This window comes from Gossypium hirsutum, chromosome A09 (assembly GCF_007990345.1).
Source record: "Gossypium hirsutum isolate 1008001.06 chromosome A09, Gossypium_hirsutum_v2.1, whole genome shotgun sequence".
NCBI classification, from domain to species: Eukaryota; Viridiplantae; Streptophyta; class Magnoliopsida; order Malvales; family Malvaceae; genus Gossypium; species Gossypium hirsutum.
The window spans coordinates 60,905,086-61,049,264 of record NC_053432.1 but is presented as its reverse complement, the minus strand read 5'-3'; the positions used below and the strand labels follow the sequence as shown (position 1 = coordinate 61,049,264).

Here is a 144,179-nt window from a genome sequence, read left to right as displayed (position 1 = left end):
TAAACTAATGAGAAAAGCATTGCCCCAGTAGAAGTTCTGATAGACGTTCGATAAGCATAGAGGGCGAATGGTAGCTTCTCATGCCAATCTTTATAAGTTTCTGTCATCTTTCCTACAATCTTCTTGATGTTCTTATTGGCTGTTTCGACTGCACCGTTCATTTTCGGGCGATACGGTGACGAGTTGTGATGTCTGATCTTGAACTGACTGCAGACATCCGCTATCGTGCTATTGTTCAAATTCAATGCGTTGTCAGACATGATCCTTTCCGGCATTCCATATCGACAGATGATTTTCTTTTTCAGGAACTTGCTAACTGCTGATTTAGTGACATTGGCATATGAAGCGGCCTCCACCCATTTGGTGAAATAATCGATGACCACAAAGATGAAACGATGCCCATTTGAAGCTTTTGGCGAAATTGGCCCAATCACATCCATGCTCCACATCGAGAAAGGCCATGGCGAAGTCATGACATGCAGAGGTGAAGGAGGTACATTAATCTTGTCTCCATAGATTTGGCACTTATAACATCTTTTGGCGTAGTTAATACAGTCTCCTTCCATGGTGGACCAATAATAACCGAACCTCATAATTTACCTGGCCATTGTAAAACCATTAGCATGTGTCCCGCAGACACCCTCATGGACTTCTTCCAAGATTTTCTTAGCCTCAATGGCGTTTACACATCTTAACAGTACCTGATCCTTTCTTCTTTTGTATAGGATCTCCCCATCTAAAACATAGTCACTGGCCAGTCTTCTCAACGTTCTTTTTTCGTTCTCAGTAGCTTGGTCGGGGTACTCGCGATTCTTCACATATCGTAGGATATCGTGGTACCAAGGGCGATCATCATTTCCTCTTCTTCTTCGAGGTTGTAACAATAAGCCGGGGCCTCGTAAATGCTCATTTGGATTGGTTTCACATCCTCTGGTTGGTTCACATTAATCATAGAAGCTAAAGTTGCTAGGGCGTCAGCCATCTGATTTTCTTCTCGTGGGAGGTAGTAGAAGATAATATCATCAAACTCTTTAATTAACTCAAGGATCAACCTCCGGTAATTGATCAATTTGGGGTCTCTTGTCTCCCATTCACCTTTGAGCTGATAAATCACTAGGGCAGAATCTCCATATACCTCTAACACCTTGATTTTACGTTCTATGGCCGCACGTATTCCCATGATGCATGCTTCGTATTCTGCCATATTGTTCGTGCAGTCAAAATTCAATTTACTAGTGAATGGATTGTAATCTCCGTTCGGGGACACCAAAACTGCCCCGATTCCGTTACCCACGGCATTTGATGCTCCGTCAAAGTTTAGCTTCCAAAGGTAACCTTCTTGAGGGTCTTCTTCAGTGGTTGCTATGCACATTAGATCTTCATTTGGGAAATCAAAGTTCAGAGGCTCGTAGTCCTCTAGGGCTCTGCTGGCTAAGAAATCTGCTATCGCACTCCCTTTCACGGCCTTCTGGTTCACATAGACTATATCGAATTCAGAAAGTAGAATTTTCCATCGGGCCATTCTCCCGTTTAAGGCAGTCGACTCCATCAAGTACTTCAGAGGATCCATTTTAGAGATCAGCCAAGTTGTGTGGTACAACATGTATTGTCTCAGTCTACGGGTTGTCCAGATCAAGGCACAGCACAACTTTTCAATGAACGAGTATCTCGTCTCACACTCAGTAAACTTTTTACTGAGGTAATATATCACTCTTTCTTTTCTTCCCGATTTATCGTGTTGGCCAAGCACGCATCCCATAGAATTTTCAAATACCGTCAAATACAGTATCAGTGGCTTATCTGGATTAGGTGGTGTCAACACTGGAGCATTAGAAAAATATTGCTTAACTTTGTCGAAGGTCTTCTGGCATTCCTCGTCCCAACCACCAGGGTTGTGTTTCTTAAGGAGACGAAATATGGGGTCACATTTCTCGGTTAGTTGTGAAATAAACCGAGCGATGTAATTTAGTCTTCCTAGGAATCCTCGAACTTCCTTCTGAGTGCGTGGTGGAGGTAACTCTTGTATGGCTTTGACTTTGTCTGGGTCAATCTCAATCCCTTTTCCACTGACCACGAATCCTAGCAGTTTTCCTGACCTAGCTCCGAAGGTACATTTTACGGGATTGAGTTTCAACTAGAATTTTCTCAACCTCAAAAATAATTTCCTCAAGACTTGCACATGCTCTTCTTCTGTCTGAGATTTGGCGATCATGTCGTCGACATAGACTTCAATTTCTTTATGCATCATATCATGAAATAGGGTTACCATGGCTCTCTGATATGTTGCTCCTGCCTTTTTCAATCCGAATGGCATTACTTTATAACAAAAGGTTCCCCACATGGTCACAAATGTGGTTTTATTCATGTCTTCAGGATGCATCTTGATCTGATTGTACCCCGAGAAACCATCCATGAAGAAGAAGAGTGAGTAACCTGCTGTGTTGTCCACTAAGGTGTCGATATGAGGCAACGGGAAATTATCTTTCGGGCTGGCCTTGTTTAAGTCTCTGTAGTCTACACACATCCGTACCTTTCCATCTTTTTTAAGGACGGGGACGATGTTGGCTACCCATTCCAAGTACTTAACTACTTGTAAGAAACCAGCATCAAATTGCTTCTTGACCTTCTCTTTTATCTTCAACAGAACATCGAGCCGCATCTTTCGAAGCTTTTGCTGAACTGGCTTGCATTCTTCTTTGATGGGGAGCCTGTGTACCACAATGTCAGTACTTAGCCCAGGCATATCCTGATATGACCATGCAAAGACATCTTTGAACTCCTGGAGTAACTCAATAAGGTCCCGCTTTGTCTCTGTGGTGATGCAAGTTCCGATCTTTACTTCTCTCCTTTCTAGTTCATCTTCCAAGTTCACGACTTCTACGATCTCTTTGTAGGGTAGAGTCTGTTTCTCTTCGTGTTCTACCATCCTTAACAAATCAGGGGATAAGTTACAGTCTCCGTCATCCTCAAAGTCTTGGGATCCCTCCAGACAAATATCTCGCTCAAAAGGAGATTCTGAATTAGTAGCAACGTCACTCGCATCATTGATATCTGGAGACCTGTTGTAGGTGTGAAGGAAGATGCAAAGAAAAAGAGAATCTAAGAACAATGATATGTGTGGTATGATCATGAATGAAAGAATAAAAGAATATTTGCACGGAATAAGTCAAAAGGATGTATTTCATTGAAATAACGATTTCGAACATAAGCCTATTTCACAAAATGACACTTGTTACTCCTAGGCCTAGAGCAATAAGTGTGTTTTGGACATTACTCTGAGTTAGTTCTAAAGACTACAGGAACCTCTTTCGCAGTCCAATTATTCAGAACACTTCCCGGCTCATAGGGGCGAATGCCTGACAAATTCTTTGCCCCCGTCCCTTCTTCATATGTGGCGTTGATGTCCAAACTCTCCATCATTCCTTCCAAGATTTCTTTTCCCGATGTTTTCCACTCGGAGTGAATGACCCCTCCAGACACAAAAGTCTTCGATATATGGGGGAAGATCATTGGTTCCCATTCGATTTCTCCCCCGCTCAATCGCGCTCTCCTTCTTTCTTGCTTCTTCTCAAGTTCCTTCTTTCTTTGCTTCATGTCCGTCTTAAACCCTAACCCAAAACGGTCTTGTTTGTCCTTCATCATTGGTACATTAATCCTTCCTTGGAGGTATCTCCCGAGTCCTCTTCCAGGTAGAGCCCCCTTTCCCACAGTTAACCGTAGTCCCATTCTTGTAGTTTCAGATAACCTGGGCATTGGGATCTTATTTCCTTCGATGATGAACGTCGCGTTCACAAACTCCAAAGATCGAAAAGAGCACTCGATCGCTTCTTCATTTGTCTCCAGATATGGGGCATCACTGGTTATTGCCGCGATGATATCCTCTTCAGCATTGATTGTTACTAACAGACCTTCGGTCACTAATTTCAACTTTTGATGCAGCGATGAAGGGACTGCCCCCGCTGAGTGTATCCATGGCCTCCCCAATAGGCAATTATACGAAGGCTTAATGTCCATGACCAAGAAATCTACCTCGTATGTGCTCGGCCCGATTAAGAGGGGTACTTCAATTCTCCCCATTACCCTCCTTTCCGTGCCGTCAAATTATCTCACTACACTTTGGCATGTCTTCATATGGGAACTGTCCACTGGCAACCTACTCAGCGTAGATAGGGGTAGGACATTTAGTGCAGACCCATTGTCAATCAATACCCCCGGTAACGTGTACCCTTTACAGCGAGTCGTGATGTGCAACGCTTTAGTTGATCCTCGGCCCCCTGGCGGTACCTCATCGTCATTGAAGAATATAAAGTTGTCGGCACTTATATTGTTGACTAAGCGGTCTAGTTTGTTTACAGAGATATCGTTAGCAACATAAGTTTCATTCAGCACCTTCATCAATGCGCTGCGATAAATTTCGGAACTTAAAAGTAAGGCCAGTACCGATATACGCGCTGGCTGTTTGTGCAACTGTTCTACGACACTATATTCGCTGTGCTTTAGGAATTTTAAGAATTTCTTGGCTTCTTTTTCAGTCACTGATTCATTAACATTTGGTTCATGCCCCGCCGGCTTCTCTTTCTTTTGCTCAATTGCTAATGATTTTTCTTTAACCTGCTCGACTTTTGTATTTAGGGTATAACGCCTTCCGCTGCGCGTATAAAAACCTTCGTCTTGAACTTTCTCTGATGCATTAATCGGGGTTTCCTTTCCCGGGAATGTCACATTGCAGCTATAGTTCCACGGTACCCTTTTGCTATCTTCATAAGGAAAAGCAACGGGCTTTTGGATTACGACCTTTGGCGCAACTCGTGCCCCGAATTTATTCATTCTCGGACGTGATATGATAACCACTGGGTGGTTGACTTTGTAATTATCCTTCGTTGACCCCTCTTCGGAGGCACACACATCTGCTTCTTCCAGGCTCCCGACATATTCGAAGAATTCCAGCTCCTTATTATCCATCAATCCTTGTACTAAAGCCCTGAATTGGCTGCATTTCTGAATCTCATGATCCTCTTGATCGTGGAACTCACAATAATTCTTCGCTTCTCGAGGCCTGACCCCCGAATTCTGTGTCATCAAACCTCTTTCCACCATTTTCTTCCATACTTCTTTCAATGGGGTATTCACTTCTGCAACATTCATCTTAATTTCTTTCCCCGAATTCTGGATTATCGCATTTATTCCCTTATCCCCATGGTTAGGTAATGGATTATCTGTATTGGATGCATCATCAAATTTTACAATCCCCATGTTGATGAGTCTTTCAACCAATTTCTTGAAAGTGGTGCAATTTTCTATCGAGTGTCCTGTGGCTCCCGCATGGTATTCGCATTGGGCATTTGCGTCATACCATTTGGGGTATGGAGGTTGCATTGGCTTTAGATAGAAGGGAGACACGACATGTGCATCAAATAAACTCTGGTATAACTCATTGTACGTCATTGAATGGGCGTAAATTGAAGTTTCTCCCTGTTTTGTTTTGTGTTGGGCTCTTGTCGGGGTGGGCCTTGCTGTCCAGTAGTTGTCGACCTTGGTTGGTTTACGGTGATCGACTTCGAATATGAGCTCACATTATTCACCTCGTGCTCTTTCTTTCTCGGCGCTGTCCTCTTAGTATTTTCCCCAGCCTCTATTTTCCCACATCTTATGGCATTTTCTATCATTTCTCCAGACATTACTATGTCCGAAAAACTCTTGGTTGCGCTACCCAGCATATGGTTAATAAAATGTGCCTTCAGGGTATTGATGAAGAGCATAGTGGTTTCCTTTTCCAACAGAGGGGGTTGGACCTGTGTGGCCACTTCTCTCCATCGCTGGGCGTACTGCCTAAAGCTCTCATTATGCTTCTTTTCCATATTCTGTAAAGTGATTCTATCAGGGGCTATGTCTGCCACATGACCGTACTGCTTCATGAAGGCTTGTGCTAAATCTTTCCATGAACTGATCTGGGCGTGACTCAGTTAGTTGTACCATCTAGAAGCGACCCCAACCAGACTTTCTTGGAAGCAGTGAATTAATAGCTGGTCATTGTTGACATGGCCTGCCATTCGTCTGCAGAACATAGTGATGTGAACTTCGGGACAGCTAGTCTCGTTGTATTTCTCAAATTCCGGAGTTTTGAACTTGGGAGGGAGTACCAGGTCTGGAACCAAACTTAATTCTTTAGCGTCGATTCCACCACGATAGTCGGTGCTTTCCATTTCTTTAAATTTTTCTTCCAACCATCTACACCTTTCTTCAAGCTCTCTCGGGAGTTCTACCTTTGTCTTTTCTGCTTCTATTACTTCATCAAGATTGAGGACCACAGGGTTGGTTGGATGGTCCCCCAGATTAGAGCCCGAGCCGGCCTGATAATTCATCGGTGCCGAAGCACCGACCTGAAATGGTTGGGGCCTAATTGTGACCGATGGCCTTCTTGGGTACATGTCAGGTTGTGCTTGAACGTCTGCTGGGGCAAAACCCGGAGGGTAGGTAGGATATTCATTATCTTCTTCCGCATTGATCAAAGGGCTTTTCCCTTTTTCTAATCCGCCAGCCAATAGACGAGTTAATTGGTCTATCATGCTTTTCTGGGATTCCAACATATGGTCCCTCATATCCTGCTGGATTTTGGCAAGCTGTTCTTGCATATGTGTTTGTAATTGATCCTGCATCTCTTTTTGTATTTGTTCCAATCTCTCTAACCTTTGGTCCATTGCTCTTGTTTTTCCCCTTGTACCGAAACGATGCTCCAGGGTAACTGCCATGATTTTTAGGGTTCCTTGTGAGTTTTAGTGCGTATGATGCAATGCTGATGCATGAATGCAATGAATGCGATGAATGCAAAAAGGCGTTGATTCCAATTCGATTTCATTAGAGTAACTTTTCTAGAAAACAAGTTTCTTTACATAAAATAGATTACATATAAGGCTTAGCCCTGATGCTTAAGGCCTTGACCTGCCTAAGAAGCCAAGCTAGCTTTTGCCCTCGGTCCGATTCTGACTCGTATTTTAAACTCAGCACATCGGCTTGTACTGCTAATGTTTGCAAGTGATCAGCCACTTCTCGCACTTGAGTCAAAGCTTTGCCCATGACGTAATCCCTGCTCCTGACTTGGTCTTGAGATTGATGAAGTTGCTCCTTCCATCGCTCGTTATTTACCTCGAGGAGTTCTATCTGAAGTTCACGATTTTGCAGCGCTGTTTTGAGTTCTTCTATATTCTCTTTTAATTCTTCGATTCTGTTCTGACTAGCTTTCAACTCGATTGCAGAGTTACGCGAGTGATACTGATACAATGACCTCTCTAACTCTGATACTCGGATCTTTAACCCTTCTTTCTTATTCTGGCTTTCTACCAAACTTCTTTTCAGAGCACCTTCTCGAGTTTGAGCATCGCAAAATTTTTTCTCCCACTGGTTGGCTTTGCTTTGTTCTTCTCTAACTTCATGTCGCCATTGTTCGGATGTTTTTCCTAACCCAGCGGTTCTCATGGATCTGCGCAGCTTCTTATAGTCCGTTTTCAAACTGTCTAAGTCATCTTCGGCCTTGTTTTTCCTTTTTCTGAGTTTTTCAGCTTCTAGTTTCTGGACATCGACATCTAACCCTAACTGCATCTTTTCTTCTTCCAATTGCTCGATCCTTTTTTCTAGCTCCAGACTCTTTCTCTCGAAATCTTGCCTGATGATTTCTAGCTCAGATGGGATTATTTTCAGGTGCTCTTCTATCGACTGAGGATTCCCTGGATCTGATGTAGGGATGTTGTCGTTAATCCTCTGATTCCACCATCGGTCGTACTCAGGAGTAGTCATGGGATTGGCAGCAAACTTCTTTATTCTACGAGTCTGGTTCCAGGCATTTGATATCTCGCGAACTTTCTTTTTGTAATTATTCCCTGTGAACACGAACTCGCACTAGGCTAACCCGTATGTTGGCGGTGTAAACTGTCTGGATCTGTATTGTCGCAATGCAAGCAGAGGAGCATACCCGACGGCCCCCCATACTCCTAACAAGGGAACCCAATCGAAGTCTCCGCATCGGTATAATATTTCATTAGGAACCATCCACGGGGCTCTCCATTCAACATCTTCTTCTTGCAGATTCTGGAGCACCGTCATCCAATTTTCTTCTGTCACGTCATCTCGCCTCGGTGTAGCCACTAACTCTTTCAGCGGAGAGTAATTTTCAGAGAAGATGCGATACGAGACCTTTTCCACTTTCCAAAAATGGCTATGGAACCAGGATAACAAGAGCTGTGCACATCCAATAAATCTCCCTTCGCCCGCTCTTCTACAAACATTTAATGATCTGAAAGTTTCAGCCAAGATTGCGGGTACAGGTGTGGTTCCTTTACCAAGCCTGTCGAAAAGGTCGGCAACAGCCTTGTCTACATGCCCCAAAGCCTTGAGGAAGATTACCAGTCCATAAATGCTCAAGGCGAAAACATCTACCCTTTTCTTCACGTCGGGGTGCGCTAAGACTAGATCCCTCAGGTTCCTCCAAGAAATGCATTTACAATCTCCTTTTTGTTTGATCCGATTTGTCACCCACTGTTCGCTCATCCCTGTGAGGTTCATTAGCTTTTTTGAAAATGCTGGGACGTTAGCAGGTCTGGCATAAATTCTGTCAACCTGAATATTTGGGCAATGGAGCAAGGTCGTGTATTCTTCTATAGTAGGTACCAAATCTACTTTCTCGAAGGTGAAGCAACTGTAAGCAGAATTCCAATATTGGGCAAGGGCTCGAAATAGGTGTTTATCTACCTTGACATCGAGCAGATAAGGTAAATCACCGTAATGACAATAGAATAGCAGTTTGACCTCATCATCCCACTGACCCCAAATTTCTTTCATCTCTTGGAGATTATTCTGAGTTACGCTGATCCGAGTAAAATTCCACAATTCTGACACATACCCCTTGGTAAAACTGTCACCTTTCTCTTGTTGTGTTGTCTCAGCCCATATCCGGACAGCCGCGTTGTCTTCTACTTTATCAAAAAACCCATTTTCCATGATAAACTATCTATTTAGGAACCGAATGTGAATCAACACCTTTTACAATAAAAATGCCATGCAAATACAATCAAAGTAAAACAAAGCAAGTCAGTAATTTATACGCAGTTCGAAGCAAACAAAGAATAATAAATATAGCACTTGCTCAGGTGACCACTAGGGTTTCGGAGTGGCTCTACCTAGGGCGGGTTCTTAAGGCTCGCTACATGGGGTTTAGTTCTAGAGTAAGGGTACCTGAACCAGCAGATTCCTCGATCTTCACCCATTATAGGCTCATACAGACCGAGTTCAGTTCAGGGGAATACATTTCCCTATGGCTGCACGGAGATGAAAATCTCACGAAGACATAGGTACGGATGTATCCCGAAAGCGATCCACTATCTTGCACGGAGGTGAAAACCTCACGAAGGGGTAGTTTCTCACTCCCACTTAAAGGGGTGTGACCACAGCGGCCATGCAATGCAATATGTAAAACTATTTAAAGACTCGAAACAACGCAGCAGGTATTGTACCACAAAAATAGCTGATGAAATGTAATGAAAGGATCGTATTTCAAAACCAAATTTTCAATTTTCGATAAAAAGACAAGAGTTAATCAACTTGTGGCTTGACTCTCTCATTCGTGTCCCTAGCGGAGTCGCCAAGCTGTCGTAACCATTTTTTTGAAAAAACGGGTATCGACTTGGAGAAAAAAAACGAAAACAGGAGTCGCCACCAATATTTTTAGGTGTGATCGGATCACCTTAAGTTAATCATTTTAATAAAAGTTAAGATTTACTAAAACGATAATTTTTGGTCTACGAAAATCAGAAAATGAGTTCGGGAGTCGGTTACGCACGAGGAAGGATTAGCACCCTCGATACGCCCAAAATTGGTACCTAGTTGATTAATTAGTGTCTTAGTGTCGAAAATTTGAAAACTTGAAAGAATTTAAAATACGATCCCTCTTTGTAAAGAAAATGCTCAAATGTTAAGAACCTTCTTGTCTCACAATATAAAATGTCACATCCAGTAAGTTAGGATACGACATCTTGAATTTTCGAGAGCGAGCTTGCCTTTTATATAAAAATTCGTGTATTTCAAAAGGTTATTCAGTTAGTTAAGGTGAACGAGGAAAATCGAAACCCAGTAAATTAGGGCACGTTTCCTTGAATTCCCGAACACCGAATATTTCCTTTTCTTGTAAAAATCTTATTTCGAGGTAACAAAATGCCATACCCAGTAAGTTATGGCACAACACCTCGTATCTCCGAGAATAAGCATTTTTCAAAACTCATGTCGCGATTTAAAAAAGTATTCCGTATTTGGTAATTTGAGACAATCGTGCCCTAACTTACTGGGTTTCGATTTTTCTCCTTTAACCTAAATAACGGAATACTCTTTTAAATCGCAACATGAGTTTTGAAAAATGCTTATTCTCGGAGATACGAGGTGTTGTGCCCTAACTTACTGGGTATGGCATTTTGTTACCTCGAAATAATATTTTTGCAAGAAAAGGCAATATTCGGTGTTCGGGAATTCGAGGAAACGTGCCCTAACTTACTGGGTTTCGATTTTCCTCGTTCACCTTAACTAACTGAATAACCTGTTGAAATACACGAATTTTTATATAAAAGGCAAGCTCGCTCTCGAAAATTCAAGATGTCGTGTCCTAACTTACTGGATGTGACATTTTATATTGTGAGACGAGAAGGTCCTTAACATTTGAGCATTTTCTTTACAAAGAGGGATCGTATTTTAAATTCTTCCAAGTTTTCAAATTTTCGACACTAAGACACTAATTAATCAACTAGGTACCAATTTTGGGCGTATCGAGGGTGCTAATCCTTCCTCATGCGTAACCGACTCCCGAACTCATTTTCTGATTTTCGTAGACCAAAAATTATCGTTTTAGTAAATCTTAACTTTTATTAAAATGATTAACTTAAGGTGATCGGATCACACCTAAAAAGATTGGTGGCGACTCCTGTTTTCGTTTTTTTTCTCCAAGTCGATACCCGTTTTTTCAAAAAAATGGTTACGACAGTTACTTATGTATGATTTAGATTATGCTTTGGTCATTGAACTTTAATTAGATCGAGTAAAGTCCGAACCAAGTATAGTTTTGATCTGTTGGGTTGGATTCGGGGCGGGTCAAGTAATGTTTAATTTCGGGTTTTGGCGGGGTATATCCAGTTGAGGTTGGGGTAGGGAAAAAACCACCTCGCCACACCATGTTGCCATATTTACCTCAAATTAGAGTTCGACCTAGAAAAAGTCTAATCAATAAGATAATTGTCCATTAGAGCTCGAGCTAAATTTGACCTCCTTAAACCCTAAACCCTAAAACTTAATTTGAACAACTCACAAGCCTAATCAAGATTTTTCGTTTCGCTATATTTTTATCCTCATTATATAGAAAGAGCTTCACTATATTTTTATCCTTACTATATAGAAAGAGCTTAAATATGAATGAGTTCAAGCTTGCTCAAGTAGCTCAATTAAGTCTCTGAGTTGAGATTGGGATTGCCACCATTTAGGTTTGGCTTGACTCAATTACACCCCTAGCTCAGACTGTGGGTTTAGTCATGTATTTTAATTTGGACAAATTATGTTATTAGTCCCTACACTATGCGTGAGTTAGGTATTTTGTAATGTTGTTTGGACTAGACTGGTCGATTAGACTGATTGGATTAGGAATCAGTTGGAGTACTGATCTAGGGAGGTCTTTTAACCTGGTTGACCCAAGAATCAATACGGATTGATTGAACCAGATTTTTAATTTTTTTAATTTTTAATAATTTTTTAATCAGACCGGTTGAATTGGTGAACTAGTGGCCAAACTGATTTGACCACCGGCTCAGTTTTTAAAACATTGGTATTTCTTCTTTGTATATATTAATTGGGTCAATTTTAGTCTTAATTAAAACAACAACAATTAAATCTATTAGGTTAAATTTTGCTATTAGTCTGTATTATTTTGAAAATTTTTAATTTAGTTCATGTTCTTCAATTCGATCATTTTTAATCTTTATAATTTTCAAAATTTCAAGTTTTAATTCCGATTCAAATGGAAGCCATTAAATTCATTAATTAAAATGATGTTCTTTATTTTAATATTATATGAAAATAATAACCTGATATAGTATTACATATGTGATAATATATATGTCACATGAAATTATGAAAATAATATAATTTAAGTTAATAAACTAATGGCCATCATTTGGGCCCATATTGAAACTTTATAATTTAAAAAGTATAATGACTAAAAATGATCAAATTAAAATTAAAAAAAGTCCGCTACTAATTATTGATAATCTTTTACAGAATTTGACCTACTTTATATTTATACAAAATTAAAAATAATTGTCGACTCCGAACATATAAGATTCTTGGCTTCCTTCTCCCCATCTATTGAGTGTCATCTTTTAACTATGGAGTAAACTATTAAAATAATCACTTTTGTTTACATCATATTACATTTTAGTTACTTATATTTGAAATGTTATGTTTTAATTATTTACATTATCGTTTTGTTACGAAGTGGCCACTCTGCCGTTAAGATCTGTTACCTCCCAAACGGCAATCCGACGTGATAATTAAAATGGGTTTTAAATGCCAACCTGGATACTCAACTAAGATGAAAAAAGTTATTTTTTTTATGAAAATAGAATACAAAATTTTGCCCTAAAAATTAATTTTCTCCTGTTTTAAAACAAGTAACAATTGGATTTTTTTTAGTACCATTAGAGAAGAGAAGAAAAGAACAATAAAGAAGAAGAAGAAATTGACGCACCAACCTCTATACCTGCTTGCTATTGTGGTTGCTCACAGTACACAAATAAACATGAAGTATGTCTTTTTTTATGTCACATATGCACAAAAAATGAAAAGATAGATCACATTTTTATAATAATAAAAAAACCATAATAACTATGCTTGGACCCTCCATTGAATCGGTCATTTATTCTTTTGTTTTGAATAAAAAATCCAAACGATTGATGAACCACTCAATTCGATTTCTATTGTTTCGATTCAACAAAGATAGACTATGAAAATTGATGGTTTTTTTCTTCAAAATGGAAACGAAAACTAAAAGAAAAATGAAACCAAGTGTTCTTTTTTTTCTAGTTCAAGGATTAATCTGATGCAATGGTTTTGATTATTTGGAGAAACCAAATTAATATTTTCCTTTAATTAATTTAGAATTTTCAATTAATTAAATTTATTTAATTAAAAAAATCAATTAATTTACTTGGCTAGACATCCACGTTAGCATTTACAATCTGTTTTAACTGCCACGTCAAACTGTCTTTGGGAGGTAATAGATCTTAACGGCAGAATGATCATTTCGTAACAAAACAATAACATAAGTGACTAAAATATAACATTTCAAACATAAATAACTAAAATGTAATCTAAGACAAACAAAAATAACTATTTTGATATTTTACCCTTTTAACTATGACTACATGGATCACACAAATTAAGTGTGCGTTTAATATGGTGGAAATTTATTATTTTCTTTATTTTGTTCATAAGAAAACTAACATTAAAACTCCTAATCTATGACCCCAAGAGAACAAGCTCGAAAGCTGAAAAGACCAAATCCCAAACCCTCAGAAACAAAGTCGAAGCTGGCAACACTATCCGCACAACACACGGATCACACAAGAGAGGGGAGAGCAAGGAGCTCCAGCAGTACAGTCGACATGGGGCAGCACAACCACTTTGGCAAAGCAAAAGGGAAACACATCAGCGGCAAAGGTCAGAGACGTATAGTGTAGTGACTTAAATAATATTTTTTTCACCACAAAATCATAAAAATGGTTTCATTTTAAATTTATTTTAACTGCTATCGTATTAAATTTTAAATTATATTCTAATTTAAATACAACATTTAAATTTATTTTAAAATATAGCCATGTATTAATTTTGGGATAATTTATTAATTTTTTTAAAAAAATAAATATGATTTTAAAATAACAAGACTAAATTACACATTTGTTAATAATAAACACTTTTTCTTTTAATTACAAAAAGAGGACAACACCGTAACATAACAACACAACTAACATGACTTGATTCCAAACTATACCTAAAACGGTGAATACTCTAACCATCAAGCCAACACACAAAGAATAATAAACTAACTCTTGTTAATAATAAATATCACTCAAAAATGTTAAAATTAATAAGCTTTGTACTGTGTTCAATGGGAGCAATTTTGAAATCTACCATCACATCAAGATCCTTAATAAAGTGCCAAGTGAACCAAACATATCAAAATAACCATCCCAAAAATTTAATCAGTGCTTTCTACTATGTAATTAGGAACCACGTTCAAACCTAAATTTGATTTGTTTGGAGTTTTGAGTAATTTCAGCTTCAGTTCAGGCTGAAATTTTTTAACCTTTTATATAATCAATACTTAAAACCAACCAAAACCACCAATATAAATCCCTATCACAGCCTTGTATACACCAGCTAATTGGATCAAATGAAGAAGGTTTTTAATTTTGTTCAGTAAAATTAAAAGAAAATGAATTTTGTTAAAGCCTATATCAGAAACAATTTAGATGGGAAATTAAAAAGAAAACATTCAATTAAATTTTCCAGGGTAAACATGAAATCAGGTAAGGAAAGATTCAACTTTTCAATCCTCAAAATCCCCAGAATTTTCCAGTAAGTAGTTTGCTGCCAATTCTTCATTCCGATCACAAGCCAAAAATGCTTCGATGACGAGTGCTCTATCGAATCCCATTGCTTCGAGCTACAAGGCAAAAAAAGAAAAAAAAAAAAAGAATTGCTCGGTAAAAGAACTTAGAGAGGGTCCCCAAAAGAAGAACAACCAATTTTGCATACCCGTTCAATAGCCTCCTGTTCTGCCGGGGTCACATTGATTGCATGAGGCATTTCTTGTTCAGCTTGATCAAATATATCCCTGAAATACAAATTTATACTAATGTTACTAACGATGCTTAAGTTGATGCATAGATAGTCCATACATTAATGAAACAATAAAGCTTCTGTTAATCTCAATAGGACTAGGGTGTGAGTGTCAGACATGTATGTGTTCAACACGGATATGATTTTTTTTTCTAGGCCTTTTCACGTATTTCAATAATCCTTACAAGATTTGTCCGTATATCTTATACCCATCTTCAGATATAAGTCAACTATCGATATTGATACTTGAAAAGATACGAAAGCCGGATCAATATAAATCTCAAGATATAGTGTCTGCTTGAACTCTTCATGAACTACTCATATTTAACACGCCGATATGAGGATAAAACCTCCAAGGATCCTCCAAATACATAGAACACTTTCTCTAAAAAAACAAGTTTATCACCGATACTCACCCCCGAATCCGAATAACATAGGTTTTAGAAGGCCAAAGTTAATGGTTTATCACTGACGAATCCAAAACAGTTATAAAAACAAGATAAAATAAATAACAAAGCTTCAGCTCTACCCCCAATAAAACTGTAGATGATTCATCAAAAAGCGGATATGATATTTGGTAAGCACTAACCCTTCAGAACCTTGGAGAGGTTCATTTATTAGCTGAAGAAACTCGGCATGATGTTCTTGAATTAATCTTAAAAGCTGGGGGTTTTGCTTTCCCAGCTCCAGAAGCATGGGCTGTAATAGAAGAAAAGCCGATTAAATCCGGAACAATAAAAGCTCTTGATGTTTAGCCAGTGAAAAAATAGATATGCAAACCTGTAAAATTTGTGGGTTTGATTGCACCATTGAACGCAATGCTTGGAACTAAAATGCAAACAAACATGCACTTTAGAATTCCTTATGTCGAAGAATTAAAGATCTTCATAGTAACAGAGAAAGCAAATAAACAAAAATCATATAACAAGCCTGCACCTGTTGATTGTTTCGGAGGAAATCCAGGGATCCAAGTCCACCAGCAGCGGCACCGGAGAGTGTTTCCTAGTATCACTTCAGCATGTTAGGAACCCAAAATCAAACCACTCGAAAGAAGAACTACCAATTTCTACACGTGATCAAAGCACATCAACAATCTGAGGTTTACCTGAGGAAACATGTTCAAAGGTGATGAATTAGGAGCCCCTGAAACAGGAGCAACTGGGGCAGCACCGGATTCAGTGGTTTGACTTGAAGGAAAATGAGGCACTGGAACAGCCACTTCTGCCAATTCAGGAATCCCCTGAAGATAAAATGGCATCATAACCGCAACCAGATTAATATAGTAGTTCAATGTTAGAATTCTGGCTGTATATACAACCATTAAATTTCAAGCATACAGAATATAGATAATCCACTGCTCGCTCGGGGTTGTTATAAGCAGCTCGAAGTGCACGTGTTACTGTTTCTTTGTCCCAGCTGCCACCACCCATATCCATCAATTGTTGGATAGTCTGCTCAAGATTACTTCCAGCAACTAAATTCGAAGCGGCTTGACTATAGGTATCAGTATTTGGACTGCAACAAGGTAAGATAAAAGTTTTTTCCCATTATTTTCACAATGTTCAGAAAGTACCAAAAAGGAAGTCTGCTAGAGCTTCGAAACAGAAGTTCCAAGAAAAAAATCAAAAGAAGATAAAATCAAACAAATAACACCTGATAAAATCTCAAAATGTCTAGACAGAAAAAAGAATAACCCTAGCACCGTTTGTCAACAGATACAATCCGAGATAAAAGATAGAATAATGTGTTACAACAATAAACGAACTGATAATAAGAGTTCCAATCAATAAAACAAAAACTAAAAATCAAGTGTCAGTTGAAAGCTCTACTACCGAGTTCTGACAAAAAAAAACAGGTTAGAGATCTGTTAAGCAAAACAGCTCTCTCGGTTTGATAAAAAGTGTATCATGTGGGAATTAATCGTTCATATGATTCTTTGATAGAAAGAAAAAAAGGGCATGTTGCTACCATACTTTAAATGATTAAATATAGTTGAAGTAATGCTTAAACCCAATGATTCAAGGTAAAGATAAAAGACCCTAGAACAAGAAAATAACCCTTTCAAATTTCTCAATATCTAGATTTAAATGGAGAATAAAAATAGAATCTAAGCAAGACGGACAAAAAAGGGGTTAGAGACCACTTGATAAAAGAATGCCTAAAGCTTGGGATAAAGAATGTGATCTCTGCATCAACTCATTTTCTTGTTTCAATCAAGGGAACCGAAATTGTCAGCTTCAGTAGTTAGATAGGAAGGAAAATATGTCACGAAGAAAATAAAAAGAACAAAACAGGGCACTGCAGAATGTAAATAATAACTATTAGGTTTTTTTTCTCTTTGTCCACCAGCCATTTGGTTATTTGGTTTTTTTCCATCTAAAAGTAATTTCCAGAATGGAAATACTAACCAAAAGGAAATCAAACTGATATCTAAAGACTCTTGTTCTCTTATCTTCTTTCCTCGGTAAGCAAAAATGAATCATAAGTGGTTTTAAATACTTCTCTATCATGACATTTAACAGCATGAGTTCCATGCACATAAATCCAAGCATTTATTAACCTTATATACAGGTATTTTGGAGATACACCACATACTTAGCTGTTGCAGCATCTGAAGCAGATGTACCGCTCTTTGAGTCCCTGAAATGAAAGAAATTATGAATGCTACTGACTTCGGGAAAAAGGGCAGATTTTGAGGGAGCAAAACTATTCCAGAATGAACTTACGGTGCTTGTGCAGGAACTTCTGGGGCAGGGGTAGGATTAGAAACAGGTGCAGTTGTAGACGGAACTGATGAAGCAGGCTGTGATGGAAGACAAGGAAAAAGTTGATTCTATACTATATGAAACTTGAACATAATGCTCAATGTAACAAGAAGAATGAATATGAAGGAAACCTGAGCAGACGAGGTCCCAGCCGAACCCAAAGATTTGCTCTGTAAGCACAACCAAAGAATTGAAAATATTGTAAGTAATACAACAATTACATACAAAGAGCTCATGCTAAACCAGGATTTTCTAAAATCAATAAAAGGTACCAAACTGTACTAATCTATACAAGAAGGAAGCTAATAAAAAGCAATCATGAAACAGTCCACAGTCCACAGTCCACATTGCTGGTCAACATGTATTCATTAAAGATTTGCAGAATGAATCCTACAGCTTTTGACGAAAGCTCCACCACCAAAACTATACAGCCTCAAATTGGTATAATATTAGAACAACCAAGGTATCTTGCTACAAGGATGGGCTGGTTCACTAACAAAAACTATCTTCAAATCAGATCCCATCTTCAATTAGATTAATCATTAAAATCAGTAGGCTAAAAACACGGGAAAGCAGCTGAATTTACCAAATTACCTAAGTAAGCTGCTAAAGTTTAATTTACACCCAAATAAGCCGTTACCCTTTAATTGGTACTAAATAAAGTCGTTAACCATTAATATACACCAGATTAAGCCATTAACCTCAAATTTGTACTCAAATGAGCACTTAAACCTTAATTTGCACCTAAATGAGCTTTAACATAAATCAACCTTTCATTTGAAGTAAAATTTTATTAGGGCACAAATCAAAAGATAAGGGTTACTTGGATACAACAAAAGTGCAGCTCCCTTAAGACATGGCGTGTGGTGTGGGTTTGTTACTACTATCTGTATGAATATTAACCCTCCAATTGTACAGTACCAAAATACCTGAATTAACCATCAAGTTACTAACCAAACAATCCAAAAACTACATTATTTAAAATACCTTTATATATATATATATATCTGACGCGTGTATATCATATATCAAACTCCCATCTTGTAGATCATCTTTACGTTGCTCCAACTCTTCATTTTTCAATTATTCCATATTGATGTGAATGACATTTTTCCAAATAAGGTAATGGGGATATGGCATGATAAAACTTAGAAAAAGAATTTTAATACCCGAGTTAGACTCATATCCGACAATGATACGCGAGTCCAAATAACATAGGATTACAACATCATTCACATATAAATTAACTACTAAACTCAAAAACACTAATAAAACGATACAAATGGTAAGAAAATTAATCAAATTAACCTTGCTGAGCATGACAACAAGAAAACCATCTTCAGAGACTTTGTTATCAGCTAACGTAGTTTCATCTTTCAAAACCTTCCCATTATGAATCAAAAGCTGTTGTCCACATGGGTAATTGTCTTTCCCTTGTATATCCTCTATGTTTTTCTTCACCGCCATAACCTAATTCCCAAACAAAAATGAAACTTTAAGCCAAAAATTTTAGCCCTAATAAAACAATAATTGAATGAAAATTACAAAAAGAGGGGATTACAGTGTCGTTGGGCTGAACCCTAATTTCGAAGTGGCTGCCCTTTAGAGTTTTGACGGTGAGCTTCATTTCGACGAATTGAGGGAACGAAACGGCAGCGTTCTCGGATTGTGGATTGCGGATTTGAATCAGGGAGGAAGGGAAAGAGAACACTATAAATTGAGTCTTAAAGGGATTCAAAGGGAAATCAAATAAAAAGAGAGTTTATTTAAAATTAAATTTTAAAAAAGGGGAAAAATATTAATCAAAAGAGAATGGAGGGAGGAGAGCTTTTTTGCTTTTGTTGCAGAGAAGAGGTAGCTGCTCTCTAGATTTTTTTTTTTTTTTACTTTTTTACTTCATAAGTTGAAGGGTTAATGTGCAAAATGGTCCCCCAATTGTCACTAATTTCAAATAGTTTGGTAAATAAGTTAAATTTTGCTACAGGTCCCTGTACTCTTCATACATTTAGAATTAATCCCTTTACTTTTATTTCAAGAAATTTAGTCCTCTTACTTTTCAAATTTAAAAATATATGTCCAATTGTTAAAATCGTTAAAATTCTTCTATTAAATTCAAATTCAATACATCATTTTTTTACATGGCTACCAAGCTAATATCTTTTTCATTTTAAAATATCATAAAAATAATTTAGCAAAAGAATTTTAGTTGTGTTAAAATTGGACTTGCATTTTGAAATTTAAAAAATAAAGGGAATAAATTCTTGAAAATAAAATTAAAAGGAATTAAATTCCAAATATATAAAAAGTACATAGACTTAGAACATATTTTAACCAAAAAATAGGTTAAAATATGAAATCAGTCCCTATACTTTCGTAAAGCTTATGATTTATTTCTTATAAGTTAAAAGTTAAATCTCCTTTTTTCTTTTTAGTTTTAATCCAATTGTTAACACATTGTTAGTATTTTACATCAAAATTTGCTTATGATTTATTTCTTATATTTAGAGTATTCTAAAGGGTAAGGTAAACCTAATATGATTAAAGTATTAGTAAGTTTACTTTTTGATCACTTAACTTTAAAAAGTTATAAAATAGTCATTGAATGATTTGGAAGTTTTCATTTATGTCACCGAGCTATTAAAACCCTTGTTGTGTGGCTTTTTTTGTTCTTACCACCTGCACCAATTGAAAACTCTCCTTCACCTTTTCTTCTACGGTTCAATTTTTTTTATGAAACAACTTTAAACGTCATGAATCTGCGAAGATCCAAATAACTTTCCTCTTCGATCTTTAGCACTAACTATCATTCGACTTGGATCTAATGTATGCTCTTTTACTTGTCAATGTGTACTAATCCACCATATCAGTCGTCGATTTATCGCTTAAAGCCTGCTAGCCAGGCTTTAAAAAAAGACTTAACAGTCCGATGATTTAAATAAAAAACGTTTGAATAATTCAATTACTTAAATTAAAACTTTTGAATAATGCAGTGACAATTTGTAGCTTTTTGAAATTAAATAACCAAAACATAAGATTACTAATAAATTAATAACATTAGATATAATTTATCCTATTCCAAATTAGTAATAATAGGCTAGGCTCAACTTGAGCCTACAATTTGAATATAAGTAATTAAAGATTAAGAGTTTACAAAACTGTTTACTTTTTTTAAGAACATTCACAATGAAATGATTAATGCCTGTTTAGTAATGCTTAAAAAAAACATTTTTGACTCTAAAAGCACTTTTAGAAGAAAAGTTGTGTTAAATAAATTGCTTTTAGCTGAAATTTTTGATTTTTCAGAAGTGTTTGAGAAGCTAAAATTTTTAAGTTTTCCTCTCTCAAAAGCACTTTTAGTGCTTAATTACAAATGTGTTAAAATCATTAATTAAAAATAAAAAAAATATTTTATTAAAATACTAATTACAAATATTTAATGGTTATGTTTAAATATTTAAAATATAGTTTATATATTCTAATTAAATTTTATAAATAATTAATATTTATTGCTTAAAAATATTTAAAATTTATATTTCATATATTAAAATATTAACAACAAGTTATAACAATTTTTTTATAATCTTACTAAAATATAATAATATTAACTAATTTAAATATTATTTAAATGCATATATGTTACTTGATAATAACATGTCTAAAATAGACATTTTATTTCTCAGAAGTATTTTTTGACAATAATGCTAAATACCACAACACTTTTCAAAATTATTGCTAAACTAGTTAGTTATTGTTACCTATTATTGTTCCCTAATTTCGACTAAAAAAAGAGAATTTACAATTTGAATATCTTGCGGGATTTGTAAATTAAACCCAACAATTTAATTGACTTCAAATAGTAGTAGTATTGCAGATGAAACGATGATAAAGAAGGAAATGAAAAAAAAAAAAGTGTGAATGGGTTATTTCCACAATAAACCCCTCTGTCATTTTGAAATTATCACCTAGTTCTTCCACTTTTTATATTTACCTTATTAGTCCTTTTCATTTTACTATTTTCAACGTTTTCGAACTTTCATCTCCATATTACAATTGCAGTCCCTAATATATTAAGAAATCTTTAAAAAAGTCTTTTTTTTTTCTTACAAATCAAATAATTGTGCAAATAACGCTTAAAATTAATAAAATTAATCATGCAATTTCCAAATTTTATTATAATAAATGCATTTCTTATAACATTAAAAAATAATATTGTACACATTCAATAATAATATTCCAAGAAAAAAAGCTATGGTTAGTTCTATCTTCCTTTCTTATTTATAAAAAAAATAATGTTAATTTCTAAATAATTTATATGATATATTTCGATATATAATGTGACCCAAAAAAATTTAATTAGTCCTTCTCATTAACAAAAACCATCGGTTGACCAGTATGACCATTAACCTCGTTGATGTGCTGGAGGAAAACCACCAGAAGCGGCTAGATCAATAAAAAAATATTACAAAAAATATATATTTTTAAAAAAAATTAAAATGTGCATATAGAATAAATTTGAATAAATGATTGTCTAAATTTATTTTGAACGACTGCAAAACTAAAAAAAAACTTCAAAAATTCTAAAAAAAATTATTAAATTTATAAAAAAATCTAAAAAATATATAAAAACATCAAATGTGTAAAAACTCAAAAAAATTTATTATTTATTATATTTTATTAAAAAGTATGCTTTTTTAATATAAGTCTAATAACTAATTAATTAAAAATTGAAATCTCATTTCACAAAAGATATTTTTTTAAAAAATTACATAAAAGTATTGTAAAATATAAACCCCCATAACATTGATAAAAACTATCAAATATGATGCTTGCATGCCGCGCATGCTGGATGCACTCACGATGTGCTATTGCCCCTTTGCATCCTAACTAAGATGGTTAATCAAATTTATATGAAACTCAAACCAAATAATTTAACTATTAAAATACATGTTTGGATTTACATTAGACATCATCCATTGCGGAAAAGTTACAATTTTTTTCAAGAGTCGAAATTAATTATAATTTTTACGATAGTAAAAATATAATTTTATCGTTTTAATAGATTATATCTTTATAATTTTTAAATAATTAAATTAAATTTTTATTATTTTTAAAAAGGATCAAAATGTAATTTTATTTTTACTAATTTAAAATTTTAAAAATTTTAAAAAGCTTAAATGAAAAAATTTCCATTTTATAGAGGTCGAGGTCGGGGTCGAGGCAAGGCCCTGCCATCCCACTAACTACACCTTACTTATATATATATATATATGTATATTTATGAAATAACTTTAATATTGGAATTATTTGATAGTTTTTGTTTATACTTAGAGTATTTTATATAATTTTAATAATTTTTACATATATTTTAATATATATATATTTTGTGGAATGAAATTTTAGATTTTGTCTATTAATTTTTTTAAACTTTATCTCGACTTCCAAACAAAATTTCTTGACTTTGTTCCTGTTAATAACAACAATCAAAATTTCCTGTCCTCATACTTATACCTCATTGACATTCTAATTTAATATTAAGCATTCAACTTTTAAAATAACTCTAGAGAGATAAAGATCATTTCAACAAGAAGTTCAACGTTGAAGTACAATGATACAAATTGGTAAATTCAATGAAGAGTTGGTTGCACTAAACATTTTTAAACTATGATTCAAATTTTAAATTGATCCTTAACATTTACACCATTTTATATTAATTATGTTCTTTTATTATTAAAATTGTTAATTGTTACATCAGATTTTATGTAAAATAATTTAAAATAAAAATTTTAAACGAATAATTGATGTTTCAAAAATCTTAAATTCAAGGTTTTCGAAGTTTTTACAACAGTTTTATCATTCCCTCTTTTTTTTTTTAGTTTTTACTTTTAAAAATTAAGTCACAACATTCTATCTTTTTAAAATTTTCATTTTAAATTTAGATACATAAAATTTGACATATCATTTAATGATTAACAATTTTAATAACCAAAGGATCTTATTGACATAACATTAATAATTTGATGATGTAATTAGAATATTTTAAAGTTTAGAGACCAATTTAGAACGAGAGTAATAATTTGAAGATGTCTAATGCAATTAACTCTTCAACGAAAATGAAACTCTTTATTTTTTATTTATCGTGTCGGATATTTGCATCCGACACATCTAAAAGAAGAAATTATTTTTAAGATTATTCAAATACTTAAAATTTTTCAAATGGATAAATACCCATATTCAATACTTATATCAAAATCCGATGTCACATTGACTTTCCTAGTCTCACAGAGTTGATGTAGTTCGTAGGGCAATGAGCTGACATACCAGGCATTTCTAACCCTAAAACCCTAACCAGTATTGAGAACCATCCTTCCTTGTATTCTTGTCATGAGTGTAACCCATTGCCAAACCCCTTATCAACTCCCAAACTGCATTGGCATGTTCAGGGATCAGTTGTTCTATGTCAAAGAAATTTTTATTTGGCTCCTCCTCCATCCTCTTTCAACAACAAAGAAACAGACTCAATAATGACAATAAATAAACAAACAATATTTAGGACTTAACTCACAATTTGTCTCTTCATTTATACTCGTTTTCCTATTTTGATATCTAAATATTTTTGTCTCACTTTAATACTTAAATTATTATTTACATTATATTTTACTCTAAAAATTATCTGCATCCAATAAGGAAATATCACGTGTCACTTGCCACGTTTTTTATTGACAATTTTTATTTTTTAGGATAAATTAAAACAAAAATGATATTTCATGTAATAAAGTGAGACAAAAAAAAATAGAAAAACACATATAGTTTAGAGGTAAAATCATGACATAAGCCAACATTTATCATATAAGAGTGTAATAGTCCTTTTTATTGCATTGAAATTCTACAGGTAATCCCTCAATTTTAATTTGACATGATTTCGTCCCTCTATTCATTATACTATTGTTAGTAAGTTCAAATTAATAACATCATTAGTGGTTAAAGAGACGAGAATCTATTTTTAATAGATTTAAGCGTTAAACTAACATGTAAATTTATTATTGGACAAATAATTAATTGGATTTTCATGTGACTCTAATTGTGTTCTCAAATAATAGAAAAAAAACCCTAACTGATGCATCTACTAATAAAAAGTAAATGGGTCATATTATGTCAAAATAAAATAAAGAGATTAAATATTCTAAATTATAACATAGTAGGGGAACGAAAACCGTAATTTGACATAAGTGAGTCTTGAACATGGGTATTTATCTAGCATGTGTATTTATCTAGCACGGTTTTCAAAGGATCATATCTTTGTTCGTATTTCAAAATATATCATTTAACCCAAATACTTTAAGAAAAATAAAAAATCAGAACAATGGAAAAGTGAATACCTGCTCAATGTAACAGCTGTTGTAGTAGAGGCACACCCCAAAATGCTTATACAAGAAGGTTTTATCATCATAGGGCAACCTAGGAACAAGATCATTGCTATAAACTACTCTGAAATACTTTGGGACTGGATGATCAAAATGAGCTTCCATGAACTTCCCGAGTTGTCGATTCCCAACCCTCGGTTGTCCGAACGTATAAACTCCAAGCAATTTTTCCATTAATTTCTTCTCTTCATGTATCACAAGCACTATATTGGAAACAAAATTGCTAAAGCGCCTCCCAAACTATGCCCGGTAACTATAAATTTTGCATTCTTGTGCTCTTCTAGCAAGCTCCTGAGCTTTTCTCTCACCATATGGTAAGCAGTCATATCTAGCGATCGGATGTCGATTTTATCAATGCCATCGGACTCTTTTACGATCTTTGTTTGAAGATGATAACGAAAAGTTCTAACATCTTCTCTGTTTCCTAAACCTAATGCCTCGAGAAATTCCATATGAAGTTTCCCTACTTTTGAAATTTCATACCATGAGTAATCGATGTCAGTGCTCCAATCGTTAGCATTAAACGGTTCAGTGCCCCGAAAGCTTATCAATATTAGGGTTGCATCCTTAGGCTTGTCACATATCATAAAAACTTGAGTTGAATTCTCCTTATGGTAATCTAAAATAAAAAGAAATAACCATAGATAAACGATGTAGGAACTAAAAGTGTTTATAGATCAAGTTGTAGTTTGAAAAATATTTTTCTTCTCAAGCACGATTCAAATTGAGTTTGATTTAACTTGCAAGCCTAGATCATTATGTTTAAAAATTTATTTTTTATTATTTTTAATAAAAGTTAAATAATAATTTGAGCCGAATCATATATATTAAACCTAACGAATAACCCGATCTCGAAAAGTTATGTATAGAAATTGGCTGATCTTACCATCCCAGCCGTTGTAGAAGTCCACAAAATGCATCTGTAAACATCGAAAGTATCAATTGCAAAAGTCATTAGTTGCCACTCAAATTGTTATGACTTATAATTGATTAAATAATGTGTACTATTTTAAAGATAAAAATATTTATTTTTTACATCATAAAAAATTAAAATAAATTAAAATTTTGGTTTGATTTCAGTAATTTTTTGAACTTATCTTCTAAAATTGGGTCAAAATTTTAGAATTTTTTTTCAACCCTAAGTTCAAATTTATTCGAATATTACATAAAATCAGGTTTACGCAAATATTTAAGTTTATATAGTTCGAATTCTAAAAAAAATCATCACATCCCATTATCGTGAGATATATTTAAAGAGTTATTCAAATATCAATAAACATATGTTTCGTACTAAAAAAGAATGGAACAACAAAATCGAGATAAAATTGGAAGAAAACAAATTAGTAAAAAAAACCTTGCCTTCCAATGATGAACGACGACGTTTTTAACAACTTGAGCATTTTCATAAGCTAGCTTTGATGCCATCATACACAGATCCATTATTGCTCTATCATCCAATTCCAAGTTTACAATTCGTTCAGTGACTGAACCGGGTTTATAAAGCTCAACTCGTTCATCTAATTGTCCAATTGTACTAATAAATGTCTCTGTGCCTCTCTTTGGTATTATTACTTCTCCTACAAAAACGAATTTAAATTTCGAGTTTGAGTGTAAATTATGTAAATGAATTTAATCTAGTTAAGATCGAAAGTTTAGTATTTCGACTTGAATTTAAGTTTAAGTTTTTTATTGTTTAAATTAAATTCGGCTTGAATATAATGTTAGGATTTTGTAAATGGGTTTAAATTCGTTGTTGAAAACTTTGTTCAAGCTCAAATAGTTAGAGTTCATTGCTAGACAATGATTGATATTGAGATTTTTTTTTTTGGGAGGAGCGGGGGAAAATTAAAATTTTTAAAAATTTTAAAAGTTTAATGAGATTTTTTTTCAAGAAATTCGGAGGTATAATTAAATTTTTTAAAAATTTTGTGAGATTAATGAGAATTTTAAAAAATATTACAAGAATTTAATTAAAAATTTTTTAAACAAAATTAAAAAGCATGATAATTTTTTAAAAATATTTGAGGGGTTAAATTAAATATTTCAATAAATTTCAAGAAAAATAATTTTTTTTAAAAAAATTGAGGGGGCTTGGCCACCATTACAGCCCGCCCCGGCCACTAGATAAACTTGGGCTTCTATAATAATCCTCGGTTGAGTTCAAGTTGAATTTTAAACAATGAATTTAAGTTGAACTTAAACTTAAGCTTGAACTTTTCAGTATTGAATTTGGCTTGACTCGATTATAGTCCTAAAGAAAAGATTTGTAAATTATAAGATTTTAATTATAATTTTTTTGGGTCATGGGGCAGCCAGAGCCTTGCCTCTCGTGAATGAAAAGTTTTCATTTCTAACCCTTTCAAAAACAATAAATCAATTTAAGTCCTTTTAGCCTTTTAATTTTCTTTTTTGCCCCACCAAAAATATAATAATTCAAGACTTTTTAACACAAAACTTTTAGCTTTATTAAGGGTTATTGCACAAACCAAGTACATTAAACTACAATTTTATTTAGGGACTGTAAACAAGACATATGTACTTGCAAATTACTCAATCTCGAATTAGAAAAAAAGCTAAAATTCAATTTAGTTATTGTAAAGTTGAGCTCGAAATAACAAGTTCACCCTATTTTAAGTATTTAATGTTAGATTCGAATAACTTGCGAGATTAATCAATCATTTTATTTTTACTTAGTATTAAAAATCTCAACCTCAAACTCAAGCTTAGGCATAAATAATCGAACATGAAATTCAACACGAAAACCAAGCCAAACAAATTTAGAGAGAGAGAGAGAACTTACCATTGAGAGTGTTTGATAATAAACCTAAGAGAGATCCATTTTGAGAAATAAGATTGAGAATGAAGTCAACTCCGTAACCAGTCAACTCCATTGGCTTACTACACGAACCAAGCCGTTTCCGTACAACGATTGACACAATTATGATCCACCGGTCATTCGCCTCTTCTTCGCCACTGGCACCACCGCCCATCGCCACCGAACCTCAGTCCGAGCTTTCCAAGAACCTCAACCCACTCTCTAAGTCACCCCAAAGTAAATACTTCATCCAATCCCAAACCCCACCTTTTTTCTGGTCTCACAATCAGGTACCGGAAACAATTGCCGGAAATACCACCGTCAATATCCCCGTTACCAGCCATTAATGTGTTTTGTTTAGATAGGATTAAGGATGTTTGGTTTTTTTTGAACATTAGTTGATGTGTTTTTATAGTAATGTAAGGAGAATGGGCTAAAGTTTTAACATTATCCAGTTTCTTTATGAAATAATTAAAATTGAAGTTAAACCTTGTAAGGTATTCCAAAAAAATAAAATAAAAATTCAAGTTGGGTTCGGTTTTTGTTGAGTCGAGTTTGAGTAAATCAGATTTTCTGTATTTTAATATTTGATTTGAGTGGTTCGTGAATTTGATTAAATTTATTTTAATTTTTAATTCGGACTTGATTGAAGGACAAAAAAATAACATGGATATATATGTATATACGAATTTAAATTTTATAAAAATTATAAATATTCAACATACTTCAATCAAACTCAAGCAATAATAATTAAATTTAAAATTTAAACCTAATTAATTGATTTCAAGCAATTTGGATATTTAAATTAATCTCGAGATGTAAAAATTAAACTTAATTTGAAGTTGAACAAAATTTCGAATTTTGAATTTCGAGCCGATGTCGAACTTTTTTTACTTTATGCAAACAGAACATAATCGTCAGCTTCACCACAATGCCATTTCATACTTGGATCTTATGCCTTTTTAACAACCTCTTTTTTTTTTCTCATCCATTAGATTATCTAAAATTTCGAGTTGTCAATCATACCGAATTCGATTGAATTTAAATAGAAATATTTTTATTTTGAACTAATTTAAATTTTTATTTATTAAAAGAAATTATATTTATCTAAATTTATAATTATAAAATGTATAAATATGTATATAAAAAAATTTAAATCATAAAAAAATGGACCTAATACTTTAACAAGATATAATTTTGAGGTTTACCCCTAAATTTTTTTGACTAATATATTATGTTTTTTCATACAATACAATTTACAAGTAAATTTAATAATTAATATATTCATATTGCATTTACATATTTTATTATATTATAATTGTATTTTAAGGTATTTTATATTTTTAAAAAGTGTTTATATATTAATAATTTGTATGATACAAAAACATATATTTATATATATATACACACTTTACGAGCTTGCTTGAAGTGGATCACTAAAGAAAGTGATGTATGGGGCGATTGAAAGGCAGACGCTTCGAGGATTCCAAAAATAGTAACTTTATCTATACGATTATAAGATACTAATATAATAAAAAATAAAAATGTATATATCTTTTTTTTTAAGTATCATATTAGCTATGAATACATACATTTATCAAAAATTTTAAGGTAAATTATAAAAAAAAAATAGTCACTTCTATTTGTCTTAGATTACAGTTTAATTATTTATGTTTAAAATGTTACGTTTTAGTCACTTATGTTATCGTTTTGTTACGAAATGGTCACTCTACCGTTAAATTCTATTACCTTCTTAACTACAGTCCTGCATGGCAGTCCAACTGGATTTTAAATGTCAATTTAGATGTCTAGTTGCTGGGATGAAAATAGTTTTTAATTAAATAAATTTAATTTATACTGTCATATAGGCCCGCCGTTAAGGAAGTAACGAAGCTTAATGGCAGAATGACCACTTTGTAACAAAACTATAATGTAAGTGACTAAAACGTAACATTTCAAACATAAGTAACTAAAATGTAATCTGAGACAAACAAAAGTAATTATTTTTATAGTTTACTCAAATTTTTATGATGCAAATAGTTAATTTATCGAAAGTTATAAAAATATATTAAGGGTGATTCTTAAATAGTTGATTTTCGATTCAATCGATTGATCTCACTTGTTTTTTTAGCAATAATAAAAGTTTAATAGTTAAAATGATAGAGGGAAAGCATTAAAAAATATTAGAACCTAAAAATGAATCGTAAAATGAAAATTTCAATTTAAAATGAATCTTGAACTTTTAAAATTCAAGCTTATCAATTTTTTTATTATATAAAATATATTTTTTATTTTTATGCTTACATTTTTATAAGTTATATAATTTATAAATCTAGTTAATGATTTTATTTTTCATTCAAGTTCAAAGACTTATTCAATGAAATTAATTTAAAAATTAGATTGAGTCCTTATTTTATAAAATTTTTAACATTATATAAATTAGTTTGATCCAATTCAATTATATAAAAAATCAATTAAGCCTATCTAAACTTTTTGTAATCAGTTGAGTCCTTTAACAAAGAAATTTAATCAAATAGACCCTTTAACTAACATTGACAGTTAAAAACTAATAAAATTAATGATGTGGCAGTTACAACTGTAAAAAAAAATCTTATTTTTGAAACATGACATTAAATATGTATAAATTTTAATGATGTGAAATTTTTTTTCATGAATTTTTTTAAAATATTACTTTTTTATATTTCAATGTATAAAAGTCCGAACTTTTAAGTTTTGCAAATTTTCCTCCATCAGAATTATTATTTCTTTTCTTGACAACCAGACACTATTTGCATAGTATTTTCAAAAAGCTTTCATGTTTTTCACCATCCACAAGCTTCATGGTCACTTCCACCAACCTTCACCCTCCACTCACATCTTGTGAAACTAAGATAAATTCATCCTTAACAACTCTTTTACCATGCTAAACCCGTTTCCACCCTCACCACTAAAGATAACATCTACATCATCATTTTTTAACAAAAACAAGCCATAACCATACCTTCAATAAAACCCAAATCACTAAGCCAAAGGCAAATGTTTCAAATGTATAAAACCAAAATCAACTGGAAAGTGACCAATTAACAAAACTAGGCAAATAAATAGATCAAATTTCCTAAAAAAATTACAATAACCCTTATCAAGAAAAGCAGTCAAAATTCTTTGCAACCCATATCAGAGTAGAAAAGCCTCCATAGAAAATCATGTGGTGGATACATCCGCCCATTTGTAGAAGCCCAAATTGTCCGGGCCCGATTATATCAAAACCCAACCAAACCTCTAAACCCACTAAAACCCTTAACCCATGACCCATTTACATCTACCCAAACCCATTACAAAACCCAAATATTAAACCCAATTCAAAAGCCCATTAAGCCCTCCCAAAAAAAACCTAACTAAAAAAAAAGAAAGAAAAAACCTAACCCAAAAAAAAAAGAAAAACCTAACCCCAAAAAAAAATCAAGAAACCCTAGCCACCTAACCACTTTCCCACTTGCCCCATTTTTTCTCCCATTTTTGATATCCATTGTCTACCACCACCACCTACAAAATAGAAAAAGAAATAATAGAAAATCATGTAAAAGATGGCTATAAAAAGCCATTCAAAAATCATGTAAGAGGGGGATTTTTACAAAGATTGAAAAAGGAGACAAACACAAAAATCCCTTCAAATTTTGAACACAAAAGAAACTTCAATAAAAAGGTTGCATCTTTTTCTTTTTTCATCTTCTTTCGAATATTTTTTCTTTCTTTTTTTTTGTGTTGTTTTTTTCTTTCTTTATATATACATATATTGTTAAGGAAAAAAAATTTACCTTTTCCGGCCACCGTGGCCGGTGGCCGGCGACGGGCGGCGGCCGACGATCGACCGGTGACCGGCCCCCCCTTGGCCGGATTTCTTTTCCCCTCTCCCTTCTTTTTTTTTCTTTCTCTCTTCAATTTTTTTTTTGTCAAAAATTGGCCTTAAAGTATGTAGCGCTTTGTGATTTAGTCTCTCTTGCTATGTTATGTTTTGAGGGGAGGATTAATTGTGTTTTTGGTCCCCCACAGTTTTATGCATGTTCAATATAGTCCTTTCCTTTTATTTTTATTTCAATTTTGCCCCAAATATTTTGTTTTTAGTTCAATTTAATTCTTTTTAGTTACTTTACTATTTAAATTAATTATTTTAGTATTATTATTATATTTCATTTACTTATATAGTGTGTTAATAATTTTTTTATGTATTTTATATATATTATGTATATATTTTTTAATGCCATTAGTTATATATTTCTTATGTATATATTCTTAAATACTATTATATATACATATATATATTTTTAAATACCATATTGTGTATATATTATTATTACAAATTATTACTATTGCTAGTATTATTATAACTATTATTATATTAGTGTATATTTTTTATACATATGTATGTATATATATATTTGTACATATCATTATTTTATATTATTGTTGTAAATTTTTTATGTATATATTTTTTATGTACATTTCCTAATATTTTCTTTTATTGTAGATATTATTATTATTATTACATACTTTTATTATATGCATATATATGTTTTTTTATGTACATATTATTATTTTATATTATTATTACCAAATATATCATTTTTCCTATTTTATTATTAGTACATGATTTGTTTTTATTTTGTAAATATCATTATTATTGTTATTCTAATATTCTAGTATTCCATGTTAATATTTTTCATTAATGATATCATTTTTTTCATCCTTTATCTATTTTTAATTTCTCACTTTAGGAATATTTTTTTTCATGTTTTAATTAATTTCAAAAATAAGGCAATGTACTGATTTAATATTAAGCCATCGATTTCATCGCTATGTTGGGTGAAATTCGTCGGCTTGTGTTAAAAAACGGAACACCCTTTCTAAAAAAATCAAAAACTAAAATCTCTCTCGTCTTTTCAACCGGATCACGATTAAATATTATATTGAACTCGTATTTTTGAAAATCAAGTCAACACATGTTTATGAGATACCAATTTTGGGCGTCGCGAGGGTGCTAATACCTTCCTCGCGCGTAACTGACTCCCGAACCCCAATTTTTCTCTGGACTTTCACGTAGACCTAAATTTGGCCTTCTTTTTGTTTTAAAATAATTTTATTAGGTGTCCGATCACACCTATAAAAAAGGATCGGTGGCGACTTCCTTTGTTAATATAATCGAAAGTTGGTTTTCAAATGTTTAATAAATCGCCACAATTAGCGACCAAGCAAAACAAAATTTTTTTTTACGTCGCTACACCATTAATCGAGTAAAAGAGTACAAACTTATTCTATGTCGTATAACTGAAAGTTTTCACTTAGTTCTCTAGTTCTTTTGAGGCATTGGATTTATAAAGAAGATTCAAATATCAATGATGATAATGAAGAAAATGGGTTGAATTTTGAACTCAAGGTCTAGATTCACAAAATTCTGATTAACATCAAAGAAAATCATTTGGGAAAGAGAAAGAAGGGGAGAAAGGGCTTTATTCCACTGTTAAAACAAGAACCAAAAGGAGCTTCATCGGTGACAAGGATGGTAGAAAAGAAAGAAATTTTTTTATTTTGAGAAAAAGTTTGAAATTGAAGAAGAAAAGGTATTAAAAAATTATTTTATTTGTAAATTTATTATTTTAATAACTAAATTCCATTTCATAATTAATTTTAAAAAAAATCCGTGCTATTTTGCCACATGGAAAAAAATGAAAATTTAAAAACAATTTAAACCAACTGAATCAATTTTGTTAGTTTTTAACGGTCAAGGTTGGTCAAAGAGTTTAATTAATTTTTTTCGTTAAAGCACTCAATTAGGTGCAAAAAGTTTGGAGGGACTTAATTTTTTATACTATTAAGTCGCATTTTTTTAAAATAAAAAATACTAAATTACCGTTTAATAATATAACTTATTTTAAATGCAAATGACATTTTAGTAATCTTTTTAACCGAGTTGATATTCGATTAACTCGTAACATCATCTTAATCAAAGGTTTAAATAATAATATACATACTATAATATTTTATTGAGATATATTACGTCATTTGTTTTGTTTTTAATACATGAATATAATACGAAAATATGAATTTTCCATATTTATACAATTCAAATGGCTTCGTCACAATATGATGGTAATTTACAAAGTCAATAAATGAATTCATCTTTTGGAGGGTTAAATTCATTAACAACATATCGGAACACATAAAGCTTATGTTACATGAAGTCGAAATCAATGTCCAGAATGTATAAAACAGGAATATGATTAATTTTCTCTAGATTTATTCACATATTTGAAAAATTAAAATTTCTCTAGATTTATTCACATATTTGAAAGATCAAAATTCATACCCGATTCAAATATATATCAAACATAAATTTTAAATATGGGTATTTTAGAATAAAACAAAAAGTCGGAGGTCTAAAAATTTAACCAATTGAATGTTCTTAGAATTCACTAAAATCTCTAGGAAGAAGAGAGAAAATTCGAAGTTATGGCGATTTTACGACTGACCGTTTTCATATAATCTTCACTCGTCACCGGCTATGAAGTTCGGCTCTTCACCATGGCACAAGTACTCATCACATGAGGATGCGGTTTCCCAACCTTTCCGGAGCCGTAAAATATCCTCCGTGAAAGTCGAACCGGAGGCTCCGATGAATACACTCGCCATAGCACAGATGGTCTTATCTAGCATAGCTTCCACCTTCGATACGGTAAATCAAAAGACTTAGTTTGATCATCAGTGGCAAAATAAAATTGGGACATATTGGTTATCTGCCAATAAAACTAAAAAGGAGGACAATGAAACTGTTTAACAATCAAGTTATTCATTCAAAGCTAGAAAATTCGTATATTTTTTGAAATAATTTGGATAAAAATATTAGACGCCAAAATTAAGTTTTAACATAAAAATTAAGTCTTTAAAACAAAATTCAGACAAGAATATATATTTTAATTTCATACATAAATTCAACTTGAATAAGGTTCGACCCATGAATATCTTCTTCTTACTCAACTAAAGTAATATTAAAATGGTTAAAATATGCCATATGTCCTTATAATCTTCACAAATTTGGAATTTACTCCCTATACTTTTATTTTTAGCACTTTAGTCTCTCTCCTTTAAGGATTTTAAAATTCATGTCCTACTGTTAACACGATTGAAATTATTTTATTAATTTTGAATTCATTACAATATCATTTAATTTTAAAATGTCATACCAACCAATTTAACAAAATATATATATATATATATATAACACTGTTAACAATTGGATATAAAATTTAAATTTTAAAAAGTAGAGGAATTAAATTCTCAAAATAAAAGTACAATGACTAAATTCTAAATTTATAAAAACTACAAGCTTATTAAAATCTCACATTACTAATTAATTATCAACTATGTTTAAAAATTGAGTTATCCGTCCAAATTCAAAGATCTATCCGATATTTTGGATAACTTAAACAAAAATATTAAAGCCTATATATGAGGTTAGACAAAATTGCATGATTTTGATATCATACATAAGCTACATCCGAATCCAATTTGATCATCATGGGTAAATAAAACAAGGAGAAATTAATTATCAGCACGTAAAACCAGAAAGAGGACAAAGAAAAAGCATTTGGATGAGCTAAGTTGTTTTAAAAAAGGGGTTTAAACAAAAATGTATGGTTTTGGATACCATAAACTCAACCAAAACTTGATTCGATCCATGAATACTAACCTGATCATCACCATCAAGGCCATGCCTGTATAACAAGGAATCCCATTTTTCAGCTGAATCACGAGGAGGACGTTTAACCAGTGGTATAGTCTTCCCGTTCATCACAAGCATGGATTGCAGCAAACTGGTTTCGCTCTCAGCTGCATCTGTTGAAAGGTAAATGACCGAAGTGTTGGCCTTTTCAACCATTTGCCTTATGCAATCAGCAGCTTGAGGTATAGGGTAAAAACAGCTTGGCTTTTTGGCATTGCTGAGTAATATAAGAATAAAAGAAATGTTAGTCTGCTATTCCGACCCTTCATTTTTCTTGAAATATTTGTATACAACACGTATTTGGATACAATGATACAATCCTTTAAACACTCTCTATCTCTAATACATGGAAAAACTTTGGTTTAAAAAGATAGAGTAATGAGACATATCTGAATCCCAGCAAAAGAACATCTAAAATGCCAAAAGCTAACTTTGTTGAAATGCCAATGGGAATCTAAAATATAAGCAATTTATGTTCAATAAATTATTTGTATTCTACGTATATTGATACCATCTTTCAAAGATTCTCGACATATATGAAAAAGTTTGATAAAATTTAACTTACTCGTACTGTATATACCCGAGTTCAACTATCATGCCAAATTTGGAAAACAATTGAAAGTTTAAAACATAATGTTCTAATCCTTCTATTTTCTTTTTTCAAATCGGAGAAGGTCATTAAAAGATTATATCTATATCCCTATACTCATGTATAAAAATATATCAAATAAAAATATTTCAATAAAAATGAAAAAACCAAATAACATAATATCATACTTTCAAGATGAAATTAATATTCTAGTACTACCACCAGCAAACAACATTCAAACCAAAGGAAACAAGCCTAATGTTACCATTATAAGGTTTTAATTTTGTGTTCTTTTAACCCACACTTATTGAGTTTAGTGGTAAAAAACTCTACAAAGTTTGAATAGCTTATCTAGTATAACTCAACTCGACTTAAATTTAATCGGAATTCAACATAACTATTAATTTTAAAGGATATCAAATTGTTAGAAGAGAGGTCAAACTTATTTTCCTGAGAGTTGACAGATACTTTAACAGTAGTAGACATTGTGCTCAAATCATCTTTACTCAATAATATTTTTAGATTTTGTCGCGGATCGAGAGCGACTCACCCACCAAATGCCATAGAAGGGAACATGTTCAAATACCACCAAAAATAAAAATTCACAGTTCATTTTATGGGTGAGGCATTCTCATTTCTCGAGGCTCTTTATATACTTTAAAGATAAAACTGATCACAAACACTTTAGGCAAAATATCGATTGTTTCGAAGATTTCTCACATAGCGAGTCAACACGGACAAAAGAAAATTTTCTATTCTATGCTTAATACGAAACAAAGAGAAAACATACCAGAACTTCAAGAATCCATGTCGGCGGAAATGGAGTGCAACGAAACCACTCCCCAAAAACGTTTGAATAAACCGTTGAGCAGTCAACAAAAAAAGCTTGCTGGCTCAATCAATATCTTACACTTATGCGCGATGGGACCTCGCGGTTGCAGCACCCAATCCTTCTCCACATTCGCGAAGAAAACATCGCCGATTGCAATCACATCCTCCTTTGTCCCAAACTTTCCTTCCACATCCTTCACCGTTTTCGGACTAGGGTTCTCAATATCCTCGCTTTTCCAAGCGGTTTCCACTTTTCCCATCGAAATCCCCAATGATTTCAAGTTCTTCAAATGATCTTCGTCCGTATAACACGGCAAAGGAATCGAGAAATAGCAAATGAATTTATCGATTCTAGCGTGATTCTTCTTCAATTCCATGAAAATTTCGAATGAGATCACTGTTTTTCTTCCGATACATTCATTGATATGGTCGATATCCAAGACCAGATTGTACTGGTAATCGAATTTTGAACCGGGTATAACCAAAACCCGATTCAAAACCGCCGCGAAGAACATGTGTTTCTCCAAGCAAATCAAATGGTTACTCATTTGACCCGACAAACAAATCGCGAACAAGAATTTATTCGGGTCGGGTTTCCATTCAATCGTTCTTCTCTTAGAGGATTTCGGGTCGATTTTCCGGCAAATTTCGGAACCGTTCACGATAGGTACTGAAACGGTGCCATTTTCTGTCGATAACAAGGTATCCTTAATGTGCCTGTTTAACGTGATCTGATCGAGTAACGAAGCTTTGATTTGATCAAATCGGACGGCTGTGATGTTATTAGAGGTACCAAAAGTGTGATTCCATAGATCGAAGAGGGAACTTCGTTGTTTATTTAATAAGTAAAGGGCTCGGAGTTGAGATTCCTTGATTCTATCCGACGTCGTATCACAGATCTTGGAAGAGAAGAAGAGGTAAATAGTGGCGACAAGGGAAATGACGGTGACGATGGCGGCGAATAAATAGTGCCCTTTGCTGAAACGACGTCGGATTGGGGATTGGAGCTCTTCGATGCGGAAACTGGCGCTTTTGTCCTTGTTTTGGTGGATTAAGTTTTCGTGATCGTCGTCTTCGTAGGGAGAATCTCGAGCCATGGTTGCAAGGGAGTGAGTCACTGAGTGAACCGCTGAGTCGTTGGTGGTGATAACCGGGAAATTCGAAAATCTGTTTTTAGTTTTGATTTAAAAAGTCGAATGCTGGAATGTTTAAAACAAGGTTAAATTTTACTACAAGTCCTTGTACTTTTAGCATATTTTGAATTTAGTTCCTTTACTTTTATTTTTCAAGAATTTAGTTTTTATATTTATCAAATTTCAAAAATTAAGTCGAATTATTAGCACTATTAAAATTTATTTATTAAATTTATTGGTGAAACATTTTAAAATAAAAAAATACTCTATAGCCATGCAACAAAAAAAGAGTGCCATAATTAACTTAAATTTAATAGAAGAATTTTCGCAATATTAACACTTAAACTTATATTTTTAAATCCAAAATAGTCGGGGTTGACTAGATTATTAAGAGGAAGGTTCTTAATAGTTGGTTTCTTGGCCTCTTGTCGGGGCCTTTTTTAATATACGTGGACTCCTCTTATCCAGACCCGTTTTCGATATTTTTGGGACTTTAAACAAAACAAAAAAATAGGGTTTTAGGTTTCTTAAAAGTTAGAGAATTTTTTTTAAGGTTCTTAAAATTTGGTAAAAAAATTTTGGGCCCTTAAATGTTAAAAAGAAATTTTTACGCTCTTAAAAATTGAAAAATAATATTTTAAACATCTTTCAACCTTGAGTCTTGGGCGACCACACCTTCAAACCACCCTAGGGCTGGGCCTGCTCTAATTCCAAGACAATACATGTCGCTCTATAATTGAGCCTCAATTTGTTTTACTAAAAATAATTTCCGGAAAATGATTTTTGAAAAATAATTTACTTTTCTGGAAAAGCTAATATTTTATGGTGTTTGAATAAATTTGTGTAAAATATTTTCTATTGTTTAGTAGATTTGTTAAAAATATTTCATAAAAGTTGTTTTCAATTAAACAAACATATATTTGAGATTTCTTTTATTTTTTAATTTTTAATTGAATTTATTTTTATCTATAATTTTATATTTTACATTGTTTTTGCATATATAAAAATATTATGTTAAATTCAGATTTATTACAATGTCATTTTTTAATTACATGACTACTAAGTGAGAATTTTTTATTTAAAAATGTGACATCAACAAAATTGACAAAAAAATTTAACGATGTTAATAATTGGACTTGATTTTCAAATTTGAAAAGTAAATGGACTAAATTCTTAAAAATGAAAGTACAAAGACTAAATTACAAATTTGTGAAGTGTACATAGATTTATGACATATTTTAACATTTATACTACAAAACATTTATTATTAATATATTTATAATTGTAATAAATATTTATTATTAAAATATTAATATTGAATATTTTTAATAACATGTGAATAATATTATTTAAAATTATTATTTTTAAAATTTATTATTAAAATAAAATTGAAATATTAAATAAATTATTAAAATAATAAATTATATTTATTATATTAATAATTTATTATATGACCAAAAATAAATAATTAAATATGTATGTTTAATAATATTAAAAAATATAATATTTTAAATATTTTAAAAAATAAAAATAAAAATTATTATCTATATAATAATATTAAGATTGATTTAATTTAAATTTTATATAAAAATAAAATTATTTATAGATTAGCTCTTTTCCGGAAAATGACTTATATTTTTTTAAAAGGTAAATCATTTTATAGGAAAAATGACTTATTTTACCTTTAACTGTAAGTTATTTTCTGTTGACCAAATTATTTTCTGAAAATATTTTCAGTTAAAGTGAACTGGTAGATCATATTAACAAAAGTTTAGGTAAGATGGCACTACCACGTGTATAGAGCTCCTTGAATTAAACAAGTGCTCTTCCCCGTCTGGGATGCAATCTGCTAGGTGTTCCTAAGGGGAGAGTTGTGCAGTGTTTAGGATATGAGGGGATCTTGACAAGGTGTTGAAATGTCCACCTTTTTAACGTCTTCCCCTGAATTGTCTGCATCAGGTTTCGAGTTTTCTCCTTGAAGTGATTCTGGTGATAAACGTTCTGAATTAACTTGCTGTTGCTGCTGCTGCTGCTTGTACTTATCCACGTACTCTTGAAACAATTTTCGGAAAGTCGGGCTGCCATAGAAATACCTTGTAGGGATACTCCGGAGGGAACTTGATTTTTCCATAGTAAAACCCACCTTAGAAAACCAAATATATTAAATAAATAAGATTGTAATATTAGAGATTCTTCCAGTATAAATGAGTTTAGATAACAATTGCACAGACTATTATGGGGCGAAGTAGCCGACCTGCTTCACTCCCTTCCAGCACATAATCTGAACAATGAAGCAGAAGAGTTAGATGTCCAGAAAACCTACCACCTATGAAGCACGGACACACACAACATGGGTACGACATGATACGGCAAAACGCGGCAGTATTGTACACAAATCGAGACCTTCCTCCACCAACATCAATAATACGACTTGGACAATCAATGACTGCAGCATGCCTGCAACTCCTTATCAATAATCAGACGCCAAACATGAGTAATATTTACACTATTTGAGAAGTTGGCCAAATGACACTTGACTTGCATCTCGACTGACAGGAGTCACATTCAAAAGCATTGGAAAAAATGAAAACAAAGGATTTCCTGTCTAAAGATAAAATCCTAGGATAGCAGGCAAAATCTTATTGCAGAAGATGTTTTTCACATGATAATGACAGAGCCTTATCTAAAGAAAGATGGAAAAAGATTTGATAAACTTACGCCACTCAAGAATGTCATTCGGGGATGGACGAGCAACAACATGAGAAACCGGTTCCTACAATTTTCATAAAATAAATTACTACAGTCTTTGTATTCTTTCTGGAGTTGTTGGAAAAATACTACGGCAAAACAAACTCGTTAAGATAAATTGGAAAAAATAAATTGAACGTAAATAAATAATTAAACTGGAAAAAATAAATTGAACGTAAATAAATAATAAAGTACTCATTATGCCGAGGAAAAATTATTACATTAAAAGTGAATTTATTCTGATTGATGTAATCGAATGTTGTCCCTCAAAATTAACATAATACTTCTATATTTGTATAGACCTAAATAAAAAAAAATTGAAAAAAAAATTGAAACAACAATTGAAATTGCTGTTCTCAAAGGAATCCAACAGTATGTATATATATGAAATCTTGTCCCAAAGAAAAACCAATTAAATTACTATTGCCATTAGCTACCATTTCATAATTTTTTTGATTTATAAGTATTGAATTTTGAATTTTAATTAGATTTTTCTTTTACATTTTAGAAATAATTATATAGATTAATTGAATTGAATTTCAAATTTCATTAATAAATTGATATTTAATTAAAAATAAATAAATTAAATAATTTTTTGAATTTTTAAGAAGAAATTTTAGAAGCGTCGTTCGTTGAGGACGAATGAATATTGTTCAACATGTCTGGTATTAAGTTCAGGGTGTTTGTACTCGGTTTTAGTCTCGAACTTTGTCTCCATCCTCTATTGAAAGCTATGTTGGATTCAGAAGGGGAAACACACCTTTACCCCGCCATGGAAATTCACAATTTACATTTAGTAAGATTTGAAATTTTGAACCCATTTCCTACGACATATAGGAGTAGAATGGGTAAGATAGGTACACTATTTTAGTAATTGGATCGGTTACCAAATTGATCGAACCATGGGTTCAATCTGTCAGACCCATTTGATCGTCAGTCCGACAGTAAAAAATAATTAATTTAAAATTTTCAAAATATAAATATACTTATAAAGATTTTTTTAGTCTAATTGCCAATCATTTTACCAGTTTCATGCAATTCACTAAGAAGCTCGTTCAACTCCTATATCTAGATCAATACATCAATTAGTCCAGTCCAATTCATATAACATTAGATGAATACCATTTTTTTTTAAAGATATTCGTTAACCCTCAACAAATAACACATCGAAAATTCGTTTGTGAAAAATGGAAAACCCCCTCAACAATTACCTCCAACTTAATCGTCTTATATATATAATTATATTACCCAATTTCGTGAAGCTAAAATCAGAACCCAATCAATATAATCGACCCAACCGAATTCATTAATTCTGACTCAGACATTTAAAAAATTTTAAAATTAGACTAATAGAATGCTTGCTTTTAAGAATTATGTCATCCCCCCCATATATCATGGCCAAATCATTTATGTCATTCAAACTTTGTATTTTATCATTATTTTTAAATATTTGTACCTAAGTTAAATATATGTATAAAAACTTAGATAAGTCAAGTTGATATTTAGATCATATCAATTTAAAAATTAAAAATTTCAAGTTATTTTATGTTAATTCAATTTTAAATTTAAGTAATTTTTATTTATGTTATTTTTAAATTCGAGTTGTTTTGAGTTTAGATCAATTCGAGTTCAGATCATTTCAAGTTTAATTTATTTTGGATTTGGGTATTTTTTTTATAAATTTATTATAGTTTATCTTTTCAAGATCAAGTTCAAATTGTTTTGAGTTAGTCCTTTTCTGAGCTAAAAGGTTTTTTTTTTTTTTTGCCTCTTTTCTTATAGTGAAATTCTTACTTTAATCTTTTATCCTCTTTACTTTCATCCATTATGTTACTTCATTGGCTATTTCCATTTAAAAAAATCCACGTGACCGTTTAAGCCAATCAAATACAAACACACGGGCAAAATAAAAATTTCACTATAATACATGAGCCAAAACAAATATTAAGTCTATTATCAACTGACAAACACATGAACGCGTGGGTTTTTTAAAAACAAAAATGGTAAATGGACTAACACAAGGGACAAAATGAAGGTAATTAAAGGAGAAAAACGATAATAAAATAAAATAAAAGGACCAAAATAAAAATTTCACCAACAATAAGGGGGTCAAAACAAGTATTAAAGCTTTCCTTTTTTTTCAATTTTTTTTCTTAACAGCTGTTAACTGTAGAGATCCAACATTAAGAATATTTAAAAACCAAAACATTTTTATGTCCCCAATGAAAATTAATAAATAATCACGTGCTTAATCACATGACCCCCTCTGCACCCCCAAAAGAAAAAACACCCATTGTATTCTAAGTGTTTACCAAATCAGCAAGTCAGAGTTCCATCATGCAACAGTCAAAGCAATGCACATGTTCTCACTTGATCCCTATTTTAGATATTTTTTTTTTTGGATATCATATCATTGTTGATGTAAAAGTTATCAGATTAAATTAATTACTTTAATTTTTTTAATTAAATATATCATCGTTGATATAAAAATTTAAATAAAGCACGCAATCTCAATTAAAACGGACAGATAAAAAGAAGAAAGTAATAAAGTTTGTTCAAGCCGCGGATTTAACTTAAGTTTCTAGATGTTCGGAAAAAAATTTAGGTTTTGGCACAACCTGAAATGCAATTTAATCCAAATCAGATAAAGAAGTTAAAATAGATAACTAAAATAGAATAATAAATCAAAGATTAAAACAATAAAGAATAAAATAAGGAAAATAGATGGAAAAAAAATAGGATGTGGCATGTAGAAGTCCTAAGAAGGCTTGGAAACAAGAAAAATCCACAAGTCCTCTTCAAGCGACTCTAATTTTCCCCCAAGAAAGAAAATTTGGCAATAAAAAATTTAAAAATGATCCCTACAATTTGAAAAGATTGTTAAAACTCTTCTAAAAGAAAACTTAAAAAAAATTCTTGAAAAAAAAAATTCAAAGATAATTTATTAACTCAAAAGAAGTCATTGTTGATACAAAGATTGTTAGATTGTAAAGCATTATACGAGCAATTTGTAAATTAGATATAGGTCATGTTAGTTTCAAAATGGAGTGAATTTGAGTTGGGTTAATTCAAATTTTAAAATTTTCAAGTTTTGGTAGTCTTGATTTTGAACTATTTAGGATTCAAATCATTTCAGATTTTGACATTCGAGGTAAGGTTATTTCTAATTCAAATTGTCTTCATATTTAAATTGAACTAGATTTAGATGATTAATCTATTATGATAAAATTGAATATAATCGATTCGGATTATAATTAATCAGGTTGAATTTTTGGATTCAATGAATACAAGTTAATTAGTGAAGTTTGGGTTCATATCATTAGAGTATGCCATTTTGGTTTCGCATCATTTTGATTTAGAGTAATTTAAGAATTTTGCCATTTAAGCTAGATTATTTTGTTTAGAGTAACTTAAGGGTTTTTCTAATTCAAATTCGACACTCAATTTGGATATTTCGAGTTTAGGGTTCGGGTCATTTTCGTTTAGTGTAATTTAAGGGTTTTTTAATTCAAATTTGAATCATTTCAGATTTGGGTTCGAATTATGTTGATTTAAAAAGATTCTGAAATTTAAGTATGATATTCTATTTGGATTTATGATATTCTATTTGGATTCAACTCACCTACGATGTTGACTTGTTGGATGAACACTTATAACTTATTAAGCCAATTATAACATAGACTAAGTGCTTGAATTTGTTAGAATTTTATTTTTTTATGATTTTTTTTATAATCAAATTGAATTGAATTAAATCAAGTTAACTAATAGAAAATTGATGTTTTCTTTATAATAATAAAAAAGAAAACTACAATCCAACTTAACCATTCCATGTGGGATGATTGTACTCTTTTATAAAAACAGCAAAATTTGGGAATTAACCCATTAAACACCAAACCAACGATCTTCCTTTTCAATCATTTTCCCACTAAAAAAAAAAATCCATTTCTTTTTCTTTGGTTTTTGCAATACACCGCCATGAATGCTCGCTCTTTAGCTTTAACACTTCTCACACTTCTACTCTCAATGCTTCTATCAACTGGAGTTCATAAATCACAAGCCGCTGCTCGTCCCGTTCCAGAGCCTCACCCTTCGTCACCGCCGTCGTCGTCGTTTCAAGTTCTCGGGGTTTCGAAATCCGGCAAGTTGAATCACAAAAAACAGGTGGATTCGAGTTTCCGAAGAATACCGCCAAGCACTTCGAATCCTATACAAAACAAGTAAAATTTCTTGCTGTTTTAAAAGTATTAAATTCTATAGAAGGTCCCTGTACTATGTATTTTTTTTAGCCCCTCTATTATTATTTTATTTTTTTACTCCCTTTACTTTTCAAAATGTATATTTTCAGTTCTGAGGGGTTTTTCTTTTTTTTTTTGTTAATTTGATGGAGACTTATATTTTTAAAAATATGATAGATGTGATATATATATATATATATATCTTGACTTTCTTTCTATAGTTGGAAAATTTTTGCATTTAAAAAAAAAAGAAAAATTATAGGTAAAAGTGTTATAGAGACTCCTATATTAAGATTTACATTATGCATGTCAAATCAAAAAGTAAACAGATTATTTATGTTAAAAAATTTATTCATTTGTATTGTTAAAAGCTAGCGTGACTGACGAAATAATCAAACAATAACATGTGGCATGGTATCTCATGCTGATGTATAGAAACCACTTTTTAACAAGTAAATTGATAAAATTTTTAACAGAATGATCAATTTGCTCTTTGCTCTAACGTATATAACTTAATTAGTCAATTTTTTGAGTAGAAGAGGCAAAATACACTCTAACTCTTAATAAAGGGGCTTCCATAATACTTTTGTTAAATTTTTATAATATTTACCTTAATTATATAAAAAAATATCTATATATATATCACATCACAATTCAAAATGTGTTTGAAAAAAAAAATTAGTCAAATGATCTTATTCAATTAATGGAAAAAATATCAAACTATAAAGGAAAATACAAAGTAGAGGGACCTTCTATACAAATTTACCTTTCAAAATGAAAAGAATTTCATTATTATAATAATAATATATTTGAAATTGAGCAGGTCTAATCCTCCATTACAAGGAGAAAGGAGTAGAAGACAGCAATTACCAAGATCTCTAAAACACTAGTCTTGTCTTTTTGGTTATTATATTTTCTGTAGAGTTATATAGTTTTAATAGCAACATGTATTGTATCAGATTACAGTTTTTGCTAAGCTGCAAATTTTTGTACTCATAAGTTTAAATTTTGTTTTTGAAGAAATTAAGCTCGATTTTTTAATAGTCTTATTATAGGTTCTGATCATATTTGTTCTTTTTGACACAATACCTAAAACTACCCATAGTTCCTCCCTAGCTCATAAATAGGAGGATAATGCGTTTTAGCGCACTGAAATCCACATTCTATTATATTGACAATAATACTCATTCCAATCGAGCTATAACTCAATTAAAAAATTCGATTCAATTTTGATTCAAGTAATATTTTGATATACTTTTGAAGCGTATCATGTAACTTCTCAGCTCTTAAAATTGGCAAGTTGTTGTGTCAACCAAGCCTTTGTATGGAATTTTTTTTCTTATAATTTATTATATATATATTTAAAAATTTAATGTATTTTTATATATTCTTTTGAACCATTTATAATTATGTCTAAATTGAGACAATATGTAAATGTTAATAGTTAATTTTTAAAAAAAATTGTGATTAAATTGACATAATGTATAAAAGTTGAGAGTTAAATTTATTATTTTATCAATTTGTAATCTAATCTTACTCTTCCATTAAACACTTAACTACTTAACAGAAATTGACCAAAATAAAAATTAACTTTTCAAAATGTATATTTTCAATTTTAATTTGATTCAATTTTCATACACAATTAAAATCATTATTTATATAACACCATTTAACATTTATATATTACATACACAAAAAATTATATTTCTATAAAATAAAAACAAACTACATATTGGATCAAACTTTATCTAAAAAAATTAGACATGTGATTATGGGTTGGTTTGAGGTTAAACTTTTGGACTATAAATCCATCATTTGGGGTTTAACAAATAATGTCAACGTCACTTGCAAATATATTAAAATAAAATATAATTTTTTAATTTAAAAACATTTTTTTATAAATTATAAAAAGAGAACAAAATCTAAATAATAATATAATTGGTGCAATTTAAACCCAAATCACATTTCAGGCATTCACCATTAGCCTAACACACATAAGGTATATGTGTTCATTTAGAATTGCAATGTTACTGAAGATGTTGAAATAGAGAAATTGAGGTAGATAACAAAAACTCTTTTTTGCCTTTCTTTATTTGTTAATTATTATTAAAATCATTCATTTTAATTATCCTTTTCTTTGAATAAATCAGGTTGAGACGATATGGATAAAATCATATTGTCATCTTTACTAAAAAATGGGTAAATTAATATCTTTATATTAGATTAAAGAGCAAACTGATCCTCCTACAAAGATTTGATCTGTTTTTATGGTCCAAAATTTGTCCTTGTACTTTAGAAATTAGAATGAGATACATGTAAAAAGTCAAATGTAACTGTTTAATTATTTTGTAAACTACATTAGTTTTTAATAATAAAAATAAATGATATTTTTAATAATAAAAAAGAATAATTTAGTCTAAAACATTGAATATATATAAAACAATACATTTAGGTACATACAACATGCAACAAGCAAAAGATGATTTTTTATTTTTTATTTTTTTTTTATAATTGGAGAAGAAGAATGAAATTTTCTAGAAATACCACATACTGTATTTGATATCGAGTCAAAGCATTGACCCCTTTTCTTTTAACCCAAAAAAAAAAAAAAAGAACACAGACGACAGCAAATCCATATCAAAGGAGAAAAACTTAACAGGTAAAGCTATTTTGTTTTTCTAAAATAAGACCCACAAATATAAAGTACTCACAGCCTATATTTAACCATCCTTCTTCTTTTTCCAATTTCACTTCACATTTTATCTGACTTTTTCTAAGTGCTCCCACCAGGGTAGATGCAATTATTATAACCTGCAATCAAACCAAAATTTTCATTTAGAAAAAAAAAACAAGGAAATTAAAATATTTTTCAGATTTTGATGTAAATGTCGAATATGGTTGTGTTATATATATATACATATTATTAGAGAATGATATTTTGATATTCACTTCTATGTATGCATTCAACACTGGCATTGGATGCTTATTTTCTAAGCTTAAATGAAAACTTAGTGGCGTATCATGGATTCCCTAAAATAGAAAATTGTTCATTTAAATCTTTTAAAAATTTTAAAATTTTAAATTAGTAAAAATAAAAATTTATTTTTAGTCCCTTAAAAATAATAAAAATTTAATTTATCCCTTAAAAATTATAAATATATAGATTATTAAAAACTACAATTTAATTTAGATCTCCTAAAAAAATTTCTAACTTCATTCTTGTGTAAAATTAATCTTTAAATTATTGGTTTAGTTTCATTTTATCCCAAAATACAGTTTTTTTTTTAAAAACGTGACATGTTTTTATTGGATGCCTTATATATATATTTGATAAAATGAGACCCCATTGGTAACATAAATATCACTTTTAACTAAAAAAACTTTAAAATTATTTGGGGTCTTAATTTTGTAGGTAAGCTTTTTTTTGAACAATCTTATTATAGGTTCTAACCATATCTGTTATTTTTGACATAATGCCTAAAAATACTCATATCCCCTTCTCAACCCGTAAATAGGAAGATAATGCGCTTCAGTGCATTCGAATTCACGTCTTTCTGCATTAACAACAATGTCTATATCATTTGAGTTAAGACTCTAGCTAAGCTTAATTTTAAAGTTACTTAGATGTTTCAATATCACAAATTTATTACCACTAATACCACAAAAGAGCATAATCTTTTCCTATATCTCCATTTCTATGGGTCTATTGCTTGGATTTGGACTAGAAGGATTGAATATATAGTGTTATATTTATGTTTGGAGGATGAAATTTGCCTATATGCATTAAACACCGGTGTTGGAAGCATATTTTTTAAGTTATAAATACCACAAACATGTCCCTATAAGAACCATGAAATGACTAAGTTGGGTTTGGTTATTATTGATTTTTGAGTTTCGAAATTCAACTGATACAAAAAATCAACTTATTTTATATTATTTTAAAATTATTTAAAAGATGTTTGTATTTTATAATATATAATAAATATATAATCATATAACATAACTCGATAATTAAGATCAGTTAACCGACAAAATCGACTGAATTAAAGTTCCAGTTCGGTCTATTCTTTCAACTAAAGTTGATAGGATTAATTTTTTCATGTTAAAGTCGATTAAATCAATTTGAAAAAAAATTGATTGAACCGATTTTCCTCCCTTGGTAAAAGATAAAATGCTATACAACTGAGATGAAGTTTGAGTGAAGTATATTTACTAGGATTTTGGGATGTTAGAGTTGCCGTCTGCGAGAAATCACAGTTCCACGGATTCTTGGCGGAATTCTGGTAGTAAAGGTTCATGGCATAAGCAGCGTGGGACGCTACGGTGTTCGGTTCGAAACAGGCACCTCCCGGTTGGATCGGACTGCAATTGATGCCCTGGCCACATGCATAGTCTAGACTCGACTGCAATTGAGCATCGGAAATACCGGCCTTTGGTACGCACCAAATAGTTGCAGTCGGTTTCAGAGTCGATGGAGTCTAGAACATAGAAAAGGAAATTTTCATTATTATAACTTTTTCTTCGGTTCGAATGAATAAATTAGCTCACTTACCGGATAACTGTTTGAAATGCCAACATCATATGTCATGGAAAGGTCCGGCTTGTAAAGTCCGAATGCCCGTTCAGAACCGGGACCGGCTTTCAAGTCCTCATCATAGAGTGCAAAGAGGTAAGTATCCACAGACTTCCCGGGCATCAACGGTGTCCCGACCATCGATTTCAAATGTGCAATCAAGTTCCCGTTATAGGCTTTTGCATTCTCAATGCTAGGTCCGACTTCATTACTGTCGCCTCTATATGGCCATCCTGTTTCGGCAACCATAATCTCTACATCCTTGAACCCCATATCACTCAAAGCCGAATGCACTGCATCAACCTGCACAACCATTAGGACCAACTAGCAACATTTAAATGCCCTAAGCAGTGGCAAAGTACTACATTATGGTAAGAATATAGTCTCCTTTCTTTTTTTTAAGGTTGAATTATAAAATTCATGTATCTTATACTAGAAATTAAATTGCATTTTGTCTAATCTATTAAAACAAATAAGCAAATTAGTTCTTGTACTTTAGAATAAAGAGTAAATTAATTTTTTCTGTTAAAAATTTCATCAAATTGTACTATTAAAAATTAGTGTGACTAACAGAATAATCAAATAGTGATACATGGCGAGCCACATAGCATGATGTACAAAAATCAATTTTTAACATGAGAAATGAAATGAATTTTTAACAAAATGATCAAATTACTTTTTGATTTAACGTATAAAAATTAATTTATCTAATTTTTAAATCGAGAAAACAAAATGCAAATCAACCTTAAAATTATTGAATAAGTCATGGTGCCTTCAATTATTTCATGAAAAAAGCCAAAGATGCATTTAAAGTGATTAGGATTTAGTAGGGACTCATTAGCTCACTTAAAAATGTATATCCAAAATTTTATTTTTTATTAAAAATAATTTAATTTTTATTATGTAAAAATAATATTTTTTTTAAATTACAGAATAATTTAGAATAATTTAAAAATAATTAAATGTTGTCTTAAAGTTCATTAATCAATGCTGATTAAGGGTTAGTGTCACCAGTTATTTCTTACATTTATATCTTAAACATAAGAATCATGATTCAACTAGATAAGCTTAAGAGTGTAATTAAGTCTAGCCTAAACTTTACTCAAAATTTAGAGTTTAATATTTGGTTCGAGCTCAATCGAATATTTATTTTAAGTTTGAATTCCGCTCAAGATATAATTGAGCTACTCGAGTTCGGGCTCGATTAAGCTCATTTACCAATTTTTGTACTCGAACTCAAACTTTAAGCTCGACTCAATAATTAAGCTTAGAGTTGATAATATATATTAAAGGCAATAACGTAATTTAACAATATAAAAATATGAAAAGCTCGATAAGGTTCGCTAGCTGTTTCAGTCAAGTATTATTAAGCTTGAATTCAGCTCGATCGATAGTTGCTAGCTCGATAATTACTGAATTGAGTTTTATTTTTTTTTAATCAAACCCAAGAAGCTTATGAACACTATTGTCTTATTTACCAGTTCTCAATCCAATCGATGTTTCTGTTACAAATTATATAATTATTAAGAAATACTAAAAAGTTATGAAACTCGATTCAACCACCGATTGACGAGTACCAATCTAATTTAATGTAAATGTATAAAAAAAACTCCTAAACTAAATGCACTAAAATAACCCTAATTTCTACATTTAACTAGATTTTCTTAAAAAAAAGTTGGAGTACGCAAAGAAATAAATAAATATATATTCTGGGTTTAAGTAAAAAAAACGAAAAGTAAATCAAACAAATTAAAAAGAAATAAATAAAAAAGAATTCATGTATATTAACGTATGTCCTACGTTTTTACTTCTACACTGTCATTTATGTTGACTCAAATTAATGTCTGAATTTATAATTCTTTCAAATATATAAATTTTGAGGCTTTGTCATGTTATCACTTAAATTTTAAGGAATATTATAGTAGAAATTTATAGTGTCACATTATCACATTAATCAAAAATGAAAAATTATCAACTTTAATGATTAATTTGAAAAAAAAAATTGATATTAAGTTGAGAAAATTTATTAATTCTAACTACTAAATGTTAAATTATCATTTTTTTTGTTGTTCAAGAAAAATTTATGTTAATATTTTAATTGAAATGATTAACAATATTACTAATAATACCAAATTAAAAAAATATAAACATAATAAAAGCATCAAAACTAAATTTAACAAAAAAAAAAAGTAGGGAGGGACCAAAACCTGAGCATCAAACATGTTCATGTACTTGATTCCGCTCACCCAGTCAACTCGTCCCGCGTTGGGTAGAAACAAGCAGAAGGCAAGCGTTTCGGGTCTCGGGTCACTTTGATAAGCGAAAAAGGGAAACGGATTAATAGCAAAAGGGGACCCGTTGTCCCTGTGGAACCGAAGCAAACCTCTCAATGCGGGTTCATAACTAGGTCTAAAAAACCCGGAAGATGGCGGGTCGGATTGACCCAACACTGCCATTGAATGAACCGTTGAGACCTTGATCTTTTTGCCCAGTAAAGCACCGTTAATGGCGTTTTGCATATTTTGCATTGCGGGCAGCAGTTGGTATACTAAGTTCGGGTCATTTGTAGTCAATACCTGGGTAAATTCATAATAATTTCAACCTTTATGAACTAAAAAATGAAATATATATATATGTTATTAATTATTTTCATGTTAGTGTTAGAGTTCTGAATTTCATCAGTTTAATTTATTAATTTTTAAAAAATTAAATATACTTTTAGCTGCAAATTACGACAATTTTTTTTAAGGTTTAAAAATAAAATTTATTATTACTAATTTAAAATTTTATAAACTATAAAGGGTTTAAATAAAAATTTTTCCATTTTAAAGTGACAGTAAGAATATTAACTGAGATTCTTTTTGGTAAAAGGTCTCACTTTTGCTGAAATTTAAGAATGTTCTTAGAATGTGAAAAGAAAATTAAGGGAGTGTAAAGCAAAGAATGGGCAATCTTTTAGAAAGTGACCTCGTTGCCAACAGTGACGAGGATGATTTTGCTATCAGGGTAAAAAGGCAACAAGTTGGCGTTAACCCACTGAACTGCTGAGTTTGGATCGGAAGCCAAAGAAGGAATATCTCCATTAGTTGCTCCGATTACGATCCCAATTTCGGTATTAGCCAAAGCTTTGATAATGGCCGGATCCGCTCCGTACAATCTAACTTTCTCAATCGACGTCGATTTTAGAAGCTCCGCGGTGGCTAACGGCGGCGGCAAGTTGTCCGCCACTTGGCCGTAGTTCACTCCAATAAACGGCTCAGCACCTATTTACAAAAAAAAAAAAGAAATCAAAATTATTAATTGGAAATTTGGAACTTGAAAATGAAGTAACTGATAGTGATGCAGTTTCTTTGGTTTCTGTTTCTGTTTTTTTTGTGTAGAGATTTCATTTTCTTGAGAAAGGGAAAACGGTGTCGTTTTGGAGAGTAAGAAACTTACTTGAGGAGTGAACGAAGATAAGGAAGGAGAGGAAGAAGAAGAAGAAAGTAGCCATTAAAGAGACAAAGGAAATACAAAGAGAGAATGAGAATGTGTGCTTGCTTATTTGTTAAGCTGAGTGTTTGAAGCTTGCAATGGATGAGTTTATATAAGAGCTCATTGTGAGCATAGTTTAAATAGCCATTTTCGGTTGAATCAGATTGTTTAATTATAAAATATTTTAAAAATTATAAAATATATCTTATCGTTGATTTTTTATTTCATTTTGTTATGTGTTTTGAGTAGAATGATCATGATTCAGGTCGAGCCTCAATAAAATTTTAGGTTCAATTTTTAGACTTAAGCTCGACTTGAAAAATGAGATTAAAATTTTATCCATATGGATAAAAAATGTTAAAATTTAAGCTTGACTCAGTCCGTTGATATTAAACTTCTTTTATAATATTTTTTATATAAAAAATTTTAAAAAATATAATACAAATGCACACAAAACATTAAAATAAGTATTTCCTAAAAAATTAAAAATAAATTTAAAAAATATTTATATTTAAATATTACTAAAATAGTTGTGGCTTAACAAGCAAATGCTCTTAAAATTATAGCAAAATTAACAATAAAATAATAATTATACAATATCTAAATAATAACAATAAAATAATAACAATATAAAAGCGAAATGACAGTAAAATAACAACAAAATACATTAATAAACCAATAGAAATAGTAGCAAAACATAACAATAGTTTCTTTTTTTTTAAAATTCGGGTCGAGCCAAGCTCAGGCCAAAAAAATTTTATCGAGGCTCAACCTATTTAGAAAACAGGCTTCATTTTTTGTCCAAGTTGATTTTTTAGGTCTATTTTGTACCCGAATCCTTTCATTTTTTGAGTGGTCCTTCAAGTCGAATCAGGTCGAATGGCTACTCCCATAATCAAAGTTTAATTTTAAACAATTCTTAATGATTCAATTCCTTATAAATAATATAAAATTAATGTTAAAAAAATAATTTTTTTATCTTTGAAGAATATTTAATACACAACGAATTAAATTTATTAAAAGGTTTAATTATATATATTGGACTTGTTCTAAAGTTTTGAAAAAGATATCACTACCAATTACTATTGGGTTAGGTGCAAACAAATTTGATGCCCTTTTTCAAGTTTTATTTTGATTTTAAATCTAGTCGAAATTTAATGTGATTATCAGTATTTGAAAATTTTCAAAAAAAAAAGTATTGTTGTAGGCCAATTTTAATCCATTTACATCAAAATCCAATTTAGCCTTACCTAACCTATTAAAATTAAACCCAAAACTCAAAATCTTAACTACCCAAAGCCCAATTTACATCAAAAACCCAATGGCCCAAACTCTAAGCCCAAATCAAAATAAAAAACCCTAGCCCACACCCTAAACTTTTCTCAACTAAATTCTAGCATTTGCCACCACCAACTCCACTAACCACACTTGCTCCACCATCAACTCCACTAGCCACACTTGCTCCACTACCTACTCTACTAGCCACACTTGCTCCACCACCACTTATACCTCCAAATGAAGACATAAACAATAAAAAATATTTTGTAAATGGCTATATAAGCCTTCTCATATATTGTATTTAGTGGGGGAAGAAGTTTTGGGTGAGAAAGTTATTGTAAAGGATTTTTAAGAGGTTTTTTTAGAGTAATCAAGGAGAAGAGTTATTGTAAAGGCTAGTTTTTGGAGAGAGTAGTTTTTTTGGAGATTAATCAAATCTCAAAGCAAAACAGGTTTCTTCGTCTATTCTCGTTTTAAGTTCTTTGTTTGCTTATCATTTTTTCTTTCAATCTTATTTTGTTTCTTTTATCTGAAAGTAAAAATAAAAGGAGGAAGCTTATTCATTTTTACCGAAAAAGTTATTTTTGAGGTCCGGTTGCCGTGTACGGTGGCGCCGATGGCGACAGGCGACGGTGCGGTGACCGGACGGTGGCCGGCCTTGTGGCCGGAAATCACCCACTCTCTCCCTCGCTCTTTTTTTTGTTATTATTATATTTCTTAATATTATATTATATATTCTTTTAATATATTAGGTATATTCTAAATTCTATATTACGTATATATATTATACTATTTTATGTATATATCTTTAATACTATATTATTTATATATATATTTTACATGTTATCTTATGTATATATTTTAATTATATTATGTATGTATTTTTTACACTATATTGTGTATATATTTTTAATATTATCACGTATTTATTTTTTATATATGTACATATTTATGTAGTATTATTAATAGTATTATTTTTAAACATTTTTATTATTTCTAATATATATATTATGTACACCTTTTTATTTCTATTTTATTTTTTTATTTGTCAATATTAATTATTATTATTCTAATATTTGATATTTTAATATTTTATATTATTCACATCACTATTCGCATTTTTACAATAATATTCTTAGATTTTTTTTACTATCATTTTAGAAACTTTTTACATTTTAATTTTAAGAATAAGGCAATGTACCGATTTTAACATTAAGTCATTGATTTCATCGCTATGTTGGGTGAAGTTAGTCGGCTCGTGTTAAAAACGGGATATTCTTCTAAAAACCAAAAACTTACAACTTCTCATTTCTTTCAATCGGATCACACTTAAATGTCAAATTGAATTCGTATTTTTGAAAATCAAGACAACACGTGTTTAATAAGATACCAAATTTGGGCGTCGCGAGGGTGCTAATACCTTCCTTGCGCGTAACCGACTCTCGAACCCAACGTTACTCTGGCTTTTGACGTAGACCTAAATTCGGCCTTCATTTTTGTGCAAGAATAAGTTTTCTTTTCTAAAAAGGGATGATTTATTAGGTGTCCGGCCACACCTAGAAAAAAGATCGGTGGCGACTCCCTTTTTAATAAAATCGAAAGTCGATTTTTAAATTTTCAAATAATCGCCTCAATTAGCGACCGAAAGAGAAATTTTTACGTCGCTACAGCTGGCGACTCCGCTGGGGACCGATTTTTGAGAGTCGAGTTGAATTAAACGTGTGTTGTCAAAATTTTCAAAGTTCCTTGTTCAAATTAATATTTAATCATGATCCTTAAGTTTTGTTTTCGAAAAAATCATACATACATATCTCCTAATTTGTTTTATCTTTCGTTTTTCAGCTTTAAGTTTTATGGTTTTAGTTTTGTAGTTTTAAAATAAATGAAAGGTTTGCAAGTTTCTCCCCACACACCGTGCACATGCATTTTTGTTGCATAACATGAGCTCTATACCCGGGCTCCATCCCTATTAGGTGAAAGTAAACGCTATGCCTTTGTGAGTTAACTCGTTCCTCCGCACAGGCTAGTGAATACTTTCGGGTTACATATGACTTATGCTTTCGTGAGTTAACTCATCCCTCCGCATAGGTATAAGTAAATGTAATCCCTCAAATTGATCTCGTAAGCCTATGATGGGCCATGACCGAGGCTCTGTACTAATATTAGTAGATGACAGTACAGACGATTCGAGCACCCATCTAGAACCAAAACCGCATATAGTGAACCATACAAGCCATCCAACTAGAGCCGTGCCGAACCTCCGTCCGTTTACTGGTCACCGAAATAAGTACATATGAAAAACATATCTTACCTTTTGTTTCTTTTACATTTACGCTTTCTATGCAAGGGAATCGAGTCTATTGGACCAAGTAGCTTAATTTATTAGATTGTCCACAGTTTTTCTCTATTCATATATGTTGTGCTAACCAAGTTTGATTGTTTTTATTCTTATTTTACATCATGCATTATAGGCATCATATTAGGAAGGTGTTGATTAGAGACCGGTTGCCAAAAAACGAGGTTCTAATGGAAAAGTCAATTATACAAACAACCGAGAGGAATGCCGCAGTTCGAGACTAGTCTCTAAAGACTCAGAAAGAAAGAGGAGATAGTCTAGTGAAGGGATGTATTGCCAATTTACCCGAGCATGTAACTGTAAATGTTTGCCAGAATAACCTTGAAGATTTGGTTCAGGTGTGGAATTAGTAGGACTCGGATACTGGGGGTATCTTCACTAAAAGATATGGGGACATAGCCGACTTGATTACTGTCAACATAGACGAACGATTGATCCAAGCCATGGTCAGATTTTGGGATCCAACCTACCAATATTTTACTTTCAATCAGGAAGACATGACCCCGACTATAGAAGAGTACGCTGCTTTGCTTCGTGTCGAAAACGTACAACCCTATAAGATATATGTGAAAGAACCTAAGCCAATGACCTTCAAGAAAAAAGTTAGTGAGATTGACAGACATGACTGACGCGTGGGCCGAAAAATAGATAAAGAAAAAGAATGAAACCATTTGCATTCCATGCTCTTCCCTACGAGACTTGATTCTAAACCATCCCGACATGTTGAAAAGGGTAAATCTGTTCGCTCTGGCCATTTACGGTTTGATCATCTTCCCGAAGGTCCTTGGACACATAGAAGTTGCGGTGGTAGATTTCTTCGAAAGATTAAAATAATGAATCAACCCCGTCCCAACTATCCTGGCCGAAACCTTCAGATCCCTAAGTAGCTGTAGGAAGAAAGGGGAAGGTCGTTTTATCGGATGCGTGCAGTTACTCAATGTTTGGATTCTGAGCCATATTTGGAAAGTAGAGCGCACACCGTTCCATATGTTTTCTAAAACATTCTCCCCGTTAGAAGCTTATCTCAAGAAAGAATGGCCAAGGGAGATCACCGAACAACACTGGGTCTCAGTCTTTCAGAATCTTCGCGCCCAAGACGTAACTTGGAAAGCACCGTGGATACGCCCGTCAATTCTGCTATACAAGGTCAGAGATCAAGATTGGGTGCCACTACTCGGGTTATGCGGAGGAGTTGGATATGCTCCGTTAATGGTCCAAAGGTAATTTTCTTCACGACAATTCATACCCGCCACCGGAGGATTAGCACAATCAGAGTTTGCTTTTGCGGGTGAAAGATATATGAAGAGGGCCTGAGATACTTCAAAGTCTTAGAAGAGAATTCATCACATGAAATTAGCTCTATATGCTGATACCCTCACCCAAGATTACGACATATGGAGAAAGCAACGGGTGAACAGCCAGAAAATCTCGTCGACAAATTACACCATCCAGAATCCTTTATCGGCAGAAGTGCCATCCGAGCTAGAAATAACAAAACAGGAATTTGAGCGCGAAAAGGTCAAAATGTTGCGGGACATTAGTATTCTTCAAGAAAAAAATTACCAGTTGAAGATCGACATCCAGATCGAAAGGTCTAAAACCGAGAAAGTATAAAAGGAAGTTGAAGTCGTAAGAAATGACTTAAGGGACCTTCATCTGGAAAATAAAAAGTTAAGAGTCACTATCAAGAATAGTGGGTTAGGTAAGTCGTCAACAGAGTGGAGAGAAGAATTAAACAATGCTAAAGGCGGGATGGAATTTTGGAAAAAGATGGCAGAGAATGAGGAGGAAAATGCTACGCGGGTTATGATAGAATTAAGAAAGAAAAGCGCTAAATGAAGCTATGTCTACCAAATGGACAACCAGTCAATCTGAACGTCAAAGCTTAAGAGAAAGAGTAAGGGATCTAGAAGATGTGTTGCGAGCTCATCAGCAACAATTGGATACTCTCTTAAAAGCCTTGGAAGAAAAGAATGATCAGTATGATAGAGACACTCATACTTATAAAACGGACCTCCAAGAAAGAGAAATGCAACTTTGCTTTTTTATCAACAAAATCCGTCAAGCGGCTGTGCACATGGTACAACTATCAGATGAAGCAGAGGATCTCAGTTGCCAATTCCCGCCAAGCCAACAATCGAGCATATCGGAGTTCTTAAAGCAAGTAAAGAAATATAGCGATATAGCTAAGAAGTTTGTGTAATGGCCGAATCAAAAATGGCGAAATGTTTTGTAATGAACTCTTTTGATGAATGAAATGCCTAATAGGGACTATCTTGAGATCAACACTAATTTCTCGCATTTCTTTCATGACTGACATTCATTCAACATTTATTCATTCACCCATTACATATACATATCCCATAATCATTCGCTAAGGTTAGAATCATATAATTCGCAGTTGTAACACTTCAAATCTGGAACCACGCCATTCGTATAAAACGCGTCGACAAGCTAGAGCAGTGGAGGCTGAGTTCAATGAAAGAATCGAAAGGATGGAAAGAGTCCAGAAGGAATTACAAGAACAACTGGCTAAGTCACAGCAAGAAACGAGGGATTTGATAGTAAGATCTCGAGAGGAATCACTTGAACAAAAGGATCAAATGACTAGAATGATGGAGATGATGTCAGTTTTGGTCAAAGGAAAAGGACCCATGCAGAACCCCAACAGTATGGAACCTCAATCAAGAATTAATCATGACCAGGATCCACTCTATCCCCCAGGATTCACTCCACCACATGCCCACGTAGCACAAAGAGGGTATACTCAAGGGGAATCCACAGGCTTGGAACAACGACCTATGCCATTTGTTCATCTAGGGCAATGAACATTTATGTCAAATCCCGGAGCAACCCCTGCCAATCCTGTAGTTCCAGATTTAGATGATCCAGTCGAAATAGCCAAGTTGAAAATAGATGATCACGAGGCTCAAGAAAGGTATATGAGCTTGGAGGAAAGACTTAAGGCAATAGAAGGCACATCTTCTCTGCACTAGGTGCTAAAGAACTCAATTTGGTACCTGACCTAATCTTGCCTCCGAAGTTCAAGGTGCCTGATTTCGAAAAGTACGATGGGACAAGATGTCCAAAAGCACATCTTGTCATGTTTTGTTGAAAATGACCAGTTACGTGAACGAAGATAAGCTACTTGTACATTGTTTTCAAGATAGTCTAGTAGGATCGGCTCTTCGGTGGTACAACCAGGTCAGTAAGGAAAGGATCCAATCTTGGAAAGATTTGGCGTCGGCATTCTGTGAGCAGTACAAGCATGTATCAGATATGGTGCTTGATCGGATGACTTTACAAATGATGGAGAAAAAGCCGTCAGAAACTTTTAGACAGTATGCGCAGAGATGGAGGGACTTCTCAGCCCAAGTGGAACCCCCACTAACGAAAACAGAGATAACCATCCTTTTTATCAACACCTTAAAGACGCCGTTTTATGACAAACTAGTGGGAAGCGCCACGAAGGACTTCGCGGATATTGTAATATCCGGTGAGCTTATAGAGAATGCCGTCAAGAGCGGTAGAATGGAAGGTCAAGAAAGTTCAAGAAGGGTAGCGCCCATGAAGAAGAAATAACCAGAAACCCACATGGTGGGAATGGGAAGCCGTTATACCCCTAATCCGTATCCAAACTAATCTCGACCTCAAAATTACCCACATCTGAATTTTTATTATCCTCCTCAAACCCCTTACTACCAAACACCGCATCCTTACTCTTCTTACCCCGTTTACGCCACAAGTAACCCGAGACCAACTGCCACATTCCCACAAAATACAATACCCGCCCAAGGTCAACCCAAAAACGAGCAGAAGCCAGCAAAACCCAATTCCGAGAGACCACAATTTACCCCTATTCCTGTGTCATATAGGGAACTGTACCCAAAATTTTTAGAGAAGCAATTGATATCTCTACATTATATGGCACCCTTGAGGCCCCTATACCCGAAATGGTATGACCCAAACACTAGTTGTGCATACCATGCGAGAAACCAGGGACATTCCATGGAAAATTGCCTAGCCTTTAAGAGGAGAGTTCAAGGACTAATTGATGCGGGTATCTTACAATTCGATAATGCCAGTAATGCAACTAGGAACCCGTTCCCTAACCATACTGAAGGAAATGTAAGCACAATGGGGAAAGAAGATGAATGGCAAGTCAGAAGATGTGTTTCAGAAATAAGGATGCCTTTGTAGAGAATTTGGGAGGTATTGGTTAAGAATGGATTGCTCTGTCGCCCCGACAATAATCTCAGAAAAGAATGTCAGGTTTTTTGTGATTTTCATGGAATTGTAGGGCACAACATTCAATCATGTGAGGAATTTAAAAGGTTACTGCAAGACCGGATAGATAATAAGGAGATTGAGATCATTAATGAAGGAAAGACCAATGAGAGAGAAATATGTGCCTCTGACAATCAATCGTCAGGTTTTCTGTATAGCGCCGATCGACCATTCGTAATTTATTAAAATGCAAGGAAGGAACCGGTGAAACTAAAAATGATAATTGAAGTACCTTCTCCTTTCCCCTACAAGGACAATAAAATAGTACCATGGAAATATGACGTTAATATCGTCACACCTGAAGATGAAAAACCCAAAGCCATGACTGGAAGTGTCGGGGAAGTAGGTCATTTCACTCGTAGTGGAAGATGTTATTCGAAGGAGGTGAAGAAGAACAGTGACTTGAAACAGAAAGGAAAAACACCGATGCACATGACCGAAGATGAGTATGAAACTGTACTTGAACAAGAAGCTAAAAAGCTTGTGGACGAGGAGGAAGCACAGGAATTCTTAAAATTTATCAAGCACAGTGAGTACAACGTGGTGGAACAATTGAGTAAGCAGCCAGCACGAATTTTGGTATTTTCTCTACTGTTCAATTCAGAACTGCACCGGAACGCCTTGTTAAAGGTGTTGAATCAAGCTTACTTGGCAAACAATATATCCGTTGAGAAGCTTGATAGATGGGTGAATAACCTAAACGCGGATAATTTCATTTCTTTTAGTGATGATGAAATATCGCCCAATGGTAGAGGTTCAGTGAAAGCATTGCATATCACAACCCGTTGTAAGGGCTATATAATACCGAATGTGCTCATCGACAATGGATCAGCACTCAACGTAATGCCTTTGGCCACACTTTCCAGAATTTCGATGGATTTGTCCTACCTAAGGCCTTGCCATTCTACAGTAAGGGCATTCGATGGAACAAGACGAGAAGTCATAGGAAAAATCGAGATCCCTCTAGAAGTGGGTCCCTACATATACGATGTTGAGTTTCAAGTCATGGACATTACACCATCATACAATTGTTTCTTGGGAAGACCTTGGATCCATTCTGCTAGAGCAGTCCCATCATCCCTCCATCAAAAGGTGAAATTTATCATGGATGGCTGTTTGGTCACTGTCGAGGGAGAAGTAGACATTGTAGCATCTATTTCTGCCGACGCACCATATATTGAAGTGAGTAGAGATGCTGTGGAATGTTCCTTCCGATCTCTTGAATTTGTCAATGCCACATTCGTCGCTGAGGGAAACAAAATTCCAGAGCCAAAACTGTCAGAAATACCAATATGAGTGTCAATTTGACTGTAAAAAAGGGAGCCCGAGCAAGGAAAGGTTTGGGAATGTACCTGCAAGGAATAGTCAGGGCTCTAAAGCCAGTGCACCACAAGGCCCGATACGGTTTAGGTTTCCAGCCAGACATGCGTCAAAGAAGAAGGCAGTGGAAGAAATATCAGGAAAGAAGGATTGCGAGAACTTTGGGCCGAGAAATAGAATGGGAGCCCATAACGTACCCTCCTTTGTCAAAAACATTTACATCTGCAGGAATGATATACCCCAGACAGGATAATATACAAAGCACGCTGTTATTAATTGAAAGGGGTCTTCAGAATGTCAATATAAATGTCATTGACAAAGGAGCTAACGCAAGTAAAGACGTCTCAAGAATACGCCCTTGTCCCCTGGGTTTCAGGTTGAACAATTAGACTGCCGAGGATCTTCTTGTAGTTTATAAGTTTTCAGAGTAATACTCAAACGTTAACATTCTGTTATGTCCTTAGATATAATAGAATTCTTTTGTAAGAGCCTGCATTCGCTTTTTATCATTCAAATGAATATCAATGAAGATGCATTTTGTCATAATCTTTCACATTATCACTAATTTCATAATCATTTTCTCATTTCATAGCCAATCTTTACATTTGCCTCATGCCATAACATTTCGTTTGTTGGTTCCAATACTTGGATGCCCATCTATAGTTTCCTTCTCTATTCAACTTTCAGGTGCTCAGATGTCAACAGCATGAACAAACCCGTTACGAGTCTTGAAATCGATTTTGAGAAGGCTGTTTATTTAGGAGAATTCGAAGCCGAAGAAAATGCTGAAGACTATGTCTCACCTCCTGACTTGCTAAGAATGGTGGAACGAGAGGATAAATAGATTTTGCCTCATCAAGAGTCTGTTGAAACAATAAATCTGGGAACTGAAAAAAGGAAACAAGAAGTGAAGATTGGGACTACTATTTTAGGGGGCACCAGGTATAATTTGATTGCTTTGCTCCGCGAGTACAAAGATGTATTTGCATGGTCATATTAGGACATGCCAGGATTTGATGAAGATGTAGTGGTCCATAAGCTCCCATTAAAGCCAGAATGCAAGCCCATTCAACAAAAGCTAAGACGGACGAGGCCTGAGATGTTGTTGAAGATAAAAAGAGGAAGTCAAGAAGCAATTTGATGCTGGCTTCCTACAAGCCTCCAAATATCTAGAATGAGTGGCTAACATAGTCCCGGTACCAAAGAAAGACAGTAAAGTATGAATGTGCATGGATTATCGGGACCTGAATCGAACAAGTCCTAAAGATAATTTTCCCTTACCACACATTGATACATTGGTGGATAACACAGCAAAACATTCATTGTTTTCTTTCATAGACGGATTCTCGGGGTATAATCAGATCAAGATGGCCCCTGAGGACATGGAGAAAACTACCTTTGTAATAATGTGGGGAACATTCTGCTACAAGGTGATGCCATTTGGGCTAAAGAATGTTGGGGCAACATATCAGAGGGCTATGGTGACGTTATTCCATGACATGATGCATAAAGAAATAGAGGTCTACGTCGACGATATGATTGTTAAATCTCCAGGGGAAGAAGAGCATGTAGTGAATCTGAAGAAGTTGTTCGATAGACTGAGAAAGTTCCAGGTAAAGCTCAATCCGGCCAAATATACGTTTGGGGCTACCTCGGGAAAATTGCTAGGCTTTATTGTCAGTGAAAGGGGTATCGAGGTTGATCCAGATAAAATAAAAGCCATTCAAGAGTTACCACCTCCGCGCACGCAAAAGGAAGTTAGAGGGTTTTTAAGGAGGTTAAACTACATCGCCCGATTCATCGCTTAACTTACCAACCAATGCGACCCAATCTTTTGGCTCCTGTGAAAACATAACCTGGGAGAATGGAATGAGGAATGCCAAGTGGCCTTTGATAAGATAAAACAATATTTGTCTAGTCCTCCAGTGCTAGTACCGCCAACTACGGGAAGACCATTGATATTGTATTTGACTGTGTTCAAAAATTCAATGGGTTGCGTACAGGGGCAACACGACGAGTCAGGAAAGAAAGAAAATGTGATCTACTACCTCAGTAAAAAGTTCACTGAATACGAGGCAAAGTATTCGTCTATTGAAAAATACTGTTGCGCTCTGGTTTGGGTAGCTCGGAGACTTAGGCAATATATGTTGTATCATACAACATGGTTAATTTCAAAGCTGGACCCAAAAAAGTACATGATGGAATCACCTGCACTCTCAGGAAGAGTGGCACGATGGCAGATTTTACTGTCAGAGTATGACATCGTCTATGTGAGCCAAAAGTCGATAAAAGGAAGTGCAATAGCTGGTTTCTTAGCAACTCGAACAACGGAGGATTACGAGCCATTGAGATTTGATTTCCCAGATGAAGACTTGATGTGCATTACAGAAAAAGAATGCAAGTCACTAAAAGAGAAGTCATGGAAGATGAGCTTTGATGGTGCATCGAACGCATTGGGGCATGGGGTTGGAGCAGTCTTAGTATCACCAGAAGGGACCCATTACCCAGTCACTGCCAGGCTGAACTTCTTCTGTACTAATAACATAGCGGAATATGATGCATGTATCATGGGACTTCGTGCAGCTATTAAACGAAACGTCAAAACTTTAGAGGTATACGGAGACTCAGCGTTGGTGATTTACCAAATCCGTAGAGATTGGGAAGTGAGGGATTCGAAATTGGTTAAATACAGTGATCTAGTGGCAGAGCTGATTAAAGAATTCGAAGAAATAACTTTTAATTACTTTACACGAGAAGAAAACCAATTGGCTGATGCCGTGGCCACTTTGGCTTCAATGTTCAAAGCAAACAGAGAAACAGAAATAATGTCTCTTCAAATGAGCATATATGAAGTCCCTGCACATTGTTTCAGCATTGAGAAAGAGCTAGATGGACGGCCATGGTTCCATGATATCTTAGAATATGTCAAGAATCAAAAGTACCCCGAACAAGCAAATGAGAACGGCAAAAGAACAATCAGAAGAATGGCAGCGGGATTCGTTCTTGATGGGGACATCCTGTACAAAAGAGGAAAAGATCAAGTGCTCTTGAGATGCGTAGATGCTGTTGAAGCCCGAAAAATACTTGAAGATGTCCATGAGGGAATTTGTAGGACACATGCTAATGGTTTCACTATGGCCAGGAAGATTATGAGACTCGGTTATTACTAGCTGACCATGGAAAGTGACTGCATTAGTTTTGCACGAAAATGCCACAAATGTCAAATTTATGGTGGTAAAATTCATGCGGCCTCTTCGCTCCTTCACGTTATGACTTCTTCGTGGCTTTTTTCTATGTGGGGCATGGATGTTATAGGGCCAATTTCCCCAAAAGCTTCTAATGGACACCGATTCATTTTTGTGGTCATTGATTATTTCACAAAATGGATAGAAGCCGCTTCGTTTGCCAACGTGACGAAGACTGCAGTTTGCAGGTTTTTGAAAAAGGAAATTATTTGTCGATATGGTTTGCCTGAAAGAATCATTTCAGATAACGCCATGAATCTAAACAACAAGATGATGAAGGAGGTGTGTGAACAATTTCAAATAAAGCATCATAATTCATCACCCTATTGCCCGAAAATGAATGGAGCTGTTGAAACGGCCAACAAGAATATTAAGAAGATTATTGGGAAAATGACCGAGACATATAAAGATTGGCACGGGAAGCTACCATTTGCTTTGTATGCATATCGTACATCTGTGTGGACATCTACGGGAGCAACCCCTTTCTCTCTGGTATATGGAATGGAAGCTGTGCTACTTATCGAGGTTGAGATCCCCTCTCTATGAGTCTTAATAGAATCGAAACTAGAAGAAGCAGTGGGTTCGAGCTCGATATGATCAATTAAACCTCATCGAAGAAAAACGTCTAAAGGCAATTTATCACGGACAGATGTACCAGAAGAGAATGACCGCGGCCCATGACAAGAAAGTACGGCCAAGAAAATTCCACGAAGGAGAACTTGTGCTGAGAAAGATTCTCCCAATACAAAAGGACTTCCGAGAAAAATGGGCCCCAAATTGGGAAGGACCATACGCCGTAAAGAAAGCATTCTCGGGTGGAGCTTTGATTCTCACTGAGATGGATGGGAAGGAGTTACCAAATCCAATGAATTCAGATGCTGTGAAGAAATATTATGCTTAAAAAAAGGAAAATCAAGATAAAAACCCGAAAAATGCATCTTAAAAAAAGAGAAAAGAAAAGAAAAAAGAAAAAGAGAGAGGGATCAAGGTGAAAACTCGAAAAGGGCGTCTTGATTAACACAAAATATTAGGATGAAAACCCGAAAGGGCGTTCTAATGAAGCAAGCACTGGCTTAAAAAGCAAAGCGTTTTGAACGGTGGGTCAAACAGAGAGACTACAGTATTTGAAGCATTTCTGAAAACTCGAAATCTCTTACGCAAGAAAGCCATGCTCAAAAAGATTTTTGATTGAGGAACGTGGAAGAGTTCATGCGTTGAATATCTAGAGCATTTGTATTTGTTGAAATGCGATCCCCTTTCTCTTTATGACACTTTTTTTACTATCATTGATTAACTTTCTTTGTTTGCTACATTTGAAATGAATAAATGTGAGGTATCCTTTTGTCCCCTACCTGACCATTTTCATGCATCTCATTATGTGATTCATTTACATGATAAATAGTGAAATGACATACTCTAAACAAAATAAGTTCTAAGCATTACCCGGATAAGAATTTGATAAGTACAAGAGCCTCAAAGTAAGGACAAAGTTCAACCAGGGGAAAAAGAGCGATATCTGAGAAACGCAGATTAGTCGTGAAGCTAGAGGACGGGTACAGGGCCTGAAGAGAAAGTCAAGAGTCAAAGCAATGAACGTAGATCATCAAAAATCATGACGGAAAGGGACATATGACAAGCAAGCCCAAGGCGCATAGCATGATCATGTAGGCATAAAGGCATTTAAGGCAAACATGTGCATATCATGATAACATCATGCATGACATATACATGTATTTCAGCAGAACAAGAGGTTTCGATGATAGCTGTACTGAATCAAAGGAAATGACACCTGAGTTCCACCAGATGACATCTTTTGGTATTTTGATTTTTTTATTTCTGTCTTTCAAAAAAATCAACTCATATTGCGAGAGGTGAGTTGGGCCTCAGGTCACACGCTGAGGTATTTTCAATTTCCGTTTTTTCAATTTATGCTTTTCAAAAAATTAACTCATATTGCAAGAGGTGAGTTGAGCCTCAGGACACGCTGAGGTAATTTCAATTTATACTTTTCAAAAATCAACTCATATTGCGAGAGGTGAGCTGAGCCTCAGGGCACGCCGAGGTATTTTTAATTTTTGTTTTCAATTTCTGCTTTTAATTTCTGTTTTTCAAAAATCAACTCATATTGCAAGAGGTGAGTTGAGCCTCAGGGCACGCTGAGGTATTTTCAATTTCTGTTTTTCAATTTTTGCCTTACAAATTCTGCTTTTCAAATCAACTCATATTGCGAGATGTGAGTTGAGCCTCAAGACACGTTGAGGTATTTTAAATTTTTTTTTAATTTATGTTTCAAAAAAAAAATCAACTCATATTGCGAGAAGTGAGTTGAGCCTCAAGACGTTGAGGTAATTTCAATTTTTGTTTGTCAAAAATCAACTATCGAGGTGAATTGAGCCTCAAGACACGCTGAGATATTTTCAAATTCTATTTTATCAAAAAAATCAACTCATATTGCGAGAGGTGAGTTGAGCCTCGGGACACGCTGAGGTATTTCAATTTCTGCTTTTCAAAAGAATCAACTCATATTGCGAGAGGTGAGTTGAGTCTCGGGCCACACGTCGAGGTCCTTTCAAATTCTGTTTTTAATTTCTTTCTTTTTTTAATTTATGTGTTTCAAAAAAATCAGCTCATATTGCGAGAGGTGAGTTGAACCTCAAGACGCTGAGTTGTTTTCCATTTCTATTTTCAATTTCTGTTTTAATTCAAAAAATCAACTCATATTGCGAGAGGTGAGTTAAACCTCAAGTCACATTGAGGTATTTTCAATTTATCATCAAAAAATCAACTCATATTGTGAGAGGTGAGTTGAGCTTCAAGACCCGTTGAGGTATTTTCAATTTCTGCTTAATTTATGTTTTTCAAAAATCAACTCATATTGCGAGAGGTGAGTTGAGCCTCACATGCTGAGGTGTTTTGAATTTCTGTTTTTCAAAAAATCAACTCATATTGCGAGAGGTGAGTTGAGCCTTGGCTTACACGCTGAGGTATTTTTCAATTTCTGTTTGTCAAAAAATCAACTCATATTGCGAGAGGTGAGTTGAGCCTCGGGTCACACGCTGAGGTGTTTTCAACTTCTGTTTTTCAAAAAAATCAACTTATGTTGCGAGAGGTGAGTTGAGCCTCAGGACACGTTGAGGTAGTTTTAATTTCTGTTCATCAAAAAATCAACTCATATTGCGAGAGGTGAGTTGAGCCTCGGGGCACGCTGAGGTATTTTCAATTTATGCTTTTCAAGAATCAACTCATATTACGATAAATGAGTTGAGCCTCGGGTCACATACCGAGGTATTTTCAAAATCTGTTTTACAAATTTTGTTTTAAAAATCAACTCATATTGCGAGAAGTGAGTTGAGCCTTGGCTCACGTACTGAGCTATTTTCAATTTCTATTTTTAATGTCTAGTTTTAAAGATTCAATTCATATTACGAGAAATGAGTTGAGCTCGGGATCACATGCCGAGTAAAGAATCAATATTAGAGTTGATTGAAAACACCAGATTTTATCTCCCTGAAGTTACGATGGAGTTGATCGAGGATATCAGATCTTGCCTTTCTAAAGTGGCAGAAGAGAATACCAAAACCTTATCTCACTGAAGCGATAGAAGAGCATATTGAAGTTGTAGATCTTATCTTTCTGAAGTTACAGTGAAGCGGATCGAAGCCACAAATCTCATATCCTTGAAGTTACATTGGAACAGATTGAAGCTACAAGGCATATCTCCGAATTTGCAGTGGATTGAACCAAAGTTACAAGATGCGGTGGATTGGAAAGAGACTACCTGGATGAGAAGAGCACCAAAAAAGTCCATACTTAGTAAGACCGGGCAAAATTGGCCTTTCTTTGTGCCTTTGCTTTATTCCCGTTACACGAAAAAGCAAAGAGGGGCAACTGTTGTAGGCCAATTTTAACCCATTTACATCAAAACCCAATTTAGCCTTACCTAACCTACCAAAATTAAACCCAAAATCTTAACTACCCAAAGCCCAATTTACATCAAAACCCCAATGGCCCAAACTCTAAGCCCAAATCAAAATAAAAAACCCTAGCCCACAACCTAAACTTTTCTCAACTAAATCCTAGCCTTTGCCACCACCAACTCCACTAGCCACACTTGCTCCACCACCAACTCCATTAGCCACACTTGCTCCACTACCTACTCCACTAGCCACACTTGCTCCACCACCACTTGTACCTACAAATGAAGACATAAACAATAAAAAATATTTTGTAAATGGCTATATAAGCCTTCTCATATTTTGTATTTAGTAGGGGAAGAAGTTTTGGGGGAGAAAGTTATTGTAAAGGATTTTTAAGAGGTTTTTTTAGAGTAATCAAGGAGAAGAGTTATTGTAAAGGCTAGTTTTTGGAGAGAGTAGTTTTTTTGGAGATTAATCAAAGATAAAAGCAAAAGAGGTTTCTTCGTCTATTCTCGTTTTAAGTTCTTTGTTTGTTTATCATTTTTTCTTTCAATCTTATTTTGTTTCTTTTATCTAAAAGTAAAAATAAAAGGAGGAAGCTTATCCATTTTTACCGAAAAAATTTTTTTGAGGTCCGGCTGCCGTGTACGGTGGCGCCGATGGCGACTGGCGGCGGTCCGGTGACCGGACGGTGGCCGGCCTTGTGGCCGGAAATCACCCACTCTCTCCCTCTCTCTTTTTTTGTTATTATTATATTTCTTAATATTATATTATATATATTCTTTTAATATATTAGGTATATTCTAAATTCTATATTACGTATATATATTATACTATTTTATGTATATATCTTTAATACTATATTATTTATATATATTTACATGTTATCTTATGTATATATTTTAATTATATTATGTATGTATTTTTTACACTATATTATGTACATATTTTTAATATTATCACGTATTTATTTTTTATATATGTACATATTTATGTAGTATTATTAATAGTATTATTTTTAAACATCATTGTTATTTCTAATATATATATTATGTACACTTTTTTATTTCTATTTTATTTTTTTATTTGTCAATACTAATTATTATTATTCTAATATTTTGATATTTTAATATTTTATATTATTCACATCACTATTCGCATTTTTTACAATAATATTCTTAGATTTTTTTACTATCATTTTAGAAACTTTTTACATTTTAATTTTAAGAATAAGGCAATGTACCGATTTTAACATTAAGTCATTGATTTCATCGCTAAGTTGGGTGAAGTTAGTCAGCTCGTGTTAAAAACGGGATATCCTTCTAAAAAACTAAAAACTTACAACTTCTTATTTCCTTCAATCGGATCACACTTAAATGTCAAATTGAATTCGTATTTTTGAAAATCAAAACAACACATGTTTAATAATATACCAATTTTGGGCGTCGCGAGGGTGCTAATACCTTCCTCGCGCGTAATCGACTCCCGAACCCAACGTTACTCTGGCTTTTGACGTTGACCTAAATTCGGCCTTCATTTTTGTGCAAGAATAAGTTTTCTTTTCTAAAAAAGGATGATTTATTAAGTGTCCAGTCACACCTAGAAAAAAGATCGGTGGCGACTCCATTTTTTAATAAAATCGAAAGTCGATTTTTAAATTTTCAAATAATCGCCTCAATTAGCGACCGAAAGAGAAATTTTTACGTCGCTACAAGTATATCATTCATTATTAATGTATAGATTTATATACTAATCGTGCATTAAATTTAACCCTTTTATATATGTAATATGATAAATATTATTTAATGGTTGAAGTGAAATTCACATTGTCTTTCATAAATAAAAAGACACAAATTTAAATTATGAAAAAATGTACTTTTTGAAAAGACTTTATTTTTTAACACTTTCGATTGGATATAAATTAATCTCGTATTCAATATGATAAAACCAAAATTTTTAAAACAAAATTGATGATCAAATCAGTCATGCCACCACTTTGACAATCCAAGAAACGATTCAACCAACCAGCAGTTCAATTGATTTCTTAGCTAGATTCATACCAATTTGCGAACAACCTGAGTTGATGTCTCTCTCCAAACTAATAATCAAATTAGTTCTAAATCCAACTGATTTAATCCGATTAAAAAACCATGGATAAAATTAAGGGTGAGCATTCGATCGAATTGGGTGAAAAAAATTTAGAGTTAATCGAGTTGATGAGTCATATTTTATCATCCTAACTAAATTTGATTTTTTTTTTCAAATTAAGTCAAGTGATATTGTTCAAGTTAACTTAAAAAATTAAACATGTCAAATTAAAATCTTGTTACAGTATAATTAAGGGATAAATATCAAAATTATACATGAACTTTGAGTTAATGTGCAATTGTGTACATAAACTTTAATTTAGTGCAATTATATACATAAAACTCTCATTGTGGTTCAAATTTATGCTTAAAACTTTAATTTTGATTTAATCATACACATTTAAAGAAATAAATACATCAATTTATTTTTATATTGGATGAATATAATTATTTATGTATGCAATATATAAATATAAAATGATATTATATTAATAATTGTGTTAAAAATTTACAAGAATTTGATCAAATCAAAATTTTATTTATAAAATTGCACAAAATCAAAGTCCATGTATACAATTACACAATAAAAAATAGTTCATGTACAGTTTTGGTATATATCTCTATAATTAATTACATGTTAGAATACAGAAATTTAAAACATATATAATTGAAAATTTTTCAAAGAAAAATTTTTAAGAAAGAAGAAGATATTTTAGTATGATAAACTTGAATCATTAATTAACTTATTTAGGATCCAAAATTATTATTTTAGAAAATTTTAAAAAAAATTTATAAACATTATGAATTTTTGGAAATTATTTTGATTATTTTGTATTTTTTATTGAGAGATCAATTTACTCATTTTCAAAATTGACAAAGACCAAAATGATATTTATATCAATCTATTATTCGAATTGTAAAATACAACTCGACTCGAACTTGAAACTCGAATAACTCAAATAATTCAATCCGATTAACTCGATTTTATTTTAATTTTTAATTTTGAATCAAATGGTAATATAAAATATTGCAAATGGTTTGGAAGGGCCAAAAGAGGGGAAATGGGAAGTTGTGAAGGAAAGTGAGATTTGGAAATAGTGTATGGTATGGATAATGTAACGGTTAAAAAGGTTGTGGAAAACTCAAAAAAAGTAGTGTGAATTAAAATTTTTAATTATTCTGAGACAGAAATTTAACATTTCGACTATCTAGTCCTTGGATGTGGGACCAAATTGTTAATTTCCCACAAATTATATAATATATAATATTATTTTTCCCAGTATTTTCCACAATGAAATGGTGTAGCATATTACTGTATTTCGTAGGGACCCCCTCAACGTGTGTGTTTTTCTTTCTCTTTTCTTTTTCTACTATATTAAATTTACAATTAGGTGTAGGGGCATAAGAGGTGGACCATTTATAGTTAGGATTGAATTTAGTTTGGATTTTTCTTCAACAATGTCCGTGATAATTATAGTGAGAATTTAATAAAATTATTATAAAGATTTTTGTAGTAGGAGTTAGATAATATTTTGCTTTTTCAACATAAAAAAATGGAAAATTAATCTCTGTAAGTTAGATTAAAAAAAAAGAAGTTTGCCCTCCTAAATCGTATTTCTGGATCCACCACTGTTTATAACAATTTTATATCAAAACCAAATGAAGCTTTAGTTGAATTAATATCAAGACTCCGTTTGTTCCATTGAAAATGGCTTCCGGAAAATGGCTTATTTTTTTGGAAAAACTAATATGTTTTGGTGTTTGGATGAATCTGTGTAAAATATTTTCTGTTGTTTGACAAATTTCCTGAAAATATTTCATAAAAGTTGTTTTCAATAAAAAAGCATACATTTGAGATTTTATTATTTTTTCATTTTTTAATTGAGTTTATTTCATAAAGCTTATTTATATTTTAATTAATCATGTTTTAGTTTTAATCAATCTTAATTTACTTAATTAAGCTTAATTGTTAATTTCGTACGTTAGGGAATATAAATTAATTTATGTTTAGTTAAGTTGAAAGTGGTAAATATTTATTTTGAATATGATTCAGATGAGTAAGTTGAAAAATGATTTAATTTAATAAAAATTGAAGTAAGGACCAAACTATAAAATTTATAAAATTTTGAATTCTAAGGGTTTGAGTAGTGAAATCTGAAACATTGACGTAGTAACTAAATTATAGAATTATGAAATATGAAATTTGGAAAGTTGACATAAAATAGTAAATTTTGAAACTATAGCGGTTAAATTGTAAAGATTTCAAAACTTGAGTTTTAGGACTAATTTACATTATTTGAGAATTTAAAATTCTGAAAAATAGAATATGAAAGTTTAACTGTTCAAAAATCAAGGACTAATTTTTGGAAATTTTGACAATTTTAGTTGTAAGGACTAAATTATAAAATCTAAAAATTTTAGAAAATTGACTGTTTTGCAAAACGGTACAACTTGAGGTTTAGGACTGAACTGTAGAATAAGAATATCTATTTTTAAGAAATTAAATTGTAGAATAGTAAAAATTTAGATTTTAGGGACTAAATCGTAAAAAATATAAAATTAGAATATGAGAGACTGTTTCCTTCAACAATGAGGAGAGCTACCCCTTTTTATTTCTTTGACAATAAAAATAATGAATAGAACCTTATCAGTTGGAAAATGTCTTAAAAAAAAATTGGTAAGACATTTTCTTTTAAAAAGTCTTGATTTTACCATTTTTTTTTAGAATGATTTCTTTTGGTAATTCATTTTCCATTGAACAAACATCGTAAAGCAATGGAAAGTTTTAGAGAAAATATTTTACATACAAACAAACGAACTCATATATTTTTCAAATTCAAATCTCATCTTAATATTATATTATTAAAAAAAGGTGAAACGATAGAAATACCATTGTGTTAATAAATTTTACTTTGTATATAAAATATATTTTAATAATTTTCATCTAAATTAATGTTCGGTCAACTCATTACGCCAACTCAACCAGGAGTTTAATATAAATATCGATATAGATTTATATAACGATCACGCATCAAATTAAACTTTTTTTATATATTTATAATATAATAAGTCTCCTATAAATATAAAACTTAAGTTTGAGTCAACATATTTTAACAATTTTTACACGATTGAAGGAATTGTGAAGGAAAGTAGGTTTTGGAAAACTCATAAAGTAGTGTGAATTATTTTTAATTATTTTTTTTATTTTGGTCCAGATATATATTTTTTTATTGATACCGATTTGTTAAAGATTTATTATAATTAAAAAAAACATTGTATGTATAAAATATTTGTAAATATTAAATAATGAAATTAAATAAATTTAAAATATAAAATACTCTTTAATAAATTATACAAATATAATTCGTCACTAAACAAACTCAAAATATACAAGCAATATTTAATTTCATAAATTAAACAAGAAGATAATCCCATATTATGTAGATAATAATCCATAATTTAACAAATTTACAATAAATAATGAAAAATATAAATTTAAAATACATTTTAACACAGCCCCAAGCTCCCCCTTCAAATTTAAAATTTTACTTTTGACCCTTTAAATTTTACAATATTTTAATTTAGTAAATGATAAAATTACACATCGGCCTCCCAAAAATTATAAATTTTTTATTTAGTCATTTAAAAGTTATAAAGATATAAGCTATTAAAATTGTAAAATTTTATTTTAGCTCTTAGAAAATATAAAATTTAATTCTGGTCCCCTCCCTCAAATTGTTTTTGGTTTCACCCCTATATTTTAAATCCTTTTTTATATAGGTTGGTAAACCATATTTCAATTAGTATGCACCGTGTAACGATTTGTTTTTTAGTGGTTTCGGGATTAAAAATCCGATGAATGAGTCTATAAATATTTTATATAATATTTACGAGTCAAATATAGTATAATATTGAATTTTGATGTGACATTTTTTTCTAATTGAATGAATAGTTAAGCACAAGTGATTTGTCCTTAAAGTCAAGTGGTTTTAGAAAGTGAGGTATCAGAACCTCATTTTTGTAAACCGAGCTTGTAAATATTTTTATTAAATACTTATGGAGTGATTATATAGGTTTATTGAGATTTGATTCAGAAATTTTAACGTTTAAATAATTAATTAAGTAAAAAGGACTAAATCATAAAAATTATAAAATCAATCGCTATTAGCTTATGTGTTAAATGGTTACAAAATCATGAATTGAGTGCTTCTAAAAAGCAATTAGACCTTAAATGGCTATAGTAGACGGTTAAATGGTTAATATTGTGCATCTTATATGTTAAAATATATATAATAATTAAATGTTAATTGATAAAAAAGAAAGAAAGAAAGAAAACATTAGCATTTTTCATCATCTTCCTTTCTATGGTCGATTCTTCCATGAACAAAGAACCAAGGTTTCGGCCAAAGGTAAATTCATTGCATGGTATGTATTTTTCATTATTTTTTATTATTTTTAAAGTCGTTGTATCTTAATTTAGATAATTTAGGAATTTTTATTAAAACATTATCTGGAATATGTCAACTCAAAGATGTAATGTCATGTTGCCATCAAGAGGAGTTTATTGGTAAAAATTTTTAACGAGGTAGCTTGTAATAGAATATTGTATACTCTTTTTTTTTCGTTCATTCTATTCTAAAAGGGAAGTATTACGAATATCTTATTAAGTAGATGTACATCATGATTAAGATAAAGTTTTAATATATTTTAAATTCTATAAATAAAAACTCTAATAAAATATTATAATTACTCATTTTATTAATAAAATACATTCTCTATTACTTTCATATTTTCTTTGTTCTTTATTCTCTCAATCTCTCCTTATTTTATAAGACAAACAAGTTTTTATTTTTATTTATTAAATGCGTTTTTGAATTTTCATAAAAATAAAAATGATTTATATTTTAAAATGGAAAAATATACATATATCCTTAAGAACTTTTTTCAAACGAACCGATCCAGTTCAAAGAAGTTCGATTCTGTTCGCCATTCGATTACCAAAATGGCGCACATCAATTGCAATTTATCTCCTACATTTATCATTCTTTGTTATCAAACCTGTTAAACAGTGATTCGGTTGAACTAATTAAAAAATCAGTTGAACCGAGTTCTTTTTAATGTTTTTGCTCAGACTGATTAAACCAATGGCCAGACCAGTTCGACTACCGGTAAAATTCTAAAAACATGGAAGAAAAGGCAAACCAAGACTTGCTAGAAATTGAGAAAGGCAAATACTAAATCCAATTAAAGGTTCTATTTTTGTTATCAAACAATCTAAATGATGAGATGGATGAGTTTTTAGTGCCAAACCAAACATAAGGTTTCACAGCTTGAATCCCCAAAATCAAATACGAGCCTTGATCCCGACTTGAGCATTTTACAGCAGATGGTACAATGTGTTCTCATAGACGAGTAATGACAGCTTCGACCTCTGACGGGGTGTATAGATGGAATGTCGGTGCTACTCGAGCGATATCAACATTGTTGGGAGTCACCTGTAATGATAACATTGGTCGGTAACAGAGAATTTTGCAGAAAAGAATATACACATACAGTAAAATCTTGATGGAAAAAGTTCACCTTTTCTTCCATTACTTGCTTTAAAATCGACAGAGCAATTGTTTCAGCTTCTTGAAGAGTTAAGTCCTGCAGGGAGAAAGAATTTATACGAGTGAGTCAAAACAATACAATGGAATTTTATTGTGACATGGCATGCCGACTTCGGTTAAAGACTCGACTTTCAAGGATGAAAAACAACATACAATCGGAAGCGAAGATACCTTGTTGTATTGCTCTTGCAAAGAGCTATCAGCACCTTCGGAACCCGAACCTATAGCTTTTGCATTGCATTGCCAAAATGTGCCAGAGGGATCGGTATAGTATCTGCAAAACCCAAGTTTTAAACAAGTAAACAGAACAGCATATATGCATGCCTATCAGAAACTGGCAGCCCAAATTTTGATTTGCAGTTGCTCAGAGCCATATTTTAACCTATATTACTTGGACTTGGTAACGATTTGGACGTGTTGGATATGCAGGGTCGGATACCATTCTTCAGATAATGGCAGTTCAATAACTATGCTTCAACCAATTACAGTTGTGATAATCTACGTTTATCCGACTTGTAATTTTTCCGATACCATGGGATTATGATTCACTAAAAATATTGAGCATACCCGTTCAGCACATCATCTCTAAGTCCGAGTAACATAGGAGATAACATTAGATTTAGTGACATGACAGAAGAGATTTTCTCCTACAAAAGGCAAGGCAAAGTAAAATCATCGCATACTTACAAGCTAGGCCCATTCTCATCATGACCAGCAATGAGAAGAGATACCCCAAATGGCCGGGACTGTGAAGGAAAACGTTATACATGTGAATACGCAATTCAAAAGAGATACAGAATCCTACATTAGATGGCAAAAGAAATATAATACACAATGTATATGAATCATATTGGGTATGGCCCTCTTGTTTTTGCTTGCTAAGATGAATGTAAAGCATCATAGACCAAGAATCTAAAATATCTACAACTATATACGGAAAAAGATATGCAGCAGTACCATGGATTCTTCATCTCCTTCACCGAATCGAAGGGCCAGATCACAAAGAGCTTGAGTTGTAGACTCCGCGGTCATTGGCTCACCATATGAGAATCTATGGTTCTGTGTGAACGAAAAAGATTTCCACATAAGAGATCCACATATCAAAGAGAAACGGCACTAACAACTATGGTACCTGAGTTTCAACTCGTGCATGTTCAACAAGGGTCCGTGCATCAGCAATCAACCCACTCATGGCACATCCTATATGCTCATCAATTTCCATAATCTTCTCAACACTACTGGGTTCCTGGAAGAAAATTCAAAAACCATGATGCCAGGAAGGAACTGCAAACCTAATATATGCAACCGACAAGATGTTTCAGGATTATGGTTGCTTTTTTAACAAGTAAGCTGGCCAAATACAGTGAAAGGTAACAAACTCTTCCGCAAGTATGGCATAACATACTGCAGAAAATAAGATCATGCCTATCACACATTATGGGAACCAAGCCGACAATATATTGGGGGATATAGGAGGAAGAAGAAGCAATCGTGAATTCTGTTGCTCAAACCCTGATTTTCGTATCTAAAGCTTTGAACATCGATCAACATTCAAATGATTGTAACCTATATTATACAAACTCTTCGTTTTCCCTAAAATATTTATCACCAGGACCCTGCTTTTCGTTTTTTGAATCTTGACCATCGATCAATGTTCAAATGTTTGTAACCTATATTACACACACTCTTTGTTTTCCCTAAAACATTTGTCTCTAGGATCCTGAATTTTCGTATCTAGGGCAAAGATTTGAAAGTTGTAACCTATATCACACGAACTCTTCATTTCCCCTAAAATACTTATCGCGCCTAGGACCCTGATATCCTTGTCTAGAGTCTCAACCATCGATCAACATTCAAATGTTTATAACCTATACCACGCGAACTCTCCATTTTCCCAAAAAATACCCACATTTTCGGACATGAATACAAGAGTATAATCCTCCAAATAAAAGAAAATTGAGTATTGCCATGTTAAACACATACACGTATCCAACACTCAACTACCGAGACCGAGTAACATAATTTTGGTAACTAAAAAGTTGGTAATTGATCAAAAGAAGGCATCATGGGACTCCATTTCTTAACAAAAATATCCATTTTTTTATACTACATTTTAGCAAATAAGCCACAATGAAGCAAATTAAAGCACAAAAAATAAACCCTATTTTTTTTCTTCTGTTACAATCAAGCAAAAGGGCTAATTACACAAGTAATCAAGTACAAAAAGAGTTCATACCAACAATGGTGAAGTAATACGCTTCTCCACAGCCAAAACGACACCGTCTTTCGTCTTTAGCCCAATTGCAGTTGAACCCAGCTGTATTTCAATCAGAAAAAGAAAAAACCCATTGATATTAGAACACGCCCAAAAAAAATTAGGCAAAAAAAATGATAACTGTTTCAGGAGTTTTTCCCAGGAAACAAACAGAAAAAAAAAAAGAAAAGAAAGAAAGAAAGAACGAAAGAAAGAAAAGGTAATTTACCTTGATGGCCTCAATTGCATATTCCACTTGGAACAATCTTCCTTCCGGAGAAAATGTGTTGACCCCACGATCATACTCAGTCCTTGACAAAATAAACAAAAAAAAATCAAAATTTATTTATTTTTTAAATGGAAATAGAGCTGTAAATTGCAATGAACATGCTTTGATTTGGTACCTTGTGAGAAACATGTTTGGATCGATTATATTTAAATCTAACAAAACCTAAAGAAATATTTTAAAAAAAAACCAGAAAAATTAATCTGTTTTTAATACGAAAAACAACCAGAAAAAAACGAAAAAAAAAAAAAGAAGAGAGATTTTACTGAATAATGAGAGCAGTCAAGCAAAGAAAAATAAACAAGTAAATGAAATGAAGCAAGGTTTGGTGTTTTTGTAAATGGCTTCTTGCAAAACAAGTCAGGCTATGGAAACGGCGGCGTTTTTGTTAAGTTTGTAATGAAATTATGCAAAAAGATTTGAATTAACCGGTAAATTTTTATTTTATCATTCTAATTTGATTTGAAATTTTCTCGAATCAAGTCGGTAAGATGAAATTCGAATCGAATCAAATATATTTGATCGAGTTAAATTTAAAAAATGACTTTGAGTCCTTATAAGCAAGTACACACACCATAACCAAATGTACCCACCGTAATCAAATTTGTTATTATTATCTTTTGATTCTTGTTATTATGTATTTTAAAATTAAAAACATATATTAAATGTAAAAAAAAGTAATATTTTACTAAAAGTTATTTTAAAAATAAAATGTGAAATTAATTATAACAGAAAATTTTAACACAAATATTTTATGGTATTATCAATAATTTAATTTTAATAGAAATTGATAAAGATTCAACACGATTAAACAAATCAATAATATAAATAGTACAAAATGTGAAATTTAATTCAATAATATAAATAGTAGATATAAATTCGAAAAAAAATTAAGTTTAGGAGAAAGTAAAAGTTTTGGGGGAAAGTAAAAGAAAAAAGAAAAAAAAATTAAGGGTTTGCAAGAAAGTAAAATTTTTTAGGGGAGCAAAAATTTTTGGGGATAAAAAATTTTGAAGGGAAAGTAAAATAATTTTTTTTGGGGGGCATTCGATGAAAAATAAAATTCTTTTAGAGAAAGTAAAAGGGTACAAGAGGGGTTGAGAGGAAGGAAAATAAAAGAGTTTTTATATTTAGTTTATTTAATTTATTTGAGTTATTTAAATTTAAAATTTAAACTCAAAATTTGAAAAAAATTTGAGTTAATTAAGTTAACTCAATAAATTAGATTTGAATAATTTAAAATTAAATTTTTTTTTAAATTTTTTCGAGTCGAACTCTTAAATGAAATATTAACTATTGGGCTGAATTTGAGTTTATTAAAAAATGTTAATGAGCCATCGTGTTTTTTTAAATGTTTCTTAATATAGCAAATCCGAATTAATTAAATTAAGCTTGAAGTTTATTTATTATTTGGGCTGCAATTTTGAAAATTGGACTAGTTCACCCAATATCACTTAAGAGTTGAAACTTCGGGTTCGTAGGCAACAATTTTCGTTTTGGGAATACAGGAACAGCTAGCATTGGACTTACCAGTCCAGATAAAGGTTTGAACTGACTTTTGAGTAAATCACTCAAAACCAATTAAAATTTGAAAATGAAATAAAAAATCAACGATTGAACTAATTTATTATTTTAATATTTTTATAATTTTAAATTATTTATTTAATTATTTTTTGACTGACAGTTAAATCAAGAAACAATAATTTAACAGAAAATAATAGTCTAATTGGTTCAACCATCAATTTGATTTTTAAAAATTGAGTTGTAAGCTAAGAATAGAGAAAATAGTTTGTTCATGTTCAAATTCGTATAACTGATGTGCTTATTTGTCTTCCATACACGGCCTCAAAGAAAGGAATTCGAATTTGTTTTTTCTCAAATGGCAGAAACTTGTGTTGGGTTGAAATAAAAAAAAATTGAGGGATCAAAGCTAAAAAAATTTATGTTCAAATAATTTAAATTGAATAATTATTTGTTTTAGAGAGACTAAAAATGGAAAAGTTCCATTTGGCCAAAGCTAAATAAAAAGATTATATTGAACTCTTAAATTGTTAATAGGGATTAAAAGTGAAATTATATCATTTAACCAAAATAGCCAAGGCCCGTACTTCCCCTCCCCTTCTTCCACATAGATGCCAATTTAGATTCACATATTTTCAAATCTTTTATCAATTAAATCTGATGCATTATGAGCTTTGTTTTCAACTTTCATTGTCTCAATTCCGTTAGGTTTCGAATCCAAGTAACCCCCATACACCTCGTATATTAACGTATTTGCCATCACCAATTGCCTGAAATTTGGATGGGTTTGGACAAAAAATTAGGCCCGTTCAAACTATGAGCCGAGCTTGAGCTTGAACATTGAAGGCTCATGTAACGCCCCAAAAATCATCATGTTAAATTTGTTAAGTGTTATGCTTAGAATGTGTATAATTGATTTATTGAGTAAATGAGACAAGGTACATCAATGTTAGTAGAGGAAGGTATTGGAGACTGTAGAATGTTGAAACGTGTATTATATTGTGAGATATAAATTTGAGATATTTACTAAATTGTGAAGAAGTGAAAAGTGATGAGGTCAATGTCTGAATATTCAAAAGTTGAAGGGTTAAAGTGAAAATTAACAAAGTTGAAGGACTAAAGTGGAAATAATCAAAGGTGGAAAGGACATAAATAGAAATATTAAATTTGACCAAGGGCAAAATGGTGATTTAACAAGAAAGATAATTAATGGGAAAAATTATCAAAATGTCCTTGGATGTGTGGATGAATTATGGCCATTGGATTTACTTAGTCTTGAAGTATAACATATGGGTCATTGGATTGTAATCATGATGTTGGTGATATTTTATTTTATTTAATTAATTAATTATTATTTTAATAATATATATTATAATATAAATATTTTAATTATATAATGTTAGTATAAAAAGGAAGGAAAAATGCTAAATAACTCCAAGGAGAGCCACTCTTTCTATTTTTTTTAAGAAAATATTGTACTTCATTTTTACAAAATTCTTCCATTCCTTTATTCGTCTATATTAGCCTTACTTTTATTAGAATTTGTCTTTCATCAAAATTATTTTTATATGGTAATATTACTTCTATTCCAAAAGTTATTAGGAATGTCATTTTCTTCATCTTTCCAATGTGAATGAGAAAAGGAAGGGGAGAGAAATTTTCCATTCTTTACAAATTAGTTTTTTTCCATCAATTTCATCAATTTCACTCAAAAATCTTGAAAATTTTCATAGCCACCAAAAAGGAAAAGTGAAGTAGAGATTCTAGAGAGTTTGATTATCATCTTGGAAAAAAGAAATTGGATTTGGAAGTGAAAAAAGTTGAGAAGAAAGTGAAGAGATTAAAGAGACAAGGTATGAATTCAAGTGTTTTCTTATGAAATTTATATTTTGTTGAAGTAGAGATATGAGAAAGTGATTTCTAGTAAAGAAATTGATTTTCTATTTGATGTGTTCATGAAGTAGAAAAAAAGAAGAAATGATGGAAGTGTTGGAAACGAAGTGAAGATGGTGACAAAAGTGAGGAAGGAAGAGAATTAAAAGCAAAATAGTGAAGTTCTAACAGAAGAGAGGTAAGTACTTCAAGAATTTTACTATACCTATTAAAATCCAAATATGAAATATGTAAAGATAGGTAAGTACTTCAAGAATTTAACTTAAAAATATTTGTGTTATTATTTAATTTGAAATAGTGAAGATATCCATTTAATCTCAATTTCAAGTAAATTAATTGTGTAATGAAAGCATATAATAAGTGATTAAATTGTAAAGTATACAAAATTTAATGTGTAGAATATAATATTATGAATAAGTGCTTAAATGAAGTATTATATGGTAGTGAGTTAAATTTAAAGTGATATTGAAGTGGATTTATAGTGAACATGAAATTTCATATTGTTAAGGACTAAATTGAAAATAATCAAAAGTGATTATGTTTACTAAAATATTGTAATGAAATGTTTAAATAAAGCGATATATGGAAGTGAAATGTATTCTAAAGTGAGAATAAAGTGATTGTTGAATTATATGTTAGGAAGAATTAAATTGAAATGATTGTAAGTTAAGTGTAGTGAAATTTATGTAAAGAAGGCTAATTTGTAAAGAGTGTAAAAAATAGAAGTTTGAAATAAAAATACTTGAATTGAGAGTTTGAATGAAGTTTTTATGGTAGTAAATTTAATTCTATGTGAAATTAAAGTGATAATTTAATGAATATTGATTTTCATGAAAATAAGGACTAAATTGTAAAGAATGTAAAATTTTATATGTTATTAATTAATAAGTGGTAGTGATGAAAAATGAAAATATAAATGCTCAGGTAGATAAGAAATGAACATGTTGGATATAGATGACAGGTTATTAGGAAACTTTCAACGCATAAAGTGATTGTGGCACTTTGGTGCAAATCAGTGATAGAGGCACTTCGGTGCAACTTAGTGATAGTGGCTCTTCGGAGCATTTCATTGATTCTGCGTTTTGGTGCATTCTAGTGTTTTCTTTTCCACATATCCTGCTTGTCCAATTAAGTCATTGTGAGCTAAACGAAAAGTGTTAGGTGAAATTAGTAGTGAATCGTTATGTAACACCCCCATACCCGACCCGATCGCCAAGTCAAGGCATCAGGATGTCACATTCGTTGCCGAAGTAACTACTGAAAATTTCGGATCAATTTATCTTATGATTTAATTAATGTAGATCACTAACTAATTTTAGTAATAATTGAATTTACAATAGAACTAATTATGAGTTAAAGGAGTTCATTAAAATATGATATTCAATTAAAGATAACAAAATTTATAAAGTTAACACAAATATTAAAATTGTACAAATAAGACAATTGCATGACTTGCACTTACAAAATTAGTTTACCCACTTTATGTATATTTCATATTTATTTCTAAATTGTGCCAATCAAATTAATTGTTCATAAAATTTTAACAAAGAATTCACATCAATTAACAATTAGGCACTTATTATGTTATCAATTCATTTAAACATACTCATATGTATCAATCATTCCATCACCTACAACCATTTCGAAATATTTCAAATTCATCTACTATATATATATTAATATATTTTTTCTTCCTCCTCCTCTCCATTCCACATCCTTTATGTATATATTTGTTAGAATCTTTAGCTTTTAGTATATAAGATGCTTATATGTAACATTATCTATAATTCCATTATTTACTTATGTGTTCATATTAAAGCTGTCCACTTGAGTCGTAGTCACTAAATTATTTATATCTTGAGCTACAGAATTCTAAATTAAGATACGCTTGATGTTTTTGAAACTAGACTCAAATATATTGTTACCATAAAAATTTCAGAATTTATAATTTAATCAATAAGCACAGTAAAATCTTCAAATTTATCATTCTTCTGCTATTTGACAGCTTCGATCTTTCTTTACTAAAAATTAATTATATCTTAGTACGAGATTTGGATGATGTTTATGTTTATTTATCTTGAAAATAGACTCATTAATAATTTAAAAATATAAATTTAAACCCCTAATTATTTTTTTTATAATTTTGATGATTTTCCAAAGTCAGAACAGGGGAACTCGAAATCAATCTGACATTGTCTCACAAAATTTCATATATCTCATAACATGAAATTCTTTTGCTTACACCGTTTCTTCTATGTAAAACTAGACTCAATAGGATTTAATTTAATACTTTAATTAATCTATAATTCAATTTCTACAATTTTTGGTGAATTTTCAAAGTCAAACTAATGCTGCTGTCCAAAACTGTTTTAGTGCAAAATATTGATAACCAAGTTTATAACACCCTCCTTTCCTTTCTCTACAATATTTCCCATCACTTCCTCTTATTTCCCTTCACTAACATATCAAGAACATAAAACCTTATATAAGAAAACTCTACTTTAACATCAATTTCAAGCTTTTTCAATAATATTAAACTTAAAAATATATTGAAATCTTGATGTTCTTACCCTGTCCTAATGATTGCAATCTTTAACTTGATTTTCTCTCCTCCAATTTCCATTTTCTTGAATCCAAGGTATTTTCTTATTCTCCATAGTCTCCTTATCACTTTTCTCTCTTGGTGATTATGAAAATTTCTTGAAATTCTAGGTGAAAATGGTGGATTTTTGGTGGAAGGACCAAATTGTAAAGACAAAAAAGTTTTCTTCTTCACTCCCCCTCACTCACGTTGGAAAGATGGGAGGATCCTCTCTTTTTTTTTCATCTTCCTGTCCTTTTATACTAGCTATTTATAATAAAATGTTAGTAAAATATCTCATTAAAATATTAATAAAGTAATATTTATCTAATTAAATAATTATAAAACATCATCATTGCCTTGTAGAGTTCTTTCTCTTTTTTCTAATTGACCATTTTGCCCTTTATGATCTTTTAAAATTTCATCTTTGAATCATCGCTTAATTTGATAAAATTACGATTTCGTCCCTCATAATTCTTCACCTATTCAATTTGGTCCTTGCATGCCAATTCCATATCATATTAAATTGGATTATTTTCACTTTTGGTCCTCCAAATTTCTTATTTTTACACTTGGATCCCTTAAATTTTGAACATTTACACTTAAGCCAATTTTTTTTACATATTTACGATTTAGTCCTTACTTTAAATCAATATATGAAAACCTACTTCTTAATTATTATTATTATTATTTTTTTAATACTCCTCAATATTCTCTTTTATCATCTTCACATCATTTTCTCATTTTATTGAGAAATCAATTATACATCATGTCATGCTTCTTGATTTAACTCTCTTTTGATATATTGCAACTTTTATTTTCTTTGATCTTATACCTTATTTTATTAAAATTTTATCTCATATTATTTACGACCAAAGGGGTTTTGAGGATGTTACACGTTAAGTGAAACATAGTAAGATTGTAAGTGGAAATGAGCATTTAATGATCATTTAATTAAATTCATTATGTTATATTTAAAGCATTGGTATGTTAAATTTAATTAAGGTAATGATAAGTTTAATTCTTGATGTACTTACTAAGCTTTTATAAGCTTAACGCGTTATTTCCCAATGCGTAGGTGGTAAAGGCTTGAATTGAAGCTTTAGAGTGAAGATCAATCTCAACTCATCACATCACATCTTAAAGCTTAGAAGAGGGTATGTTGTTGATATTTTGGTAATAGTTTATGGTATGTACGTAGGTTTAAACCAAGTATGTATGTGAAGATTTCTAGTGGAATCATTTGATGGACTTTGAGCACCTCGTTAACTTTGCAAACATAGTTATATCTGATTGAGTTTTAAGTTGAATTATGTGATGTTTAAGGTTGGAAATAGGTAAATATGAATGATATGTTTGTTGAACTGGTTGAAAAGTGTTAAACAAGTATTGATTTAGGTGTTGTAAATTGAAAAGCATGGTTTTCATGAAAACAGAGCACATGTCACGACGAGCCAAAGCCAGTGAATGACATTGCGACGTAGAATTCTCAAAGTTGCAACGTCAACTCGATAGATTGAAACTTTATACTTAAGTCCTTGAACAACTAACAATTATTAAGAGAGCTTTCATAAGATCGTACGAAGCTCCGATTTGCTTATAAATCATGTTATAAAGGTGTAATGAGCTTAATAACTTGAATAAAAATATTCAATTGATATGAAATTAATTGTAGTTGCTCCGACAATGAATATGATATCTCGATACCCTGACCTGATGATCAAGTTGGGTATGGGGTGTTACAGCTCGAGTCTGGCCCAATCCGTTTTCTAAATTTTGTAATATATTATATTATATTTGTAATGACCCAAATTTTAAGGTCATTGGAAAAGTGAGTTTTTGAGTTTTCGATTTTAAAAATTAGATTCGTAAATATTTATTAGAAATATTTACTAAGTTAAGTGAGAGGTTAATTAAATTTTAATTAAGTAGATTTACCTTAATTAGGGTTCATTAAGTATATGGACTAAATTGAATAAAGTGTGAAGGTTTAATTATTAACTATAGAAAAGTCAAAAGACTAAATTAACAAATAAGCCTTATGTGACAAGTGTGTGGTAAGTATAAATACATTTGTATTATTATAATTGGTACAAATGTATGTAAATAAATGTATTTACTTATTATTTAAGAAATTAATAATTATAATAATATAATACTTAATAATATAATAAAAGAAATAATAAAAGAATAAAGAAAAAAAAAGAAAGAAGGACGAAACAAAACAGGGAAAGAAAGAAAAAAAAAGAAAGGAAAATAGGGTTTTAAGGTTCAAGCTTTAAGTGGTAAGTCAATTTTATCTTTTTTCTTGTAATTTTGGTGCCTATCGAATCTTGGGAAGAAATACTATTTGAATTTTGTTGAAATTTAGAAAGTTATTGAATTTTTAGGTGTTGATTAAATTGAGTGAATGGAAGAATTATTGGTTTAATTGATGGAAATTCAAGTTAAAAGTGGGAGAAGGATTGAATTGTAAAGATAGATATAAGTTTTGTTATAGTAGGGATTAAATTGTTTAAATTGTAGAATTGATGTTTTATTTTGAATATTAAGAGTTGAAACTTGTTTAAAGTAGGTATAAAATGAAATTTATAAGGTTATTTGAAGAAAAAGAATGATTATGGTGGTAGGACCTAATTGGAAATATAGTAAAAGTTACATGGAAATTAAAGAGTGTGTTATTAAATAACATATATTGATAATGTTAAATGTTAAATTTAATGTAGCCAACGTAGCACCGAAAACGTCATCGAAAAAGGGAAAGGAGAAAGTGAAAGAGGATATCGAGTAAACTCGAGAATTTCGGTTTGTATTTCTATAAACTATGCTTAATGATTTAATACAATGTAATTGTTATTTTTAATAGTTAGAATGTATAATGAATGACATGATGGAAACTGTTACTACTTCTGTATTGAAATGAAACAATTTGAATACCCTATTAACAGTGTCGGGCTAGTCGGATACAATTGGCATGCCATAAGATTGGAAGTGTTCAGGGATATTCCGACTATGTGTCGATGAGACACTATATGTGTCGACTACTGTGATTGTTTCGGATTCGTTCTGAATAGGTACTTCGTACCTGATTATGACTGTTACTGTTACTGTTACTGTTACCCTACGGTGTATTTCGGTTTCGGCCAATGAAACACTGTATCTTATCCTCGGTGTGTGGGTAGGATCCGCGTATCCGTTTAAGTCCGAGTGATGTTAATAGGGGTAAATGAAAGTACTGAAGACTGTTTGATATCAATTAAGTGACTGTGATTGATTTATTACAAATGTTTAAGTTATCGAAAGACATGAAATATAAATATATATGAATTGCTTAACTACAGGGAAGATATGTAAAATGAATGTAAGGGATAAACTACTGTACTGAGCACTGAAAGATACTATTGTTACTGTATGATCTTATTGAATACGATCTTATTAATAAGTGTTATTGTAATTTAAGAATAATTGAATGGTAATTTATAAAGTTCTTATTGTTAGAATTTATAGTTATGTTTTAAATGCATGTTAAGTATTGGTTTATAGAAATACCACTGAGTGTATACTCAGCGTATGGTTTGTTTTTTCGTATGTAGGATTAGGTGCGAAAGAAAGTTAAGGACTCAGCATCCAAACCAATCCCGAACTCAAAGTGGTGAAGTACCTTTCTATTGGTAAATTGGCATGTACCTAGGCTGTTAAGATTTTATTTTGTAAATGATAAGAATGAGCATGAAAGATGTTGAAACATGCTATGAAATATACATATTTTGGAAGTTAAACTTACATGAGTTTGACTAGCATGATATTGTAGTATAATTTCGATATGAATTGTGGTACATAATCTTTAAGAGGTATTGAAGTGAATGAATGAATATTTGCTAAGTTTGAATGGCATAAAGAATGATATTTTATTTAAGAACTATTAATAAATGTTTGGGCATGAATTAGATGTGTTTAGCATGTGAACATAGCTTAAAAATGGTAAAAAATCATGTTTTCACACGGCCAAGTCACATGGGTGTGTGCTCAGGCCGTGTGACTCTCTGTTTATGTCACACGTGCTGTCCCTACGGTCGTGTGTGCAAGTCAGATCTGCCCACGGCCTAGCCCCACGGTCATGGGAACCCTATGGGCTGGCCATACGGCCATGTCCCAGGCCACACGGGCGTGTGCCCCTATCTTCAATTTAAAATTTCCAAAGTTGCCGGTTTAATCCCGAATTACTTCTAAAGCATGTATTGGGCCCCGTAGACTCATATTAGGGACTTTATAGTGTAATTTGAGAAGTTTCGATTTGGAAATGCAAATTTATGACTCGATTTTTATAAATGCTAGTGTATAAGTCCGGTAATGCCTTGTAACCCTATTCCGGTGACGGTTTGGGGTTAAGGGATGTTACAATATTACTTTTTATATATTATGTAATTTTATAATACCTAAAAATTAAATTTATAGTAATATATAATATTATAAAGTAAATATTAAAAAAGTTAAGTTGGGCATATATAAATTTTAATAAATGAAAAAAATTAAAATATTAAATATTGAATTAAAAAATAACATAAACTTATTTTTAAAAAAATTTAAAAATATGGGTGGTCTAAAATGAGTTTAGATTAGGCAAAATTTTAAACTTATATTTTGAGCCGTCTGGGTTTGGACAAACATAAAGTATGTTAATATCACGACAAACATGACTAGAACTAGGAGAGAAAAAATTTTGATTTTAATAAAAAAATCGACTCATTCGATTTTTCAGTTTCAGTTTAGTCAGGTGGGGCGGGTTGGTCAATTTTGACCTTTATTTAATTGATTAATTGGACCAATTATTGTTTTTGAATTTCAAAACTGAACCGATCGAAAAATGACTTATTTTATATTTTTAAATTATTTAAAATATATTTATATTTAATAATATATAATAGATATATAATCATATAAACTCAACCCAATAACCCAAAGTTAAGCTAACCAAAAAAATCAATCGAATCAAAGTCGGTTCAGTTTGATCGATCTTCTCTACTAAAGTCGGCCAAATCAATTTTCTCATGTCAAAGTTGGTTCGAAAAAACTAATCAAACCGATCAATTAAATCGGTTGTTACCTAAACCCAACTCGACCTAATTCACGAACACCTCTATTATGGATCATCAAATATGAAAAAAAAAATCTTTATTCAAAATGTAATTAAAAAAAAGAATAAAAAATTGAATCATGATTCATGACCCAAATTAAAATACCGTAGCTTTATAGTACAAGAATTACAGTATCTTATCTTTTGGACGTCCCTTCATTAATCTAATCTAATCTAATTTTAATAATATCTTATCAAACTATGTATCAAAGAAAAATATCTTATTTAAATTAAAATATCTTATTTAATGAAAATCAAATTAATTTTTTTAAATTTTTTTTTAAAAAATTTATGAAAACTTCAATCTAATCATATTATAATAATTTGAACAAAGAAAATCTTTCTCCAATATATTATCAAATAAAAAAATATCTGAAATTTAGCTCAATTGATTTATGTGATTGTTTTTAGAAAATGACATTCAACATCTATAAAATTTGGAATTCCAACATTCAAAGTTCTTAATTTGATCTCATATTGCAATCTCATAACTCAATTTAATATAACACAAAATCAACAAGTTGAATCTAAAATTAACTTAATTGATTTATGCAATCCCTCTCAATAAAGTTGAGAAATAGACTCTCATAAAAACCATAAATTGATTTGAGCCATTTTATTTAATTTAGTTTTGGTTCAATTTTATTAAATTAAATTTGATTTTAGTTTGATTTTTATTTAAATTTATTTAATTAATTTTTTGTTTTCAGTTCACAAGATAAAAAATTATTATCTTAACCAAATGAAAAATATTTTTTTTATTAATTTACAGTCAGTAATTTTAATTTTTTAATATTTCTATAATATCAAAATAAATATATATAAATTAATGAAACCCTTTTTTTTCCGATCTCAAACAGGAATATATATATATATATATAACACAAATATATATAGTAAGGCTTCGTTTGGATGGGCGATTGACTGCGGTGCGGTGCGTTTAACTTACTTTTTGTCTCACGCTACAGTATTGCTACAGTATCTAATCTCACCGTCACTATTATTTTTATACTAATCGCAGTTAAACGCACCGCCTATTCAAACTCACCCTAAGACTTAATCAACAGTATAAAGATAAAGCAAAAATGGAACCCATGTTACCTTAAAACTATGACAAATAATTCAGTACTTTTTCAAACTTTCTAGTAAATTACGCTTAATTTTATTAAATTATTAATAAATTAATATTTTAATTATTTAATTTTAAAAAATTATTAATTATTTAATAAAATAATTTAAGTCACTAAACTATTAAAGTCACTTCTAAATAACCTTTATTTTAAATGTCAAAAATTCTTTTTTATATTTAATTTTTTTATAAAATAATTTTAATATTATAAATTTATAAATTAAAATTTAAATAATTTTCTTATTTGATCTCTAACATTAATCATTAAATTAATTTAAATTTAAAATATATTATTTATTCGTTGATAAATATTAACCGATAATACTAATTTTTAAATTCTCGCTTGATATTTACCTGTCAAAATTTAAAAAGCAAAAAAAAAAAAAACCTTCCAGAAGAGTGTAATTATCATTTTTTGTCTTTAAAAGAAAAACACAGGCACACGCGCATAAATTCTCTCACTGTCCTTCATTTTCTTTCTTCTTCACTGTAATATTTTTTCTTCAATGTCTGTAATTACATATTCTTTTCCTGTTAATCTCCCTTTTAAAACATCGAAACCACGTGTGAGCAAGATCGTGATGCTTCAAAACAACCAAGCTCCTTGTAAGAAATCACCGGAAATTCAGATCAGTGGTTTCTCCAACAACAATAAGGTTGAACAAAAAATGATCAGTTTTTTTTTTTGGGTATTTTCGGCTATTGTTTTCCGACCAGAAAGTGAGAAACATGATATGGTTTGTGTGTTTTTTTTTGACAGGTTTTTGAGGATAAAGCTTTGGGTGTAATATGTTACAGAGATGATAATGGTGAAATAGTTTGTGAAGGGTATGATGAAGGTCCTCGTTTCATTTCTCCTACTCTTTTTCATCATAGGTAAGTACATAAAACTCGGATTTTATTCCATCATTATCGAGTTGAGCTGAAGTTATTTAAGACTTCTATATTTAAAAATTACTCGAGATTTACTTAAGCTTGAATTATGGTCATCATTGTAAAGTTGAGCTCAAGTTTGATTGATTACAAATGAGCTTAAGAGCTCGGGGTTTTACTTGAATTTGACTTCGAAAAAAGCTTGAGTTCTAGTAATTATTATAAAAGTCTTGCTCGACCTAGCTTAGCCTATTAAGAAAGGAGAGCTTTTTTTTAAAATTTTGAAAATATTTTTTACACCTCCAAATTTGTCTAAGAGTTTGAAATTTTTTTTTAAAGTTTTCATTAAACCTACCAAAATTCTTTTTAGAAATTCTCATTAAATCCTTCAAATTTTGTAAAAATTAATTTTAATGACCCGCCACTGCTATTAAGAGAGCCAAATTCAAGTACAAATAATTGATCTCAAGTTGATACTAAAAAATTTATAATTCAATCTCAACCCCAATACAAAATTTCTACTTCCACTCCCAGATATAGCTCATTTTTTACTATACTTAAATGAGATTAATCAACCAAGCTTGAGGAGTTAGATTTTATCTCGAGCTAAACCCGAACTTTGAAACTGATATTCAATGGAACTCAATCAAACTTCGGCTCTGACTCAATTACACATGTTTTAGTTACTCTGATTTTAATCTATAATAGTTCATCTTTTTTGGCAAATGTTAAAATGAATGCAGAGATGCAGAGATCCTTGATCTTCTTCAAGAAAGATGGATTCAAATTGTTAATAGTGGAGGCTTCAAAAACCCTAAAAATGGGGTTTCAAACTTCAAGGGGAATGGTTTTAACAAATTCCTTTAGTAAAAACCCTAGCTCTTATATATATACACATATTTGTATGCATATTATATAGCAAAAAAAAAAAAACCAACTCTGTTATATATATATATTTGTGCATATCATATGGGACACGGATATTCCATAATAAAAAATAAAAAAGATTGGAGAATTAAAGCTAAGAGCTCCTTTTGACGTTGAATGTATGATCTTCAACATTGGATTAGGAGAAAAGAGTCGATCTCTAGCAATTCAAACTATCAATCAAACCGGGATTTGAGTATCGTAATACTCGATTCAATTAGATTGAGAGCTTAATTGAACTTTTCATTTTAATATATTTTTGTGTTATGAAATTACATTTTTGTCCTTGTTATATAGAAAAGGTTGAAGTGTAAATGAGCTCGAGCTTGATGCAAACGAACATAATTGAGCTTGAGTTGTGAAAGTTAATAAATGAGCTTAATCGAGTTTGAACCTAAACAATTCAATTAAATGTCGAGCTGAGATCGAAATTAAAAATTAATGTTAGATTGAGCTCGAACTTATTAGAGCTAGGTTTGACACGGATCAATTACACTAATACTCTGGTTGCCATTTATGAGAACAAAACTATGTATTACTGTCAATTTTGGTATATATCGACGGTTGGGAGAGCTGAAACCGTCAAATAATCATTTAAACTCTATAAATCACAGCCATTCAATCCCCATGTTGTTCGGATCCGACGACACTAGTATGTTCGGATCCTTTTTTCAGTTTTTTCATGTATTTGGAAGATCTTTCAAAGGTTTTATCCTCAAACCCCATACCCGGATATAAAACAAAACACGGATATTTTTAGTAAAGTGAGGAACCGGAGCAAGAAAACCCGAATCCGAATCATCCAGACCGGTTTGTATAACTAGATTGACCTAATAACCAGACCCATCAACAAAGGTATAATTTATATATATGAATCACAAAAGAATCTAATTCACTGATCCATTTACATGGTGGAATGCTAAAATTATAAGATCAAAAAAATTTCATGCAGAGATCATCAAAATTTGGAACTCTGATAGAAATTTCTGTCTTATAAAAAAAATCCCATGCAACTTTCCTAAAAGAATAATTATAATTTATTGTTTTTTTGTGAGAAAAAAATGCCCTCAAAAAGAAATGAAAAAAATGGAAATCAATCATATGAACAAGGGGGGAAAAAGAATCAAAGATATGAATATACACTCACAGATTTGAAGAATCACTTAACCGAGGTCCGGATTTGCCCATTCTCTTCACCGGTATCCAAACCAGGTTTTCTTGGCATGGTAGAAAAAGACCATTGATCGGGGATCATCAGGAAATAAGTCGACATTGCTTTCCGGAACCTTTTCTTGTATTGTTTCGGTGAAATTACTGTTGGTGCTGCATTCCTTGGCCCACCGAGGATGCCGGAAGCCTTCACCCAAGTTTCGAGATGCTTGTCCCAGGTATACTGCCTCATGAAATCAATGATTCCGAGAACTAACTCGTGCTTCTCTTCGTCGATTCCGACCAGTAACGAGTAATCCATCACATCACTTGACTGCAAAATCAAAAAGAAAAGAAAAATAATGGATATAAACATGCACCATGCGAATGGATCTCCTGGAATGTTAACAACATCTTCGGGGGGGACAAGCATACAAGAAAAGATCGAAAACTTACCGCAAGAAAAGCAGTGTCATTCCAGACAGCTCTTTCCAACAACCGCTTTGCTTTATTACCGACGAAAATAGGGGAAGTCGGCATTGATTCGATAAAGTTCTGATCAAGCAAAACTTTGTTGCTTCCACTTGTATCGGGGTTATAACGAGATCTTGAAGATCCTTTGAGATCGTATAGCCTCGTGCAGGTTCTTCGAAACAAAAGATTCTCCATAGCCAAAACATCAATTTTTGTTTCTTTCCCGCCTTTAAGATGCTTTGTAGCAACCTTCAAGAAAAATAAAAGTAGACAAAATAATTATTCCGGCTTTGGTAAGCAATGAACGATATATTAACAATTATAATATGTAGCATTAAAATATCTGAAGCTAAACAAACACCTGATAAATACCGAGAATCTTTGCGAGGCATGTGGGACTTCTAGAACTAATTGATTCAGACAAGTACTTAAAATATCCGGGGGCAAATTTTATAAACGATTCCAACTCTGTCTTCGTAACCTGTTTAATGATAAACCGATCATCCAAGGTCTTTGCAAAGAAGACGTTGCTCTTGCCACCCTGAGCACCCCATTTCTTACACCGACTCAGGGACCGTATATAATCTAGCTCTGATGGGCAACACATTCTTCTTAATGCTTCAAACCCCTTTGCGTAATAGCAAGTGACGGTATATTTCACTTTATCAGCTGACCCGTCATCTCCGAAGGAAACCTGGACATGCAAAGCCTTTGTACGGGAGAGTGGGTCCATAATCAGGCTACGAGATCCAGAACCGTCGTCTATTGAACTGAAACTTTGATGTGGATCAAAGGTCAATTCATCAACAGAAAGGAAAGACCGAAGAGTTGATGAATCTGCGGATACAGAGGTAGTTATATCCCCACTGTCTTTATGTCTATCCCCATTGTTGCTTACCTGAAAATGATACTCAGGTGATGCTAGTGCATATGATATCATACTCGTGGGCTCATCATTATAAACCGGAATAACAGTGTCATTAACACCCAAAGGTAAAAGCAGTCTAGCCCCATCTTGCATTTCCAACTCTCGAAATGACGAAACATAGACTGGATCATACTCGCTGAATGTATCGAGCTTTGAAGCACTTCCTAAGAAGTTTTTGTTCAATGAACGGTAGAAACTTAAGAATGGCATCGTTAACCAGCTTATCGAGTCTTCCAAATTTTCTGAACCCCTAGTGGACAATGAAGGTGAAAAAGAAAAAAGAGCCTTCGGCACGATCTTTCCTTCGGAATGGTTTTCCAAATTCAACCTCTCCGTTGCTGTGCCTGCAGCAGCAGAATCAGAAAGATCACATGAATCTTTCTTACACAATACAACTGTTTGTTGAATTTCCCCGGTCCAAGCAGCGTCAAGGGTATCAGACAAGTCTTCTATGACAGGAAAGTGGCCTTCAGATAGGACTCGACGAACAGTTGCAGTAGGTTTCTCACAGTCCGATTGGTCATACATGCTCTGACTAGCAGAAAGACTACCATACTCTTCAATTCCAAGACTCAAATCTCCACTTACTTCCAGTTCTCGTTGGATCACGTCTGACTTATCAGCATTGCCATTTAATTCTCTTTGGTCAGATCCCCTATCAAGCTTTTCATCCACAGGGGACAAGTCACAGCATTCGGGGCCTTTTCCATGCTCCAAGATGTCCACATCTTTGAGCTTCTCATCATCAGTTACAGTTTTCTCCTCGTCTCCTGAAATCAAATTGCTGAAATTGTCCTGCGGCCTGCAATTTTCTAAATTTGTTGCAAAAACCAGGCGATGGTCCCACATATAAGTTTGGAAAAGTAATTGCCGCCGCAACCAATTAAGTTCAAGAATGTCGATAACAGGCTGCCCTTTTCTTACTTCCCTATTCAAAGCCTTTTGCAATGATTCCTAAACCAAATATGAGAGAAATAAAAAACCGGAAAATATAAACAGCAATGAAAATTAGACATTTGTTTTTCAGAATAGAAGTTTTCCAACAGAAGTAATGGAAATCTAACCATACATGGTCAACATAATCACCAGCAATCCGGCTGTTTTGCTAAAGCAAAAAATATATAATACATAAAGGAAGTCTTACCTCGAACTCGAGTTTCTCCTTTTGTAATATCCCTTCTAGTTCAGAAATTTGATTCCTCGATTCTGGTGATTTCACAGTACTATTAGGTGCCCCTTTGCTGATTTTCTTTTCAGCTATTTGATTTAAGGATTTGAGTACTTCAGAAAACAGATGCTCAGCCCGGTCGACCACCTATTTATAATAACCAAAAAAATAAACAAATGAAGTGAGATCTAAATCAGCTTCTTTAAGAAACCGAAACTGTTAATCCTTGCACCTTATCTTTTTCCTTTTGTATCCACTCCTGAATCTCGTAGTCAAACTCAAGTTTTGGGGGTGGAAGGTACACCGAATGTACATCAATTGATGCATACCGGAAGCAAGCAACCATTCTCCCAAATCTACAAACAAGTTTGCATGAATAAAATGATTGATTTCAACTCGAGAAAACATCCGATAATGATTAATGACACAATGTGATGCATTATATATATGGGTCAAGAGCCAGCACGAAAGATGGTTTTTATCACATATTTACAAGGGCAACTTTTTGTACTCGGATACGGCATTCAACTGATAATATAAAAGCAAAAGGAAATTACCCATAGAAACGAAGACAATCTCTATGTAAAGAATGGCCGCAACTTGCAACCCGGCTTGCTGCAGCATGGTTTGAAAAACTAAGCTCCAAAAACTTCCCGAAAGATAAACCCCAAGCAGCATCGGACATCACCACCCTCAGTGTAGCTGGAGGAAAACCATAGGTTCTTGGACATCGCAGGCATCTATGCCACATCCAAATCTTTCCAACTCTTTCACCAGGTAGGAAAACGTCAGTGAGTTTTTTAACGGATATGGTGAGGGTTCCTTGCCGATGAGTATAGCAATGAACGTGAGCTTCTGAAGGCATGTCACAACAATGGCATTGGTAACTCTGAAAGATCAGTAATTTCTTTAGTTTCAAGAGAACTGCTGCAGTGCATATGATCAAATATATATAAAAGTGGAAAAGAGAGACTTTACCTGATCGAATAAATGATCCCGCAAAAACCGACCCAAAGGTTTATCGAAACTGCCGTAGTATTTGATCCGAAACAGATGGGATCTTTCGCAGACAGTCCCTTTCCATGCACATCGTGATGATAAAGAAACCAAAATGCTCTGATTGTCCGAGGGTGTTGGAGGAAATTCTTCTTTTATTGGTTTTGGCTCCTGGGATTGGTTATTACAGTTTTGACTATCATGATGCACCGATGATGCCTCCGAAAGACCAGATTGAATTTCAACTGCTGTGCTACAATTCTCTTGGTCAATGTGTACTGTAGAATTTTGTTGTGAAGAATTTAACAGCCCGACATGATGATTACTCATAGTGGCTGACTCACTTTTGTTAACAAAAGATCCCATAGTCGACGATTCTTTGGGACCAGTATCAGTTTTCTTGGAAAAGGAATCTAAATTAACTTTCTCGGTAGTGGATTGTGGAGATGGCAGGCTAGAACCATTAGATAAACAAGTTTGTGCAGCTTCTTTTGGCAAAGCACGATTAACAACCGAGAACGGAAGATTTAAAGTGGGAATACTGTTAGCTCTTTGCAGATCACTACCATGTGGAGGTTCCTGGGATGTTTCATTGACCGGAACAGTGAAACCAGGAAATGTTGATATGGACCTCGCAATAGTTGGTGGTTTATCAAGAAGTGTCACCGTAATGGGAGAGCTAAAAGAGGAATCTGGAAGAGAGGCTCCTTCATCGGCAAGAAATGATGTCTCCAGAGCCAAGTGATAAGCGGCAAAAATTCCATATTGGATAACATGCTTGACTTTCTTCAATTTATCTCCATTTTCACCCCGAAGTAATATCTGAAGCAAAACATTTACAAATTCAGTTAGACTAGACCTGCAGCAGCTGAAAAACAAATACATTAATGTCTTCCATTTGGTTTTTTTTCAGTTACTTTTGATTACTTACAGTGAAACCCAATGGCTTTCGGCAGCCTTCAAAATACATTAACGTCTTCGCCAATTTCTTCCCTCTTTGTCCGGCAGAGCCAAGATCTTCAAAGAACCTCTCGACATGAAATTTTTCACAGTAACCTAGTTTCTGAGAAGAGAGATGGTCGACTGAAGGGACTATTTGAGCACCAGTGCATCGAGCAATGCGTTCTAACAATGACCTTTTGATATTTAGAACAAGTGATATGTCTTCCTCGAGGAGATATTCCTGGGCATACCGAGAAACTGATTTCTCTACCAGAAGGATATTTGGTTTATGCGCATGTATCTTCGCTACAGCCATCTTCAAATGGTCTTTTTCCTGGTTTAATGATGTCAAAAAATATATAACAGAAGGACAAAATAATAATAGCTTACGGAAATAAAAATTTGATATATCCTAAACAGAAAGAAACATATAAACATGAAAATACCTGCTTCAACAAAGTATCGAAACTTGATAATTGGTTGGAGACCCGCTGGTATTCGAGAGCTCCACCAAGGATCAACAACCGAGGCTTCTCTATTTTTGAATTCATTCGTCGATGAGCAACATTTTTCTTGCAAACAACTCCTTTGACAACCATACTATAAGAAACATCACAAAACTCAGAAACAGAAAAACGGAGTGTCGAAAACTAGTGCAATAGTATATCTGGAAGCAGTCTTAGAGGTCATCTCAGGGTCTATACTAATTTAGATTCTAATTCATTAGGAAAAAAAAAATCAAAAAACAGATTGGATGGAAACAATTGTTATATTGTGTAACATTTACCTCTCACGACGACAACCAGAAGCTATGCATTTCACTTTAACATATCCACCGGGATCCATCCCTCCCCCTTGGCTCGTATCAGGCTTCAAAAGCGTGGCAGCTTCCCATGAAAGAGCAGTGATGATATCCAACCAGCTCTCCCTGTCATTTTCATCACCCACAGGAAGGCACTCGACTTGTAAAAGTTGAGCTACCAAAGCCCGGAAATGTCCATCAACTATACTCTTCACCGCTTTCTTGTGCTCTTCTCTCGATCTATCTTTAATCCGAGACTCCCCACTTCCGAAGCTACTCGAGCTGCGCATGTATCCCCAATCTCCTGTAACATCCACATCATCATCATCATCGAACAGAAGAGCTTCCCTCTCGTCTTCTTCGTTTTGGGGTTCAGGAGGGAGCCAAAGAAGTCCATTATTCTCAAAATCTACAGGCTCAGTAGCATATAAAGCCGATGACATTTCACCTTCGTCACCAACTTCGGGTTCATCTTCCTTCACAATCTGTGATATTCCTTCTAAACACGGTGAAGGGAGACTATGGTCAATTGGAGAACAGCTTAAATTTTTTGAGTCATTGTTTTCACTATCGGGATGAAATGCATGCAACTCATCATTGCTCGTCTCATCAAAGCCGATAGGACTACAATAGCCACTATCTTGAGAGAAATGCTTTGACTCGGAATCAGACAGATATATGCTGTATTCATCGTCGTCGTCGTCATCATCATAATCACTCCTGATGCAAACAAAAAGTAAGCAACAATAAGTGATTGGAATAGAACACTAAGACCTTGTTTTACTCAACTCTCCAATAAATTCTATTGGCTACTGGTTTCTGGTTTCCTGTATTCTATTCGATAGACAACACAGATAAAAAATGACAGATTACAGAGTGATGCACAAACACATGAAAACTCAGATGTCTATACAGATTTAAGTTCTGTTTGATCGATAGAAAAACCTGAAAATTTTTAAGAAATGCAATTAAGAAGGTAAGATTCCATACCTGTCTGACAAAAGTTCATAGTTTGAAGATGGATCTTCTACATCCATCATAAGATCATCACTTGTCATTGTTATTCTCTTGCTGGATCTATCCATGCTTCGATTCATTGAAGACAGTTGACGAGGGCTGGGAATAGATCTCGAATGAGCCAGATATGGAACCGAGCCGAGACTATAGCTACTGCTATAATTAGATTTAGTGCTCATAAAGCTAGCGGCTGACGGTGAAGAGCTAATATCCTCATCGAGCTCTTGCACTTCATCATTGATAGCATTTATGCCCTGCTCCCATTGCTTGAAACAATAATTACATACCCGAAGTTGCTCCCTCTCTTCTTGGAGAATACTGAAGTCATCCAATGGCGCAGGAACCGAGTTTGTTGTACACTTGGCACAGAAAACTCGGCCACAGAGTCGGCAATGGTGTCTACGGTTAAATAATGTGAACTGAGAATCACATTCATAGCACACCCTGCAGATATGATCAGGCATCCAAAAATCCCTCGACACATTATCAGGCTCGGATCGCCAAGGGAGCCATGACTTAACTAAACTAACTAGCTCAGAAATCGTCTTGCTAGTGGCATCCATCTTTAAACTATCCTAATGCCCCTGCTCATTAAGGTAGCTCCATTTGAAACTCGAAACAAGCCATAAACAATACAGCATGCAGTTCAATCCGAAACGAAGCCACAATCCCACCAAGTGCAACCATCGAAAATAAAAAATTCTAACAATCAAAAACCGACTATTATGCCTACCGGTCAGCCTATCAAAGTAATTCGTACTTCTCCATCTCAACTACGTAAGAATAATCGAAACCCCGATTCTACTATTTGAACTTTGATCAAATGCTGATCCAAATCAATGCCTGGCAACACAATCTACTCTAGAATTCAACTAAAATGGCATCCGAAAAATTTGACATAAATCACAATTAATTGAACCTCAAAAAGGGTAAAATACTGATCCTATCACTAAAATATACGATCAAAACACGCCTTTTCTCATGAATCAACTCGATGCCCGTCATTCAGAAAACAATCCTAAAAATTAAAACAAAATCCGATCAAAATAACACTAATAAAAATACATTTCTAATAACCAAATAAACAAATCTATACACAATTCAGGTTTAGATATAGGAAACAGCATTACCTCAAATCCCAATCAATCAACGATCAATGAAGCATACAGCCTCCAGATTCTTGCCACGTACGCAAACAGACCGTTACAAAGCATTCATAAAAAGCAAAAAAAAAAAAAAAACCCAGAACCCAGAATTCGATTCTTTATGAAGAAATCAATATAAATGATGAAATTATTGATTTTTGATTTTGAAAATCTCGTTTTCAATATTAAAAAAAAACCCAATAATTTTGTTTAAAAAAAATCTATCCTATCTGTATATACATGCAAGAAAATCTTTTGATAATTATTTGATCTAATCTAAATATCTAAATCTACAAAATTCAGTAAAAACTTTCCTTTTCTTCCTATAAAATTAATTTTAAAAAAACCCAGTAATTCTATTTAACAAAATTGTATCAAAACAACCGGAAAAAAAATCTTATGCACTGTATTTCTGTATATATGTGCAAGAATTTTTTTTTTTGGTAATATATTTTATCTAATCCTAATATCTAAACCTACAAAATTGAGTTCCTAAAAAATAATCCTTTTTGTTCTTTTTATTAAAATTGTTTGAAACTGATGATTCTATTATTTTGTCCCTTTTAATTTAGTCCTAACAACACACTGAGCTGTATATTAATAATAATTAATTTTTCAAAAGACAAAACTGACCTTTAAAGAATTTTTAAGAAAGAGACAAAGATTTTATAATGATGTTGACAGTTCATGGCATTTTAAAACAGAGGTTAAAATATGCTATAAGTCCTTTTATTTTATTTAATTTAGAATTTAGTCTCTATATTTTATTTTTAAGAATTTAGTCTTTTTTGACAATATTTATTTATTTTTGTTAAATTTGTTGTTGTACCATTTTAAAATAAAAAATTCATTTGGTAACTATGTTGTTAAGTAGTGGTAGATCTTAGCATTAAGTCTAGGATAGCTAACTAAATTTTTAAAAATTTTGAGGGTTTTAATGAGAATTTTAAATAATTTTGGCAGTTCCAATTAAAACTTTCAAAAATTTTATAGGTTTAATGAAAATTTATAAAAAAAAAATTATAAGAAGTCTAATTGAAATTTTAAAAACATTTCAAAGATTTAATGAGAATTTAACAAAAGAATTTTAACCGAGTTAACAATTAGACTGGCATTTTCAAATCCAAAAATAAAGGACTAAATTTTTTAAAATAAAAATATAAAAACTAAAATTTAAAGTTACAAAAAGTATACAGACTTATACGATAATTTTTACCTATGAGAGTTTATGAGATAAAACTTGAAAGACATTCACAAGGTTGAATTTTAAACCCCAAAATATATAAATATAATATTTTAATAAATCTGAAAATAATTAAACGAAAATGGATATTTGTTTTATGTTAGTATTATATATTATATTACAATGTTATGGTTAAATAAAGATATAAAGTTCATTTCTCTATTGCAATTTTTTTTATACATGTTACTCTCTATTGACCGAAAATTAGACTTGCAAGTGTACGTATCGTTCTAAATAGTATAAAATATCGATCTCACATAGACTAATTATTGATTGAAACGTCAATCATCAAATATTACTCTAGAACTTATTCAATTAATCGATAATCAATTGTAAAATTCTAACTAATTTTAAAGTAAGTAAAAATAAACAATGCAAATGAAATCAAATAAATAATCAATAGTAAAACTATAGGATTAGAATTTCATCTAACGTGCTCTAGCTAGTTAATTGATCTATTTTCGCCAAGTTTATTCTAACAGAGTTGATTATTAATTTGAGGAACTAAAATTCTCTTAATTCAATTCCAGGCAATTTAAGAACTAATATAATCTGACTATTGAGCTATATTCTTATGCCAATAATGTAGACCAAATTGATTAAGAACTACCCCAGTTATGGCTACCCAAGGTAATCAGGTATGTTCTTATCTTAATTACGAATCACAAGTTAGCCCATCTTATTAAGATGAATAGTTATTCATTCTAGACCTAAAATGAAAAGTCTTCTTCCAATTTTTTTAAGTTTTGTCAAACTACTATCTCACCAAACTATTATCAAAGATAGACAAGAATGAATAAATAATCTAAACTCTATTAACAATAAAAAGAGTTGGAAATAGATAACATTCAATTAATTAAGCATGAAATCTATTGTAACATTAGAAGAGAGATTTAGTTCATGGAGAATTTGGAAAACATCTTAAAATCAAAACAATAACTAGACATAATAAATGGAAACAAGAAGGAAAAAGGATGGAGAAACTCTATCTTCTCGTTGGAATCCATCTGTCAATTCTTGATGCATGAAAGCTTGGGTTCTTCCTCCTCTTTTTTCTCTTCTCTCCTTTTTGTTTTTTTTTTCTTCTTTTATAATCTCTAAAAATCATAACTTTTAAAAACTATCAAGTATATGCATTGCTCCAACGAGAAATCTTTCCATTGGAGTGAAAAGTTGTCTATTTGCTTTTGTTGGAGCGGGGACATTTTCTGTTGGAATAGAAATCTACTTATGTCAAGCTATTATTTCTCATGCTTTGTTGGTCCTATATTAGATAAAAACACATCGAAAACTACTCCGATTTAACACTATAAATATATAATTAACTTAAAACATTATTGAAATAAAATTTTTAAAATCTAAGAAAATTAAATTAAAAATTCCTAAAATCCTACTAAAATAAGGAACAAATAACTCTAAGGCCCCTTTGGATGCAACTAATCCTTTAATGCGTTCAGATTCCAAGCCAAATTTTACTCCAACTAGAGCGTGGCTGAGTTTGGCTTCTACTGGAGATATGTTTGGATAACACTATAGTGCCTCGACAGCAGTGAGGAAACTAAAACCCCAATGAAAGTAGAAAAAGTCCACTTTACCCATTTCATTTGTATTTATTTTTAATTAGTAATTTCTTATCATTTTTAATATTCATTTTAATACAAAAATTATGTTAATAACTTTTAATGATTATTATTTTAAAATAAATATGATTTTTTTTCTAAATATGAATATTATTTAATAAGTTTTAATGACTATTATTTAAGATAAATATAATTTTGATATATATACTTAAATACTTAATATATACTTAATAAATTTTAATTATTATTTAACATATATTTTAAAAAATATTTTTTATTAATAAATGTGAATATAATTTTAATAAAATTTAATTATTTATTCTATTTAAATACACATTTTCATCTAATATCCTCAATAGTCATTCTCTATTCTTACTTCAATGTTACAGTTGTGTTTGAATCTAAACACAGACCCTATGTTATTTCTAATCTTATTGCTATAGTATACAATCTCATCGTTACAATAACTAATCTCAACGCCACTATTATTTTTAACTTTATGGAAAGTAAACGCACCGACCATCTAAACTAATCTTAAGATATTAGAGCTTTCGGTCTCCATTTTAAGTTTTGGAACTAACTAAAATTTAAAAAAATTTGAAACTTTTAATGAGAATATTAAAATTTTAGGAGCCTAATTAAAATCTTAAAAAAATTAAGGATATAATTAAAATATTCAAAAACTTTGGGGCCAAGACCCTTGGGCCTGAAAGTTGGTTCGCCTCTTTCACTATAATTAATAAAATCACGTTATAATTAATTTGAATTTAACAAATAAATTTATATTTTTAAATTTAAAAATTAAAGAGATTAAATTTTAAATTTATATAGCATATTTTAAGTAAGAGAGATTATGAAATAAAACTTGAAAAAAGACTGACGAATTTGGAATTTAACTACCAAAATATATAAATGTAATATTCTAATCAATATGAAAATAATTAAACGAAAATGAATATTTTTTTATATTTAATATTTAGAGAAGATATTAAAATTTTAAAAGAAGAAAATATTTCATGTGAATGGTCTAAAATTTCAATTTAAAATTTGGGTAAACTATAAAAGCTGTCACTTTTGTTTGCCTCAGATTATATTTTAGTCACTTATATTTGAAATGTTACGTTTTAGTCACTTAAGTTATCATTTTATTACGAAATGATTACCTCCCTAATGGAAGTCCTATGTGCCAGTCCAAATGGGTTTTAAATGCCAACTTGAATGTCCTGCATGGCAGTCCAAATTAAATTTATTTAATTAAAAACATATTTTCATTCCAGTAACTGGACATCCAAGTTGGCATTGAAAACCCATTTAGACTGCCATGTAGGACTGCTGTTAGGGAATTAACGGAGTTGAACAATAGAGTGATCACTTCGTAACAAAACGATAATGTAAGTGACTAAAACGTAACAATTCAAACATAAGTGACTAAAATGTAATCTGAGGCAAACAGAAGTGACTATTTTTGGATTTTACCCTTAAAATTTTATAATATATCGTATCCATCAGGTAGTCACTGTTCTCTCAGTGGCTCTGCTCTGTGCAAAATGTTCAATAACCGTAGTGATGGAGAACGAAGTACCTGCCGTCCTAAGCCTTAAGTCGACGCTTGATGAGCTAGAAAATCCGCCGCCTGGTTAACCTCCCGAAATATGTGTTCCACCTTTACCAGCCACTCTCGATTCAGTAAAGAAACTGCTGCTGTACCACCACCTCTATTTTGCTTATCCCGCAGCAACTTCACAGCAGCGAAGCTATCAGATTCCAACACAACCTGGCCTAAAACCCATCTCCCAAGCAAGCGTCAGTCCATCATATATCCCCCATAGCTCCGCCTCCTCAGCTGTGGTGCGTCCAATATTTCGAGTAACACCAGCCACCCATTTGCTACAATGATCACGCAGCAGTCCACCTGAAGAAGCACATCGAACCACCTCCATCCATGATATTTTTCCTCCAATGCCGATAGGATTCGTAAATCAACTTGGATTAGGATTCGCTTCATTATTACATTATTACTTTCAACCTTTATATATATTACTTATATTAATTATTTCCTTTCAATTTTCTTTTTTATTATAGTTAATTGCATTGCAACATTGTAGTTTAATTTAAAAATATATTTCACAATTAATTTTAATTTCTACACAATAATTCTCGATACTATTATTACAACAACTATTTTAATCTCTTGTTACGATACCGTTACAATATCTAAACTTATCCCACAACTATTTATAATCTCATCAGATCCAACTTCACCTCTAGGGCATTAGAAAAAGTCTAACCTTGATATATATGTATATATATATAAGTAATTACCTAGATTAGAAAGGTAAATTACCGAATCCGAAAAGATGTGAAATTTAAACACATTCATTATTTGACACTAAACAGCTTTAGTTTCACACCATAACTTAATTGGTATAATGTCAAATTTAATTTTTAATGTTTTTATTTTTTTAATTTAGCCCTTATTAATTCTTTTGTTTAAGTTAAATTTAGTTTTATTTGACCTTCAACCTTTTAAAAAGAATTAAATTTGACCATCAATCTTTTAAAAAGAACATAATTATCTAACTAAAATGTTAAACGATCCACACATGCTTAATGCTATTTATTTTTAATTTTTTTCTTAAATTTTTTTAAATAAATTATTGATTGACGTGACATACATGACAAATAATGTAATGTCAATAGCATAAAGTATACATAGATTGTCACATGAGTTGTCATGCCAACATTATTAAAAGATTAATGTTACTCATTTCGAAAGGTTGATGATTAAACATAATTTAGAAAAAAATAAGAACCAAATTGATAAAATATATAAATATTTGAGGATAAAATTTAACATTATGCCATCCCAATTTAACCAATGTGGTTTTATTTATTTATTTAGTGGCTACAAATTTTCCCCAATTTATAGCCAATCAATGAAAAAAAAAAAGAAATTACATTTCCCTCTATAAAAACCCTAATCTGCCATTGTTGTCCAATAATTTAATAAATAAATAAAAACTCTTTCAACATATCCCCACCTCTTCGATCGTGGAAATTCCCCTCTTCCGTTTCGTTCCTTCCCCAATCTCTTAGTAACAGTCGTTTTCAAGATCCCAAAAGAATAAAAAAATTCACGCTTAATTCATATTCTGTATAAATTTGCGGCCTTTTCAACGGCGTGTTACGTTAAATATAGAGAGATTTGAAAAGATCGGTTTTTTCAACGGAATATTCGATCATGGGGTTCCTGCAAAAACTATGGGACGAAACGCTAGCCGGACCGATGCCGGAAAGCGGCCTCGGAAAATTACGAAAGTACGATTCGTTTTCAGTGAAACGATCATCGCCTGCACCGGATCATTATCATGATGATTATGATTATGAGAATAATAATAATAATAATGGTAAGATGATGATAACTAGGAGCATTACGATTCTTAGAAGCAACTCTGGTTTTAGAACTATGGAGTCAGGTTCGGCTCCCGGTTCTCCTCTTGGGTCTAGTACTCCTGCGACACCATTGTCACGTAAGTTCCACTTTCTTAACCTCCAATTGTTTAAATTTGGTTAAAGTATACCATAAGTCCTCATAATATCTTAAATTTGGAATTTAATCATATTTTTAATTTTAAAAATTTACTTTTTAAATTTCAAAATTCAACTCTAATTTTTTACAATGTTAAAAATTAAAATGTGAATTTTGAAAATTTGAGGAAGGGCTATAAATGAAATTATCCCATTGAATCGGGAGATAGGACCTACCTATCCTCTTTGACTATGCCCACTTTTTTTTCCTTAAAAATATAATTTTATCATATAATAATTTATAATTCATTTACGAGAGTAAAAATCTTTCCTACCGATTAGATTTATCTCTCTAATATTAAAAATCTATTCCAACTATGAGTCTAGAGATAAAACCTTTACTGAGTACAATACATACTCTGTTCGAGGTTACACCTCAATAGCCCTAGCTGTTAATCCCCTAATATGTACCTAAGACGTGTTATATATGTATATGGGTGCAGCAGGGACACCAGGTGGGGATTTAAAGAGGTTCATGAGAGGAAAATCGTCAGCTGAAGGCTGAAGCACTTGATTCCGTTGACCCCTTAAGTCACTGTTCACCATTGGTACGTTCTCTTTCTTTATCTTACCTTTTGTGATTTAAAATCTTTTTCATATTTACATTTATTTAAAATTTATAAATTATACTCATCTTTCAAAAATAGAAATATATAAAACATTAAATATTAATAAAAATAACATGTTTTATAAGAAAAAAAAACTGTATAGGCGAGCTAAATGATCATTTACAAATATGGATAAGATCTAATAAAATTTCAACCAATATTTCAAAGCGCTCAAATTTAAACTATTATGTATGTTATTGATGTTACATGAATCCAAACCGAGTTAAAACTTTATGAATGCCTCTTTTTAAGAATTTTCATCAATTTTCGCGTAGTCTTTCATAAGACTAGTTGAGAAAAGCAAAGGAAAATTAAGAGTTAATTGCACTTAACATCCTTAAATTATAACCTTCAATTTAATTTGGTTCTCAAACTTCAAAATGTTAAAAAAATAAAAATGGAAAAAAGGTAAAATATTGTCTTATTAACTTTTAAATTAAAACTAAAAATAAAGTCCAATGGTTAAATTAACTAATTACGGTTTTTAATTATAATTTTGTGTTTTTTTATTTTTATAATAACTTTTTTTAATTTTGGTTTGATATTTTAGGATTGTGATTAAGTGCTTTGGAACGTTGAGAGAGAAGCATATGACGAATTTTCTTTTGAAGAATCAATACATATATATGTGTGTATATATATAATAATAGATGGGTTTTTAACGGTGAGATAGTTTAGGGTGATTGGATCATGAACAATCCCAACCGTTAAATCACTTCTTTTTTTTCCTTTTTGGAGTTCTTGAGAGAGGAAAAAAAATAATTCTTTTTTTTTCTTTTTTAAAGTCTTTTGCACATAATATTTTTATATGATTTTCTAATCTGTGTATATTTTTAATCCTCTTTCAATGAAACTTTTGTTAATTTGAGTTTTTTTAATTATTTATTTCCGTCCTTATCATCAAAATTCTTTAATTTATGACCTTGATTTAATTTATTACATTAATTAAATAAAATTATTTAATTAAAGATAAAAGAGAGGGATCCTCTTAGTGTAAAATTGACTTTTTTCTTTTTGCATATTTATAGATTAATAATGATTGTTTATTGGATTGACATGATAGAGATATCAAATTAATTAAAAAATTTACATGCATAATAAGTACAATTTTATTAATAAATGCAATGGTCAAATAAAAACCCTTAAACTTTACATTATACTCAAATAAGCCCTTAGTATCCAAATAAATCCATAACGTTTAAGTTACACCTAAATAAAACTCTTATAAACCAATATTTCATTTGAAATAAGGACTAATTTAAATAAAAAAATCAATCTTTTGGGCTTAATTAAGTATAGTAAAAAGTATAAAGGCTTATTTAACATAAGTAAACTAGTTGTATTTGTTAAACTTGCTTAATATTATAAGTTTCATTCGAATATAAGATTCAATCTCGAAATTGTAATATCCTATTCTTTCTAATTACAAAGATTTCGATACATTTCGAAGTGGAGAAATATATGTATATATATATCAGAATAAGTATTGTTCGAGAAGAATTAATTGATCTAAATTTGCAAATTCTTATGGATTATTGCGAGGAAAGCTTACTTTTATTCACTTTGTAAAGGTGCAAATAAGATGGATGAATTTTGCCCACCCAATGTGAAGGAGTTTGACAATGCTACCTTAATGTTTAACCTTTCCTTCTTTGAGCCAACAAGTAGATTCATGTCCTGAAAATATATTTTTAAATTAAATAAATTAGCTAAATTGATCAGTTCATTTGATTAAATCGAAAATTTGATGAGGGTAATCATCAAAATTGGAAAAAAAAAAGAGAGAGGGTAAACTATGTTAGTAGTTACCCAATTATTAGTAAATTTATTTTTTTGTAATTCGACTATGAAAAATAACAACAATGGCACACATCTATTCAATTTTGTCTTTTTTGGTCACTTACTGGCAACTTTAACCCTCAATATTTATATATTATGTCAGTTTAGTCTTGATTTTAAAAAATTTGACCTTCAACATTTAGGCATTGAGTAATTTGGTCTTTTTTATAGTTTTGCTTTTCTTTATAACCCTTTCACCTAAAAAGCTAAATAAAAGAAAAAAGAAATTTTATTAGCGAAACTTGATTGAAAATATAATAAAATTCCAAGATCATAATTTTCATAATTTCTCATTCTTTTAAAATTAACCCTTAATCATAAAGAAAAGCAAAACTGCAAAAAACAAGAGACCAAATTACACAATGTGTAAATGTTGAGGGTTTGTTTTTTTTAGAATCAATACTAAATTGAAATAATTCATAAATGTTGAAAGCTAAAGTTGCTATTATGCCAATTTTAAAAGTTATCACCGTTAGCTACCTGGTGATTAAAAAAAGGTAAAATTAAATAGTTGGATGACGATTTTATAACTTTTCATAATTGTGTAACCAAAAAAGAAATTTACTAATAATTGAGTGACTACTAGTATAATTTACTCAAAAGAAATATTCCCAACAGTTCATACCACAGCCTTGTCAGGATTATCAAGATTGATATTTGGATGTACCCACCCAGTTTGTATTGCCTACATTTAACGAGAGAAAAACCCAAGTTTAAAACTATAATACAAGTTTTTCATAATCGTATTAGTATTCAAATCAGTCAAGTCATCAATTAGTTAATTCAATCAGTTCAATTAAATAAATCATTAAAAATAAAAAATAAAATTTGATTCAACTGTCAGTTCAACTGATTTTTTAGTTCATTTGAACTGACTCAACCGATCTAAAGCCTTTCTTTGGACCAGTACCCCGGCCAATTCCAAGTCTAACCTAATTTAAATAACATTGCTATAAACTAACTTGTTCATGGATTGAGTGACCGCCTGACCTAGTAGCCCGACTTGGCTCAAATCGAACTTCAGTGAGGATTTCTTTTTAATGGTCAAATTAAATTATAAAATTCTATTTTTCAATATTTTGTTATTTTTTAAATGGTAAAATGGACTATTTGAATGGGTTGAGTTGAGTCGGCTCAAGGCTAAGCTTAGATTTTTTTTTCTAGAATTATGTCGCAGCCTTGTTCCATTCAATCCATGCGCACCTCTAATTGTAAAATAAAATTGTTTAAGAGTTGGGTCTTCTGTTTGTTTGAGGTGAACTTAAAATAATTTAGATTTCCAACTAGTCCTAATAACAATAATATTTTTTATTTAAATTTAATTAGGGTTATATGAACAGATATCCTAAGTCAAATTCTAAATTATTTTTAATATTTAAAGTGTTCTAATTAAATCTTTAAATTAAATTGTCGTTACAATTAAATCATTTTCATCAGTTCAACTATTAACTTTGACATTAAATACCAGTTCGAATCTAACGGAGTTCTTTCTATAAACACGTTTGGCCTGATAAATATTTCTAAACAACTCAAATCCTAGTTTGCAATTAACTTAAAATATTACAACAAGACTAATGGGAGAACCCAATTGAAAACGATAAGTAGGTTTGAGAATTTAATTAGAATGTTTTAGAGATTACGAATCTCGAAGATGTTTGATGCAATTTTAAATTTTAAAAATTTATTTTTTAGAATAATAAAATCATGTTTCCGAATTAAACTTAAATGAATATTTTTTTCAAAAAATCCAAATCGCAACCCGACTCGGTTCATAGATAAAAACCCAAATCCCCCTAATTTGATTACCTTAATTGTAGCAATTGCATCCACAGCACCTGTTGCCCCTGCTAGGTGGCCAGTCATGGACTTTGTTGAGTTAATTTTCAACTGAAACAAAAAACAAATTAAAGTTTAGTTATTAAATTTCAAAAACAAATATATTTTTTAATATTTACATTTTAATATTATATAATTATTCTTTATTTGATATAAATTAATTAAAATATATTATATAATTAAAAAATAAATCGGGCAAAACTCTCTTCTCGAATGTCGAAATAAAAAATCAATATTTTTTAAAATAAACTCTTTTTATTCAAAAGCTCTCAAATATTATACAAAACTTGATCATAGATAAACATCTCAACCCCTAAATGCTTCTAGGCTCAAACTTAAATATGTAATTATCATTGAATCTTGAATTTAAATTCGATTTTGAATTTTTATTTTTTAAATTTATTAATGATTTGCTTACCTCCATATTGTTGCCGAAACAACGGACCAAGGCTGCAAATTCAATTAAATCCCCAACTTGTGTAGAAGGAGCATGTGCATTTATGTAGTTTACATCTTCTCTAGCAACTCCTGCTTTAGCCAATGCTTTCTCTATACAACGAACTATACCTGTAAATTCAGTTCGGTTATTGTTAAGTTTCAGCAGTTCGAGTAATTAAAATAGTTGAATTAAAATATCTTTAACGCTTCTCTCGAATAGTTTAGAGCTTAATCGAGTATTTTTTTAATTAATATTAAAGAATCTGGGTTCAAACTGAACTAATTTAAATTTAAGCATGATAATCGAGTCTTCTTACTAAGCAAATGAGTTTAATCAGACCTAATGGAGTGACTTGAACAGAATAATTTTGTCTCAAATTTTAGCTTAATTTTTAAAAAATGAATTCGGATCAAGATCGATTCTACTACACTATTAATTAAGATATAGTAACGAGGTAGGGTAGGATGGGTTTTTTGCTAGCCCTACCTTTAATGATTTCAATCCCTTCCTCGAACTTGATTTTATTTAAAATTTCTAGTTTAAATTTTGTTACTAGTTCCTATACTTTATGAAAGTTGTGGATTTAGTCCATTTAATTTTATTTGAGAAAAGCTCCTCGACTCTAACCTACTCCGCCCTATATATTACATAATTCTTTGGTAAATATTTTCAAATGCCCGAAGCTAAAAAATTTATACTGAACTCGATTTTTTTTTAAAAATAATGGGCGAAGTTCAGTTAGAATTTGATAAATTCAGATTATTTTGTCATTCTTACTACTAAGGCAAGAGAAGATTTATTTACCGTCGGGATGCGGCCGAGTCAAGTGATACGCATCGGCACTAGAGCTTCCACCCAAAAACTCGGCATAAATTCTTGCACCTCTTCGCTGCCATTATTAACACACAAGACAATAATGAAAAGGAAGGAAGTTGTGTTGGATACGAATATGCTTTTTTTTTCTTCATATATTTAGAGAATTATATCTAGTATTCATGTCTAAATATGTATTAAATTCTAATGTTAAATTCGAATATTTTAAGAAAAAAATGGAAAAGCTTGTGTAACATAGTTCAATTATAAATTTTTTTCTCTTTAGATACCAAATCATCATAATTGAATAGTACAAATTTATTTTATTGAAGGGGATTAACTCTTTCGAGATAAATCTTCAAAGTGTCGTCTACTAAGAGTTAGTGGACTCATCAATGGGTCAATATTGCCATCAACCAAGGTTTTGCTTCTCGACTAAGAGAAAGCCCAAGTGTATGAGACTACTTGAAGAGATGGTGAATTCAACAGAGTGGGATGGCCTTGTTGGGACAGACCGTACGTGATGCATAGCTACCTAACAATGATATGTGAGCATTTGTAACCCTGTGTAATTGCCCTTTATGTTGTAGGGTAAGCTTGAGACCGTGCATATTGCCCTTAAATGCTCACATTTCCTTGTTAGGTAGTCGAGCGCCACGTACGGTCCGTCTCGACAAGGAGATCTCACTCTGTTGAATCTATCATCTCTTCAGGCAGGCTCATGTATTGGGCTTTTACAAAGTTGAGAGACAAGATCGAGAACAATACCGACCCGTTGATGAGTCTATTGATTCCAAACAAACAACACTTCAAAGGTTTCTCTCGAAAAAAACAAAAACCCCTCTACATATTTAGATAACCAAACCCCTATAGCCATATTTGAATGTGCATTTCATATAAAATAAATCTATAATCAAAATTAAGAAAAAAAATTATACCAAATCCTTAAAAAATATTGACAACTATAATAAGAGAAATGTACCTTGGCATGTTCTAATTCTTCCAAGAGCAAAACACCAGCTCCATCTCCAAGGACAATTCCATCACGATTCTAATTTTAAAAAACAAAAGAAAGGAAAACGGTGTTTAATTCCAAATTTCATCTCTCTACCTTACAAATATTGAGATATTAGTCCCCATACTTTGATTAATCAAAATTTGATCCTCGTACTTTATGAAATTGAGAAATTAATCCAATTTGATAACACAAATAAACCTTCTTGTTAAATAGTTGACCTGAAAATCAGCAATTCAATAATACATAAAAAAATAAACAGCTTTATGTTTACTTTTTTATTATTATTAAAATTGGATTAATTTCTCAGTTTTGGTAAAGAATGAGGATAAAATTCCTACAAATTTAAAATAGAGGAAATAATCTCTATTTTCTTAAATTAGAATGATTGAAATTCATAATTAGACCAAAAATTATGTAAGAGGCCGTCATTGAAAGAGCTTGAAGTTGTAGGGTATTACAGTGTCCCAAGGACATGAAGCTTTGGTCGGGTCACAGTCCCTCTTAGACAAAGCTTTGCATGACGCGAAACCTGCCAAACCTTCATTTATAAAAAATAAAAAAAAATAAAAAATAAAAAAAATGAAGGTAAGTTCATGATCTAAAAGAAATCATGTGTATATATATTATCTTAATAAGATAGTAAAAGTACTATAAAAATTCCTGTATTAAGAGTTGGATTGCATTTTATCTCTTCTATTCAAAAAATGGATAAATTAGTTACTTGGTCTTTCTGTTAAAAATTCTATTCAATTCTACTATTAAAAATTGGTCTTTATATGTCGGCATGAGGTATCATGACATGCCACATGTCACTGTTTAGTTTTTTCATTATTCACGCTGGTTTTTAATCGTACAAATTGATGAAATTTTTAACAGAAAGAATCAATTAGCTTTGATCTAATATACAAAGACTAATTTGTCTAATTTTTGAGTAAATAGGGCAAAATACAATTTGACTTCTAGTATAAGGACCTCTATTGTACTTTTACCTTAATCTGATTTTTCAGTTTTATTTCTAAGTATTTGTATATGATATTTATGTTTGAAATAGATTTAAGTATTAGGACATGGATGAAACCAGGAATTTTTAGATTAAAATTAAATTTTAAGAGTAAAAACATAATTTTTTGTTATATTAGTTTATAATTTGAAAGTTTTTAGAGAGAATAAACTGTAAACTTATCATTTTAGAGGAAGTCAAGGCATAAAAAGACTTGAAAATAAAACTAAAAACACTCTGTATTCATATATGTACCTATATCCATTCATGCTTAAGTAGAACTGGCGAGTAGACATTGACTCTCTAAAATGATAAAATTATTTTAAGTCTTAAAATTTTAAAAATAAAATTATAAATTAAATGTAATAGTAAAATTATATTTTATTCCTTCAAAAATTCATAATTTAAAATTTACCCCTAAAATGGATTTTTGGCTTCCCCAGTCTAACATAAGGTATATATAAGTATACCTATTGGATGAACTCCGGCATCGGAACCACCACAAAGCATCATGTCCTGCAAAATCATCTTATAGTATTGGATACAGATACTTGATCTAACATAAATAGGTCCAATTTTAAATGATTTACATATATTTAAATATTAATTTTTGTACTTATGTTTAAATATATTGGGTCAAGGATGTAGCTAGCAGTGCTGATAGTGCCTTTGGCCACCCTAAAATGATATTTTTTTCAATTAAATTCTTTAAAAATTTTTAAATTTTAAATTATAAAAGTAAAATTACATTTTATCCTTTCTGAAAATGATAAAAAAATTGATTTAATCTTTTAAAAATTATAAAGATAATCTATTAAAATAATAAAATTTTAATTTCGACCTCCTAAAAAAAATTTTCTAACTTCGCCCCTACGTCAAATATAATATCAAATAAGTACATATAAAACAAAAAGAGAAGTTTAGAAAATTGAATCCGTCTAAATTACTATTTAATAATTAATAAATATTTATTTAAAATTTAATTATAAATATTAATTTAAATAGGTTTAAGAGTTAAAAAAAGTTTTTGTGTTTTTTCAAAAAATCAATCAATTCAGCTCTTTGATTAATTTTTGTTGTTGACTATTATTGTACTAACATGACTATTAATGACTGTTGAGTCTACCGTTGTGATCTTAGCGTTATTTCATGTTAGCAAAAATGAAAAAAATAATTAAAATTTCAAGTTTAAAATGAATTTGAATAAATAGAAATTCAAGTACATTTGAATCCAGACATTGCTTTGTCCATATTCATTTTGAACATAGTTCGTTAAATTATAAAACATTATAAAAATATTTAAAAAGAGAAACGGTGGTTCTTACTTTTCTTTCATTTCACAACAGGTAAATCTTTTTATTATTATTATAGGTTTTGGGATATTTGAAAGTGATTTTCTCAACGACCTGTTAGTCGCGAAGGGAGGAGGTGATTTTATCTTTAAAAAATATAAAATTTTAAGTTAATATATGATAAAAATATAATTTGATCTTTTAAAAATACGAGAATTATAATTGAGTCTTTTTAAAAACCATAAAAATATAAGATAAGGCAAAATTAAATTTTAATTCTTATAAAAATATATAATTTAATCTCAACTCTTTAAATTTGTTAAAATAATTTGTATATTTTCCTAATTTTACTGACACAGGCCATCACATTATCATCACAACGATTAACTCAACAATTATTAATGAACACATCAACACTGTAATAATAAACAACCAAAATTATTGGCAAAAAAAAAACGAAATCAATGTATTTTTAATGTTTGAAAGCATAATCAAAAGTATTTTTCTTCATTGATTTTTTCCAAGTACTAAAACTTTGTTAACCCTTAAAGCTATATTAATATATATATATAATATTTTTAAGTCAATTTAAAAGATGAATCGAGCTAGGGTTCTAATATTCAAGGTCGAGATTTAGCTTATTTTGTTTTTTAATTGTATAGTATATTATTATTATTTTTTTACATATTATGCAATTTATATCATCTAAAAATTAAATACTTATTAATATAATATAAATATTTAAAAATGTGTTAATTTGTATATAGTTAAATAAAACAAGTTGGACTTTTTAAAAGATTAAGCCTGAACAATTTTGGATTAATAATTAACAAATATTAATAAGTTTAGATCATATTTAAAACCTATAATCGAGATCAAGTCCAGTTTAGTGAATAATATTGTGTTAATACCATATATAAATTAAACTTAACACTTTTTAAAATTCGATAATCATGTCATATATAGATTCATCGTAAATCTGACCGGACTCATAAACCCCTTTAACATCCATAAATTAAGATATAGAAATGAGTGACTCACAGTTATTCCATCAATAATGTGACCAGCTGCACTAAGTATACAATGATTGCTTGTTGCACAACCTGCGTTAATTATGTAGTTTGGACCCATCCAACCCTGTGATTTAATTTTTTAAAAAATATATAAAAAAATAAAAATAAAATAAAATTTGATCTGATGTTAACTAATTATATTTAATTATATTTAATTCAATAAAAATTAAAATAAATTTGTTGAGAGAAGGCCAACTCCATTAGAAAAAGCCTGTGAAATGTTATTCGTCAAAAACTGTGAGACCCATCAATGGGTTGGTATTATTTTCGGTGAGAGTTTTGTCTCTGGACTCAACAGAGAGCCCAAGTGCCTAAAGAGGTTACATGAAGAAACTAACGAGTTTATAAAACACAAGCACCTTGTCTAAGTGCCTATGAAGGAGAACCACTCATCAAGAAAATCTCATATTTTCGCTTGGAGGGATTTAAACCAATGTCCTATAACGTATAGGGCATTGTGGGATAAATATACTAATAAATTTACCTTCTAGAGCATATAAGACCCTTAAACTCTTTGAACTTTGTCATCTGTTCAAGCACTTGAGCCTTAAGCAAAGTCGGGAGACAAATAATACCAACCCATTAAAAAATTTATAAACTCTCAACTAATTATTCATTCAAATACTTCTCCCAATAAAATCAACTCTTTTCCTCAAACCTTTAATCGATTTTCAATTACTATTATTATGATTTGAATGAGTGGTGTAGGTACCAATTCAATTGCTAGTGCTGCGCAACCCATGTTGTTTCCTGCCATAGGCACACTAAATGGATTTGGCCTCCTTGAAAGAATTAACATATTTTCAAACCATTCGTAGAAAATCTGTTTCAAAAATATCCACAAAATTCACAATTAGAGAGAATTAGAAGAAAAAATTCTTTACTCTTAATTGAGTCTGAGTGTCGGATATAAGTTTTGTAATATATATATATATGAATATATTCAATAGTTTTAATTTTTTTTTATATTGGTGTTTGAATATGTATCAAACACAACTATTTGACTGATAAAATATACTCTTACCATTTGGGACCAACTATGTTCTAGCACCATCACAACATCATCCAAGTTGGTGCTCGAGCACCATCGACACCAATTAGGACACTGTTGATCTTTAGTTTTCGAGTACTATCGGCACCAACTGATCTTGGTGAAGTAGATTTATCTAAGGGTCGAGCTATCCGTGGATCGAGTTTTGGATTAAGTTTTTTTTCTTAATTTGAGTAAGTTCGATTCTACCTAGATTACCATCTAATAATAAAATCATCTTAGTTTATTTTATTAATTTAATTATAAATAAAGGTATCTATGATCAAGCTAATTGTAGTTTAGGTCAAGCTTATATGTATGGAATCATCACCATTCATGTTTGTTCAAGCCTAACTTGACTCAACCTGATATATGAGTTCTCAAAATTTTTTGAATTTTGAGAAAATATTTGTAAATTAATGGTTATAACCTAATCCATTTTAGGCCATACACATTTTTAAAAAATATTAACTTTATTTAATATCTTATAATTTTATTCTTACTTTATTAAAATTTTAAATCTAATATATAAATTAGTCATATTTATAAATAATATATTATAACATTATTTATCTTGTTTAAACTTTAAATATTAGAGATCAAGTCGGACTCTCTTATTTAAACAGACATAAAATTTTTAATGTAACTCATTTTCAAACTTAATATTTTTTTTCAAACACTTTCAAATATTTTACGATTTTTTCGATTTTAAAATATAGCTTAACCCTTTGACCATTCTAACTATGAAAAATAATATATACATATATATATGTATATATGTATATATATACATATATAAAAGAATTGAATCGTGTTTACCCTTAAACCTCCCATTGCAGAGCCAACAATAATCCCACATCGAGTTTTATCAAGCTGTCCATTGACTTCATCGGAAATCCCGCCGTCGGCCAAGGCTTTTTTGCCGGCGGTTATAAGGTAAAGCATAAAGTTATCAGCTCTCATTGCAAGCTTTGATGAAACAAAACCTTCCGGAGAGAATGACTTAAGCTCAGCACCAATTTTCTGTTTTTTTAATAAATAAAATAATCAAAATATGTCATTAGTCCCTATACTTTTACAAAAATTGAGTTTTAGTCATTGTATTTAAAAAGTTAAAAATTAAATCTTTACATTTTCAATTTAAAAATCCTAATCGAATTGTTGACTCCAATTTGATATGTTTATTAACAGATCATATATATGTGACATGGCGAGTGGGAAGCCAAAACTGTTCTTAAAAAATAAATTTGAATTATAAACTTTTGGGAAGGTCCAATAATGCAATTTTATTATTATTTTAACTTATAATTTTATAAATTTTTAAAAGGATTAAACTATAACTTCACCATTTCTTAGACCAATGTCCTTATTTGCCTTTGGCGCATGGGCTGCACTAGAGGGTATGCAGTGTGTTTAACCCTCTAAGATGAAAATTTTTTATTTTAACCGTTTAAAATTTAAAAAGGTTATATATTAATATATGATAAAATTACAATTTTGACCCCTAAAATAATAAAATTGTGATGTAGTCTTTCTAAAAATTATACAATTTTAAGCTTATAATGAAAAATTGCATTCTGATTATCATAAAAAATTTAATTTAATTATGCTACCCTTGGCATATGTTATTAGGGAATAAATCTCAAATTTTGTCAATTAGCCAAAAAAATCAACTAAGAGTTTAATGTTGGATCAAAACTTTCAGACATTTAAAGAAAATTGATAAGTTATGATTCAATTTCTGATCGCTAAGAACTTACAGATGGAAGCTGAGAAGTGTCGAATTTTTCAATCTCTGTTATGCCACTAATGCCTTGAAGAACATTGTTGTAGAACACGTCCGGATCCTCACCGAGCGCCGTTACAAGGCCAATCCCCGTCACAACGACACGCCGCCGCTTGTTTGTCGGCTTTTCTTGGTGTATCACTGGTTTGTTTGCAGTCTGTAAGGAAACCGCCATTGTTGTACCTAAAAGGAAAAAAACCTGTTAGGAATTGAAACTTTTGAAATTACATGCATATCGGGTTGGATTAAATCGAGTTTTATTTTAAATTTTAAGTTTGAATTAAAATAATGATTAGAAACAATCTCTCCTTAACCTATAAATAGGAGGATAATGAGCTTTAACGTGCTCGAACCCACGTCTTCTTGTATTGACAATAATATCCATGCCAATTGAGCTAACATTCAATCGGCTAAACTTAATTATTTAATTAAACTCAATTAAATTTGTTTATTTAATAAAAGATTAATTAGTTCAATTCTCGTAAGATCAAATTCAAGTATCAAATAAATTTTTTTCGTAAGTTTACATTTTAATCACTTAACTTTAAAAAGTTACAATCATTCGAAATTTTTTACTCAAATCACTGGATTGTTAAGTTATCAAACTAAAGTACCCTTAAAACTACTCGAATCAAACATTAAGATATTCAAATTCAACCTTTCGATAGCTTGGTTTGCTTGAGGTCAATTCTGTCGAAACCAAGCTAAATTATAGGATTTAAAAGAAAAAAAAATTCGAGTAATTTACGAAAACAAATAATATCAATACCTCTCTTGCAAGTGGTGTTATTGAGGCAATGAGATTGAAAGATGGGAGAGGTGAGTGCCATGGAAGAAACCAGTAGAGAGCTCAGAGATGAAGCGGCGGCCATTGAAGAAACCGATCGATGAAAAATTAATCTTTTTTTTTTAATAAAAGAAAGATTAAAGGAAGCTCAAATAGAGTAGTTGATAACCCTGAAAAAAGGTGGAAATAATGGATTTAAGACTTGAATTTAGGGTTTATAGCAAACGAAAATAAAAATGCGAAATGCATGCAACGTTACGTATAGGGCAGAAAACTGTTCACATTATATGTATAAAAATATATATAGGTGAATGTACCTAAGAGGTCCCTCTATTATTGGTATCTAATCAAATTAGTCCTTCTATTATTAAATAGATCAATTTAGCCCTTGTAGTATTAAAATAATCAAATTATAAGATCAATTTGGAATAGATTTAACATTTATTATTTAAAAATATTATTTATTGTTTAGCAAAGTTAATATTTTTAAAGTTTTTATGGTTCTGTAAATGAAATTTTTGGTTTGGAATAGAACTGCAATTGAAAAAAGAATTCAATACATTTTTATACAGTAAATATTAACTCTGTTATAATTTGGACTTATTTGATTCTTTTTAGTAGTATAAGGACTAAAATTATCCATTTAATACTAGAGGGACTAATTTGATTCAATCCTTATAATACAATGACCTCCCAATAACTTTAACCTACATTTATATATACACAATAGTTAATCTATCACACCCGACCTTTGAGAGTGGAATTTCCAAGGCTATTTCGGTTAGCAAAAATTAAGTATGGATTGGTGGAAGATTATTCGCTCCTAAATGGATTTAAGGAGGTTAATTGGTTGGATTTTTTTGTTCGACCATTATTGGATAGGGAGCTAGTTTTGCTTAATCGATTAAAGGAAATTTTTTGCAAGAAGGTGTTGGTGCCGGATGTGGAGGATTGATTGATTTGGGTCCATGATAATAAGGGGGTGTTCTCGGTGAAAAAAATTATCGGAATTATTAATTGAGGAGGGAGTGGAAGACTTGAGTTTTAATTTTGATAAGATTTGGAAGTTGAAGGTGCCTCCTAGAGTGAGAAGTTTTCTTTGGATGATCTCAATTGTTAGACTCCCTACTAAAGATTTCTTGAGTAGAAGAGGTTTGCATTTTAGCAATTTAGAGAGGAGTTGTCCTTGGTGTAATAGAGAACCAGAGAAAGTGGAACATCTTTTTTTCAGATGCAAGTTCATTAAAGGGTTTTGGATGTAGCGACGTAAAAATTTAGTTTTACTTGGTTGCTAATTGTGGCAATCTATTGAAAACTTGAAAACTGAAATTTGATTTTAAAATAAACAGGGAGTCGCCACCAATCTTTTTTTTTAGGGTGTGATCGGACACCTATTAGATTCTTTTATTTTTAAAACAAAAAGAAGGCCGAGTTTAGGTCTACGTTAAAATGCAGAGAAAAAGTAGGGTTCGGGAGTCGGTTACGCGCGAGGAAGGTATTAGCACCCTCGTGACGCCCAAAATTGGTATCTCATAAACATGTGTCGTCTTGATTTTCAAAAATACGAATTCAATGTAACATTTAGTTGCGATCCAATTGAAAAGACATGAAATTTTAGTTTTCGATTTTTGAGAAGGATATACCATTTTAACACGAGCCGACAAATTCATCCAACATAGCGATGAAACTTACGGTTTAATGTTAAATCAATACATTGCCTCACTTATTAAAAACAAGAATAAGATTTTCGAAATAATGCAAAGCAAATTGATGTGAAATAAAAATAAATAAAAGAGCCAGAAATATATGGAAGCGAACAATGAATATGACAATAATGAAAAAAAAACAATAACAATGCATGCGAGATTAAACGTAATAATAGTATCAAATACGAGAAAACAATGAATATATATAATAATAACGGTATTAAGAATATGCACGCCAATATATATATGTGAATAGTAGTAGTGTCAGAAATATACTATACATAATATTCGAAATATATACATGAAATAGTCAAAATATATATATACTACTTATATAGTCAATATATACATGATGTATAAAAAAATTTAAATCTTGAAAGATGTATGTACATAGTAACACTAAAATACACGCATAATGCATACCTATATAATATATAATGAATATGTACAAAGTACATTATAAATACTAATAACATAAAGAAAATTATATACATTGATAATACTATATAAATACATGTATATATATTTTAAAATGAATACATAATAACATTAGAATAAAATAATAAGTATAGTAATAACTGTAGCACCCCAAACCCGGCCCAGAAGTTATGGCCGGATCCGGCATGCCACATCAAAAACGTAAAAAAAAAATTCATTCTAAGTCCAGAAAATCGTACTTGATGTTCAAAAGATTAATTCATTAAGGGTTAAAGTGAATGGAAGCTGTGCACCAGGTAGGAAACCAGAAAAGAGGTGGTGAGTCCATCGGACTGCTTAAGTACCAAGCTCCCTTCGGATCCAATCCTAGACATGCATACCGCCATTGCCACACCTTAACGTCATGGATATTTCTAGGAAACCGATTCGATTAAGTCATTTTTAGGAAAAGTGATTAATTTTGGAAAATACTTTCATTGCGGAAACTTTGCTTGTTGTCGTGTTATTTTGAAATCAACTGTTGTTTTTGAAAACGCGCCCTAAAGCTATCCAATTTCAACAGTTAAAATAAGTATTACCTATCTTAGTAATACATATTAAAAACCATAAAAAATAATTAAGCGGCCTTATTACATTTAAAAACCCAAAACTTTAAACGTAAATAAAAGGATGTCCAGTTCACCAGAAGAAAATCAAACTTTCAGAACGGGTAGCCACTCCGAATTCCCTCACAGCTCCAAGCCCACTATGGTTGGGGATTTCCTGCGTGGATGAGAATAAAAGGGATGAGTTTGGGGAAACTCAATGTGTAAGGAAAACCCATTCAAAGCCCAAGTCAGCTCAAGCCTATTGGGCTTAAGCCCATTCAGGTAACAGTGGTACTGGGCCAGAGCCCTTTTCAGATTACAATAAACTGGGCCTTAGCCCCTTATTCAGATAACAATATGGCCCATAGGCCCATTTCAAAATACATGCAACATCAATAACATATGCAAGCCCATTTGGGGAGACTACTCAACCCACCAACCACTACACTCCACCCGTACCAGCCATACACTCCATGTGGGGAATAGCTCAACCCACCCAGCCCAACACTCCACAGTTGCAGCCTTGCTGCTCAGTTAACAGTAAATTGAGGCAAAGCCTCCAGTATGTGGACACGCCACTTTCAGTACTTCCTCCGCCAATATCCCAATCCCATGCATCAGACAATAACAACATGGCATGCAGTAAATAACAACAGTCAAACATGCATTTAGGTCAATTTAACCCTAGGGGTATTTCGGTAATTTATCTACTAGGGGTAAAACTGTAAATTTTCCACTTTTAAAGGTATTTCAGTAATTTATCTATTTTAGGGTTTTTCATGCATATTCCTACCTTTCACGTACTAACAGAATCACTACCGAGGGTTCTTACCGAATTGGGCCCGTTGGCCCATCATTCCAATTTTGGCCCATTAAGCCCAAAAATATCGAGGGCACAGAAATCATGCACTTTGCAATCCAAATTTTGCAGCTTACCAAAAACATTAATCGATTTACCTCACGAGCATTCGCACACTCGCAAATCTACAAAATACCGGTTTTCGGCATTTCAGATTTTCGACTTTTACCGATCTAGACTAAGAAAGAGGGTGTTAGTTACACACCTGTTTGCGACGATATGCTGACGAAATCCACACACGAACCGCCTACAATTGGATTACTAACACGTTAATCTAACTATTCAAATACAAATTACGTATTAACCCCTTACAATATTCGGCCAACCACACCTACAGATCATAGTAAGCTTATAAGAAAACAATAAGCAACTCATTAACAAATTTTTGTCAATGTTTACCACATAATTATAATTTTACTGCAAGCTGTCTTCCTAAGCAATAGTCACTAAATTATTTATAACTGGAGCTACGAAACTCCAAATCAAGTTCCGTTAATTTTCCCTGAAAATAGACTCATATATCTTCTATCCATAAAATTTTCAGAATTTTTGGTTTAGCCAATCAATACCAGATTTTTCTCAAAGTTTCCCATGTTTCATTGTTTGAGTAATCTGACCACTCTTCATTACGAATCAAATTTCTCATTGTACAGAATTCAAAATATGTTTTTGTTTATTTCATTAGAAACTAGACTCAATAAGCTTTAATTACATAATTTATTCAGCTTCTAATTCATCTCCCACAATTTATGGTGATTTTCCAAAGTCACGTTACTGCTGCTGTCCCAAGCAGATTTATTACCAAATCACTCTTTCACACATACCTTGCATGCATGTTATTTAAACATGTATATCACCAATCAATCATCACATATCTATGATTTTACTTAAGAATAATCTCTATTTTATCAGTTTAAAGCACAACATGTTAGCTGATTTTTCCCTTTAACATCTAAGGCACATGCATGCTCATTTGTTTGGCTCAACTTCACCTATCTTCCATTTTTTTCATCAAAAGAACATGAAACAACAACCATTTCCTTTATTTTAATTCATGACTAAATGCTCACAACACAACTAAAAATCAAAATATACTTCAAGAGTTAAGGTAGAATCAAGAACTCATGAACCTCAAAATAGAAGCAAGGTACCAAGAACTTACCTTCAATTTTCCTCCTCCTAATGACCGATTGCTCAAGAGCTTTCTCCTCTCCTTTCTCTTCTCTAACTTTCAGCTATGATGAACAAAGATGGACAAAACTTTGTTCTTTTCACCCCTTTTTCTTTTAATAAAACTTCATATTTCATCCATTTAATTCTTTAATACAAAAGACATGAAATTCTTATCTAACCCATTATCATGGAACATTTACCTAACCCATTATCATGGAACATTTACCTAACCTATTATCATGGAACATTTACCTAACCTATTATCAATTTGTATCAATTTGTACCATAAATTATGGATATCAAGTGTACATTTTGTCTACAACAACATGATGGCTGGCCACTTCATGTAAAATGGGAGGTTTGTAATGCAAATCCTCCTATTTTGCACTCCTATTTATTTGGCCACTTCAATTTAGCCTATAGCATTTTCAAACATTTTCACATAGGTCCTATTTCATAATTTCACTCACAAATGACAAAATCAAAGCATGAAATTTTGTCAACATTCACAGAATTCCCGAAAATTGGGGCGTTACAACTCTACCCTCCTTAAAGAAATTTCGTCCTCGAAATTTACCTAATCCAAACAGATGAGGGTATTGCTGTTGCATCGTCTCTTCTGGCTCCCAAACTCAGAAGTTTCCCCTTCCTTAACTTGTTGAAAACGAGCGACCAAAGACTCATCTTTCAACTGTTTTTCCTTAATCTGATCCACCCAGGTTGGCCTCACTTGTAACTCAGCCAACAGACTTCCATCATCATACAGACTCAGACGAGCAAACATTGCTCTCAGATCAGATACAGCTCTACGACTTAGAGCATCGGCTACCACATTAGCCTTGCTTGGGTGATACTCGATCGAACAGTCATAATCCTTAAGCAACTCAATCCATCTCCTTTGCCTAAGGTTCAGCTCCTTCTGAGTCAACAAATACTTAAGACTCTTATGGTCAGTGTATATAATACACCTTTCTCCGTACAAGTAATGTCTCCAAATCTTAAGTGCAAATATCACTACTGCCAACTCTAAATCATGAGTCAAATAGTTTCCCTCATGAGGCTTAAGCTATCGTGATGCATATGCAACCACCTTACCCTCTTGCATTAACACGCAGCCCAAACCCACGTGTGATGCGTCACTGTACACAGTAAAATCCTTCCCAGACTCCGGCTGAATTAATATAGGTGCTTCAGTCAGAACTTTCTTCAACTTCTCAAAAGCCTCTTGCTGGGTCTCAGTCCATACAAACGGTACCCCTTTCCTTATGAGTTTTCTCAGAGGTGCTGCCATCACAGAAAAACCTTCCACAAACCTTCTGTAGTATCCTGCCAATCCTAGGAAACTCCGTATTTTCGACACTGACCTAGGCGGCTTCCACTCCAAAATCGCTTCAATTTTCCAAGGGTCCACCTTAATCCCCTCAGTAGAGACCGCATGTCCTAAGAAGGTTACCTCCCTCAACCAAAGTTCAGACTTGCTGAACTTCACAAAGATTTCCTTCTCCCTTAACTGATGATATTCAGATCGAAGGTCGATCTTGGAAAATACAGAAGCTCCTCTAAGCTGGTCGAACAGATCATCAATCCTTGGCAGTGGATACTTATTCTTTATCGTCAGTTTGTTCAAATGGCGGTAATCGATGCACATCCACATCATACCATCCTTCTTTTTCACGAATAGCACCGGTGCTCCCCATGGAGACACGCTTGGCCTAATGAAGCCCCTATCTAACAACTCTTGAATTTGAGCCTTTAACTCCACTAACTCATTCGGTTCCATCCTATCCGGTGCGATGGACACGGGCGCCGTTCCAGGCAATAAATCTATTCCAAACTCAACTTCTCGGTTCGAAGGCAATCTTGGAAGCTCCTCCGGAAAAGCATCTTGGAACTCCTTTACGGTCCTAACCTTATCCACTGTCAATCCCACCTCTTCTGACTGACTTACAAATGCCAAATAGGCCTCACAACCTTTCCGAATCCACTTTTCGGCTCTTAAAGCCAACACCACTTTGGACAAATAATCCCTTCGCTCACCTATCACTATAACCTCCTCATCCTTTGTGGTCCTTAACACCATTCGTTTAGCAGCACAATCCAGGGCCGCCTTATGCTTAACAAGCCAGTCCATTCCTAAAATGAGATCAAACTCTCCGAACGGTAACTCCATCAGATCTCCAGGGAAAATCCTACCTTGAGTTTCTAAGGGTACATCCCTATACAGTTTGTCTACCCTAACCGAGTGACCCAAAGAACTTAGTAAAGATACCCCACTCACAATCTCCTCAGAGCAGTCCAAGTTGTCCATAATCCGTTCTGTGGCCTCCAATCAATATTCCGCCACATTCGGGGCTATACCAGACACGCCCCTAAAGATCTCCGCTCCGTTAGCCCGAAGTCGTTCAGAAATAGATCTCCGAACTCCATTGCCCGTACTTGCCCCAGCAACCCTTTCCAGAACACGAAGCATTGCCTGTGACAGGGCATCATCCCCAGCACCGCAGTCATGAGACTCTACCTCTGTTGCCGGTGGTACCGGTGCATCCACCGCCGGCATATGTCCCGAAGACGAAGATCTCGCTCGAACACTTCCTCGACCCCGTCCACGGCCTTTTCCACGAGCTGCTCTTGTACTCATATCGTATTATCCGATTATGAATTTTTGTGCATTAATTAATATTCCAGTGTTTATTACAGATGTTTTATGAATCAGACAGTAGTTCAAAGTTTGTTTTCGCAGAATCGAAGTCTAGCTACAGTTTCAGTCTCTTATCAAATTTTTCTATGGTTTCAGTATCATTCTATCTAGAGTATCCTAGCAGGATTTTAGTACAGACAGATAATTCAGAAAAATATTCAGAGAAGTTCAGAGTAATACTTACAAACTTGAGCCGGAGATTCGGAATGCCACCTTCTAAAGATCTAAATTTTGAAAATCGAGTTTTTCACATTCTTTATAAAATTTTCGTTTTCAAAAATCTTTGTTTTTTTAAACCCATTCCACAGCCGAGTTGTTGCAACCTAGGCTCTGATACCACTAAATGTAGCACCCCAAACCCGGCCCAGAAGTTATGGCCGGATCCGGCATGCCACATCAAAAACGTAAAAAAAAAATTTCCATTCTAAGTCCAGAAAATCGTACTTGATGTTCAAAAGATTAATTCATTAAGGGTTAAAGTGAATGGAAGCTGTGCACCAGGTAGGAAACCGGAAAAGAGGTGGTGAGTCCATCGGACTGCTTAAGTACCAAGCTCCCTTCGGATCCAATCCTAGACATGCATACCGCCATTGCCACAGCTTAACGTTATGGATATTTCTAGGAAACCGATTCGATTAAGTCATTTTTAAGAAAAGTGATTAACTTTGGAAAATACTTTCATTGCGGAAGCTTTGCTTGTTGTCGTGTTATTTTGAAATCAACTGTTGTTTTTGAAAATGCGCCCTAAAGCTATCCAATTTCAACAGTTAAAATAAGTATTACCTATCTTAGTAATACATATTAAAAACCATCAAAAATAATTAAGCGGCCTTATTACATTTAAAACCCAAAACTTCAAACGTAAATAAAAGGATGTCCAGTTCACCAGAAGAAAATCAAACTTTCAGAACGGGTGGCCACTCCGAATTCCCTCACAGCTCCAAGCCCACTATGGTTGGGGATTTCCTGCGTGGATGAAAATAAAAGGGGTGAGTTTGGGGAAACTCAGTGTGTAAGGAAAACCCATTCAAAGCCCAAGTTAGCTCAAGCCTATTGGGCCTAAGCCCATTCAGGTAACAGTGGTACTGGGCCAGAGCCCTTTTCAGATTACAATAAACTGGGCCTTAGCCCCTTATTCAGATAACAATATGGCCCATAGGCCCATTTCAAAATACATGCAACATCAATAACATATGCAAGCCCATTTGGGGAGACTACTCAACCCACCAACCAGTACACTCCACCCGTACCAGCCATACACTCTATGTGGGGAATAGCTCAACCCACCCAGCCCAACACTCCACAGTTGTAGCCTTGCTGCTCAGTTAACAGTAAATTGAGGCAAAGCCTCCAGTATGTGGACAAGCCACTTTCAGTACTTCCTCCGTCAATATCCCAATCCCATGCATCAGATAATAACAACATGGCATGCAGTAAATAACAACAGTCAAACATGCATTTAGGTCAATTTAACCCTAGGGGTATTTCGGTAATTTATCTACTAGGGGTAAAACTGTAAATTTTCCACTTTTAAAGGTATTTCAGTAATTTATCTATTTTAGGGTTTTTCATGCATATTCCTACCTTTCACGTACTAACAGAATCACTACCGAGGGTTCTTACCGAATTGGGCCCGTTGGCCCATCATTCCAATTTTGGCCCATTAAGCCCAAAAATATCGAGGGCACAGAAATCATGCACTTTGCAGTCCAAATTTTGCAGCTTACCAAAAACATTAATCGATTTACCTCACGAGCATTCGCACACTCGCAAATCTACAAAATACCGGTTTTCGGCATTTCAGATTTTCGACTTTTGCCGATCTAGACTAAGAAAGAGGGTGTTAGTTACACACCTGTTTGCGACGATATGCTGACGAAATCCACACACGAACCGCCTACAATTGGATTACTAACACGTTAATCTAACTATTCAAATACAAACTACGTATTAACCCCTTACAATATTCGGCCAACCACACCTACAGATCATAGTAAGCTTATAAGAAAACAATAAGCAACTCATTAACAAATTTTTGTCAATGTTTACCACATAATTATAATTTTACTGCAAGCTGTCTTCCTAAGCAATAGTCACTAAATTATTTATAACTGGAGCTACGAAACTCCAAATCAAGTTTCGTTAATTTTCCCTGAAAATAGACTCATATATCTTCTATCCATAAAATTTTCAGAATTTTTGGTTTAGCCAATCAATACCAGATTTTTCTCAAAGTTTCCCATGTTTCATTGTTTGAGTAATCTGACCACTCTTCATTACGAATCAAATTTCTCATTGTACAGAATTCAAAATATGTTTTTGTTTATTTCATTAGAAACTAGACTCAATAAGCTTTAATTACATAATTTATTCAGCTTCTAATTCATCTCCCACAATTTATACAGGATTTTCCTAGCTTCAACAGTATCCACGCATCTCAAGAGCACTTGATCTTTTCCTCTTTTATACAGGATATCCCCATCAAGAACAAATCCCGTTGCCATTCTTCTGATTGTTCTTTTGTCGTTCTCATTTGCTTGCTCGGGATACCTTTGATTCTTGATGTATTCTAAGATATCATGAAACCATGACCGTCCATCTGGCTCTTTTTCAATGCTGAAACAATGTGCAGGGACTTCATATATGCCCATTTGAAGAGGCATTATTTCTATTTCTCTGTTTGCTTTAAACATTGAAGCCAAAGTGGCCAGGGCATCAGCTAACTGGTTTTCTTCTCGTGGGAAGTAATTAAAAGTTATTTCTTTGAATTCTTTAATCAACCCTGCCACGAGATCACTATATTTGACTAATTTTGAATCCCTCACTTCCCAATCTCCACGAATCTGATAAATCACCAATGCTGAGTCTCCGTATACCTCTAAAGTTTGGATGTTTCGTTCAATTGCTGCACGAAGTCCCATGATACAGGCCTCATATTCCGCTATGTTATTGGTGTAACGATGTAAAAATTTATTTGGTTTCGGTCGCTAATTGAGGCGATCTATTGAAAACTTGAAAGCTAAAATTTGATTTTAAAATAAACCGGGAGTCGCCACCGATCCTTTTTCCTAGGTACGATCGGATACCTATTAGATTTCTTTTTTTTTAACAAAAAGAAGGCTGAGTTTAGGGTCTAGGTTAAAAACCAGAGAAAAATTAGGGCTCGGGAGTCGGTTACGCGCGAGGAAGGTATTAGCACCCTCGCGACGCCCAGAAATTGGTATCTCATAAACACGTGTTGTCTTGATTTTTAAAAAATACGAGTTCAATGTTAAAATTTAGTCGTGATCCAATTAAAAGAAGACGAGAAATTTTAGTTCATTCCGGTTTTTGAGAAGGGTATATCGCTTTAACACGAGTCAATTGACGTTCACCCAACATAGCGATGAACTCGATGACTTAATGTTAAATCGGTATATTGCCTTGATTGTTGAAATTAATTAGAAGGACATGGATAAAATTCTTGAAGTAATGTAAAACAAAATTGAGATGAAATAAAAATAAATAAATGGAAAAATTAAAAATATGCTGAAGTAAATAACATATAGGGCAATAATGCAAAAATATTGAAAATATATAATATATATAACACATAGATGATATATGCATATATATTAGAAATAACAACAATATAAAAATGGACTTACTAATATACTACATAGACATATACATTCATAGATATAAATGATAAGGATATTAGAAATACTAAGTATATAATGTTGGAATAACTACATAATACAAAAATTTGTAGAATGTAGTATTAAAATATGTGCACGATATATATACTTATTTAAAAATAATAATAAATCTGTTGATAATATTTCACAAATATATGTATATACTAAAAATATACATAACAATATATAAAGTATAATATATTAAAAAACGTATGTAAAACATATAAAATGAAAATACATATGTTAAATAATATTAAAATATTTACATAATGCATACATATAGGGAACAAACAGCTAATAATACATGGATATGTACATAGGCATATTAAATGTATATACATATAATCGATATAGAAATATTAGAATAAAGCAATTAAAAAGTAATGCTATGCACAAATAGATATGTACATATATAACAAAATATATACTATGGTTAATGATAATAACAATGACGATATAAAGATGTATACATACAACAACACAATCACTACATTAACAACCATAATAGTAATGGCATTAAAATACGAAGAACAACAACGTAACACAAAAATACTATATATATAAATCTATACACACAAATAAAAATATACACTATTGTAATAAAGATAATAATAATATATTATTAAAATATATAAAAGCAAGCATAACATTTAAATATTAAAATAAAGTAGCTAAAATACTAAACATAAATACATATATGTATGTGCATATAATAAAAATATATAATAATAATAATAATATGAAAATACAAGAAAATTTAAATAAAAATTAAAGATAAACGAAAAAAGGACCAAAATTGGATTAAAATCGAAGTTTTGGGGCCAAATCTAAAATAAAAATAAGCCACGGGGTCGTATTGCAACACGCGCGAAACATGGGGGACTGAATCAGTAATATTCCCGTTCTATCAAAACGCAGCGCATCAACAGGGAGTAGATTGCAAGTCAGATTGAATTTTAGGGCCAGATTATAAACAAAAATAAACCTGATTTAAAACACTGAAAATGCGGAAGGATCTAATGCGCAAATATACCATTGAATTAAAAAACACGCGGATCTGACCTGGTGCGGGTCGGGTCGACCTGACCCGCGTCCAAAACGGCGTCGTTTTTAGTCTAAACAGAGGGGGTCCAAAACGGTGCGTTTTGGACCCCTATATAAGTCAAAAAAATTTTAAAAAAATTCATTTTGTACCGTGGAGAGAAAAAAAAAGAGAGAGAAATGGAGAGGGAAGAAAGAAGAGAGGGGAGAGGAGGGAGCTCCGGCTACGGGCCGGTCACCGGACGGCCGCTAGAGGTCCGCCGGCGCCGGCGCCGGCCACCGCGTAAAAATTTACTTTTTTGTTTTTTTATTATTTTTTTTCGAATAAATGTGTATATATATGCTAGAAATGAGGAAGAAAAGAAGAAAAGAGAAAAAATGGATTTAAGAAGATAATAAAGAAAAAATAAGAAACAAAATCACCTTCCGATTTATCTTTTCGTTCCTTGTTTCCCTTTTTTGTATTTTCCTCTGCTTTTTGTATTCGATGTACGCTATTTGTTGTTTGAATCTATTGCTGATATTGTTATTACGAAGTGGTTAGATTTGCTTCTCTTTTTTCGAATTCCACCCCCCTTTTTACAAATGTTTATTTTTCGGTTTTATAGCCGACTACAAAACTAGGAAAATATTATTTATATTTTTGTCCTATTCTGTTTGGTCTGCCTCTGTCTTTGCAGGGTATGGAGGTGTCAGGGAAGTGGAGCATGCGGTGGCAGACGGTATGGGAGTGACCAAGGATGGTGCTAGTGTTAGAGGAAAGTGGGGCGTGGTAGCCAAGGGCAGAAGGGCGTGCGGCGCAAGTAGGGAGGCAAGTGGAATTAGGGTTTCCTCTCTGCTGATTTGTTTTGGGCTGCTGGGCTAGGTTAATTTAGGGTATTGGGCTAGTAGTACTTGGGTTAGGCTAATTGGGCTGAAAATATTGTAAACAGGCTTGGGTTAGTAAGGGTTTGAAATGTATTTGGGTTTGGCAAAATTGGGTATGTACAATTGGTACAGAAGAAATTTAGCCTGGCAGTGAACGGATAATGGTTCCCTTCTGGTGATACTAAGATTGCTCCAATCCCGTGCCCCAATACATTCGATGCACCATCAAAGCTCATCTTCCATGACTTCTCTTTTGGTGACTCGCATTCTTTTTTCGTGATGCACATCAAGTCTTCATCTGGGAAATCAAATCTCAATGGCTCGTAATCCTCCATTGTTCGAGTTGCCAAGAAGTCAGCTATTGCACTTCCTTTTATCGACTTTTGGCTCATATAGACGATGTCATATTCTGACAATAAGATCTGCCATCGTGCCATTCTTCCTAAGAGTGCAGGTGATTCCATCATGTACTTTATTGGATTTAGCTTTGAAATTAACCATGTCGTATGATACAGCATATATTGCCTGAGTCTCCGAGCTACCCAAACCAGAGCGCAATAGTATTTTTCTATGGACGAATACTTTGCCTCATATTCAGTGAACTTTTTGCTGAGGTAGTAGATCGCCCTTTCTTTCTTTCCTGACTCGTCATGTTGCCCCAGTACGAAACCCATTGAATTTTCGAACACTGTCAGATACAAAATTAATGGTCTGCCTGGAATTGGCGGTACTAGTACCGGGGGATTAGAAAAATACTGCTTTATCTTGTCAAAAGCCTCTTGGCATTCCCCGTTCCATTCTCCGGGATTATATTTTCGGAGGAGTCGAAAAATTGGGTCGCACTGGTTGGTCAGTTGAGCAATGAACCGAGCGATGTAGTTCAACCTCCCTAAAAATCCTCTGACCTCTTTTTGAGTGCTCGGAGGTGGTAACTCTTGAATGGCTTTTATTTTATCTGGATCAACTTCAATGCCTCTCTCTCTGAAAATGAAGCCAAGCATTTTCCTGAGGTAGCCCCAAACATACATTTGGCCAGATTAAGCTTTAGCTGGAACTTTCTTAGTCTGTCGAACAACTTCTTCAGGTTCACTACATGCTCTTCTTCCCCTCGGGATTTAGCAATCATATCGTCGACATAGACCTCTATTTCTTTATGCATCATGTCATAGAATAATGTCACCATAGCCCTCTGATATGTTGCCCCAGCATTCTTTAATCCGAACGGCATTACCTTGTAGCAGAATGTTCCCCACATTGTTATGAAAGTAGTTTTCTCCATATCCTCGGGGGCCATCTTGATCTGATTATACCTCGATAATCCATCTATGAAAGAAAACAATGAATACTTTACTGTGTTATCCACCAACGTATCAATGTGTGGCAAGGGAAAATTATCTTTAGGTCTTGCTCGATTCAGGTCACGATAATCCATACATATTCGTACTTTGCCGTCTTTCTTTGGTACCAGGACTACGTTGGCCATCCACTCTGGATATTTGGAGGCTTGTAGGAAGCCATCATCAAATTGCTTCTTGACTTCCTCTTTTATTTTCAACAACATCTCAGGTCTCATTCGTCTTAGCTTTTGTTGAATAAGTTTGCATTCTGGCTTTAATGGGAGCTTATGAACCACTACATCTTCATCCAATCCTGGCATGTCTTGATATGACCATGTAAATACATCTTTGTACTCGAGGAGCAAAGCAATCAAATTATGCCTGGTACCCATTGAAATGGAGGTCCCAATCTTCACATCTTGCTTCTTTTCTTCAGTTCCCAAATTTATTATTTCAACAGATTCTTGATGAGGCAAAATCTGTTTATCCTCTTGTTCCACCATTCTTAGCAAGTCAGGAAATGAGACATAGTCTTCAGAATTTTCTTCAGCTTCGAATTCTCCTAAACAAGTAGCCTTCTCAAAATTGATTTCAAGACTCGTAACGGGTTTGTTCATGCCATTGATATCTGAGCACCTGAAAGTTGAATGGAAGAGGAAACTATAGAGGGGTATCCAAGTATTGGAACCAACAAATGAAATGCTATGGCATGGCATGAGGCAAATGTACAGATAGGCTATAAAATGAGAAAATGATTATGAAATTAGTGATAACACGAAAGGTCGTGACAAAATGCATCTTCATTGATATTCATTTAAATGATAAAGAGCGAATGCAAGCTCTTACAAAAGAATTCTATTATATCTAAGGACACAATAGAGGGTTATTGTTTGAGCATTACTCTGAAGACTTATAAACTACAAGAAGGTCCTCGACAGTCTAATTGTTCAACATGAAACCAGGAGGACAATGGCGTATCGTTGAAACGTCTTTACTTGCCTCATTTTCTTTGTCAATGACATTTATACTAGCATTCTGAAACCCCCTTTCAATTAATAACAGCGTGCTTTATGTATTATCCTGTCCGGGGTAAATCATCTCTACAGATGTAAATGTTTTTGACAAAGGAGGGTACGTTATTGGCTCTCATTCTAATTCTCGACTTAAGGTTCTTGCGATCCTTCTTTCCTGATCTTTCTTCCATTGTTTTCTTCTTTGACGCATGTCCGGCTGGAACCCCAAACCGTATCGGGCCCTATGGTGTACTGGCTTTAGAGCCCTGACTATACCTTACAGGTACCTTTCCAAACCTTTCATTGCTCGGGCTCCCTTTCCTACAGTCAACTTGACACCCATCCTGGTATTTCTCGACAGTTTTGGCTCGAGAATTCTGTTTCCCTCAGCGACGAATGTGGCATTGACAAATTCAAGAGATCGGAAGGAACATTCCATAGCATCTTTACTCACTTCAATGTATGGTGCATCGGCAGAAATAGATGCTACAATGTCTTCTTCTCCCTCGACAGTGACCAAATAGCCATCAATGATAAATTTCACCTTTTGATAGAAGGATGATGGAACTGCTCCAGCAGAATAGATCCAAGGTCTTCCCAAGAGACAATTGTATGATGGTGTAATGTCCATGACTTGAAATTCAACATCGTATATGTAGGGACCCACTTCTAGAGGGATCTCGATTTTTCCTATGACTTCTCATCTTGTTCCATCGAATGCCCTTATTGTAGAATGGTAAGGCCTTAGATAGGACAAATCCATCGGAATCCTGAAAAGTGTGGCCAAAGGCATAACGTTGAGTGTCGATCCATTATCGATGAGCACGTTCGGTATTATATAGCCCTTACAGCGGGTTGTGATATGCAATGCTTTCACGGAGCCTCTACCATTGGGTGGTATTTCATCATCACTAAAAGAAATGAAATTATTCGCGTTCAAGTTTTTCACCCACCTGTCTAGCTTTTCAACAGATATATTGTTTGCCACATAAGCTTAATTCAACACCTTTAATAAGGCATTCCGGTGCGGTTCTAAATTTATCACCAGAGATAATACCGAGATTCGTGCTGGCTGCTTACTCAATTGTTCTACCATGTTGTACTCACTGTGCTTGATAAATTTTAAGAATTCCTGTGCTTCCTCCTCGTCCATAGGCTTTTTAGCTTCTTGTTTAGGCACAGTTTCATGCTCATCTTCGGTCACGTGCATCGGTGTTTTTTCTTTTTGTTTCAAGTCACTGTTCTTCTTCACTGGTTTGACCTCTTTCGAATAACATCTTCCACTACGAGTGAAATGACCTACTTCCCCAACGCTTCCAGTCATGGCTTTGGGTTTTTCATCTTCAGGTGTGACGATATTGATGTCGTATTTCCATGGTACTGCTTTATTGTCCTTGTAGGGGAAAAGAGATGGTACCTCGATTATCACTTTTGGTTTCACCGGCTCCTTCTTCGCGTCATAATAAATTATTAACGGTCGATCGGCGCTATACGGGAAACCTGACGATTGATGGTCAGAGGCGTATATTTCTCCTCTATCGGCCTCTTTGCCTTTATAAAAAATCCCAATCTCCTTATTATCCATCATATTTTGCAGTAATCTCCTGAACTCTTTGCAGGATTGAATGTCGTGCCCCTCAATACCATGGAATTCGTAAAAACTTTGACCTTTTGTATTTCTTCCCTCGAATACTTTGTTAAGATGACAAAGCAACCCCTTTTCAACTAGCACTTCCCAGATTTTCTGAAGAAGTGTTCTTATTTCAGAAACTCATCTTCTACTTTGTCGTTTGTCCTCCTCTCCCACTGCGCTCACATTCCCTTCGACGTGGTTTGGGAATGGGTTCCAAAGGCGCATCTTGTTATGTTTTACCGGAAAATGACTGGTTACGTGAATGAAGACAAGCTACTCATACATTGTTTTCAAGATAGTCTAGTAGGATCGGCTCTTCGGTGGTACAACCAGCTTAGTAGGGAAAAGATCCGATCCTAGAAGGATTTGGTACTTTAAATTTCAGAGGCAGAACCAGATCGGGCACCAAACTGAGCTCTTTGGCACTCAGTGCAGAGAAGGCTTCAGTACCCTCTATTGCTTTAAGTCTTTCCTCTAAGCTCCTATACTTCTCTTGAACCCCGTGATCACCGGTTTTCAACTTGGCTAATTCTACTAGATCGTCCAAATCTGGAACGAGTGGATCAGCAGGACTAGCCCCCGGGTTTGATACAAACATTCCTTGCCATATGTGAGCAGGTGGCATCGCCCGTTGCTCTAGGTCTGTGGGTTCCCCTTGGGTGTACCCTCTTTGTGTTGCGTGGGCATGCGGCAGAGTGAATCCTGGGGGATAGAGCGGATCTTGACTGTGATTAACTCTTGACCGAGGTTCCTAGACGTCAGGGCTCTGCATGGGTCCCTTTCCTTTAACTAAAGCTGACATCATTTCCATCATATTGGCCATTTGATCCTTCTGTTCGAGTGATTCTTCTCGAGATCTCACCATTAAATCTCTTGTCTCTTGTTGTGACTTGGCCAACTGCTCTTGTAATTCCCTTTGGACTCTTTCCATTCTTTCGATTCTTTTATTGAATTCAGCCTCCATTGCCCTAACTTGTCGATGCGTTCTATACGAATGATGTGGTTCCAGGCTTGTGGTATTACAACTGCGAATTGTATATTTTAACCTTAGCGAATGATTATGGGATATGCAATGAATGAATGAATGAATGCATAAATGAATGCCAATCATGAAGGAAATGCAAGAAATTGGTATTGATTTCAAGATAGCCCCTATTTAGGCATTTCATTCATCAAAAGAGTTCATTACAAAACATTTTTCCATTTTCGATTCAACCATTACACAAACTTCCTAGCTATGTCGCCGTATTTCTTTACTCGTGCTAAGAACTCTGATATGTTTGATCTTCGACTTGGAGGGAATTGGCAAATGAGAATTTTAGCTTCTTCCGATAATTGTACCATGTGCATGGCTACCCCACGAACTTAATTGATCAAATAGCTAAGTTGCATTTCTTTTTCTTGGAGGCCCTCTTTGTAAGCACGAACGTCTCTATCATACTGACTATCTTTTTCTTCCAAAGCCTTCAAGAGAGTATCTAGCTGTTGTTGATGATCTTGCAGCATATCTTCTAACTCTCGTATCCTCTCTTTTAGTTCTTGAAGTTTAGATCGACTAGTCATTACCTCGTCAAACATAGCTTCATATTCGGTGTTTTTCTTCCTTAGCTCCATCATAGCCCGCGCAGCCTTTTCCTCCTCTTTTCCTTTCCAAAATTCCATCCCGCCTTTAATGTTGCTTATTTCTTCTTTCCATTCTGCCGACGACTTGCCCAGCCCACTATTTTTTATTGTGCCTCTTAACTTTTTATTTTCCAGATGGAGGTCCCTTAAGTCATTTCTCACGACTTCAACTTCTTTTTGCACTTTCTCGGTTCTAGATCTTTCAATCTGAACGTCGATCTTCAATTGGTAGTTTTCCTCTTAAAGAGCACTAAGGTCCCGAGACATCTTGGCATTTTCTCGTTTAAATTCTTGTATTGCCATTTCTAGCTCAGACGGCATTTCCTCCGAGAAAGGATTCTAGACAGTGTAGTTCATTGACGAGATTTGCTGACTGTTCACCCGTTGCTTTCTCCATATGTCGTAATCTTGGGTAAGGGTATCAGCATATAAGGCTAATTAAATGAGATGAATTTTCTTCCAAGACTTTGCAGTGTCTCGGATCCTCTTCATATAACCTTTACCCGCGAAAGCGAACTCGGACTGTGCTAATCCTCCAGTTGCGGGTATGAATTGTCGCGAAGAAAATTGCCTTTGGACTAATAGCGGAGCATATCCAACTCCTCCCCATAACCCGAGTAATGGTACCCAATCTTGATTTCCAACCTTGTATAACAGAACTGAAGGGCGGATCCATGGTGCTCTCCAGGTTACACCTTCAGCTCGAAGGTTCTGAAAAACTGAAACCTAATGCTCTTCGGTGACATCCTTTGGCCATTCTCTCTCAAGATAGGCTTCCAATGGGGCGAAAGTTTTTGAAAACATGTGGTATAGTGTGCGCTCTACTTTCCAGAAATGGCTCAAAATCCAGACATTGAGTAACTGCGCGCATCCGATAAAACGTCCCTTCCCTACCTTCCTACAATTGTTTAAGGATTTGAAGGTCTCGGCTAAGATAGTCGGGACAGGGTTGATTCCTTACTTTAATCTTTCGAAGAAATCCACCACCGCAACTTCTATGTGTCCAAGGACTTTAGGGAAGATGATCAAACCGTAAATGGCCAAAGCAAATAGATTCACTCTTTTCAACATGTCGGGATGGTTCAGAACCAATTCTCGTAGGAAAGACCATGGAATACAAATGGTTTCATTCTTCTTCTTTATCTGTTTTTCGGCCCATACGTCAGTCATGTCTGTCAATCTCACTAACTTTTTCTTGAAGGTCAACGGCTTAGGCTCCTTCACATATACTTTATAGAATTGTGCATTTTCAACACAAAGCAAAGCAACGTACTCCTCTATAGTCAGAGTCATATCTTCTAGATTGAAGGTAAAACATTGGTAAGCCGGATCCCAAAATCTGACCATGGCTTGGATCAATCGTTCGTCTACGTTGACAGCAATCAAATTGGCTATGTCTCCATATCTCTCGGTGAAGATACCCCTAGTGTCCGAGTCCCACTGATTCCAAACCCGAACCAAATCTTCAAGGTTATTCTGGCGAACATTCACAGTTACGTGCTCGGGCAAATTAGCAATACATCCCTCCACTAGACTATCTCCTTTTCCTTTCTGAGTTTTTAGAGACTAGTCCCGAACCACGGCATTCTTCTCGGTTGTTTGTATAATTAACTCTTCCATTAGAAACTCATTTTTTGGCAACCAAATCTCTAGTCAACACCTTCCTAATATGATTCCTATAATGCATGATGTAAAATAAGAATGAAAACAAACAAACTTGGTTAGTAACCACAACAATTATAAATTAAGAAACAACTTAAGGTACCCGATTCAGTTCTTTTGCATAAACAGTGTAAATGTAAAGAAAATGAGAGACAAGAGGCGTTTCTCCCGCGTACTTATTTTGGTGACCATTAACGGACAGAGGTTCAGCATGGCTCTAGTTAGGTGGCTCGTACGGTTCACTATATGTGGTTTCGGTTCTAGATAGGTACTCGAATTGTCCGTACTGTCATCTACTAAGATTAGTACGAAGCCTCGGTTGTAGTCCATCACAGGCTCACGAGTTCAATTCGAGGGATTACATTTACTTATGCCTATGCAGAGGGACAAGTTAGCTCACGAAAGCATAAGTCATATGTAACCCGAAAGTATTCACTAGCCTGTGCGGAGGGACGAGTTAACTCACGAAGGCGTAGTGTTTACTTTCACTTAAACGGACGGAGCCCGGGTATAAAGCTCATGTTATACAAGAATGCACGTGCACGGTGTATGGGGAGAAACTCACCAACCTTTACGTTTCATTTAAAAAACTACAAAACTAAAACCATAAAACTTAAAGCTGAAAAACAAAAGATAAAACAAATTAGGAGATATTTACAACATAATGCGTATGTATGATTTTTTCGAAAACAAAACTTAAGGATTATGATTAAATATTAATTTGAACAAGGAACTTTGAAAATTTTGACAACACGAGTTTAATTCCAGACACGACTCTCAAAAAGGGGTCCCCAGTGGAGTCGCCAACTGTAGCGACGTAAAAATTTAGCTTTACTTGGTCGCTAATTGTGGCAATCTATTGAAAACTTGAAAACTGAAATTTGATTTTAAAATAAACAGGGAGTCGCCACCGATCTTTTTTTTAGGGTGTGATCGGACACCTATTAGATTCTTTTATTTTTAAAACAAAAAGAAGGCTGAGTTTAGGTCCACGTTAAAATCCAGAGAAAAAGTAGGGTTCGGGAGTCGGTTACGCGCGAGGAAGGTATTAGCACCCTCGCGACCCCCAAAATTGGTATCTCATAAACATGTGTCGTCTTGATTTTCAAAAATACGAATTCAATGTAACATTTAGTTGCGATCCAATTGAAAAGACATGAAATTTTAGTTTTCGGTTTTTGAGAAGGATATACCGTTTTAACACGAGCCGACAAATTCCATCCAACATAGCGATGAAACTTACGGTTTAATGTTAAATCAATACATTGCCTCACTTATTAAAAACAAGAATAAGATTTTCGAAATAATGCAAAGCAAATTGATGTGAAATAAAAA

General features: G+C 32.5%; 10 protein-coding genes and 1 long non-coding RNA gene across 14 annotated transcripts; 4 read left to right on the top strand and 7 right to left on the bottom strand.

The window, feature by feature from the left end:
• Nucleotides 1–14,464: 14,464 nt before the first annotated feature.
• Nucleotides 14,465–19,607, bottom strand: LOC107889033 (ubiquitin receptor RAD23b). Its single transcript, XM_016813327.2, has 12 exons — nt 19,249–19,607; nt 18,996–19,157; nt 17,819–17,857; nt 17,649–17,725; nt 17,518–17,562; nt 16,260–16,437; nt 16,028–16,162; nt 15,859–15,924; nt 15,703–15,750; nt 15,512–15,621; nt 14,839–14,917; nt 14,465–14,746 (listed from the first exon to the last, which is right to left on the bottom strand). The coding sequence occupies exons 1-12, from the start codon at nt 19,312–19,314 to the stop codon at nt 14,630–14,632; spliced, it is 1,122 nt and encodes a 373-aa protein (XP_016668816.2). The 5' UTR covers nt 19,315–19,607; the 3' UTR covers nt 14,465–14,629.
• A 4,336-nt stretch (nt 19,608–23,943) lies between these two features.
• LOC107890030 (triacylglycerol lipase OBL1-like) lies at nt 23,944–28,218 on the bottom strand. The gene is given in 7 exon segments (XM_041076176.1): nt 23,944–24,068; nt 24,071–24,179; nt 25,064–25,315; nt 25,318–25,727; nt 25,995–26,028; nt 26,468–26,685; nt 27,909–28,218. Coding segments are annotated over 7 exon segments (1,338 nt in total). The 5' UTR covers nt 28,099–28,218.
• A 6,082-nt stretch (nt 28,219–34,300) lies between these two features.
• Nucleotides 34,301–38,266, bottom strand: LOC107890269 (O-fucosyltransferase 36). The gene is given in 4 exon segments (XM_016814746.2): nt 34,301–34,640; nt 35,665–35,914; nt 37,077–37,176; nt 37,179–38,266. Coding segments are annotated over 4 exon segments (1,563 nt in total). The 5' UTR covers nt 38,215–38,266; the 3' UTR covers nt 34,301–34,463.
• Nucleotides 38,267–44,852: 6,586 nt separating this feature from the next.
• LOC107890268 (uncharacterized) lies at nt 44,853–46,260 on the top strand. The gene is made up of 2 exons (XM_016814745.2): nt 44,853–45,215; nt 46,057–46,260. The coding sequence occupies exons 1-2, from the start codon at nt 44,974–44,976 to the stop codon at nt 46,121–46,123; spliced, it is 309 nt and encodes a 102-aa protein (XP_016670234.2). The 5' UTR covers nt 44,853–44,973; the 3' UTR covers nt 46,124–46,260.
• A 1,444-nt stretch (nt 46,261–47,704) lies between these two features.
• LOC107889032 (glucan endo-1,3-beta-glucosidase 7) lies at nt 47,705–53,366 on the bottom strand. Its single transcript, XM_016813326.2, has 6 exons — nt 53,245–53,366; nt 52,774–53,069; nt 52,014–52,382; nt 49,786–50,109; nt 49,447–49,711; nt 47,705–48,044 (listed from the first exon to the last, which is right to left on the bottom strand). The coding sequence occupies exons 1-6, from the start codon at nt 53,297–53,299 to the stop codon at nt 48,007–48,009; spliced, it is 1,347 nt and encodes a 448-aa protein (XP_016668815.1). The 5' UTR covers nt 53,300–53,366; the 3' UTR covers nt 47,705–48,006.
• Nucleotides 53,367–76,988: 23,622 nt separating this feature from the next.
• On the bottom strand, nt 76,989–80,275 carry LOC107889031 (proteasome subunit alpha type-5). Its single transcript, XM_016813325.2, has 10 exons — nt 80,186–80,275; nt 80,038–80,084; nt 79,863–79,944; nt 79,616–79,696; nt 78,512–78,625; nt 78,337–78,438; nt 78,067–78,125; nt 77,551–77,653; nt 77,351–77,416; nt 76,989–77,265 (listed from the first exon to the last, which is right to left on the bottom strand). Exons 2-10 carry the CDS (start codon nt 80,049–80,051, stop codon nt 77,173–77,175), a joined length of 714 nt encoding a protein of 237 aa, XP_016668814.1. The 5' UTR covers nt 80,052–80,084; nt 80,186–80,275; the 3' UTR covers nt 76,989–77,172.
• Nucleotides 80,276–83,027: 2,752 nt separating this feature from the next.
• LOC107890267 (uncharacterized) lies at nt 83,028–87,396 on the top strand. 2 transcript variants are annotated; one of them, XR_001681901.2, is made up of 3 exons: nt 83,028–83,293; nt 83,405–83,511; nt 86,993–87,396. It is a non-coding gene; the product is annotated as an uncharacterized lncRNA (long non-coding RNA). The 2 variants fall into 2 exon arrangements; XR_001681900.2 differs by having other exon boundaries at nt 83,402–83,511.
• Nucleotides 87,397–92,618: 5,222 nt separating this feature from the next.
• Nucleotides 92,619–94,095, top strand: LOC107890266 (uncharacterized). Its single transcript, XM_016814743.2, has 3 exons — nt 92,619–92,833; nt 92,938–93,053; nt 93,794–94,095. Exons 1-3 carry the CDS (start codon nt 92,684–92,686, stop codon nt 93,915–93,917), a joined length of 390 nt encoding a protein of 129 aa, XP_016670232.1. The 5' UTR covers nt 92,619–92,683; the 3' UTR covers nt 93,918–94,095.
• Nucleotides 94,096–94,634: 539 nt separating this feature from the next.
• Nucleotides 94,635–103,163, bottom strand: LOC107889030 (1-phosphatidylinositol-3-phosphate 5-kinase FAB1B). Its single transcript, XM_016813323.2, has 12 exons — nt 102,584–103,163; nt 101,427–102,471; nt 100,422–101,156; nt 100,081–100,234; nt 99,624–99,968; nt 98,675–99,514; nt 98,254–98,585; nt 97,929–98,052; nt 97,673–97,843; nt 95,962–97,482; nt 95,583–95,849; nt 94,635–95,460 (listed from the first exon to the last, which is right to left on the bottom strand). The coding sequence occupies exons 2-12, from the start codon at nt 102,014–102,016 to the stop codon at nt 95,137–95,139; spliced, it is 5,403 nt and encodes a 1,800-aa protein (XP_016668812.2). The 5' UTR covers nt 102,017–102,471; nt 102,584–103,163; the 3' UTR covers nt 94,635–95,136.
• A 5,251-nt stretch (nt 103,164–108,414) lies between these two features.
• Nucleotides 108,415–110,495, top strand: LOC107890265 (dormancy-associated protein homolog 4). 2 transcript variants are annotated; one of them, XR_001681899.2, is made up of 3 exons: nt 108,420–108,951; nt 109,453–109,557; nt 110,168–110,495. XR_001681899.2 is itself a non-coding variant. In XM_041076289.1 (2 exons), exons 1-2 carry the CDS (start codon nt 108,663–108,665, stop codon nt 109,512–109,514), a joined length of 351 nt encoding a protein of 116 aa, XP_040932223.1. In that variant the 5' UTR covers nt 108,415–108,662; the 3' UTR covers nt 109,515–109,561. The 2 variants fall into 2 exon arrangements, 1 of the variants encoding a protein (XP_040932223.1); XM_041076289.1 differs by lacking the exon at nt 110,168–110,495 and having other exon boundaries at nt 108,415–108,951; nt 109,453–109,561.
• A 482-nt stretch (nt 110,496–110,977) lies between these two features.
• LOC107890264 (3-oxoacyl-[acyl-carrier-protein] synthase II, chloroplastic) lies at nt 110,978–122,714 on the bottom strand. 2 transcript variants are annotated; one of them, XM_016814741.2, is made up of 13 exons: nt 122,513–122,713; nt 121,718–121,926; nt 120,777–120,980; nt 119,640–119,750; nt 118,896–118,991; nt 117,033–117,078; nt 116,021–116,100; nt 115,527–115,595; nt 114,536–114,620; nt 113,711–113,859; nt 113,263–113,343; nt 112,082–112,141; nt 110,978–111,294 (listed from the first exon to the last, which is right to left on the bottom strand). In XM_016814741.2, the coding sequence occupies exons 1-13, from the start codon at nt 122,613–122,615 to the stop codon at nt 111,172–111,174; spliced, it is 1,416 nt and encodes a 471-aa protein (XP_016670230.1). In that variant the 5' UTR covers nt 122,616–122,713; the 3' UTR covers nt 110,978–111,171. The 2 variants fall into 2 exon arrangements, with proteins under 2 accessions (XP_016670230.1, XP_016670231.1); XM_016814742.2 differs by lacking the exon at nt 112,082–112,141 and having other exon boundaries at nt 122,513–122,714.
• Nucleotides 122,715–144,179: the final 21,465 nt, after the last annotated feature.

Coding starts and splice junctions, on each gene's coding strand:
- LOC107889033 (XM_016813327.2), bottom strand. CDS start 19,314: ATGAAGCTCACCGTCAAAACTCTAAAGGGCAGCCACTTCGAAATTAGG. Junction 19,158..19,248: donor GGGTTCAGCCCAACGACACT/GTAATCCCCTCT, acceptor TTTGGGAATTAG/GTTATGGCGGTGAAGAAAAA. Junction 16,163..16,259: donor CAGTGGATTATCTATATTCT/GTATGCTTGAAA, acceptor TTTTATCTTCAG/GGGATTCCTGAATTGGCAGA.
- LOC107890268 (XM_016814745.2), top strand. CDS start 44,974: ATGAATGCTCGCTCTTTAGCTTTAACACTTCTCACACTTCTACTCTCA. Junction 45,216..46,056: donor TCGAATCCTATACAAAACAA/GTAAAATTTCTT, acceptor GAAATTGAGCAG/GTCTAATCCTCCATTACAAG.
- LOC107889032 (XM_016813326.2), bottom strand. CDS start 53,299: ATGGCTACTTTCTTCTTCTTCTTCCTCTCCTTCCTTATCTTCGTTCAC. Junction 50,110..52,013: donor TGAACATGTTTGATGCTCAG/GTTTTGGTCCCT, acceptor ATGGTTGTGCAG/GTTGATGCAGTGCATTCGGC. Junction 49,712..49,785: donor GCATTTCAAACAGTTATCCG/GTAAGTGAGCTA, acceptor TCTATGTTCTAG/ACTCCATCGACTCTGAAACC.
- LOC107889031 (XM_016813325.2), bottom strand. Junction 79,697..79,862: donor ATGCAATTGAGGCCATCAAG/GTAAATTACCTT, acceptor ATTGAAATACAG/CTGGGTTCAACTGCAATTGG. Junction 78,439..78,511: donor ATGCACGAGTTGAAACTCAG/GTACCATAGTTG, acceptor TCGTTCACACAG/AACCATAGATTCTCATATGG.
- LOC107890266 (XM_016814743.2), top strand. CDS start 92,684: ATGTCTGTAATTACATATTCTTTTCCTGTTAATCTCCCTTTTAAAACA. Junction 92,834..92,937: donor GTTTCTCCAACAACAATAAG/GTTGAACAAAAA, acceptor TTTTTTTGACAG/GTTTTTGAGGATAAAGCTTT. Junction 93,054..93,793: donor CCTACTCTTTTTCATCATAG/GTAAGTACATAA, acceptor AAATGAATGCAG/AGATGCAGAGATCCTTGATC.
- LOC107889030 (XM_016813323.2), bottom strand. CDS start 102,016: ATGGATGCCACTAGCAAGACGATTTCTGAGCTAGTTAGTTTAGTTAAG. Junction 100,235..100,421: donor TCTGGTTGTCGTCGTGAGAG/GTAAATGTTACA, acceptor TGTTTCTTATAG/TATGGTTGTCAAAGGAGTTG. Junction 99,969..100,080: donor TCGATACTTTGTTGAAGCAG/GTATTTTCATGT, acceptor TCATTAAACCAG/GAAAAAGACCATTTGAAGAT.
- LOC107890265 (XM_041076289.1), top strand. CDS start 108,663: ATGGGGTTCCTGCAAAAACTATGGGACGAAACGCTAGCCGGACCGATG. Junction 108,952..109,452: donor TCCTGCGACACCATTGTCAC/GTAAGTTCCACT, acceptor ATATGGGTGCAG/CAGGGACACCAGGTGGGGAT.
- LOC107890264 (XM_016814741.2), bottom strand. CDS start 122,615: ATGGCCGCCGCTTCATCTCTGAGCTCTCTACTGGTTTCTTCCATGGCA. Junction 120,981..121,717: donor ACACTTCTCAGCTTCCATCT/GTAAGTTCTTAG, acceptor TTAAAAAAACAG/AAAATTGGTGCTGAGCTTAA. Junction 115,596..116,020: donor CTTCATGTCCTTGGGACACT/GTAATACCCTAC, acceptor TTTTAAAATTAG/AATCGTGATGGAATTGTCCT.